Source organism: Balaenoptera physalus, assembly GCF_965194825.1.
Source record: "Balaenoptera physalus genome assembly, chromosome: 10".
In the NCBI taxonomy this organism is placed as follows: domain Eukaryota; kingdom Metazoa; phylum Chordata; class Mammalia; order Artiodactyla; family Balaenopteridae; genus Balaenoptera; species Balaenoptera physalus.
Window position 1 is genome coordinate 97,909,311 of NC_138889.1, and position 130,843 is coordinate 98,040,153.

The 130,843-nt window shown below is 51.9% G+C and overlaps 1 protein-coding gene and 1 long non-coding RNA gene across 6 annotated transcripts; one reads left to right on the forward strand and one right to left on the reverse strand.

The window, feature by feature from the left end:
• Positions 1–12,906: 12,906 nt before the first annotated feature.
• Positions 12,907–29,048, reverse strand: LOC309636899. 2 transcript variants are annotated; one of them, XR_014250295.1, is made up of 3 exons: positions 28,491–29,048; positions 23,474–27,699; positions 12,907–16,481 (listed from the first exon to the last, which is right to left on the reverse strand). It is a non-coding gene; the product is annotated as an uncharacterized lncRNA (long non-coding RNA). The 2 variants fall into 2 exon arrangements; XR_014250296.1 differs by lacking the exon at positions 12,907–16,481 and adding an exon at positions 17,681–20,216.
• A 522-nt stretch (positions 29,049–29,570) lies between these two features.
• CD82 (CD82 molecule) lies at positions 29,571–81,029 on the forward strand. Of its 4 annotated transcripts, none has more exons than XM_082410586.1 (9): positions 29,571–29,715; positions 56,701–56,831; positions 61,936–62,008; positions 66,886–67,010; positions 67,166–67,240; positions 76,150–76,251; positions 79,196–79,405; positions 79,710–79,793; positions 80,110–81,029. In XM_082410586.1, exons 2-9 carry the CDS (start codon positions 56,769–56,771, stop codon positions 80,185–80,187), a joined length of 810 nt encoding a protein of 269 aa, XP_082266712.1. In that variant the 5' UTR covers positions 29,571–29,715; positions 56,701–56,768; the 3' UTR covers positions 80,188–81,029. The 4 variants fall into 4 exon arrangements, with proteins under 4 accessions (XP_082266712.1, XP_082266709.1, XP_082266710.1 ...); XM_082410583.1 differs by having other exon boundaries at positions 29,588–29,715; positions 56,749–56,831; XM_082410584.1 differs by lacking the exon at positions 79,710–79,793 and having other exon boundaries at positions 29,588–29,715; positions 56,749–56,831.
• Positions 81,030–130,843: the final 49,814 nt, after the last annotated feature.

Below are 130,843 nucleotides of genomic sequence, written 5' to 3' on the forward strand. Positions count from 1 at the left end.
AAAGATCTTATCTCTTGAACAAACTTTGTTTTAAAGTAATTAATTTATTCCTCCCTCCTTCTATCCCTCCAACATGCCTGTGGTCATCCTCTGAGATGACTGCTGTGTCCACACTGGGCTGTCGGAATTCTGATCACCCCTAAGAGAGAACATTCTCTGTCCAGGCAGCATTCTCCAAGCTGGGGGTGTAAGGGCCTTGGAACTGCCAGAATAATGGGATGATACCTATTCTGTTTCCTGTCTGAGGACCCCAGGTCAAGAGCCCCTGGGAGGGTGATGGTGATAAGAAACGCAGTCATGGGCCTTCATTGAGCTCACCTCCTATGCCCTGCATAGCTCCAGGAAGTTTCCATGTGTTACCTCACAGGTTCTATTACTTGTCCTCAGTCTGCACGGGAGGAACTAAGACTCGGAGACCTTACCAGCTCCCAAGGTCACAAGCTGGGATGTGGAAAGTCAGGGCTCCAGCCCTGTCTGATTCCAGAACCCCACTTCTGAAACCCAGCACTAAGTTTCTTTCGCGTGCCTGGGTCGAGAATCCTGTGATTGGGGTGGGAGATCTGGGACAGCTTGGGCCTCGCCTGGAGGACTCCCAGTCTAGCACAGGACACTGGACACGAATTGGTGTGCCCAGCCCTGCAGGACGTCAAGGCAAAGGCCCCACAAGGCCTTGCGTGATTTGGCCAAAGATCGGCCACCGGTGCCCGCAGCAGAGCCAGGCAGCCAGGAGACCCCTGAGCCGAGCAGCTCCCCACTCTGTGCCTCCGCTTCCCCCGGTATAGTGCACAGACACTAATGCTTCAAAGGGCTGCCAAGAGATAGCAGAGACCCAAACGCCCAGTTATAACGGCCTGTGACTAAGACGAATCGCCCTCGGGCAGCAAGCCTTCTCTGTGCATTGCCAGGTGGGGAACTGGAAAGGAAGCCGGAGGAGGACCGCATTCTGGAGGCCTGTCCTGAAAACTGGGGCTGCCCCGCAGAGTGATGGCCGCTGGGGGATGAACCTGAAGATAAATAAGAACAGTCCGCGTGAGCCCAGGCTCATCTTAACACTAAGCAGAGAGGCCTGGGGCTGGACTTGAAAGCGTCCGGCTGAGATGGATGGGCTGCTGCCAAGGTGGGGGCAGCTGGGCGTGCGGGATGAGTGATGGGGTGTCGGGGCGCTCAGTCACCGCCAGCCAGAGATGCCGGCCTCTGTCCAGCCGCCGGGACATGTGCGGGGGCCTGCCCCTCCCCCCGCCCTGCCTGGGGATTTATGGCTTCGTTGAGGCCTGGAGAGGGGCTGAGGCCAGGCCTGTGGTGGGAGGGTTCGATGTCAGTCTGGCTGCCCCTGCTGGATTTCCGCCCTGCGCAATCCAGGGAGAAATAGGCTGGGCCCTGCGGGGCAGCGGTGACTCAGGGTCATGCACAGAGGGGTGTGGGGTTTGGCCCCCCTCCTTATGTTGGCTGGCCCTGGGGACCTCTGGTAGGGAGCCTCCGGGTGCCCTGTCCTCAGCCAATTTACGCCTCTGTGCTTTTCCAGCCTCCTTGCCTTTACCCACGCAGGTCCCTCTGCCTGGAGTGCCGGGCGCCCTGGAGAAGTCCCACCTGCCCTCGCAGCCTTGGCGTCTGTGCCACCTGCTGTTGGCAGGCTTGCTTTGGCACCCCTGCTCCATCCAGGCCCCCTCCTGGTCCTTACTAACCTCTCCCACAATCATTTGGTATCTGTCCCCAAGTGACCCTGAGCTTGAGGGCAGGGAGCCCACCTTTCTTCATCTTGAGCCCCTGACATTTACTCCATGATATAAACTGCCGTTTATATCTTCCCATGTGCCAGAAGCTGTGCTGTGTTTTTCTATTTTACTATTTACTGTGTTCATCCATTTTACAGGCACGGAAACTGAGGCTCAGAGAATCATTAGACAGGATTCAAAGTCTGATTCCAAAACACAAGTGCTGGCCTGTTGAGCTAAGCGCCAGCTTGGGGGGAAAAAATCAGCGAACATGGAACAAGTTTTCTTTTTCCTTTGAGTCCATCACCCAGTGCCTACGCTTTGCATTTGCACAATAATGTGGCTTCACCTATTGATCCCCATAGCAATCCTGTGAGGTCGGTGTTGTTGTGATCATCCCATTTTACAGAGTGAGAAAACTGAGGTCCAGAGAGGGGACACGTCTGCCAGGGCCACAGCCAGCAGGTGGCTGGGCCAGCGCTTTTGAGGTGGACATCCCGCCCTCTCCCCACAGCCCCTCAGCTATTCCCACACCTCCTCCCTCTCAGGCCAATCTCAGCTCAGGAGGGCCGACCTGAGGGATGCTGAGACTCTGCAGGTGGACTCTTGGCCCTTGCACTGGGGAGCAGAAGAGCCTCCCCAAAGCCCAGGCCCTTGCTAACAGCCCCCAACCTGGAAGGGATCTTTCCCTTTGGTAGAATAAAGCCCCTGACCGCCAGCCAGCCTGGACTCTCCTGAGCCCGGGACACTCCCAGACGGCCCTGACCTCCTGCGCACTTACAGCCCCCTGTGCTGGGGGTGGAGGTGCCCTCCCATCCCCCTTCCTGTCCAGCCCTGCAGCTCCAGAGTCGACACAGCTGTGAGGAAGCAGCCTTCTCCCATCACCTTGGCCTCCCTGGCGGGGGCCCTGCTTCTAACAGGGGTGTGGATGACGGCCCATCGGGGCTGTCTGGAGAAAAGCCGGAGCACTGTAAGCTGGTCCCATCTCCAGCTCTCCCTCTGCTCACTCCACGTCCCCGTAGCCTCGCTGCTTGCTGGCTTGCCTTAATCATCTGTTTTGGGCCCAGATGTTTAACGAGTTGGGATTCTCAACACCTGTCCCAAAGGATCAGTCAAGCTCCCTGTTCACTCGCTTTTTGGGAGGGAAGGGAGGCTTTGAGGAGGAAACTGACAAGTCTGCGTCCTCTTTGGGGCAGGAGCGCAGTTAGAACTTGAGCCTGCAAAGATTTTCTGCCTCATTCATTCATTCATTCACCCATTCACCTACTGTGTGCAAGGCACTGTTCGTTGAGCACCTACTATGTGTGAGGCACTGTTCTAAGCATTGAGATACCATGACGGACACGACAGGCAAATGTTTTGTTTTCATGGAGCGACAGTCTGGTGGGAAAGACAGACATTAGATAGACTTTCAGAGAATAATTCATTTATGCTGTGATAAATCACTTCCCTACAGCTCTGCTTCAGTATCACCTCCTCAGAGAGACTTTCCCTGACCCCTGTTTCTAAAATACCACTCTGTCAATCTCCATCCCCTTTCTTGATTATTTATTAGCAGTATGAGTATTTGGTATTATGTTACATATTTCTTTATTTTCCATCTTTCCCGCTAGAATGTAAACACCATGACAGTGGAGATGGTGATGATTTTGTGCTCAATCTCCAGCACCTGGCATGTAGTAGATGCTCAATAAATTCTTGTAAGATGAGGAATGAATGAATGGATGAATGAATGAAGGCAAAGGAACTGCAGTGTGTGCAGAGCCCAGCATGCCTGAGACAGCTGATAAGGCCCCTGTTGAAGTTCCCATAGAGGACAGTCATGGGCTGCTGCCGTGAGGGCACACAGTGGGGAGGAGGGCATTTTCCTGCAAGTCTTTGGTGGCACCGCAGGGGCTTTGGATCCTTGGATTAAATCCTGGATCTCCCACTGCCTATTTGAGTGATCTTGGGCAAGTATTAACCTTCCTTATCCTCAGTTTCCTCATCCGTAAAATGGGGATGAGTATAGCATCTACCTAGTCGGGTTACTGTGAAGACACATGGAATGACAGTTGTGAGTTTATTTAGACAGATTCTGACTCATTGTGAGAGCTTAAAAATGCTGGCTGGACTTTCCTAGCGATCCAGTGGTTAAGACTCCGCGCTTCCATGGCAGGGGGCATGGGTTCGATCCCTGGTCGGGGAACTAAAATCCCACATGCCACATGGTGCAGCCCCAAAATAAAATAAAATAAAATACAATGATAAAGTCTAATAAATGCTGGCTATTGTAGCCCAGTGCTACCTCCCGCCTCCCACAGAAAATTAGGCTAAGGTGGTTGGGATTTTAAAGAAGTGGCTCCTGGTTGGCATGGATACAGGAATGATGGGGCGGAGAATCGGAAGTACTGAAAGTTAGGTCATTTCCAGTCTCTTCCTTGAACATATCATCCACCTCTCAGCCTCAGTGTCCCCATCTGCTCAAGGAGGCGTCATCCAGCTTCTCTCTGTGGCTGGTTCCCTCCCCCAGCCCTTTCCCAGCCAAGCTCCCTGTTCCCTGAGGCCTTAACTTCCCGTCAGAGACCTCAGGGCCACGCAGAGCCAGGCCTTTACCTCCTGCATGAATAATTTGCACCTTCCCCCAGCCCAGATGTCCTGGAGTCTTGCCTCTCCGGCTCTCCCTGGGCCAGCTCTCTGTCCCCACCGGCTCCCAGCCAGAAAGCCCTGGGCCCCTCCCTGTGGCCCCAGAGCCTGTGGCAGGGGCTGTTCTGCCCTGAAAAGCCCTCAGGACCCCCAGCTCCCCACATTCCCCCACTCCCACCTATCTACGCCCCCTGCAGCAGGAGGTCGTGCCCACACCTAGGCATGACTTTTAGGGGTGTTGACTCACAGTGAGGGTTGGTTGGAAGCGTCCCCCACCTCCCACCACAGGGGAGACGTGCCCTAGGTAAGCGTGAGCACACGTGCGCGCGCACACACACACACACTCACTCACATACACATGGCCTCAAGAGGGCTGCAGAAGCTTTCTTTCCCCTGAGACAGAGAGCAAGTTTCAGAAACTCAGGACAGTGGGAAGGGGGTCGCCGAAGGGGCAGGCTCTGGCACTGGGCCCAGAACTGTGGTTTCTGATGCTGCCTCAGCCTTGGGGTTGGAGGGAAGCTGGGGGAGGGGGAAGGGGAGGAAGCGCTGAGTCTGCAGCTGAGTAGTGACTGGAGAAGTTCACAGGGCAGAGGTGGCCCTGGGATCTGTTATGGAACGAGGTGATCCAGCTTCTCCTGGTTTGGGGACCCTGGGGAAGTCACTGTCCTTCTCCAGGCCTATTCTTTCCTCTGCAAAATTTCAGTTCCAGACAGTAGGCAGCATGGAGCCAGGCAAAGATTAGGCAGGCCCCGGGTCCCCATCACAGCCCAGGTCCCCCAGGACTGTGTGGCTGCAGTAGAAGATTGTATCTTGCTGGACCTTCCCCTCTTTATCCATGAAATGCGGATAATAACCCTTACCTTGCAGTATTGCCACGAGGTTAACTGGTGTATGGAAAGCATCTCATGCAGTGCCTGGAAAACACGTCCATTCCTCGGGGAAGCCTGACCCCAAGGTGAGATCCAGGTCCCATGGATAGGACCTTTCTTTATAGACTCTGTCCTTGACAGCCCTGATTGCTGTCTGTAATTATATATGTATTTATGTGATGATTGGATGAACACCCTTCTTCCCTACTAGATTATAAACTTCTTGAAGGCAGTTTATATGTGCACCTGAGCGTGGCACATAGTTGGGGATTTTATTAGATCTGGTCAGGAAACCAGAACTTCAGTTATTTCAACAGAAGGAATTTAATATAGGGCACTCAGTTTGAAGGGGTTAGAAGAGCTGAAAGGCTTTATGGGATGAGAGGGCAACTCAGGGGCAAGTAGCAGCAGGAAGCTGCAACATCCCTGGGAATAGAGGGACCAAGGAGTAAGTGATGACACGAGAGCCCAGGAGCCAGGATCAGGGAAGGACACTGGAACCACAGTTAGGCAGGGGCTGACCCCAGAAGCTGGGACACAGAGGGAGGGCCTGTCCCCAGGACCTGGAACCACAGGGGTGGCTCAGACACTGCCCAAGACGACAGCAGAAGATCAGGGTGGGGAGGGGGAGAAGAACCCTGGCTCCCACCCTCTAATCTCTAACCGGCTCTTCCCATTGGCCAAGGATAACAGGAAACTGGTTGGCAAGAGAGCCTGGGAGATGTCGTTTGGCCAGAGTCAACCCTAAGACACAGAAAAGGATAAAGAAAGAGCAGGGGACAGATTTGAGTTGAACAGACAAATGGCAGAGCCAAGCCTCAACTTCTTTATTCATTTAGGAATGCATATATATGATTATATATATGCATATATGCACTGGACACTATTCTAAGATTTTTACAAAGATGAACTCATTTAATAAGCATATGTAGAGAATAAACAGTAGGCACTCAGTAAATGCTGCCTGCCCTTGTTGACGGGGCTGCTGTTGGCAAACACGCTTGAAAGGGCTCAGTCTTGCAGCGATCCTGGGATTTTTCCTGTCTCAGACTCCAAGACCTCCACCCTCACCCTGGCCTTTTTGGGCCCAGGGAGCCGGAACCCAGGCCCCCAGGCTCTCCCCGGCAGAGAGCAGGGAGGAAGGGCGGAGGAAGAGGGCCCTGGAGCCCCAGCCCCCTCGGAGCCGCTCCATCTCTGCCCCGGGCTCCACGGGGAGCCGGGGCTCCCTTTCCGCGCCTGTCAGTCAAACCCGGCTGCTTGGAAGTTCAAGCGTGGCCAAAAGGAAGCAGATTTCAAAACACACCTCTGCTTGCCCCGCTTCCCTTCCCCACCCCCTCATGACTGTTGCTCCCGGCTCCCCGGGGGCTCCCTTGCCCCTGGCCTGTCCCAGGCAGAGCTGAAACCAGAAGGGTCTGGGGCAGAGGCCGGGGGTGGGCTGTGGGGAGGGAGTGGGAGGCACCAGCCTTGGTCTCACGCCCGTCTGGGGGCTGCTCCTGGTGGGTGGAGAAGAAATCTGAGGCAGATCAGGGGCCAAAGCTGCCCCTTCTTCAGTGAGGAGGGGGTGGCAGGAGAAAGGGGACTGACCCTGAAAATTAGTGAGTCTGGGGTTTGCTGTTTTTATTTATTACTCCATCCCTGCACTAGCACAAGCCTTGGCTTCTAGAAGATTCTCCATAAGTATCTGGTGAATAAATGAATGAATGAGTGAATTCCCACTAAGGAGAAGTTGGCTCAACTTTGACACTGAAGGTAAAGTAGGGTGTCAGGCTGGAGGGCCTCCATCCCCACTGCCCTCCAAGAACCAAAGTCTTCCTCTCAGCAGGGGTGTCTGGGTCAGAGCACTTGGACACCACCCGGACTGTCGCCTTCTAGCTGTGTGACATTGAACAAGCCTCAGCTTTCCTCACCTCTAAAGTGGGGAGAGACGTCTCCGCTCCAGAGCGTGCTGGGAGGCCTGAATTGAAAGAGTCCCTGAAAATAAATCCTATCACAGGCCTCTGTGTGCAATAAAAGACTTCACAGACACCCATGACCACTGGAAATTAGAGAATGAGCTTGAATGTCTTCCTGGGAGGGTGTCAATAGCGTTAATATCATGGCCAGGGGCACTAAAACATAGCTGTTGCTTCTTGTAATTTCTCTGCTACAGCAGATGGAAGTGAAGTGAAGCAATGCCCAGTCACGGAGGCCGATTCTGGAACGAGCACCTTGACGCGATGGTGGGAGTTTGCCTTTCCTGGTTGGTTTGTTAGGGTTTTTATTCGTTTTCTCCCCTCACATTCCCTCCCCTGCTCAAAGCCCAACCATAAACGCAGTGACAGCCGGGACCACACTGTTCCCTTTATTGCAGTGTTGTTTTCCATTTGGAAAATCTCTCTCCAGAATGTGCTTGAAATTTTGAAGGGAGTTAATATATCGATGATGTCTTTATTGTCAGGACACTTCCTGAATTAGAAATAAAAGGCTCTGCTGAATTCAATAAAACGACATGGGGGAAAAATGTTCCTTTCCCAGGATGAAAGCCCTCCTTTTGTGGCTAGCTTGGGGATAGGGGCTAGGGGTGGGGACAAACGTTCTGAAGCCCGGAGCTTCGCCTGAAGATGCTTCTGATAACTCAGCTTCCCCTGAAAGCAAAGGAGCAATCCCTGCCCTCCCAGGAGCAAGAGCAGGACCAGTGGGTGCCCAAAGTCTGGGCCCATCTCTGGCCCTCTCCTGGCCTTCTTAGTCCAAGCCCCAGCCTGACCCTCCCCTGGGCCCCCTAGTCCTGTGAGTCACCCAACAGCATGGGGCAGGCCCTCCCCTCTGCAAAACTGTGGAGACAAACCCTGCCCTCAAGCCCTCTTCTCTTTTCCAGACCCCACCAGGCTGTGCCCTCATCCCCATGGCCCCGACGTCATCCCCCGCCGCCCCACCTTATTGATCTTTTGAGTCTGAAGCCTGTCTATGATTCATTAGAAGAGGCAGACAGAAAGGCAGACTGGAAAAGCAAAGCCTTGGGCTCCCACAGATCTGGACTTTTGTCTCCTTGGTCTTTCAGTTACTGGGTGACTTTGAGCAAGTGACCTCACCTCTCTGTGCTTCAGTTCCCCAGCAGTGATGGAAACACCCAGCACAGGGCCTGGTAGCTAAGGCTGCTACTTATCCACTTCCCTACAGTCGTGTTATCACTAAGGAAGAAGTAAGTTGGAGGAGAAGGAGCCTATGGGGTGTTGGCAATAGCAGGGGTGGAGCAACAGAAGTTTCCTCTCAAGGGAAAACAAAAGAAGGGGGATGGCCATTTTAATGTGCACCTACTATGGGCCAGGCAGACAGCAACCCTTAATCCATGAGGCTCAGAGAAGTTAAGTTACTTGCCCAAGGTCACACAGCTAACAAAAGAGACTCAGATTCATACCTGGGTCCATCAGACTCCCAGCTCATGCTTAGCTTATTCCATCCTTGAGAATACCTCCCCAGAAGCCCTGTACAACTTCCAAGCTAGAATGTGGGGATCCATGAGTAGGTGGAGAAGAGGAAGGCCCTCAGGTCAGAATCCTGCTGGGAAGGAGGGAGGGGCAGGGGGAGGGGCAGGGCAGAGGCCCTGCAGCAGTCACCCTCCCTCTGGCAGCCCTTGTACGTGATGGGAGCGTCCGCTTTCGCCTGTACTGGTCGTGTTCTGGGCAGTGCCACTTTTCCCTGAGAAAAACCCCAGCTGTCCCCGGAACATCTTGTTGACTCAGACACCTGAGCAGACTCTGCTTCCCAGGGCCCCGGCACTTTCGATTTCATTTCGCATTTCCTATTGATGGATTTGCCTGTACATCCTGACGCCTGCCACTTTGAGTCTCTGATGTCCTGCTTCCCCGTTGCCATCTTAGGCCAAGTGCCTGGGGGTCCAGGACCTAGAAACAGGAAGCCGGGGAGATTGAACCATCTCCTCTGCACTGGGTGGGGCTCCCATAGTTTGGTACTCCTGCTGGGGAGGAGGCGATTGGCTGGATGGGGTGGGAGCCCCAGGCACCCCTGACCTGCCTTATCCTCAGGACCAGCCGTGGGTCAGGCTGAGGGGCCTGGGCTGGGGGCAGGGAGGGGACGCTTGGGCCCCTCAGCCAAGGACAAGGGAAGGTTCTGGTCTCAGCACTCAACACCGCTTTCTTTCACCCCAGGCACCCTGGGAAGGAACCCAAGACATCAAATCCGTTTGCTATGAGTCCACCCAAATGCTGTGTCCCTTGAAGGAATGACTGGCCCTCTCTGTGCCTTGTCTCCCCTATGGGAAAAGGTGGGAGGGATGACATCCTTCCCCATACCCCCTTTGGGACTGTAGGACCCTCCAGCTTCACGCTCCTCATCTTTCACCTAAAATACAGCTACATCCTGACTCCACTGCCCTCCAGCAACCCAGCTTTGTTGTCCAGGAAACTTCCAGCTAATCTAAGGAAGCCATCCTGTGTTCACTGAGGCCCCTTCCTCCCCGAAGCCTCCCTCCCCAGCCCTGGGACAAACCCAGCTCTACTGCCTCCAGCTGGGCACCTCGGGCAGCGTGTCTCCTGTTCCTCATGTGTGTGACAGCAGTGACCACCCCTGGTGCCCTGGGTTGTTTGGGATATGATCCGAGCTGCTACGGGCTGAGTCACCCCTCTTGCTGCCCAGTCATGCCCAGTGCTGACCAAGAGTCAAGAGACCTGCCTTTGGTTTCAAATCTGGTCACCAAGGTGCTGTGTGACCTGGGGGACATAACCCCACATCTCTGTTCCTTGATTTTCCCATCTGAGCAGTGAACATGCCCCTTCTCGCCATCCCCCCTGCCTCTCCCACTGTCCAGCTGCTCAAGGACCCAGCACCCAGAGGGCTTCAGTGGCTGCAGCCTCGGGGGCAGCAGCTCAGCTGGTCTGGCCTGGAAGCCCGTGGAGGGCCAGGAGGTGGGGTGAGGCCACGATGCTGCAGCCCCACCAGCCCGCGCCCCTCCGGAGCGCTCCCGCAGGCACATCTGCAGCCCCATCTGGAGCGGCCAGGCCCCACCCGCACACGTGGTCCAGCAGCCAGACCACCAGCACGCCCCCGCCCCACCCGGCCGCCTTTCCTGCCACCCCCGGATTTGTACCCATAATCTGCATATTTAGCAGTTCACCACATTGCAGGCCAAACCATAAATCCTTCTCAGGCAGGGCCCTGAGAAAGAGTCCCCATGCTTCCGTAGAGCCCGGAGGCCTGGCTTCTGAGACCCCCTTCCCCAAGTCTTCAGGCCCGGAGGGGGTGTCAGGTCTGTCCTCAGGTGTCCCCGGGCCTCCAGAAGCTGAGCCAGGCAGCTAAGAAATCAGAATAATCAAAATAATTGGAGGAGGAATCAAAGGGAAATAAGAACAATTTCATTCAACTTTCAGGTTGCTGCGTGAGACAGACTAGGCAGTACCTTTCTCCCCATTCGGCAGAGGGATAAACTGAGGCTCAGGTTCTGTCCTGAGTCATTCAGGGCCAACTCAGCTACAATGCCAGGATGACCTGTCATATCTCACTTGGCCAATGCAAGTGAATTTCCAATTCTTGAGTCTGGAAGCTGCTAGGAGCTAGGGGCAGAACATAGAGTATGGGACCCACGCACTTGGCCTCCAATCCCCACTCAGTTGTGTGGTCATGGCAATGGGCTTGAGCCCCCTGAGACTCTTTCCACCACCCTGTTACTCCTGAGCTCTCTCCAGCCTCCTGCTTCAGCCTCCCAGCCTCTCACTTCTCCAGCCCCAACCCCAAAGGGGCAGGACCTTTTAGCGTCACTGATTCTCCTCAAATAAATAGGAATGGACAGCTTTAGAAAGTTGTTACCAAGAAATGTGCATAGCAGACATCCTGGTGCTCTTAACCCATCAATGAACCTGACCCCTACCCTAAAGTATCAGGCATTAGCATTTTCTGAGCTCCATCTATGGACCCGATGCTACAGTGGGCACTCTAGGAGGACTTTCTCATGTAGTCCTGGTGTCAGCCCCCTGGAGAAGGAGGAAGGAGATGAAGATGATAAAGAAGATGGTGCTGGTGAGTGGCAGGGGCCAGGCTCCAAGCTAGAGCTGTCCGACGCAGGGCCTGTGCCTTCCTGCCTACACTAGAGCCCACGGCTGTGGGCGTCCTCGGGAAGAAGGAATCACCCACATCCTGCTCTTCACTGCTCCCTGCAACCCAGGCTGCCCCACGCAGCACACATCTCTCTCCAGATCCCAAATGGTGCACCCCCCTCCCTATTTTCCGCACCAGCATCCCCACTGCTCCTCTGTACTGGAGCATCTACCTGCAGAGGTTCATGTCAACAGGCGATCTCCACAGCCTGCCTCTGCTGCCCTGGGCCTGGTACCTCTCCCCAGCAACACGGGGTGCTCATCAGGGAAGGATTTGGGGTTCAAGGTCTTCTAGTCTCTTTTCTATTCATGCATCTAACATGTGCCTCCTGCCAGGCACTGTTCTGGTGATGGAGATAAAGTCATTTAAAAAATGTCCTCAGTCCTATTATCTTCAGCACAAGCTGCCCCCAGCCCCACCTCCCCTTAAGTGTCCACTGACAGATGAAACAGAGAATTTAGAAGGAAAAGGCACACCTGGAAGCAGAAGACCAGGGTGTAAGTGCTCACCTTGCCATTAACTCATTCTGTGACCTTGAATGAGCAACTCGGTCTCTGGGCCTCAGCTTCCCCATCTGTCAAATGGGAGGCCTGGACTCCAGCAATCACATAGCCTTGGTCGCTCCTGTCTCTCCTTCCCAGCTTTTGCCGCGTCCGCCTACCACCTGTAACTCTATTAACTGAATATTATTCTTGAAATAAATGTACTTTTTCTAATTAAGTGAATTTATTTTAGAAGGGAATTTTAAATCACTTCTGCAAATGGAAAAACTCAGTATCGTTTGCCGTAAGAAAAAAATGGTAACCAGAAAAATAAATTCAATGAAGGGAAAATAGTGTTATTAGCCTCACTGGAAACTGTTCCCTGCCGAGGGCTGTGGACCCAACGCCCCGCTCTCTCTCCTACCTATTCAGCTAACGACTGTTCCAGAAGCTCCTTCCATGCGCCAGGCACTATTCTGGTGCTGGAATAAAGCAATTAAAAAGAAATAGATAAAGTCCCTGCTTGCATGGAGCTCATGCCCTAGTGGAGGGAAATAGGAAATAAGTAAAATAAATGCAGTATGGTAGAGGCACATGCTGTGGAAGAAAAGAAAGCAGATGAAGGACAGGTCACTACCTTACTGAGGGTTAGTGAGGGTCTCAATGTGAATTTGAGCAAAGCTCTGAAGGGAGCGAAGGCAGAGCCACGTGGGTCTTTAAGAAAAGAGCATACAAGGCTTCCCTGGTGGCGCAGTGGTTGATAATCTGCCTGCCAGTGCAGGGGACACGGGTTCGATCCCTGATCCGGGAAGATCTCGCATGCTGCAGAGCAGCTATGCCCCTGCGCCACAACTACTGAGCCTGTACTCTAGAGCCCACGAGCCACAACTACTGAGCCCACGAGCCACAACTACTGAAGCCCGCACGCTTAGAGCCCGTGCTCTGCAACAAGAGAAGCCACCACGGTGAGAAGCCTGCAAACCACAATGAAGAGTAGCCCCCACTCGCTGCAACCAGAGAAAAGCCCACGTGCAGCAACGAAGACCCAACACAGCCAGAAACAATAAATAAATAAAATAAAATAATAAAATAAATAAATTATTTTTTAAAAAAAAGAGCATCCAGGTTAGAGAGAACAGCAAGTGCAAAGGCCCTGAGGCAGGAGTGTTCCCCTGTGTCTGAGGAACCTTGTAGCCGAGCGAGCTAGGGGAAGGGTCAGAAAGGTAGCAGGGAGGCTGCTGTTAGCTGGGGAAGTTGGGAATATTGAAGGGGTGTTAAAGATGGAGGAGCAGCAAACTGAGACCTCCTCATGGGCTTCATCAGAAGGAGGAAAAGAAGTAAAGAGAATGAACAGCTCTCTGGTTCTGCGACTCAATACTATATGTACTGTTGGGTCTTTGTAGCCTTTTAAAGTCATCCTCTGGAACTCCAGGGATGGCCCACCAGGGCACACATCCCAACTGCCCAGGGAGCTCACCTCAGGGCAATCTGGGTTCTTTCCTGCTCACATGGTCCATTATTCTTCATGTTTCCAGGCTGGACATCAAGCTCAGGAGGTGGTCTATAGATGCCCAGCAGGCTTCCCTTCCAACTCGTATTTCTAGGTCTGCACTTTGTATCTCCTACCTTCCTGGACAGCCTGCTCCCAGACTTCCTCATTCCAAGCAAGGCATCTGGAGATGCTCTCTGTCCCAGAGACCTGTGGCCAGGCCACCAAGCCGAGCACTCAGATGATAACGTGGATAGCCCTGGACCAGGGAGGCCCTTCCTCGGCTAATCCTAGCAGCAAACCCAGAAGGATATATGTTACTTTCCCCGACTGCAGAGGCTCCTGGGTGAGAAGAGAGGCTCAAGGGTACGAGGTGCGGGGTTTCTGAGGGTGAGCCGAACCCACAGTTATGGCTGGGCACCGGGCCCTTGCTCAGTGGGGCTGCCAGGGCTGGAAAGAAATCAAAGCCCTGAGCTCCCCTGGGGCAGCCATCAGAGTAGGGAGGCTACCCCCAAAGCCCTCTTTCCAGAAGGATTCGGGCTGGGGGAGGGGGGAGGGAGTCCAGGGCTGGGACCAGCGTGACACAAGCAAGGTGCAGAGTTAAAGGAGGCCCTTGCGAGGTAGGCACTCAAACACACATACACACACACACAGACACACACAGAAGTGCCTCCTTACATTCTGCTCCCTGGCGCCTGGCTTGCCTCACCCCAGTCCTGGCCCTGGGCTGGGGCACACTATCCTGCCTCCCCCAGGCAGAAGGACCCCAGCCCCTCCCACTGCGCGCAGCTCAATGCTCGAGAGCCTCAGGCTTGCCGAGCTGACGCTGTTCATGAATCAGGCTCCACCTCCGACTCTCTGTGTGATCTTCTGTCAGCCCCTCCCCTCTCTGGGCCTCAGTTTCCCCACCTGTAAACCTGAGCAGTTGAGCTAGATTAAACTACTAGAGCATCAGGATCACTCAGGACTCATGCAGGGGTGGAGTGGGGGAGCCCTAGAGATTTCAAGGCCCCACTCCAAACCTACTGAAGCAGAATCTCACAGGGGAGGGGCCCAGAAATCTGTATTTTAATTCTGATGAACCAAGTTTAATGGACCATCCAGCCTGTAAGCTACTTGGAGCTTTCCAGGTCTGTCTTTGGGTTGATGTGCCCCAAAGTGGAGAAAAATGCCATCCATGCAAGAGGCACACATTCATTCATCCAATCAAGCAACACAGATTCCTTCAGTGGCTAGAACCGTTCTAGGTTCAGAGCCAGGAAAAGGGAGGCAGACACAGTTCTGCATCAAGGGCGTACACGCTGATGGGGAGGTGAGAGGCAAGAGACAGTGCGCAATGATTTTAGATGGTAAGAGCTGTTAGGAAAAGACATGGTGGCATGAGCTTTGCGGAGTGGCTGGGCCACCTTTGGGTCCCTAAAGATGCCTCTCTGAGAAGGGACATTTGAGCTGGCACCTGGATGATGTGACTCTCTGGAGGAAGGGTACTCCAGGCGGTGGGAACAGCCAGTGCAAGGGTCCTGGGGCAGGTACAAATCTCCCACTAGAGAGAAGGCCAATGCAGCTGGAACATGGCGAGTTGTGTGGGGAAGGACTAGTTGACAAGGGGGTGAGGAGAGCAGGGGCCAGGGCGTGCTGGGTGAGCCTGGGTAAAGAGTTCGGCAGGTTGTAGCAGGATGGGATCTTCCTCTTCAACAGATGGCTCCGGATGCTGGCTGAGAATGGAATGGACGGCACACTACAGGAAGCAGGGCGGCAACCGCAGCTGTCCGGGTGAGACGGTCTGGTGTCTGGGCTGGAGGCAGGGCAGATGGGATGCAGGGTCCCATCAGGCGTCCATTTGCCGGGAGGGTGGATAGAAGTTTTGAATGGACCTGCCTGTGCTCTGTGGACAGATGTCCTGGGGAGCAACTCGAGGGCGGGGCCCGGTCTTACAGGGCTTTGTGCCCCTTCGGAGGCCAGGCCCTGTGGGTATGGTAAGCAAATAACCTGCAGAGCGTGGGTAACTCCTAAAATGTCCTCAAGATGGCACAATGTGGCGAGAGATGGGCCAGGAGGAGCAGTGAGGGCGGGGGTGGGGCTGGGCCGTGACCTCAGCAGGCCTGGGAAGCTGGGCTCACCCCAGCTCTGGGGAGTCAGGAGCGTCCAGGGAGCTGCGGCGGGCCAGGCCTGGACTGGAGTTGATTAGCCGCTGGGAGGGGAGGGCGAGGGTGTTGACCTTCGGAGGCAGGCTGGCATCCCAGTGGCCCCGACACCAGGACTGGCACCCACAGACATCCGGCCCCTCTCAAGCAGACCTGGAAGAAGCTCTAGGGTGAAGGGCAGAGGTGGGGTGCAGGTTGGTGGGGAGGATCCGGTCAGACCTGGGAGTCTGGGGACCTGGCTTCCAGCCCCAGCTCTGTCCCCAGGTCCTGGTGACCTTGGACTAGTCCCTACTCACTTCTCGATCACTTCCCCCATCTACAAAAAGTGATGGATGAAGCTGGTGGCCCCCTTCCAGGGGCTCCTTTCCAAGCCTCACATTCCCTAGGCCTGAGACTGTGGGGAAAGTTCAGGGGGGATGAGAAGTCTCAGGGGTGGGGGAGGCCTGGCTGTGGGAGGACAGCGAGGTGACCGGGACAGGAGGACCTGCAGAGCCATCAAGCTGCACTTGGAGGGGACCTTAGGGGATGCTCAGGGTGACTGCAGGGGAGGGGTCAGAGAGCTCACAGCTCCTCTCCTGGCCCCTCCAGACCCTGACGGTGTTGCTTTATCTTCTTCCACAGGGGATGTGGCTCGAAGCAGCTTCTACTGCTAAAGATCAGCTTGCAAACTCCTGACCTAGGCCCATCCCATTTCACAGAGAAAACGGTCCAGAGAGGGAAAGGGACTGGCTTGAGTCACACAGCAAAGAAGGCTGAGGGGACAGAGGTAAGAGAGGAGCATCCACGCCACCGCCCTTATCCCCTTAACACTAGCATGGTTGCCTCTCAAGAAAGATCTTTAGTCTACCCAGGTGGGCTCATGCAGGCACAGAAGAGTCACCCAGAGGTGTACCCAGGCCATTGGCTCTTCTGACATCTTTGGGCAACCCAATCTCATTTATTCTTCATTATTTGTCCTTTCCTCCTCAGAACTCCAGGCTGGTAAATTTTTCACTTCATTCCACTCAGAGACGTGGGATAAGGTGGGAAGATCTGCAAATGTCCCCAGCTTCCCTGGCAAATGCAGGGGAAACCTAAAAACAAGCAAGGAAACAAGAAAGCAAATCAAATCCTTATCGACTATCCAGTAGGGCCTGTTAACCTACCTATGTCCAGATGTAGCATTATTGCCCCCACTTGGCAGATGGGGAAACTGAGGCTTAGAGGGGTGAAGGGACTGTCCTGGTGTTCCCAGCTGGGACCAGAACCCAGGCCTCGGGACTCTACAGTGCATGAGGGTTGCTATGGTGAGGCTTTTCACGCCTCTCCCAGTGTCTTCCCCTGGGTGCTGAACAACTCCCCTCCTGCCCATCCACTGGGCCAGCAGCATCTTCAGGTGTCACTTGCCTTTGCATGAGCCTGGACCACACTGGCTAGGCCCAGGAGGCCCCATTTCAGAGACAAGAGCGACTCCTGGTGGCAGTTCATGAGTATGACATGCTGCTAAATGCTCTGGGAGTAGCCCGGGAAGATGCCAGGGCACTTTCACTCTCTCCTTTCCTCCGACCCTCAGTGTGCCTGTATAGAAGGCCTGCTCTGTGCCAGGCATAGTCCAAGGTGTTAGGGACACAAAGCCAAATGTGATCTTTTCCCTCAAGAAACCTCCAGCAGGAGAGAAGTTTCCCTCAAGAAACTTCAAGCATATAATATTGTTATATAATAATAATTGCAATGGAAAGCATGAAAACCAAATTTTCACACATTTTTTCCTCTTAATCAGGGCAAACTAAATCCTATACGGAAGTGTAATTTACAGTAATATCCAACACTACTGGACATTTACTACAGGCCAGGAACTGTCCTAAGTGCTTTACCTGAACAAACTCATTTAATCCTCCCAACAACCTTAGGAGGCAGGCACTGTCATCAGCTCCATTTTCAGATAGTAAGTATATTACTAGCAACATGTGATATCATGTACATGGTAAGAATATTAACTCCATTTGCAAACGAGTGATCAGAGAAGCTGAGTAACCTGGCCAGGGTCACACAGCTTGTGAGATGCAGAGTCAGGATTTGAACTCAGGCAGGACGGCTCTAGAAGCCTTGCCCTTCATCTCAATGTCACACTGCCTCTGTGTACAGGTTATACAAGTGAGGCTTCTCTGGCTGAAAGGAAGGGGGGGTGGCTGAGAAGTCATGCTTGTTCAGCCCATCCCTCACCTCCTCTGGACACCCAAGGGGTCATCAACAGCTGTTGACCTCAGTGTGGAAATCAGTGCACACCTGACATGGAGATGTTGACAGATTTTAAGCAGAGAAGAGGAACAATTAGATTTGCGTGTTGCAATGATTACTCCAAGGTGGGCTGTGGACAAAAAATACTGCCTGCCATTCCAGTAAACAACGAATGTTGCCTGCCATCAAGCCACCAGCCACTGCAGCCTCCCCCAGTGCTGTGCCCTGAGGGGAATTCAAGATGAAGAAAAGCAGGATACTGGCCCTAGATAGTTAAGATGCATATCTAAGGAATAATTTCATTAAACTCAGACTCTTGCATCTTCCCATACATAGAAAAGCACTAAAATCATTAACTTGAGATGTCTGGTTTTTTATGATTAGCAGTAATCTTGTAATATTTGACTACATTTTTTTTTTCAGCAAAAATCTCCTATATATCTTGGCTCCTCCCTTACCTCTTGAGAACAGTTCCTCAGAGCCAGCCGAGAGGCTCTTTCCCAGGCTATAGTCCTCAGTAAGATCTCCGAATAAAACCTAACTTGCAACTTTTAGGTTGTGCATCTTTCTTCAGTCGACAGGACCAAGGGGCTCAGGACTGGAGACTGTGATCAGAGTTAAGGGGCTGAACTGGGCCAGCAGCCACGGAAGCAGAGGGCAGGAGGGGAGAGGTGAAAAAGTGATTGGTCTTCGCCATGGAGACTATACGGCCACAAGCCTAGTTTTTAACTTACTTGGAGGTTGGGGGTGGGATATGTTTCTAGTTTGCCTCAGGAGCCAATCAATTCGTTCAAAAGTATTTATAGAGTCACTGCTATGTGTCAGCCATTGTTCTAGACGCTGAGGATATAGTGGGAAACCAGAATGCATTGTTGGCTTTGATTTGCTGATACTTTGTTGATAATTTTTGCATCTATGTTCATGAGAGATATTGGTCTGTAGTCTTTTCTTGTGATGTCTTTGTTTTTGGTGTTAAGGTAATGCTGGCTTCATAGAGTGAGTTAGGGATTAGTCCCTCTACTTCTATTCATATCTTCTTTTATTTATGATGAAACTTAGAACACAAGTGTATATGAAGATGTGTCTACTACAAGGACAATGTTAAAATCACATGTTTGTCTGCCCAAGCCAGGAATTGTGACCTTGAGATAGTTCCTCCGCTTCTCTCTTCTCTTTCCTCATTTGTAAACTAGCATTGATCATAATAAACATATCTTACCGATAGCCCTGTTTTAAGTGTCAAATAAATTACAGCATGTAAAAGGCTTAAGCACAGCCCCAGGACATGGGGAAGATTCATTAATATTAGATATCCTTATGACCAGGACTTTAATTTTACGTATAGAAGTGTGCCTCAGTATAAAAATCTCATCCATGCCTAAAGTATCAGATTGGAAATTTTGCATGAGGGACCACATTCTTCTTTTTCTCAGGGCAAAAAATAATAATGCAAATAATGCACTCTTAACCCATTCAAAATCCCCAACCGATTCCCCAAATATCATGTAAACATATATAATAATCGACTAAGGATTTCTGCATAACATGAAACAGCTAAAACACCAACTGCCTAAATACTCAACCTCTGCTGGACTCATGAGCGGGTCTGTTTGTCCTCAGGGTGCACGCTGTGGGGATGCGAAGCTCGGGCTCCTTGGTGGATGAAGGTTGCAGGCCGCCACGCAACCATTTCTCTAGGTTTTTCAAAAGCACCCCATCACGCTTCAGGAAATGCGGTAATGCATTCCAGAACCAATAACGTCTTTATAATTATCTTTACTTTCCTACACATGAAAAAAAAAATGTGTAGTAGCTGGAGGCACACGTATGGGCAAATGCACCGTCTCATCCGCTCATTTCTTCCATTGCCAAAAGCTTTTCTATTAAGTAGATTAGATATTCCAGGTCTCCGGACTCACCTTCTTTCTTCGCAGGCTTTTTCCCTTTCGTAGAAAACATTTACACTTCATAACGTGGGGAAGACGACAGTGTCGGCTCATGGCCCGTTACACAGTGTAGACACTGGACGCGGATCTCCGGGAAGAACCGCTGAGATGCTGCCGCCGCTCACACAGTCTTTGCACCGGATCCACCCGAGGTGTAAATGTCTTTACGCCATGTTCCCGCAGAATCATTAGAGTAGGATTTCGTTCTTTAGTCAGAGAGTGAATTTTGGGTAAATCTTTTTTTCAGGTCCTTTTGAGTGTGTGTGTGTGTGTGTGTGTGTGTGTGTGTGTCACCCTTTCTTCAGAAGAAGTCTTATTGTTATATATACAAAACAGCTGAGCGCAGAGCTGCCCGAGGAACATGGTAGTGGAGCCCGAAGCCCCGCCCCTGGAACCACCCTAGCGGACTCCGCGCACGTCCACAAAGATATGAAGATATACATCACCGCAAAGCTTGCTTTGAAGAGCACTGAACCAGATTATTTTCATATTTACAGCACTGCAGTGGCTCGATTTTGTGCTCACTTGTTAGAGCTCTTCTCAACTGGGCTTTTTATAGATATAATTTCCCTTTTCCTTTATATCATGACCTCCATCTTTTTTGCGTTTGTTGATAATGTCTGCTCTCGTGATTGCCGGCTACTCCTGGGGATATAAGTAAATCGATAAATGTACTTCTGAATGCTCGCCGGGCCACCTTGGTCCGGGTCAACATCTCCTGCCTGGATTATTGCAGTAGCCTCCTCCTTGGTCTCCCCTCTTCTAGCCTTGCCTCCCTAAGGTCTGTTTACAACCCAGCAGCCTGAGGGATCCTATTAAAACATGAGTCAGATCATGCCATTTCCCAGCTCAAGTGCTTCCCTCTGAGTAAAAGCCCAAGCTGGGAAGGCCTCCCATCATCTGGCCCTGCCACCTCTCCGGCCTCATTTCCTATTACTTGCCCCTCACACACCCTATTCCAATATAGCTTCAGCCTCAGGGCCTTTGCACGTGTACCTGCTCTGCCTGGGATGCTCTTCCTCTAGGTAGTCTCACTCCCTCACTTCATTCAGGTCTCCGCTCACATGTTATCTCCTCAGATGGGCTTCCTTGATCTGTTACATGAAACAACTTCTCTCTTCCAGAAACTCCCTACCCTCTACCCTGCTTCGATATCTCCAATCCACTTGTTGCCACCTGCCATATTATATATTATTTTCTGTCCTTCACTGGAAGGTTAGAAGCTCCAAGAGGCAAGGCCTTGACTGTTCTGTTTGCTGCTGTCCTCTCAGTGCTAGAATATTGCCCAGTACACACTAGACACTCAACAAACATTTATGGGATGAAGGAATGAATGATCATTAAATGTGAGTTAGTGTTAAGCACGATTTTTTGCATTTGGTTGCTTTGCAACTGGTTCATATGGTAACTCTGCTACCTAGAATGCAGCTATGGGTGCTAGGAGAGCTGGTGGTAGAGTGTACTTTTGTTCCCAATTATCCACTCCCCATCCCTATAAGAAGATTAGACAGCCCTGCACATTGTCACGTGACTAGAGGCACCTCCCTGAGGGAGGATACGTCTCTGCCCACTGATGTGGAGCTTTAACCAATGGAATGTGGGCAGAAGGGACAGATGCCACATCTGAGCAGATGCTTTGAGAGCCATCATGTGGCTTGGCCATTGCTCTTTTTCCTTCTCCCATGAGAGCAGCATGTCCCAAATAGGGGCCAAATTTTCATCTTGAATGTAGGAATGACAAAGACACAAGGAGCAGAGCCTCATCTGACACATGGCAATCTTCAGCAATCACTTAACATCAATGAGAACTAAAACTTGGTTGTTACTAAGTCGACAAGATTTTCAGGGTTCTTTGTTACTGCAGCATAACCTCACAAAAGCTGACTGATACAGGGCTAAGGTGTAGCACTAGAGAAGTAGTTAGGTTAAACGACCTTTGAATTCCCTTCTAGGCCCTCATTCTAGACTCCCTGGCTTGTTCTCAGTAAATGGGACAGGAGTCACTTTAGGAAAAAAGAGACACTTTAGGAAAACAATATAGCATATCTTTTAGGGTCTAGAGTTAGGCAGTCCTGACTTGCTCCTGGCTTTGCCACTCACCGGCCACGAGATCTTATTCAAATTATGTAAACTTACCAAGCCTTAGTTGCCTTCTCCACAAAATGGGGATGGTAATTTTTCTGCCTCTGAGGGTCAGAGTGAGGATTAGATGAGATAATGCCCAGTGCCTGGCATGTGGTACACCCTCCATCAGCAGGAGTTGCGGTGGACATCTGTCATATTCATAGCTGCCCTGCGTCTTTGGAATAGTCTTTCTATGTTTGAGGAAATTCCCACATTACAAGTTCAACCTCCCAGAGCAGGCATCGGAACGCTAACTCCCAGCCTCGCTGGCAGCCAGCCTGCAGGCCAGTGGCCTCGGTGCCTGGGGTCTGACACTTGGCTGCAAGGCTTGGATTCAGAGGCAGTAGGCTTTGTGAGGAGCTTCCGTGTTTTGCTGTCATGATGGACGTAACCTCCTGGTGGTGGGATCCCAGGGGTTTGCAAAGTTGACTTCCTGGGGTAGAGGGGCATCGGATGGAGGATGTGACAGTGATAGTTGTCTTATTAGGCTGGTGCTGCAGCGTAGTTTGAGGTCTTATTTCTGGACACTGAGCTTGAGCCTGACTCTCCAGCCAACCCCAATCCCCCACTCAACAATTCAGGGGGCTTTGCAAGTACCTTTTAGTAAATTTTTCTGCATGAACAACTAGACTCTATTTCGTATGCTTATAATGCTTACTAGAGTTAATATTATTTCATCACCATTATTAAACAAGAGTTATTGGTCTTCGAGGCCTCCAGATACCCAGGGGGACTGCAGGCCAACTAGCATTGGCTGGTAAATCCCACACCAATTTCCTTGTCTGGGCTGGGTGGGGAATCTGCAGTTGGAACCTGTTAAAGAGACCTAATTCCATGTCTGCCCTCGCCTGGCTCTCACGCGGGGCCTACACTCTGCTCCTGGGAGCCTGAATTGACCTGAGGCCCGGGGTGGGAGGTGGGGACCCTCCCCTGTCCCTCCCCTGTCCCTCCAGGCTTTCCTCTCCTGGTCTCTCTCCAGGTTTCTCTTGATTGGCTGCACTGGGTGGTATGGACACCAGAGGGCGCTAAATGCTCATTTCGGAGGGAAGCGTGTGGAAATTTGTTGTTTTTTTTTTTTTTTTTTTTTGGTGTGTGTTTGTTTTAATCTCTACATTTCTGTTAGGGAAAGAAATGACTTGGAGACAACTAACCAGTCTGTCTTATAACCCTAATGTAGCAAATGTTGTATGTGCATTGCCTGCAGCTTAACAGGTGAGGAAACAGACCCAGACAGGTGAAGATGCAAGCTTAAGGTCACATGGCTAGAAAGTTATCAGGGCAGGGACTTGAACATAAACCATCTCTCAGAGAGGAGGACTGTCCTAACACCGTAGTTTTCTTAGGGAGGGTCATGGAGAGAAGGGAAGAAAAGACTGTGGTGTTTTCCTGCAGAGGTCTGTGTGGCAGTGCTGCCAGTCAGAGAGCTTTCAGTACAAACGCCAGTTCAACCAGCACTTGTTGAGCCCAGGACTGCAACCTCAGTTGCCCATGGGGACTAGGCAGGTCACAAAAATGAGGAAAGCAGGTCGGGTGGGCAATGGGGAGGGGTGGGGACTGGGGCCAGCTGGAGGGTGTATGTTACAAATGAAAGGGACACCACACTCAGGTCCACCAGCTCTTGCCCTGTCAGGATGCACGTCAGGGTGTTTGGGTTTTTCTGTTTTTTCATCAGAAGCTGTATGTCTAAATGTTATGAAATCCCCCAATGTTGAAATACCCGTGACAAATGCAAAACTTTTTCAACTCAACTCTCTGAGCCTTGGCGTTCTCAACCTTACAATGAGGAGACTGTGTACACCATTGGCTCCTTGGGCCACAGGAGTGTTCTTTTTAGCCTGTGCCTGTTTCAGGGGAGGATCTCACGCTGGTTTTGCGCAGCTCCACCCAATGGCAGGAGTGAGAGCTGCCATATGCAGCCCCCTTTTGGTAGCAGCTCCCCATCCATCTCAGGGACTTAGGGGTATCTGGAGACACCAAAACAGGGTTGTCCAGAGGAGCCTTTTCTGTTTTCTGCTTTTCTGCTCCAACAACTCTTCCCTGTGGGCACAGAGGTCACAAGAAATGGTCTCTAACAGGATCTACTGGGGTTCAAGGAGAAAATGATAGGATTGCTTTATATTGGTTGATTTTTATTTTTGTATATCTTGAATATTTTAAATAACTTTTCATCTTGTCTTTTCAAATTTTGTTTTTGTGTATGGCTCGGAATATGCCAAATGGTAGCAAATTAGTGCATACATCTCGATTATAAATAAATAAACTAACATACATTGGCATGGGGGCTCATGACTGCTTGGGGTACCCAACTCCTGCCGTGGGGTTGACCTGATGCCTGAAAGGGGAAAACAACAGGCATAACAGGGAATTGTGGATGGGGAGACATCATTCAATAGTTTCAAAGTTACCCAAGTGCCACAGTTGTTAAAAAAAAACAAAAAGCTTCATAATATGTAAAGCACTACACAAATGCTTGTTATCAAATTAGTTAAATATACCCAAAGTCATTTTTAAATTGTCTGGAGCATGGTAAGAGTTTGCTTTAAAAATGGAGGCTCTGTTGTTATTTTTGCCGTTGCTCTTGGTATTGTAACGCTGTGGGGCACCACTGCACTGGTTTCTGGGTCAGCTTCCCCACTGTGCTGAAAGCCCCGTTGAGGCCAGGGCTGCGTGGGATTAACCCCTGGACCTTCGGATGTAGCGGGGGGCAGGGTGGGCAGGGGTCTAAATGATCTTTGTTAAATGGCTGAGATGGAAAAAAATCAACGGCTCAGTCTCTTTGGTGGGAACTTGGAGCCTGTCCCAGCTACAACCCAGCTATAAGGGGCTCAGAGTTTAGATCCTCATTCAGTTCTTTGGAGAAGAAAGGCCCTGGCCCTGTTGAACCCATTCAAATGCAGGAGTTACTGTGCTTAGCAATAGACTCAGGCTTGATAAATTGCTATTAACCACTTCCCGGCAAGAAGACAGAGTATGGAGCAGATTTATGTCAAGCGTGGAGAGAACCCAGCTCTCCGGGGACCAGCATTCTTTCTGCTTCTCAAGCAGGAAGCAGGGTCTTTTCAAGGCCCTGCGGGGTGCTCTTTGATGGCAGTGTGAGCCTTTAGGAACAGACCACATGGCTTAGTGTTGGTGGTCAGAATCTGGGTACCTAGGTCCTATGCATCTTGGGCTTTTCCTGTTAGGGTCAATTTCTGCAACCGAAAACTAAGTTGGCTATAAACTATCACTTCTCTTTCCTCTGTCACTTACTAGTTGTATGACCTTGAGCTGGTTACTTACCTTCTCAATGCCTCCATTCCCACATCTTGGAAATGGGCATCGTAATAGTATGTACCTGCTAGGGTCGTTGTTATGAGGATCCATGGGTGCTATTTAAGTTTATAATTTTAAGGAAACCATGCAGGTCGAAGGGAGGGAGGTGCTAAATCTGTTCTGCGGACTCTCTGAAGGATGATCCTAAATAACCTAAACACTCAGGACTAAGTGTCTGCTGCCAGACTTCTGATTCATTTGTGCACAAATGGTTGTGTAAGAAAATATTGGGCACCTTTTTCTTTAAATCAGCTGAATTCAGACTCTCAGTTCCCACCTGAGGAATATCTACTCCAGTCATTCTGAGGTCCCACTTGGGACAGACTGTGTTTTCCTGATTGAGTTTCCCACCAACTAGAATATCTGCAACAGTATCTTCTGCCCTGCAAGCGCTTCTAGAACATTGCCACCCCTCATTCAGAGAAGGAGACTGTGTCCCCTCCCCTTGAACCAGGTGGGCTTTTGTAGTTGCCTCCGCTCATAGAATACAAAGGAAGTGATACTACATGATTTCTGAGGCTAGGTCATAAAACGCCATATGCTTCTATCTTGTTCTCTGTTAGCTCCTGAAACCCAGCCATCTTGCTGTGAAGAGTCCCCAGCAGCCTGCCGAGAGGCCTCATGGAGAGGAACTGAGGCCTTGGGCGCCAGCTCTAGCTGAGCTCCCAGCTGACAGCCAGCACCAACTTGCTAGCCAGCTGAGTGAGTGCACCATCTTGCAAATGCATCCTCAACCTCCAGCTGAATCAGCTGATATTGCCTAGAGCAGAGATAAGCCTTCCCCACTGAACATACCCCAAATGACAGATTTATGGGCTAAATAAATGACTGGGTGGTTTGTTACATAACAATAGGAAACAGATGCACCACTCTCCCCCATCCCTCTCCTCCTCTTTCCTCCCAGAGCTGTACAAGAGTCTTGGGGCTTTTCCTAGGCCCAGGCACCGATGAGACCCTGACACCCATGTTCTTGCCCACAAAGACCTTCAGATCTCCTGCTTTGCCACCTTTGGGGTGGAGAATCTTTGGGAGGCTGGGAACCCCATGGCCATACCCTTTTGAGGTCTTATAACCACCATCTCCCCTAACTCCAAGTTGGCCATTTGATATTTTTTGGCCATGCCATGTGGCTTGAGGGATCTCAGTTCCCCGACCAGCAACTGAACCCAGGCCACAACAGTGAAAGCCTGTAATCCTAACCACTAGGCCACCAGGGAACTCCTTAGAGTGGTTCTTCTTGCCCCTTTTCCTGCCTCCAAAACTCCTGGTTTCACCTCTGGAATGGACTGGAGAATTTCCCAAAAGATGGAAGTAATCTCTCACTAGAGGTGGCTGTGCTCTCTGCCTGGAAAAATGACCGAGGTAAGTCACGGTGAAGGCTGACTCCCGCTGGAAGAGAGGAAACGCTGAAAAACCAACCCAATTTGACATTTCAGTAAATAACTGAGACACACATCTATTCATTGACTGTCCCTTAAGCTCCCATTGTGTGCCCAGCATTATGCTGGGTGCTGGGAAGACAAAGCTGAATGGCAGTGCCACCCATGGACCTGGCAGGAAAGCCACCTGTGTCCACCCAAAGCCTGCACCCCACCTTCCTCCTCCATCATGCTTCAGGTATCTAAAAACCTAGAAATCTCTGCCTAAATGGCCCAAGCCCAGTTTTAGGGCTTACACAAGCGACTTCTCCAGGTCCATCCGTCTGAGGGTACAACATGCCCCCGTGTGCACCCCTAGAGGGGTGACTTGAGTGGTAGCTATAGGCAAGGTGTGTGGACAGAGTTTGGGCATGTGGGCTGGGGTGTTCACAGGCCTGAGTCCTAGGCTACTTGTGACACAGGACACAGATGGTGCTAGGAAGAGAATTAGGGTGGGTGTGCTGAAGACTGGGGTCACAGCTGACTCAGCCCTACACCCACCATGTCCCTGCATAGAATTACAAAGAGTACAAGAATTCTAAATTTCAACATGGCCTTCTCGGTCATTATAAAGAATATTTCTCAAGGCAGGAGAATAGACATATTTTATTTTACAGTCTGTTAAATGTTTAGATATATACGTGGGCCTCAGTTTTCGCTATCAACGTGTCAGAGTAGCTCTGTGGAACAGGACCAGTGCTCCAGGCTGTAACTCCTATAGGACACCCTCTTCTATGGGCTGCAGAGGATGGTGGGAGAGTCTGGCAGAGATTCCAGAAGCTGCCTGCAGACTGCCCTGCATGTTGCCCCAGCTGCCTCCATCTCTAATCTGGAGTGACAGAGACAGGAAGGGGTGGCAGATGGAACTCATGTGATGTAATGCCTGCCTGGGGGAAGGGGGGGGGTGCTGATGGAATCCAGCTGTTTTGCCACCTGCCAATCACCATCACCAACACCCCCAGCCTGAGGGGAGGGGATCTGGAGCAAGGTAGGAGAGGAAGGTATTTTATGCCCATTTTGCATGGACTGGCTAGGGTGCGGAGCTGGAGTCCAGGCCAAGACAGAATAGCACTGTGGTTCCCGAAGTATGGTCCCTGGAACAGTAGCATCAACGCCGTCCAGAGCTTTTTAGGCTCTTGGCCCCTTGCAGGAAAGATGGTGTCCTTCTGTGGGAAGGACAACAGTATGGGACACTTCTGGGCTTAAAGAACTCCCCAGCCCCATCCCCAAGCTCCTCCGGCTTGATGTGGAGATTCTATGAAAGGGACTTTTTACTGGAAAGAAAACATTTATTTATTGAGCATGCACGGTGTCCAAGAGCGGACAAACACTTCACGAGCGCTACCACATTTAATCCTCAACAGCCACCCTCAAGATTGGTATTATTTTTATTATCATGATATCCCTTTGAAGGGCTCAGTCTAGAGAGGTTAAGTACCTTCCTTGCCTTGCCTTGGGTCACAAGGCTCCCAGGAGGCTACCTGGTCTGTGTGATTCTCAGAGCACCCTGACTTCTTCACCTTTATGCTCAACAGTGGTTGTCAAACTGAAGTGTGATTCAGAATCACCATGAAGCCTTGTTAAAGCAAACTGCTAGGCTCATCCCCCAGAGTTTCTTACTCAGTAGATCTGGGATGGGGCCCCCAAACACACATTCCTAACAAGTTTCCAGATGCTGCTGGTCCAAGGACCGTGCTTTGGGAACCACCTTGCTGGGTGGGGATCCAGCTCCCCACCCTACTCCACCCATGCAAAACCGGCATAATCATACCTTCCCCACAATGATGTCCTTGTGAAATGCCAGTGAGATAATGGGAATGAAAGAGCTTTGTCAGCTGCACAGCTCAATGGCTCTGGTCATAACGCAGGGACCTGAGGCTGGTCCCTGGGGTCTGGGTGTATGGAGGGCTGGGATGCAGGTGGGGGTATCACAGCCATCCGGAGATCTTTTGCGGCCCATCTTAATTCTGAGCCACTTCTTCTCAAGGGAGAAAGCCAGCTTCTCAGGGATGGACCAGCAGCCCCTCCTGCCCCCCAGCTCATCAACCCACGCCTCCTCCCTTACCTCTGGCAGCCTGCTAGCACTGCCTCAGCAGACGGCTGGTCCGGGCTACTCCTCCAGGGGCCAGTCCAGGCAAGCTGGTGCAGCATCAAGCCTTGTGATTCACGGCCTGGGACTGGGTCCTGCTCACCACCCTTGTGAGACTCAGAGGCCGTGACTTCCCTTCTCTAAGCCTCAGGTTGCTCATTGGTAAAATGGGCGCAACATCTGGATAGAGTTGTGCAAATTCAACGGCCAGTTCTTTTAAAGTACTTTTCCAAGCCAGAGCTTGGCACACAGCCTGGTCCCTGGCGAAAGTTCAATCAGTGGTAGCTGTTAGTATTTTCAAAAAGTGCCTGGGCCCAAGCCGCCTCCTGGTAGAGGCCCGGACTTGGAACGCAAACCGCTCCCACGCCGTTCCCCGGTTGCACCCGGATACACCCGCCCCGGAATGCCAGCGTGGGTATCCGGAGGCCTGCCTGCCTCGGGTAGGGTTGCCAGGGTAGGGCAGGGCAAGATTAGGGAGGCGGTGAAGCGAGGAAGGGGCGTTCCTGGGGAGAGGCCTCATGCTAGGAGGGCCGGGGGCGGGGATAAGCCCGGAGGAGAGGGAGTCGGAGGCGGCGGTGGTGGGAGGGCCTAGGGAGGTGGCCAGAGGCGCGGGAGGAGCGTGGGAAGGCTGAGGAAGGCCGAGGAGGGGCGGGACCGTTAGGAAGCGCTGAGAGTGAGGTTTCCCACCCGGCAGGGCTGAGGCTCATGCCCACCCAGACAAGGCTTTATCCGGGCAGGGCCCGGGGCCTGGAGGGGCGCAGAGGACCCGGCCGAGGAGGCGGGCCCAGGGAGGGCCCCATCCACAGGGTTAAGTTGGGCCGTAGCGGGGCTGGGCGAGGGGCGTAGGTCCATCCCCCGCAGGACCCGGGGCGGGGCTGGCCGGTTAGAGGAGGGGAGGCGGGGCTGGCCGGTTAGAGGAGGGAGGCCGTAGTGGACAGAGCCCGATCCGGCTGGAAGCCAGTCAACATTCCTGCAGGGCCTGGGGGTGGGGCTGGCGGGCCTAAGTCAGGAGGCCGAGGGGGCGTGTCTGGGGGGCGGGGCCTCCGGGGGCGGGGCCTGGCCGAAGCCATTGCGTTCCCCGACGACTGCCGGGAGGGGGACGGTCGAGCTACTGAGTCCAGGGCTGCGCAGTCGGACGCTGAGTGGGGCGCGAGCGGGAGACGCCAGGCTTGCAGCGCCGAGCAAAAAGCAGAGCCAGCAGGTGAGAAGGGGGTGGGGGGAGGCTTGCCGGCAACCACGAGCAAAGTTAGTTTTTGTCCCCACTTCCAGAGCCCGCTTGGGCAGCTTTCTCGCAACAAGTGACAGGTCGGGCCACGAAGGCAGCTGGTGGGTGAGAAGGAGCTTAAGTTCCCAAGTCCTGACCCCCAGTTCTCCGGCTCCGCCGTGCTCTGGCTGTGTGACCCCGGGCGCGTCCCCCCACCCTGCCCTGGACCTCTCGGGTTCCAGTAAAAGGAAGAGGTTGAACTAGGTGGACTTCGTGTTCTTATTGCCCTTTCTCACTGAAACCCCGGAAGGTGAGGCTGGCAGGTGAGAGCGGACTCAACAGGTGTTCGGATTGCGTCGCCCAGACTACAGTTTGTCTCCCTGCAGAGTGATACTGAGCAAAGCGAACTCTCTGCGAGGGTGAAGCGAATTGCTTTAAAGGTCACACTAGTTCCTTGCGTGGGACTTGAACCCACAGGCCTGGGAACTGGGGGCAGAGCCAGGGGCGTGGGATGGATGCCCAAGTCAGGGAGGTTTCAGCCTCCCCTTCCCCCCAACTCTGAGAGCCCAGTAAGACTTGGGGTGGGAAACTCAGCAGGGCATTTATCCCCCTCCCAGGGCTTTTCCAAGTGAGCTGGCTTGGGAGGCCCCTGGCGGAAACTAGGGGACAAGTTCTTATCCGGGTGAGTGGGGAAGACAAGGGAAAACCCCGCAAACATTGGGCCAGAGTCAAGCCCAGAGCCGGGGCTCTTGCTGCATGCCCAGGGTTCCTTCCTTGGGCTGGAGGTTTCTGACCCTGGTGGCGGTAGCTGCTCTTGCCAGGGCCATAGTAGTTGGGCAGCCTAGTTCAGTGGTCAAGGACTTGGGACCAACTTTGGATTCCACTCCCCCTTCAAGCTTCAGTTTCCTCATCTGTTAAATGGGGGTACTGATGGTACTCAGTGGTAGTAGTGAGGACTTAATAGAATAATGTGTATATAGTGCTTAGCAAGGCACCAGGCACCCAGTGAGGCCTCATTGTATGACAGCTGCTCTGATGTGGATGGGCAGGTGATAGACTGGCTTCCTGCCTAGGAATGAGACTGTTTTTGGAGGGCTGGCTGCAGCTCCTCTTGACCTTGTGAGAGCCAAAACTTGCCACCTGCCACCAGCATCACTTTGTCCATTTTGGGGTTGGGGAATGTGTCATCTGGACCAAAGAGTAGCTGAGTTTTCAGTAATATTGCTTGCAGTTGTTAGGTGTCCAGTTAAATAAACCCCCAATGTTTACTTAGCACCTACTACATATTAGCTGGAGCTACGTGATACAGAGGTGAGCTAGCCTCTGGGTTCTACCCTCCTTTTGAGTTGCTGACAGTGAGGTCCCCATCCCCACCATGCCTCTGCTGGAGAGGATAACTCACACCCAGAGCTCAAGGCCAGATGAGATCTCATGGGTTTGTACTGCTCTGGTGGCCAGAATCCGGCTCTTCCATTGCATGCTTGGCTCGGGGTGGAGGTGAGGGGCAGTGTGGGCACCTTTTATCTGTTTGATCAGGGTTGGGCACTGAAGGTGGATGGCTCCCTGCCTCCCCTGGGGAGATGAGCCCTACACTGTGGAACCAGCTGGAAAGCACTATGGGACAGAGTTTGACTGAGGGCTGTGCTATGTGGAGGAAACAGCGTGTGTATGTATGGGAGGATGGTGCTCAGGGGAGGTGAGACGTGGGAGAAAGGGAGGTGGTGAGACTTGAACAGGGCTTTCTGCCTGGGATCCCAAGTCCTGGTTGGGCTTGGATCAACTTGGGGCCCCAGACTCCCCTCTCCAAGCATTTGAATGGCTTAAGGTTAGAGTTTGGTCTGGTGGGGAGGGAGAGGGGTCAGTAGGTGTTGCCTGTGCGGGGGGCAAGGAGGAGATGTTCATTTCAAACAGTGCTTAGTAAACATCTACTGGAAAGTCCTCCTACCACTCCTCTACCCCACGTGATGAATGACGGACGATGACACACTGACCCCATCCTTAGTTGCTTACCGTCTGGTGAGGAACTTAGACAACGGGACTCTGATAGGAGATAGGTGAAGGGTCAGAGGGATCTTCAGGAAAGCTTCATGGAGGAAGTGGAGTTTTGGGTGGGCCTTAAGGATTGCAAAGGTTTCAGTAGCCACAGCAAATATAGTGTTTTGGGAAGAGGAGGATGCCTAGGGGAAGGCAAGGAGGTCAGTGTGTTCAGGGGATTTTTTTTTTTTTCAACCTTTTTGGAAAGTAGCCCACATACTATATAGCAGACACTGTGAGCACAGCTTCAGTACTTTTACAACCACCAAGATCAGGGTTCAGATCCGATGGGAAAGGGAACCAGAGGGTTCAGGGGATTTTTAGGAAACTGCTAGATTGATCAGTCAATCTGGCTGAAGAGCTGGAACTGTGCAGGGATGGGAAGGGGGAATGGTAGGTTGGATCAACTTGTGGAGGACCTTGAATGCCAAGGTGAGATGTTTGGCTTTGATTTGTAGAAAGTGAGGGCCGCTGAAGGTTTTCGAGCAGGGGAGTGACATAGTCAGGGTGGCACTTTTGGAAAGACAGTCTTGCCAGATGCACTGGGGTGCAAGACCCAGTGGTCAAGGGATAACGAACCGAGGGCTGTGATGATGGGGAAGGAGGGGACTGGGGGGCTTTGGGGATGTCTGCAGCTGGGGCATAGGAAAGGCACTGTTGGAGGGGAGGGGGAGCAAGTGTCCCAGTGGGTGCCCTCTGTTGTTTTCGATCCCCCATGGAGCCTAGACCCTGGTGCATAGCAGGTGCTCAGGAAGGTGGCTGGATTGGGTGGGTAAAGGCACTGGGGAGGGTGACAAGTGCTATAGAGTGATAGAGAGGGAGACGCCCAAGAAGGCTCTGTGTTTGCCCATGAAGGGGAGGCCTCTGGGCCGAGTGGAGGGAACTTGAGCCAGTCAGCAGGGACTGGGGGGCGGGAGAGCAGGGTGGCTGGAAAGAAGTGCCTGCAGCTCTCCCCTCCTAGTCCCAGCCCAGGGAAGGCCAGGGTGAGAGGTTAGCCAGCGGGGGCACAAATTTCCCACATGCGGCAGGGGGTGGATTTTTGGTTCCTCCAGGGCTCCTCTGAAGTTTCTGCAATGTGGGGCAGCCCCTCTCTCTTGTGGCCTCAGACTTTTGAACCACTTCCTGGAAGCTCCTCACCCCCTTTTCTTACCCTCCAACCCTGGGGACGCAGCCCCTGTTCACCCTGAGGACCAGACAGCCCCTCCTGGCCCAGGGCAGAGCAGCCCCAAGCCCCGAGCATTCCTTTCGATTTAGAGCATCTGGGGCCAGCTGGCACCCCCTGGTTTTGGCTCAGCCTTGATCCCCTGCTCCAAATCTTTAAACCCACTTCCTCCACCCCACGGGAAGCTCAGGGGGCGGTTATGATTTCATGGAAGAATCAAACAGTCAGGAGTTGGCTCTGTGAGAGGCGGGCGAGAGGGAAGAGCCTGGGCCCCTGTGTGTGACAGGCCGGGGCCGGGGTTGGGGGTCTGGTTTAATCTCAGCAGGAACTGCCCTGCCCACCGGCTTCCCCTCCTCTAAGCCTGGATCTGAGGAGCCAGGAGGGAAGCCTAGAGGTAAACATTGGCCGAGCTTCATGCTACGCTTGCTTCCCTCTTCCCTTCACCCCCTGATGCTGCCTGTGAGGAGGCCAGCCACAGGCCCAGGGCCTCTGTGACGACCCCGCTGGTGTCTGGGGGCTGTCTGGTTCCTGACTCACCCCTGGGGTTCCCCCTACACCGTGGTTTTCCTGTCAGCAGCTGATTCACTCTGTGCTGACATGGAGAAGCAGCTGAGGGGAGGGAAGAGGCCTGTCTTCTGGTTCTTAGAGTTAGTTCCAGCTCTTCTGTTTACAGGCTGTGTGACCTTTCATGAGTTCCTTCTCCTCTCTGGGCTTTCCTTCCCTCCTCTGCTAATGGCCTATTCTTTACTTGGCTCTCAGGGGGTTCTGTAACCTGGACTCTGTTGGGCACATGTGAGTGCACACACATACCACACACACACACACACAACACAGGGTCTCAGTACAGAGTGGAACTGGACAATTCCACCTCCTAACCTTGCCTACCCCTCACCTGAAGCACCCTTGTCTACCTTCTGCCTGTCCACAGATTAGGGAGATGGTACAGCATGGTGGTGAAGAGTTGGACTTGGAGCAAAATCTTGGCCCTGGCCATTCCTAGCTATCTGACCCTTTCTGGGCCTCAGTTTCTGAATCTGTAAATTGGGGATAATAATGGTAACTACTTCATAGAGTGACGTGAGGATAAAACAAAAAAGTGCATGTGAAGTGCTTAGCAATTTTCTACCTACATATGGTGTGTCCTCCATGAATGAGAGCTGCTGCTGTCCTTATTTTCTGCATCTGGCCAGTCTTCAAGGCTTATACTAGGCTGCTTCTCAGGCCCCCAGAGACATCCCCCAGAACACCAGCCTTCCGTATGGGCCCTCTGTGCCTCTCCAACGTGTGTGTACGTGCTCCAAGACACCAGTCATTTCCACCTGCGTGGTGCTCTTCCTGGGGGTGGCTGGGTCTCCCCGCCGTGACTGAGCTTCCTGAAGGGAAGTAGGTCTGAACGTCAATGGCAGACTTTCTCCAAAACCCCTCCTTTCCCTTCCCCTCTTTCCTCTGCGCTTGCCCACACTGAGTACTTGCCTCTTTGCTGCTGTTTGGTGGCATATGGAGTATCTCTGTGAACCCTCCCAGCCAGGGACTGCCCCATCCATCTCTGTGTCCTGACTCCTGGTACAAGGCCTGGCCCACAGCGGGCACTCAGGAAATGATGGTTGAATGAATAAGTGATTCTCCTCAGGGTGGCCCAGTAGGACCCAGTTCAGAGCCAGATCCTCAGTGGCTCGTTTTGGCAAAGGCGGAGCCGGGAAGCAGGGTCTGGATGCCCCTGCCTTGCCCTTCAGGCCTGCCCATCCCGTGCCTGCAGCCGGGGTCCGGGGAGGTGGGAATGGTGTGGCTGGCCTGGGATTTCTTCAGCCCGGGCTCCAGCTTCCCTCATGAGGCCCAGCCTTTCCCCTCCTGAGAGGGGAAGAGCCCAACTTCCTCCAGCCCCAGCCTTGTGGGAGCCACTCTGGCCCTTAGTGAACCCTGACTCAGCCAGAAAAGGTACGTTCAAGTCAGCAGTTATTTGTGGAAGGTGCTCCTGCCCCGTGAGGCGTGGGCACAGGGCTGGGGGGTGGGAAGATGCCCTCCAGGAGGCCCACCCCTGACATTATCCCTGGAGACCACCAGGTGGGCAGCTCTGGGAGGCCCCGCCACTCTCCCCTCTGGCTTCTTTCCTGGAAGTGGGAGCTTCTGCCTTTCTTTGGGCCCCACCCCTGACTTTCCCTGCTGTGTCAAGAGGTGATCTGGGGTGGGAGTTCCTGAAGATTCTGGACCTAGGCTCATAGGACCCATGCAGAAAAGTGGACGAAGTGCCAGAAGCTGGGCCTTAGGAAGCCTGGGTTCGGCTCCTGGCTCCGCTGTGAAGTTGCAGAGTGAGCTGCTCCAGGGGGGTGACCCCCTAGGCCAGTTTGCTTACTCCTCAGGCAGAAATGCTCCAGAAGCCTGCCTGGGGTCCAGCTGGCCCTGGCCCAGGAGAGTGCAGGACGAACCATAGGCAATGTCGTGGATTCTGGAATCAAACCCCAAGGGTGATCATTTCTGCCTCTGCTCTTTACCTGCTGGGTGAGGCCTTAGGCAAGCGTCTTAACCCCTCTGTACATCAGTTTCAACATCTAAACTGGAGTTGGTTATAATACTTACTTCATAGGGTTGTTTGAAAATGATACAAATTAATGTATGTGAAGCATTTGTGAGACGTGCCTGGCACATAGTGAGTGCTTTATATGTACCAGATGTTTTGGATAGTGTTGCTATTATTAATGGGAAGCAGGATTTAAGTCTTTGGGGGCAGTCTTTGTTGAATGGCTTGAGTCTGGGAATTTGGAGACCTGGGTTCTGAGCCCAGCTCATCCTTTACTTGCCATGTGACCTTGGGCAAGTTGCAGCCCTTTTTGGGCTGCAAAACTCTATTATCCTGCATTTGCTGCACTTGGCTTTTGTAAGACAGGCACATGTGATATCACAGTGCGGAGTTGCAGGGTTTTATTCAGGGAAAGGACTTCTGGGTGCCCAGCCTGTTCTCCTGCCCTGAGACAGCCACAGTAGGTGGGCAGGTTCCCACACTGTCACAGAGGTACTGCAGACACAGAACGACAGGGCAGCCCCCCGCAATGGCACTCAACAAGGCTAAAAAGTAGGTGAAACATTTAAATAAACACATAATGGGATTATCTAGATCAAATTACAGACTTTTTTTTTTTTACTTTTCCCCATTTTCTGAATCTTCTGCAGTAAGCCCATATTATTTTTATGCTCAAGAAAGAAAGAAAGAACACACTTATACAATAAAGCTATCAAAAAACGTACTATATATATTTAAACAAAAATGCATTATATGAACTTGGGATCATATTGAAGTTATTGTTGTTAATAAATCATATTTATTTCAAAAGGGGGTGGGGTGTTGGTTTGCAGTGAATGTGTCGATTTGTCAAGCCTCACAAGACTGAGGGAGTGTCTTTGGAGGGAGGCAAGAGTCAGATTCTGAATGGGAGCATAATGCAGCTTCCATCGTGGTGGACACACCCCAAGTGCTGCCTGATGTTTAGAAAGCTTTTCAACAATCCTTGACGCCGACGGGCTTACTTTCTTCACGTGTAAAATGGGGATAATAATAATACATAATTCAGAGGGGTGCTGTGAAGGTTAAAGGAGCTTCACACTTGTTTAAGTTGCGAGGAAAGCCCTCTTCTTCTGAATTTGGAACCAAGTGAAAAGAACAGTTGACAAAGATGGAGCTCCAAAGGAAGCCCCGAGAACGTGGCTTTAGATCCGGTCCCCAGAGGGCTGGCTAACCGTCTGCCCTGGAACTGGCAGAGTTACGGTCCGGTCACAGGCAACTCTGAGCTGGAGCCAGCCTCCCTGCAGGGGCTGGTATTATGCGAAGGAGCAGCCCAGAATGAACACTCCCCGCGGGCAGCCGCTGAGCGTGCCCAGTACGTCTCCCAGATGAACCAATCAGATAACCCACTGCTGGGGTCCTGGCCTGAAGTGAAGAAGTGGGTGGAGCGAGGCCTGAGGTGTTCTCCCCGTAGAGGTCCCTCCTCAGGGAAACAAGCGGAGAGAGGAATATGTGTTCCTCCTCGTAACTACAGGGCGCTTCCAATGATGCCTGGTAGGCAAACACTCAGTGTTAATTTGACGTTGCTAACAATAATGATAGCAATGAGTAATTCTACTACTGAAGTTGGAAAATTACTCTCCCACCCACTGTCTTAGGATATGGAATATTAGAATGTTGTTGCAACGGGACATGATGAGACGTCCTCATTTATAAAGGAAATAGAAACTCAGTGGGGGTAGGGGATGATTGATTTGTCTGAGATCCCACTGCAAATGAGTGGGTGGCTAGCTAGGCCCTGGGTCACTGACGGTCACGTAGGCAAGTCACCTCCCTGACCCTCTGACCTCTCTGAACTCACAGCAGAGGAGTAACTGCGGCAGGAGGCTGTGTCATTCAGGGGCTCTCAAATGCCCCTCTGATCCCCTCTCTCACCAATTTCGATGAGGGTTAAATGAGATAGCGGCTCTGGGTAAAATGCTTAGTGGTGGGCCCAGCATGTAATACTGCTTCCATACAAGCCAGAGGATGATGAGGGTGATAGTGATGAATCAAGGCTGTGCCTTCCACCCCTTTGAGGAAATGACAGAGTCCTCCTCCCCAAAGACCGAGGTCCCCGGTCCGGAGTGAAGGAGCTTTCCAGGGCTGTTTGGAGATCTGGGGGTCAGGAAGGCCTTAGACCTCTATGGGCCTGGTCCTCTATAAGACTGTCTGAGCCCAGCCTCGACCTGGGTGCTTTTGGCTTAGTATGAGGGCAAAGTTGGGGGCTTGTGACTAGATGCACAAGATCGTAGTCTTGTGGGCAGCATTATAGTTCATTGAGTCAACCTACCTACTCGATCCGATCCCATGGACGACATTCAGCCTTTGCTCGCACACCTCAAGGCTTGGAGAGCTCACTACCTTTCATGTCTGGACATATCTGACTCTTTAAAAATATTGTGTAGAATTTGAACAAACCCACTCTCCCTTCTACTTGTCGGTCCTGATCATGCGTTGGGGACCACTTGGGGACCATGTAGAGTATGATGGCTCTCTGGGTGTGGGGGAGGGTAACCAGACCTCCCTTGTAGCGCCCTGCCCCATCCTCAGGCCAGTGATTCTGATGTAGCAAAGAGACATTTCTGTCAACTTTTTGTTGTTGTTTATTTTACTAATTTTTATTGGAGCATAGTTGATTTACAATGTTGTGTTAGTTTCTGATGTACAGCAAAGTGAATCAGTTATACATATATCCACTCTTTTTTAGATTCTTTCCCCATTTTGGTCATTACAGAGTATTGAGCACTGTTCCCTGTGCAATACAGTAGGTTCCTACTAGTTATCTATTTTATATATTGTAGTGTGTGTATGTCAATCCCAATCCATTTCTGTCAACTTTTTTAAAAAGCCTTCATCTCTACCTGAATGAATGGGCCCTTTAAAAAAAGGCCCATTGAAGAAATAGTTTTGTGGGAAAAGTTGGAGGGTGAAGAACAGATGCAAAGGAGGAAATAACCACTCAGAGATGTCCTGTGAACAGTTTGGTGTTCACACACTCACACACACACACACACACACACACACACACACACACACACACACAAGATTGGGATCATACCCTATGAACCACTTCCTGTGCTGCCACTTTTAGGTTAACATTGTAGAGGGAGGATTTTTCCACGTTATTCAATATTCTTCCACAGCGTGTTTCCCAGCTCCCTAGTATCATACCACGTGGATCTGCCGTGACCCAGTTAAGCATTCCCCTGCTGTTGCACACTTAGGCTGTTTAGAATTTTTCATTAGTACCCACATTGCTATAGTGACCACCTGGTCCATACGTCTGTTTTGTTCTCAACTTTAATGATCTTCACAGACTGAATTCTTCGAAGTGGCTGTCTCATCAGATGGTTTTTAAACTCAAGGTCCAAGGACCAGATTCTTGGGGAAAAGCCCTTTCCCCAAGCATGTACCCGCACATGTAGCTCCAGCTCTCCTGGGGCGAGAGGCACTGTCTGTCCCTCGGTGCTGGTTAGCAAGCTCACGGAGGGAGGGGGGCAGGCTCTTGGGGCGTGTGTGGGTGCACAGGAGTCAGACAGAAAGAGAAGAACAGATATGGAGGAGCTTTTCCTCCTCCATTGTAGTCTGACTTTGGACCCTCCTCCTCTCCGGGAGCCTGCGGTGTCATTAACTAATTATGGGATCTTTACTCTTTAATGACCTCTCTCCATGGTGACTCCTTCCTCCCCAGCAGCCTTCTGGGAGCCAGGGAAAGTGAGATGAGTCGGTAGGAGGAGGTTTCTCTGGAGTAGGGCTGGGGGGTCATGGGCTGGTGCAGTGGTTCTCAAACCCTGATATACATCAGAGTCTCCTGGAGGGTTTGTTAAAGCACAGATCATACCCCCAGAGTTTCTGGTTCCATTGGTCTGTGGTGCAGCCAGGGAATGTGTGTTGCTAACATGTTCCCAGGAGATGCCGCTGCTCTGGGTGTGGGACCACACTTTGAGAACCAGTGGAGTAGTGGATTGGGGCAGGGGAGGCTGTGTAGTGAATTTCAGCTCCTGGGGCTGCTGCCAGTAGGAACCTTGCCTTGTTTAATAAAGGCTCGTGTGAGATCTGAACTCACCTTCCCCCTACCCCCACTTCATCACCCCTTCTCCAGTACGCACTGTTATATAGGCATGTGCAAGAGGATAAGATGATTACCACCATCCCCATTTTACAGAAAGGAAAACTGAGGCTCTGACAGGCGATCTCATAGATCCAAGGATGCTCTGAAAGCCGGTAGGAGCGCTAATACAGGACCCCTGGCCTTGTCACCTCTCCCTGCTCCTCCTGAATCTCACTCCCCACCCCGACCCCAACACACACACACACACTCTCTAGGCTTACCTCATGCAGGTGTGCTGCAGGAGCAGAGGTGCCTTCCCTGAACCCTGTGCCTGCCCTGGTGGACTCCAAGTGAGGGGGCTGGGAAGGCAGGTTCCCCATCATCTCTGAGCCAGGGTCTTGCTCTACTTTTTACCCCCACTAACCATTCAGCAACGTGATCTTCCGAGATCCAGTGTTCTCCAGCCAGTATATGTTCCCAGTTATTGTTCTGGGCCACTTTTCCGGGAGGCTAGAAACTTTCTCTGGTTGAGCCTGGGCGCTGTGTGGCGGGCACAGTAGAGGGAAGGGAGAGAACCCTCACCTGTTGAGCATCTGATGTGTGCCAGGCCCGGCTCTGGGCACTTTGCAGCCATGACGTCAGGTCATCCTGCCAGCAGCACCCTCCCCCCAGCAGAGGTTATCATCAGCCCCCATTTACAGATGAGGGAACTGAGGCTCCCAGGGCTGAAATGACTTGCCCAACGTCACAGCTGAAGGAGGCAGAGCTGGGCTTTCAGTTCCAATCTCCAAGGCTGGGCCCCCTGGTCTGGCATGGCAGCGGATCCTGGACGGAAGGAGCTGGGACGTGGGAGACTCAGCCTGTGCTCCACCACCATCCATGCAAAGAGCGTCAGCCCGAGGGGCAGGGCCCCCCTGGGACTCAGGGTCTTGCAGTGGGAGGACCCTGGCCCAGCCACCAGGAGACCCAGTTCAAATCATGCGCCATTCACCTCATAATGATACCTTATGCTTTATAGCTTTTAGCAGTGGACATTTTCTCACGTACTTACTCCTGCAAGCCTCCCAGCACCTTATGAAATAGGCAGGGAGGGTATTATTACTGAGCCCATTTTACAGATCATGACAGAGGCTGTGAGTGAAATGCCCAGGATCGTACAGCTAAGGAGGGGATAGAGCCAGGACTTGAACCTGTGCTGTCTTTGCTCCCCATCCTGAGCCTGGTCCATCACCCCAAGCTGCATCCTAAGTAAGGAGGGAGAACTCTGGGCTCCTTTCTATTCTCAGCTCAGGATTGGGGATCCCAGGGCTCTTAGTTGGGGTGGTGGCTCTTGGGTGCCAGGGGCCCAGGACTCCAGGAAAGGCTGGCCGGAGATCCTCACTCTGGGCCAGAAACCGTGGGGAAGGAAGATAGGGTGGTCCAGGCTGCCCCTGTTACCGGTTCCTGCCCAGACCCGGACATCTGAGGTCCCTGGTGGGAAGGGGGTTCTGGCCAAGGTCCGCCTCCCACCTCAGCTCCTCGTTGCTCTGAGGACTGTGCCTGCCCTCCTGATACACGATACAGAATTTTCCAGACTCTCAGGCCTCGGTGCCCCTGCCCTGTGGTTCTGCCTGAATGCCCTCAGCTCTTCCCTTATCTCCTGATCTGCGTCTTCCTTGTCCCTCCAGACCCAGTTCTAGCCGCCTTCTTCCCTGTGGCCAAGCCAACTCAACTGTCTTGGGTTCTGTCCAACGGGTAAACTGGCTAACAGGGTTAGATAACTCACCAGGGTGGCCATGAGAGCAGGGACTGTGGTTCCTTTGGGCCCAAGCCCTGGGGGGTCTGTCAGGCTGGCGGGGCTCAGGGCGCTGGGTCTGCATGGGCTGGGGACAGCTGAGTCCCTCAGGGTCAGCCTCAGACCTGTGACTCATACTTTTCCCCCACCCCGAGCAAGCCACTTCTCTTCTCTGACCACTGGCTTCTTTATAAAAATAAGAAAGCTATCTTCCTCACCTACCACTGTGAGGCTGGCGTGAGATGCAATATGCAAAACACCTGCCGCTGACGTCTCGTGGGTTTGAGGTGCTCGGGAAGTGCAGATCCCTCCCCTTGCCTGCAGTCAGCTTGGGTTTCATTCCTCCTCCACCCACCCAACCCCCTGGGATGCGTGTCTGGTTGGGCATTGGTGTCAGGCCTGAACTCTATCTTCTCTAGCTGGGAGGTATTCTAGGCAGATAACAGGGGAAGGATTGGGCAGAGGGACAGAATTAGCTCCAAACAGGCTCTGCCAGCCTCACGTTGTGACCCTGGGCACAGTACCTCCTGGGCCTCAGTTTCCAGGTCTGTGGGGGGGGGGGGAGCATACGCCTCTGACCTGTGTTCTCAGGGTCACACAGGGCTTCCTGGGAGAGCTGGAGGAGTAGGGGTGGGAATCCAGGCGACCTGAAGTGCTGCGTGCTCCCTCCCAGGAGCCTGGAGTCCGGCCAGTCAGTTCATTTCCATGTCCGCTTTCCTGCTGCGACACAGACAGCCCCCTTTCCCTCTGGCCACCTGGAGGCTCACCAGGCTGCTGTGCTCTTGGCTCTGGGCCTGGCCTGCGGGGTCACCATCCGTCTGGGCTCGTTTCTTCCTGTGCAGCGCAGGGAGCCGGCCCAGGCCTGAAGCCCTGCCTGACTCAAGGTCCCTGCGCTGAGAACTCTCGGAACCCCACCCCTGGCCCCTGGGGCTCACTGGGGACACAGACCCCTTCCGGTAGCACCAAGCCCCTTTCCTTTCCATTTCTGTCTGTCTGTCTGCACACACTCCTTCTCCCAACTCTCTGTGGCCTGGAACCTTCTCACGGTGATAATAATCACCGTACTTCCCTTTATTGTGCTAGAGCATTCTGATTCCTCAAGCCTGTCTCCTCCCTATAAGGTAGGAGTGAATTGTTGTCATCCCAGAGAGGGGAGAGGACTTTTCAAAGCCCACAGTGGGGACTCACGACCTCTCTACCCAGCCCCGTACCCCAGCCCTCAGTGGGTGCTTGTATCCTTGGCTGAATTTTGCTGTAGGCGTGCCCCTGGAGTTGGGAGTGGGAAGTGGGCTGAGAGAAGGCGAGGGTGGCGGAGTCCTAGGTCTCCAGGGTGGCGGGGGCAGTATCCCTGCTTCTGGGGCTGGCATAGGGACTATCCCCATTGCTGAGGGGGGGAAGCTGAGGTTTACGGGAGAGGAATGAGTTAGTGAGGACCTGGCTGGGCTTTGCTCTTTCCTCCCCAGGGCTTGAGTTGGGGGGATTCCACGGGGCTGTTTGGGACCTGCGTGCTCCTTGTGGCTTAGGCGCTGCGGGCTGAGGTCAAGTCCCTCGCCCTGCCTCAGCTCCCTTAGGGCCCGGGAGTGGCTCCAGCACCTTTCTGGTGATAAGGACCCAGCCTGCTCAGGAGTCTCCAGAGGGGGGTGTGTGCCCGTGTGTGTGGGTGGGTGTGTTTGTCCGGGCACCGCTTGGCACTCGAAGCATCTGGGGGAGGCCAAGGCTAAGAGGAATGGTCTGGGGAGGGGATGGGCCATTGTGGGGACCGGGGGCGGGAGGGTGGTGAGCACTCCGGAGGGCTGCGGGGCGGAGCTGGGCTGGCTCCCAGGGTGGGGTCCTGCCTGGGCCAGCAAGGCCTGCACGCCAGGTGAGCTTTTGCTTCAGGGCCCCCCCGGGGGCTTCCCGTGGAGACCAGAGAGAGGGCCTGAGGTCTGTGGGCCGGAGCCCTGGCTGTACGGGAGGCTCCCTCCACCTGGGATCTGCCTGTCCTTCTCTGCCTGCCATTCTCTGCCTCTCCCCCCTCATCTCTGCCTGCCATTCTCTGCCTCTCTCCCCTCATCTCTGCCTGCCATTCTCTGCCTCTCCCCCCTCATCTCTGCCTCTGCCTCTCTCCCCTCATCTCTGCCTCTGCATCTCTCACTCTCCCCGCCTCTCTTTTTACCTGCCCCACAACCAATGCCCCCATCAGTCTCCCATGCCTCTGAAGCCAGAGCATCTCTGGAGGCTGTAGCAGGTGTTGAGGCCCAAGGCCACCCTGGCTGAGCCCAGTCTAGGGGAGCTGGAGCCGTCCCAGCCCTGCTCCCTAGCAATCCCTGAGGACCCAAGAGGCCCAGGGAGCCCTGGACGGGGATCCCTGACAGGCTGTGCTGGTCTCCTCTGTGACCCGCTTTCCTGCCCCAACTGCCAGGTGTCTGGGTGGGTTAAATGGCCGCCGCCCTGCCTGGGAACTGGGGGGCTTGGGCTCTACCTGCCATGTGGGAGGTGCAGCCCTTCCTCCCAGCCCCGGAGGGCCTGGACCCCTGCAGCTGACTGTGGAAGTGGGGCCCCTGGGCCACCCCTTCCTGGAGCCAGGTGCCCGCCACGGGGAGGGCTGGCTGTGCTGGAGTCCGGGCCCTGTGTCTGGAGTGAGTGCCCTGGACGCTCTGGATGGTCTGAGGCCCTCAGGACGTGAGAGGGAGAGACCTGAGAGCTGGTCTCAGAAACAGGGAGAGACGGGCAGAGGGAAAGGCTGGAGGAAGCCACCAACAGAGAGAGGGACAGATACAGAGGGGAAGAGACTGGTGAGGCGGAGGGACTGAAGGACAGAGCGGGGAGGGCCCAGAGGCCCTGCACTGCCCCCTCCTCCCCTGGCCGAGCGGCCTCTAGCTGGGTCTCAGGTGGAAGACCCCCCTCTACCCCCTACCCTGCACCTCCAAATTCTTGGAGTTACAGACCTGCCCTTGCCCTCCTCACTCTCCATCTTTTCTGTGTTTCCCCCCAGGACCCATGAGAGAAAACATACCTCTGTATACCTGTGTGTGCAGCACTTTGCCTTTACTGTGTCTCACTCACCTCCCTCTCTGTCTCTGTCTCTCTCTCATCAAATATCCCCAAAGCCAAAATAGCTCTTAAGCCTAGGAAGGTGCTGAGAACTACAGCTTGGGAAGTAGGAAGTATTAGCCCATTTTACAGATGAGGGAACTGAGGCTCAGAAAAGTTAAGTGACAGTGATGGGTAGACAGAGCCAGGGTTTGAACCCACATCCGTCCAATGCCTACCCTAACTACTCATGCCAAGATGATTGGGGCTGCCATATAGTGCTCCATGAGCGTCTGTGTAGGAGAATGCTCCGGGAAGGCTGCTTGGAGGAGGTGGCATCTCAGTGGCCCCATCTCTTCCTTCCTGAGCCCAGGGTCTGGAGGGTGTGTGCTGTGACTGCTGCCATGTGAGGTCCCTGATTAGAGCCCCCCTCCTTCTCCCTAATCACCCTGCCACCCTGCCGAGGGCCCACACCCAGCTCCCAGCCTCCCCACACCCAGCTCCCAGCCTCCATCTCCGCCGCCCTAACCAAGAGGGTAACCCTTTGTTAGCCACCTGCGCCCAGCTGTCCAGGCCCTGGGATGGGTGTGTGAGCTGGTCCCTGATGCCTAGTGCTTCCCCAGAGTGTCTTCAGTTGGCTGGGTCCGGAGGCTGGGCTGTGAAACCCAGTTAATGTAGGTTGGGCCTTGGTGAGGTTATTTTAATTACCTATTGTTTATAACTTCATTTCTGCAGGCAGTGCAGCATGACAGTAATGCTCAGGGGCTCTGGGTCAGGTTTTGGGGTTCAGCTCCCAGCCCTGTGGTCTGTGTAACCATGGGCAAATCCCTTCACCCTGAGTCTCAGTTTCTTCAACTGTGAAATGGGGTTAAAAGCAGTGCTTACCTCATAGGGTCATTGCAAGGATAAAGTAAGCCATGTGAAGCGCTTAGCACAGTCTCTGGCAAATAGTAACTGCAAAAACATTAGCTTTTGTTATTATCGAATACTGAGGGCTGTGTTCTAAAGAGCCCATCCTGTCCCACAGAGGAAGAGCTGGAGGCGGGGTAGAATCACCGTGCTGCTTTATGATGATGCTGGTGTGTAATTGCTTGCTTTCCTGTCTCTGCCTTCTCCAGACTGAGCACTCCCTGAGGGCAGGGGTGGGTTTTATGCATCCACTTCCTATGTCCAGCTCCGGGCCCAGCCAGAGTTGGGGGTCAAAGAACTGCATTGATTGAGGACGGAAACTGAGCAGAGATGGCCTCTTGGGAGCCCTCTGGGAGGGCAGCCCCTCAGGCCTTCTGACCCATGAGCGGTTCTGGGGGGAGGCTTGCTGCCCCCTTGAGGTCGCCTCTGAGGGTTAGGCCTGGGTTCACTCACATCCTGGTGGTTCAGCCTGGCCCTCTGCACCCACCGCTGCCATAGCTGGCTGGTGTAGGGTAAGAGTTCCACAACCCCTGTGTGCTTGTTACACCTGCAGACACCTGGCCCCACTCCTGGGTACTCTGATTCTATGGGCTTTGATGCTGGGTGACCCCATGTGAGAAGGCTTGGCAGTAAGGAGCAGTATCACAAAGCAGGTAGGACATTGGACTCCAGAGTCAGAGGGTCTGGAGGACAAAGTTCAGCTCGGCCACTGTCCTCCATGTGACTGGAGCAAGTGCCACCACCTTCCTGAGCCCCAGACACCCTGCTTGTAAAACAGAGATGATAAAGCAATTATACTTCAATAAAGATGTTAAACAAACAAACAAACAAACAAAAAACAGAGATGACGAAGCCATGCTCTCCACATGGCAGGGGGATGTGGGGTTAAATAAGATAAGATCTGTGAAGCACCACTCACATGGGGATGCTTTCGTTCACATTCATTTCATCAGTCCTCCCTCTGCCTGACATCTATTTCAAGTTCTTGGGTGTCGATAACTTTCCAGGGTCAGTTTGTAGGAATCTTTGTGTGTCCCACATCTTAAGGGAGAGTCTTTATGCATACCCTCCTCCTGCCATGTAAGGAAGGGACTCTTTGCCTAACACGACCTCTTCCCAGAGACTCCTGCCTCTGTCATGCTTGCTTTCTAGGGTTTGGCAAGCTGATTCCACCATCTTCCTGGACAAGCCTTGATATCCCCATTTTACAGATAAGGACACTGAGGCTCAGGGGGGTAGGCAGCTTGCCAAAGGTTACACAGCTCTGTGAAATGGGATTAGAATTTAGGTCTCTCTCAATTCAAAGTGCATACTATGAACTGGTTCATTATTCTCCCTCCCACCACGGGGCTGGGGAGGGGTCCTCAGAAGGTAGTTGACCCCTGAGAGCCCACCTGGCAATCTGGGTCTTCTTGTTAGGGCCCCTAGACTGTGGGGCTCCTGGGCAGCCTCTCATGTAGTCCTAAATATCCCGCTAACTTAGGGCTTCCCAACTGATGTGCCCGAATGGCTGGTTATCTCCTCAGCCCCGGGAACAGAGCTCTGGGCGGGTCACCTCAGACCAGGCTCAGTGTTGTCTGTCCACATCAGGGTGCTGAACAAATATGTGTACTTCTCTACATGTATCATGATGTGAAACATGTTGGAAAGTACTGATGGCTCTAACCAGTCCCCTCCTTGCCCTGTACAAATACACTCCCCAGAAGGGTGGGGATTCGTGGTCCTCTCTGGGCCTCAGTCTCTTCATCGTATAAATGGAGACTAAAGTAGGTGATGTCAAAGGCCTTTCTAGCACTGTGAATCTGAGTGTGCAAGCCTTAGAACCTGGGATTGGGAGGGAGCAGGGTTTGCATGGGGACCAAGCAGCCTGCAAAAAGTAGGAAAGGGAGCCATGGAGAGGGAGAGGTCAGAGACTATGGCTCAACCTCAGCTCGAATCTTTGGTTGCATTGGGCCAAGTGGGGAAGCTGCAAGTTTCAAAGTGTCTGCTCTCCCCAAAACTGCACCCTCTGTCAGAGTGGCCCCTTCTCTATGCTGAAAGCCCTCTGGTCTCATTGCTTGGGTTTCAGAGAAAAGCAAGGAAGGACCACATCTGTTGGCCTCAGCAGCCAGTGAAGGAACAGTGTGGCCAAGATTGGTGGGGCTGATCTTTTCCTTCCTGACGGAAGCCAAGAGTCAGGCCTCAGAGCTGGGGTAAGATGGGGTGTCAGGCAAGCAGACTGAGGTGTGGCAGGGTGAGGTGGGCGGGCTCCACCATTGACCTCATTCATTTTGTCAGCAGGTGAAGAGAAAGGAGCTCTCGTCTCAGGTCAGACCTAAAGTTCAATCAGGGCTTAGCCACTTACTTGTGTGACCTTAGGCAGGTCACTGAACCTGAGTCTCAGTTTCTTCATCTGCTAATAAATAGGGTAGTAATATCTCAGGGGGTTGTTACAGAGATTAAATGAGAGACCATGGGAATGGCATTATACAAATGAAAAAGTGCTGTCACTCTACTGCCATAGTCTGGCCAGGGTGGCTGGTGGCCTGCATTCCTCTGCTACCCCTGGCCTCCTTCCCCCAAATGTCAGGGGTCAGTCCCAGCTTCAGGCTGTTAAGGTCCTCAGGAGAACAGGAGCCTGTCACACCGGCACATGGGATCATGTGACGGGGCTGTCCTTCATTGCTCCTTGGGTTCGGCATCTGTAAGACAAACAGGAGGCCTTGGGCTCTAAAATCCTGGGATTCCTGGGGAGGTCTGATCTGGATGTGTTTCTTCCACGCCATGGTGTTGGTGGTGGTGGGGTTTGCTCACTTGCGTTGTGAGCAGCTGACAGTGCCCCCAGAGCTCTTTATTCGCCCCATCTCAGTCCTCCAACAACCCTACGAGACGGGGGTTCCTGCTAGTATCCCCATGTTAGAGATGAGACGTTGGCCTCAGAGAGGTTCAGTAACTCCCTTGCTTAAGGTCACACAAGAGGAAACAGAGCTGGGATTCAAACCTAAGTCTTGAAGGAAATGTGAGATCCTAATCATGCTTTATGGCCTCCTGATTTTCTGGTTGCCAGGGTAAGAGCTTTTTTTTTTTTTTTTTTTTTTTTTATTTATGTTTGGTTGCGTTGGGTCTTTCATTGCTGCACGCGCGGGCTTTCTCTAGTTGCGGCGAGCAGGGGCTACTCTTTGTTGTGGTGCATGGGCTTCTCATCGCGGTGGCTTCTCTTGTTGCGGAGCACGGGCCCTAGGTGCACAGGCTTCAGTAGTTGTGGCACGCAGGCTTAGTAGTTGTGGCGCATGGGCTTAGTTGCTCCGTGGCATGTGGGATCTTCCCGGACCAGGACTCGAACCCATGTCCCTTGCATTGGCAGGCAGATTCTTAACCACTGTGCCACCAGGGAAGTCCCGGGTAACAGCTTTTTATTTTTATTTTTCTGTTTTAACAACAAGGGGAAAAGGTAAGACCCAAGATTGAAAAATAAGGTAGTAGGGAGGTCAAAAAGCCAGCCCCTGGAGTCAGCATGGGTTTCAGGAAACACATCACCTGTCACACATGAAAACAAACACAGCCACCTGTGACCAGTCTCTTTTCATGGGCAATCGGGACAAAGTCCAGAGAACTGCAGAGCTGGGTGGCCAAGAACCAGCTTGCAGGTGGAGTGTCTGCTGACAGGCAGGTTTCCAGAGTAGACAGCCAGGCCAGGCTTTCTCACTCCACTTTCTATCCAAGCTGACTGAGCTCCCACGGATCAGTTGTCTGACTCACCAAACTGGCTGGACATCCAAGTCTCAGGCAGGCCCCTGAGGCACAGCCCAGAGGCTCAGGGACAGAGGCCCTGCCCTTGTGGAGGGCAGAGGCCTCCTTCCTTAGGTGGCCCAGCCCTGCCCTGTTTCACCCCACCCACCTTGCCTGAGAGCAGCAGTAGTTACTCTCTGGCACAGAAGCCTCCAGGCTAGGCATGTATCTGGAGGCTGGATCTAGGCCCCCAGAGGGCTTCAGACTGTTGGTCAGGAAATCAGCAACTTCCGGATAATAATCATCATCATCATAATTGGTGGCTTTTACTTGACACTTACTAGGTGCCAGGCATTTTATGGATACTAACTCATGTAAGCCTCACCATAGCCCATTATTAAGTCCATTTTACAGGTGGGAAAGTTGAGGCAGAGGGGTGAATTGACTGCCCAAAGCCGCACAGCTGGTAAGATGTGGCAGATTTGGCATCTTCAGGCAGAGAGAGTGGGAGGAGGGGGCCAGGGTGCCAGCATGGATCGAGCCCTACTATGTGCCAGCCTGATTACAGTTCACCTTCACACTTGTGAGGGGTGGGTGGGTTTAGTCTCCCCATTCACTGATAAGGAGGCAGCTCTGTAGGTTACGTGGCCCATATGTAGCAGATCCAGGGGTGGGAACCAAGGGCTGCTGTGTGACTCTTGAGTCCAGTTCTCCTTAAATCTCTATGCGGAAGGCCCGGTGAGCTGGGGCAGGACAGCAGATGGAAAGAGAAAAGCCTGGACCAGGAATCTGCAGGTCCTCCACTGTGTGCGCAACCCTGATTTTGCTCTGTGACCTGTGGTCTCCTGCTTTCTCTGGCCCCTCTGAGAAATGCAATGATCTCAAAAGTCTTCTGCACAGCGGGATATTGCTCTCTGGTGAATGATGCCAGGAATGTGCCTTCAGGAAGTGGAGGATGGAGCAGAGGTACAGGAAGCTTCATGTGAGATTCTCCCCAGCCAGGACCTGCTGCACCAGGGACCCCAGGCCTTCCTGCCTCCCACTCAGAGCCGAGGGACCAGGCCAAGCTGGATCTCAATACATGAGAATCCCCTGGGAAGCTTAAAAAAAAACCCCAATGCCCAGGCTGCACCCCAGGCCAATTAAATCAGGATCTCAGGGGCTTGGGGGAGGGGATTGGCGGGGCAGGCACCAGCACAGTTTAGAGCTCTCCGGATAATTCTAATGTATGGCCAAGGCTGGGGGCCACTGCTCTAAAGCAACTGGGAGATGGGGAAAGTAAGTCCTGGCTTTCCAGGGTTAGTGACCCCCTGAAACCGGATGAAAGCATGTACCTGCCTGTCTTCATGCATCTTTATAGAGAGAGCGTTCATGGCTTCTATCAGGCTTTTCTGACCCAGAGGAGATTAAAATCCAGTCCTGGGAGGAAGCAACCCCCTCCCCACAAGCCAGTGATGTCAGTTTTAAGGCCCAGAAACCTCCAGTTGCAGGATCAAAGTTGTTTTTTCTTATCTCCTCTAAGAAACCTTTCCTGACCTCCCCAGACTCCCCTTTCTGTTCCTTCTTCCTGCAAATACACATCCAGGGGTTACTACGTGCTAGGCACTGTCCTAGGCTCTGGGGTACGGGGCAAATGACGCAGACGCAGCCCCTCCCCTGAAGGAACCATATTCTAATGGGGGCTCCGGATACCCCAGGGGACCAGTAGGATGACTGCAATGAGCAGGGTCATGTGACAGGCCCAGGTGTCAAAGCCGCTCCTCCTTAGGGTCGTCAGGGAAGCCACCCATACCCAGGAGTCTGATGACTTGCCTAGGCAAGGACAGGTGGCTGTGCATGGGCATATTTTGGTTCTAAGCACAGCTAGAGTTGAGGCCTGCTGTATAGATCAGGTGTTCGGGTAGGGCCTCCGGGAGGAGTAGCTCAGTCTACTTATAGGAAGGGAAGGAGCCAGCCAGGGGCTTTGGGGGAAGAGTGCTCCTGGCAGAGGAACCGTGAGGGCAAAGGCGCTCAGGTGGGCAGGGGCCTGGTGTACAGAACAACAAGAAAGAGCGGCCTTAGGGATGAAGGTGGGATGGGGAGGACGGAGGTGCTGAGGACCGAGGAGGGGCAGGGCCAACCAGGCAGGGCCCCGCTGGCCACATAAGAGTCTGGATTTTATAGCAAAGTGTCAGCTACATCACCATTGGAGGGGTGCAGGCAAGGGAGTGACAAGATCTAGTTTGCATTTTTCAAAGAGCCCTCCCTGCAGTGTGCATAACAGCTTGGCAAGGGCAGGAGTGGAGCCTGTGACCAATCAGGGAGCTGCACTGGCCCAGCGGGGGAGGTGAGGCGTTGGGCCAGGAGAGGTGGTGGATTGGAGGAGACGCATTTGGGCTGTGGGATGAGGGGAATGAGGAAGAGACCCAAACATGGCTGTTAGGTGCTGGGTCTGAGCCAGCTGGTGGGTCGAAGGGCCGTGCATCTCCTCGCCTCCTCTGAATCCTGCAGCGCGTGGAGTCCAGGAGCCCTGGCCCCCAAGGGACCCTCAAGAGTCTAATATGCATTCCACGTGATGTTAGGCTGTTGAGTGAAAGATGGTTTTAAGTCAGCAGTGTTTACTGCCAGGTGTCTTGGAGACACCAAGTGCCTAATATACAGTGACTCTCGGAGAGAATTGGCGCTCCACAAACTTGGTGACAGCAAAGACTCTTGTTCTTAAGGGCATGTCTTCTAGGACTTGTGTTCTGAAGAACTACTCTGGAAAATGCTGCTGCTCTGGTCCCAGCCTGCTGTTTGACCGTTGAGGAGGCAGGTCCGGGGCGGGGGGCGGGGAGGTCCGGGGACAGTCCGGGGACAGTCACCTGTGCTGGGTCTCAAACAGCACGTCCCATCAGAGCAGGCGCCGAGCACGAACCTCTGGACTCTGGCTCTAGAGGGGCTGCACCACCGCACCACTTGGTTTCCCCAAGGCTATTCAGGGACACCCAGGTTCTGGGGTCAGGCTGGAGGGCTCCTTCCCCAACCTCAAGTGAAGGATAAACCAACCTCCTACTCTGCAGGGGTGAACTCACAGAGCCCCAACACAGACAAGAGGTTCTCTTAAAGAAGGGGTTCTTCCCCAGGGGCTCCGGGGAAGGCGAGGGAGCCGTGCTTGGGGGTCCTGGCATGCAGAGGTGGCTCAGAGTGCTCAGCCTACACATCCCCCACCCCACCCCTTGGGTGAAGACAGAAGGCTGAAAAGAGAGCCTCCACTGATTTAGGGGCAGTGGATCTCAGACTCCCTTTGGGTGACTGAGCACTTGAAAGTCCTGGTGTTCTATGTAGAAGTTCCTTCCTCTCCCCTTCACCTCTCCATCTATCCACCCAACCATCCGTCCACTCATCCCTCCCTCCATCCACCCATCCCTCCATCACCCATCTATCCCTTCATCCATGTACTCATCCCTCCTTCTCTCCCTCCCTCCCTTCCTCCATCCATTCATCTAGTCTTTCATTCAGCAAATTTGTTGGGAGCCTACTTTGACCTTGTAAATAATACATAGTCTTGGGCTTCCCTGGTGGCGCAGTGGTTGAGAATCTGCCTGCTAATGCAGGGGTCACGGGTTCGAGCCCTGGTCTGGGAAGATCCCACATGCCGCGGAGCAGCTGGGCCCATGAGCCACAATTACTGAGCCTGCGCGTCTGGAGCCTGTGCTCCGCAACAAGAGAGACCACGATAGTGAGAGGCCCGCGCACCGCGATGAGGAATGGCCCCCGCTTGCTGCAGCTAGAGGAAGCCCTCGCACAGAAACGAAGACCCAACACAGCCAAAATAAATAAATAAATAAATAAATAATAATTTAAAAAAAAAAAGAGAGAGAACTTATATTTAAAAAAAAAAAAAACATGAAAATACATAGTCTTTCCCCTCAAGCTATCACAGTCCACGGGGGAGATGGGCAAGTAAGTAGAAAATTACTGTGCAGCATCATGAGTTATAATAGTAACCTCCATTTATTGAAAACCGACTTCATGCCAGGCATTTTACCCACATTATCTAATCTAATCTCTGGGCAAATCTGCCAGAAAAGTTTTATTTTCCTCTTCTCACAGATGAGTTAGTTGAGGTTCAGAGAGGTTAAGTCACTTGTCCAAGGTCACACAGCTAGGAGGTGATAGAACATCATTCAAACCCAGGCAGTTTGATGCCAGAGCCCATCGCAGGAACTGCTCTAGTATCCAGTGCCATTGGAAGGAAGCAGAGGGGGAGGGCTCCTAACCAGCATGTGTGTTGGTGGGGAGCGTGTGGCCCTGATGGTGGTGACAAGGGTGGCTGGAGTAGGAGGTGTCCTGGAGGAGGTGGATGTCTGAGGTGTGTATTAAAGGATGAGCAGGAGTTAGTAAAATATTAGTAGTATAATAATTTCATTGTATAAACTGATTTGGCATAAAATTATATATTTGGTCAATTTAAATTGGAGTTGCTTAGAAATGGTCAGTTTACCTGCTATAGAGTATAACATAAAATCAGCACCTCCTTCCTTCTGCTCACAGAGCTGTCAGTGACTGTTCCAGAACTTTCCAAATAAGATGTGCTTGCATCTCATTCCCTTGTTTTGTGGCTGTCCAGACATCCTCACAGGAAAGCATGGGCAGACCTTCTAGTATTTCTGTAAAGCACAATATTGGGAGACTCTCTCTTTGTTTAATTTCATGAGCAAGTGAAACGCTCACCCTTCACTCCTTCCACAAGTGCCGATAAAGACGCTTACCCAGCTCCAGCTCATCCAGCCCTGACTGTGCCAGGCGCTGATCTCACTTTTCTTTATAACACAGGGTTCAGTTGGGAAACGAGGCCCTGTGAATCCTTGCTCTGTGGCTGTGCGTTGGCAGAGCTAGGATTCGAACCCTTGTCTAGGGATCCTGTGTCTTCTCTTTCCTGACTGTTCGATTCCTGCCACCCAGCTCGTTCTCCCCCAAGATCCCGAGCTAATGGAAGTCCTGATCCTCGCCACCTTTTACAGACACTTGTGTGTGTACCATCTGATCCCCTGCCCCAGGGGCTGGCAAACTTCTTCCGTAAAGGGCCAGGCAGTAAATGTTTTAGGCTTTGCGGGGCAGTGGTCTCTTGTCATAACCGGCCCACTCTGCCGTTGCCTGTGACAGCAGCTGTGGACAATACAGTTGGGTGCCAAGACAACTTAACTTATTTATTTATTTTCCGTGTTACAAAATAGTCTTTTTATTTTTTCCCAACTATTTAAAAATGAAATATCTGTTCTTAGCTTGCAAGCCGTACAGAATAGAGGTGGTGGGTTGGATTTGATCCACAGGCCCCAACTGGCTATTCCCTGCCCTACACCAACCCTTATTCTTATTGTTGTGGATGAGGAGACTGAGGTCGAGGCCTCTCAGGGTGGGTGGGTGGAGCTAGAGCGTAACCCCAGGCCCTCTGAATCCGACTTTGGGGTCTCCTCGGGGCTTGGTGGTGGTTATGGGCTCCCTGAGGTTGATGCCAGCCCCCATCATGGGGCAACCTGGATACGTCGTCCCCAGACTGAGCTGACTCCCAGCCCTTCGTGGAACCGCCCATCTTCTGCCCAGTGTGGAGAACACGTTCATCTCCTGCTCCGTGTTGCTGTGAGCAGGGAATGTCAACACTTGCGGGGCAGAAACACTTTGTATCCTGGATCTTGGCCAACAGGCCCTGGAGCCACCCACCCCGGGCTCTGATTCTCAGCCCCTTCTCTTCCCTCAGGTGATTCCTAGGTAGTCTCTGGGCCTGCCCTGATTGGCCAACCCACCTGCCAGTCATGGGGCTGCCTGGCTCCTGTGTTAGTGTCTGAACCCACCCAGCTGCCTCCTGGAGAGGAGGAGGCGGCCTAAGGGGCCAGGAGGACTGGGTCTGTCCTTGCTGGTCCATGTACTCGTGACCTTGGGCAAGCTCCTTCACCCCTCTGAGCTTTAGTTTGCTTGTAGGATGCTGAAGGGCTTTCTTTGCCCTACGCCTAGTACAATTTGTGTGAGTGACAAGAGGCCAGCGAGGTTGCCTGGAGAATCGGGAGATACCAGCCCAGCAGCCTCTGCGTCCTTGCCCACAAACCAGAGCTCCTTTGAGCAGTGACCTTGGTGCTCACCACCTACTCGGACAATGGAATCCCAGCCATCCCCAGAGACCCCTTTATACAGCCGTGGCCACTCCCCGGAAGGCAGCCCTTCACAGATCTTGACCTCGGGAGTTACCACTGCCTAATGAGCTATGTTTCTCGGGCAAGTTACCTCATACCTCTCTGAGGCTGTCCCCCCACCCCATGCTCCCCAGGACAGGAAGACCTTCCTCACCTTCTGGGCAGGTCGTGAGGATTAAAGGGATGACACGTGCCAGTGGCTGTCCAGAGCAGATGCTGTTGATGGGGAGGCCAGGTGTTCACTGTTGCCTAAGAACTGCCCCTTTCTGAGCACCCGCCACCCGGCAAGGCTGCCCTGGACACCCAGCCTGAGCGGAGGATGTGGGAGCCGCAGAGTGGAGACACTCCCTTGCCTGTGCAACGCGGCTGGCGGACATCAGTTGCCAAAGGACTGTTTCAACACTTCTCCAATTTCACAAGAATGCAGCCAGCGTCCCGCTCCTGGGGCACCCCGCTCAAATGCTGTGGTGGAGTTCTTCTGGGGAAATGATGATTTATCTGTAAGCTGCTTGGGGCTGAGAGGCTCAAGCAGGTCCCTGATAGGAAAGAAAAACAGGCCTCCTTTGGTGAGAGACTCTTTCCTCTCTTGCTGTTGCGCTCCGCGCCAGTTTACGAAGAGCCTGTGGTTGTCAGGCGCTGCGCTGGGAAGGGAGAGAGGAAACAATAGCTCTCCTTCTTATGGACCATCCCCAGCAGGCCTTCCTGGGGCCAGGCCTGGGTTCAGGATCTCAGATCTCTGGATCTTCTGACCCGGGGGGAGGCGGGGGGGAAGCCCTTGTTTTCTCCCCCTCTGGGCCTGGGGGAAGCCCCAGGTGGAGTTGCTGAGGCCGGACTTCCCTGGTTCTGAGTCACTGCTGTCCCCGCATTTCTCAGACCCAGGCCTTGGACCCTGGAGCCTGGATGAGTGTTCAGTCTCATCTCCCCACGTAGCACTTGAATCTCCCATAAGTCTTCGGTCAGATGTTGCTTCCATGCCACTTGTGACGGGATGCTCGTTGCCAGGCAGTCTTTTCCTTCGTTGGAGGCTTTGCTTCATGCTGTGCCCCAATCTCCCCCTTAACTCCCCTACCCCGGTCACTGGAGGTGTAAAGTCGAAGCTGGGCTCACACTTGGCAAAAAAGATACGAGAAGGGTGAGGGGACCTCCGTGTGGACAGGGGAGAGTCACAAGGCTTAGGACTGCCGTTTACCCTTGCAGGAGGAAGAAGGGATAAAGCCCATGCCTTGGGCCCTCCGTTCCCTCTACTCAGTGGCCTGCTTCTCCCCACCCCCCAGCCCAGCTCTGCCCACACAGCTGCCCCAGTCCAGCTGTCTCGGCCCCAGCTGCCTGTGCTGGCTCCCTTAGCCCCGTGGGACCTGAGGGGCGTGGCCATTCCTGGGTTTTCTGGCCTCAGGGAGCCTAAGGGTCTCCTCCATAATTTTCCTCTAGGCTGAGCCCTGGTGGAGTGGCTGACCCGGACCCCAGCTGCCACCTACCACCCACACCCTGCTGCATGGCTTTGGGTCAGTCATCTAAGCTCTCTGGGCTTAGATCAGGTCCCCTGAAACAGTACCTACCTCATGAGGTTGTTGGGAGGGTGAGCTGGGATGATTTGCGGCCAGTGGGTCTGGGGTACCCACCAGCATCGATTCCCTCTCCTCCCCCCAGCCCCCAGCCAGGTCCCGCCCTGCGCTGACCGACCTGCCTTCTCCCCAGGGAGCTCCTGGACCAGCACGATGGGGTCAGCCTGTATCAAAGTCACCAAGTACTTCCTCTTCCTCTTCAACTTGCTCTTCTTTGTAAGTATGACCCGTGCTACCCAGATGCCTCCAAAAGAGATGCTCCTCCCGGGCACGTCCCAGTCCAAGACCCTCCAGCCTGGGGATGGTGGTGGGGTGTGGCTGGGGTCAGGGGGCTGAGGCCAGACTGTTGGACATGGAAGCAGGTGGGAGCGGTGAGGAGAGTCCCAGCGTTCCCAGCTGGCTGGATGGCAGAGCACTGGATGGCTCCCCCAGCCTTCCCCGCTCCTGGAGCGCCGAGGCCGCAGCACCCGGGCTATCAGGGCCGGAGGTGGGCGTGGGGAGAGGAGAACCCCCGGGGCATCCCCTGACTCCTCATCAGGAAGTTGTAGGGGGAGCCTCTGGGATCTTTCTCGTCCTATCCCGACTCCCCATCCTCCTCCGCCGGCTCTGAAGAATTTGCCTGTTACAGGTCTAGGTCTCAACTGCCCCCATCACACTCCCTCCCACACAGTGGGGGGTGTCCCTCGAGCTCCCAGAGGGTGGGCAAGAGGAGGCTGGGCTCTGGGCCAGGGTGAGGACACAGTGGCCCTTCCCCAGACCCATCCTGGCAGGCCTCACCCGGTCATGAGCCCCGGGGCCGCCCAGCTATAAGGTCTGTGCACATCTGGAGCTGCTTTTCCTGGGGCCCCAATTTTCCTCTCTGGTTTGGCAAGGCAGACTCCTGCCTTGGAGTTGCCAGGATGATGGAATGAGTGTGTGTGTGTGTGCGTGTGTGTGTGTGAGATATATGTGTGTGAGTATATGTGAGGTTATGTGTGAGTGTGTGTGTGTGTGTATGTGTGAGTGTATATGGGTGTGGGGGTGTGAGCGAGTGTGTGTGTGAGTGTATGAGTGTGCATGTGTGAGAGTGTGAGTGTGTGTGATGGGGGTGGGGCTGTGGGGAGAGTGGCCTGGAGAGACCTTCAAAGGAGTGCTGCTGGGGACTGTGGCCTCTCATGGTGTTGGTTCACCCTATACTGTTAAAAACATCAGATTTTTTAATAGGATATTTATTATGATTCAATTTTATTTTTAAAAATGTACACATACATGAATATTTTTGAGAGGAGAAGAAAATACCTCCGAATGTCAGTGTTGGGATTCCTGGGAATTTGGGTTTTATTCTTTTTGCTTCTCTGCAGTTTCCAAATTTTCTACAACAGACATGAGTTTCTCGTAGAAAAAAAAAAGTTTTACATTACCAGTTACATAGGATTATAGAAAGTTTGGAAAATAAAGACTCTTTCTAAACTCCCCCTCATAACTTTAACCCAACACACAGATACTTACAAGTATGTTTCTGGCACACACAAGTACACCCTCGTGCACACACACACACACACACACACGCACATGCACGTGGACAGCCCTGTTGTTGCCTGCCCTACTGGTCGTCCACCTTGGCTCCGGCCCCAGCTCCCCCCTCAAGGACGGCGCTGGGGCCCCACTGCAGCTCTGGCCCTCCACTGACGGCAACCGGGCCTGGGCACCTGGGTTTCCCAGCTTGGAGGTCAGGTCCCTCCCAGCTGGGCCAGGCTTCTGGAAAAAAGCGGCTGCCCACACAGGCACGCCTTTCCTGGCAGGCACTTGGCTCCCAGGCTGAAGTCCAGCTTTAAGGGCCAGCTGGCCAGGGTGGGGTGGGGAGCGTGGGAGCCCTGTGGTTCTGTCCCTGGGGCTCTAGGGACTGGAGGGAGGAGTCTGGGCTATAGCCTAGGAGGTGGCGGGGCTTGGGGTTCAAGGGCACAGACACCCCCTCTCCTCCCATGCAGTGGGAGGGAGGGAGGTAGAGACTTCATGGAGAAAGGGAGAGGGGTTGATGGTTTGGGGCCAAGGTGTCCCTTCTGCTCCCAGTCTCCCCTATGGAGCCAGAGCCTAGAAGAGCTTCCCTTGGGCCCGAGCTCTGGGGACTGGTCTCTCTTGGCCTCCTCCCAGCCACTCCAGGGCCCTGGGGGGCAGGTGTTCACTCCCTGTGTGCTGGGGCCCAGGACGGGGCCCATCAGGATGGTGGTGGAGGGGATGTAGTGGGGGAGAGGGGAAGCTTTTATCACAGGAGGGTGAGAGGGAAAGGAGAGAGTGAGAGGAGACAGAGTGTGTGTGTGTGTGTGTGTGTGTGTGTGTGTGTGTGTGTTCATTCACAAATACTTATCCACCAAATGTGTGTTTGACACCCCTGTGTATTCAGACCCCGTCCTGGGTGCCAGCTAGACATTCACCAGCAGAAGAGCCGTGACTTCTTCACTCACAGGGCTTATGTTCTGGGGGATGATGGGCTTCGATCAAATGCTTACTCAAATGGATGATAAAATTGCAGTTGTAGGAGGTCCTGGGAATGAAGGATATGGCCCCTAAGAGAGAGCAGATAATAAGGCACTTGACCTTGTCAGGGTGGTCAGCAAGAGCTGCCTGGAGTTATGCGTGAGGCTGGGGAGAGCGGGGTCCCGGCGGCAGGAGCGGAAGTCCAGCACAGGGGGAGTGGGCCAGAGCGTGCCTCTCCGGGGCTTGGGCCGCGTAGCCCTTCCAGGAAGGATCTGGGTCTTTGTTTCATGCACAGTGGGAGGCGGTTACATGATTGAACTCGTGGTCTGGCAGAATCACTCTGGTTGCCGTGTGTGCTCATGCATGCACGCGGGTACACGTGTACATCTCGCCTTCACTCCCTCCGGACCCCAAACTCCCCAGAAAATTGCCCTGTTGTCAGCTTTTCTCAGATCCTAGGAGACTCTGAGGCCACGGCTGCCGTGGCCGTTCGTTCTGGGGGTAGGACGCTGGCTGTGAGACTCCTGGCTCCTGTCGGGAGATTCTGGTGGGTCTGGGGGGGGTGTTAATGTGGGGTGTGTCCCGCGGCCCCAGTCGTGGTTCACAGAGAAAGGGGGTTTCGGGGTTCCTCCCCGAGTCTGGTCGGCCCCCTGCCCTGGCCTCGTTTCTGGCTGACCCGTGGCCTGGCGCTGATCCAGCCATACCTGGTGCTCAGGCCACAGTCATCAGACGTGCAGGGGAGCTGAAATGGCAGCGCCAGGTACTTCGCTCCCTGGGTTCCGGGAGGCGAGCCGAGGAGCTTGGCCGGGCAGTCTGGGATTTTACTCTCTTTGGGATTATATTTGCCCGGAGGGAATTTTCTGCCCTGTCTTGAACTCTCTACTTGGGAGGACTGTTCTCCCTGCAGCCCTGCCCCGTGAGCGCAGGAGGTGAGCAGACAGGGGCTCTGCCACGTGGGTCTGAGGTGGCAGGGGCAGACCACGGGCCAGCTGTGCTGTGAGGTGTGAGGCTGGGGTGAGCAGGGGTTCAGGAGTCTTTGGGAACCTAACTGCCAGGTCCTGTAAAGCCCACCTTCCTCCCAGCAAGCTGTGTGGTCTGAGGTGCCCCCACATGTGGGTGGGCACTTCCTCTCCCCAGGGACTGGCTTTCTAGGCTAAGGCTCGGGACAGACCCGAAGTATCCCTGCAGCTGATGTGCCACCATCTGGCATAGCTGTATAGTCAGACCTGACTTGGAGCCCCTGATAAGTGAATTGGGTGACCTCGGGTGAGGTTAGGACCTCAGTCTCCCCATCTGTCAAGTGAGGACAATAACAGGGCCCATCAGACCAGGAGAGAGGAGGGGACAAGTGAGTTGCTGGGGACAAATGCGGGGAGGTCCTTGTGCCTTCCTCTTCCTGGTCGTCAGCTGCTGTCGTCTTTAAGGAACCTGGGCCAGGGTGAGGCGAGTGAGGCACTCACTTTGGGATCAGAAACAGCACGGCACTGCATCACATCGGGGCCCCGCTGCTTTTCAAAAGGAAAAATCAGGAATACCAAGCCTGCCTTTATGTAAAAGCTTGATATCTTGTTCATCATGATGGATTTTTTTTCCCCATTAATTTTCATTTCTTAAAAATGATTGCTATAAACTCATTTATCTTGGTTCCTGAGTGTTTTTGGTGTCCCCTGAATTTTCACATGTGAGGCAAATGCCCCATTCACCTTACCCAGCATCCCAGCTCTGGTTTTTAAGATCTATAGAGCAAGGCTGATAAACCCCTGGGACCGAGCGGCTTATCCCAGGCTGAGGGCTTTATCAGTAGCTGCTGCGCTTGCACCTGAGCTTACGGGATGATGGCTGAGGCAGGGACCCAGGGCTGGTAGTAAAGGTGGGTGGTGACATGCTGGGACCCTGAAGGTGGGTTATCCCCCAGGTAGACCCAGGCCAGGCCCCAGGGAAAGGCCAAACTTATAGGGTGATGCAAGCCTCCCCACCTCCATCCCCTCAAGGGAATCTGTGCTTTTGCCCAGACTGCAGGCCCTTCCCCAGCCTTGGCTGGCTTAATGGGATCTTGCTGGGCTGATCCTGGCTGGGGGAGGTGGGCTCCAGTTGTGGGTCTGCCCCCTGGTGGAGGGAAGAGAGGCAGGGAATACCTGGGCCTATGCCAGCCACCCCACCCGTCCCCACCACCATTCATTTGCTTTTCTAATCCTGCCTTTACACAGTTTGGTTCATGAACTCACTCATCCGCGGGGCCCTCAGGACCTGGTGCGCCCAGGCCCACAGAGCTGCGTGCAACCCAGCCCTGCCCTCAGGGAGCTCACAGTCTAGCCAGAGAGACAGGCGGCAGAGTTGAACCCAGAGGGAAAGGCTATTAAAGAAAGGCTATTAAAGAAGGGTCCCACGGTGGTTGCCACACAGTAGAGGCCCCTTAGTCTGCCTGGGGGTCAGGAAGCCTCCTGCGGAAGATGGCCTTGGAGCCGAGAGATCTGGAAGACGGGTTGGGCTCTGACGGTCATGTCCCTTGAGGGTTTCCCCACCCTGAGCCTGGCTTGTTGGGGAAGCTCCCAGCCCCCAGGCTGGGGCAGGGCCAGGAGATAAGTAGGAGGGTACCCCTGGCAGGAGGCTGCACCCCCAGAGCCGGTATGCTTAGGTTGACCACGCGTGGGCATAGGGTAGGGGAGAGGGGAGGCAAGAGGGCCTCCGCACTCGTGGCCCTGCTGTCTGGGTTGCTGGAATTGGCTGGACTTGAGGTGCGGGGCCTGAGGCCACCCTGACATCCCTGGGCTGGACAGGGATGGAGGCAGCTCCCCTGTGTCCCCCAGGCCAGGCTGCAGGGGCAGCTGGGAGCGGCCCCCCACTAACTGCCCCTTTCTCCTTCCAGGTCCTGGGCGCGGTGATCCTGGGCTTCGGGGTGTGGATCCTGGCCGACAGGAGCAGTTTCATCTCTGTCCTGCGTAAGGACCCCTCTGTGCCGCCTGCCCCAGCTGCCTCTGAAAGGGGGCCGGGGCAGCAGGCAGGGCTGCTCCCACGAGTACTTGAACCTCAACACCGGTCCCTTTTCTAGCTGCCCTCAGGGCCTTGCTTAGGTCCTGCATGCTGACCATTCCACCTTGGGCCTCGCCCAGGTCCTGCATGCTGACCGCTCCGCCTTGGGCCTCTCTGCAGGGGTTTCCAGAAGGAATTTTCTCTCCCTCCCCAAACAAAGCTGCTGTTGTCTGGAGAACACTGGGTGGGGGATGAGAGAGGCTTGTTCTCCATCCTGGCCCCCTCCCTCTGCCCTGACCTGAGAAAGCCTCTTACATCCTCAGTTCTTCCATTTGCCTGCTCAGCAAAACATGGCCAACAGCCCCTCCCCTTCCTAGTTCAGAAAAAGGGCCAGGAATGGCAGATCGTCAAGTATGCGTGAAGCGCCTACTGTGTGCCTGGCACCAACCAGGTGGGTCAGGCAAGTGTGCTGACGAGGAGTTGCCGGGCCCAGTGTCTATCGTTTGTGGTCATGATGTGCCAGGCATGGGGCCAAGCATTTGGCGTAGATAAACTGTCTTAATCTCACAACAGCCCTGTGCAGTAGGAACTTCCTGCCTTACAAATGAAGGAATGAGGCTCAGAGAAGTAATGTCCCTCGCTCAAGTTCACCCAGCCTCTGAGTGATAGGTGTGGGACTCGAACCCCCAGAGCTTTGGTCCTAAATGCTGCACATGGTAAGGGAAGCCCCTTGTCTCACTCTTGAAGCTGGAGGAAAAGAAGCCCGATGATGATGATGAGAGGCCTTTCTGATCTACTCACAGTCACCTCCAGGAAGGCTGCCAGGCTTGCTGCGCTAGCCTCTAGTGGACGTCATGAGGAGGGAGGGAAGCAGAGCAGAGCACAGAGATGCCACTCCCTTCAGCAAGTGCGACCTTGGCTCACTTCCCCTCCCAGCAGCTGCCCTGCCTGAGGCAGCAGGTTTGGACTCTGGCCGGTGACAGCTGCTTGATTTGAATGAAACGGAACCAGGCTAGGATGGGTGATGGAGGGGCCCTGGGGGCTAGGCCTCCGCTCACACAAGAAGGGAAGCAAGGATGATCCGCCCTCCAGCCACTTCCGTTGCCATCTGGGGCTGTCAGTCCTGACTCCTGCTGGGGGGGGGGGGGCACGGGCTGCTCCCCATTCTGGGGCTAAGGTTTAGGTTTCCAGCCCCACGCCCTCCCCACATGCGACACATCCTCCTTGGCCCTGCTCGGCCCAGGCTCCCGCTTCCTGGGCTGTGGCCCACACCCAGCGGGCATTGCATCTCGGAGCAAAGTCTCAAGGCCCAGCCCGCCCACTGCATTTTTGCCCTCTGCACCCCGACTGGGGCTCCGGGGACCTCCTGCTGCTCCTCCCTGTTCGGGGCTGAGAATCTCAAGCTGGCCAAGCTTTAGAGGCCCCCTGGATGCACCCGAGTGCTTTTACAAATACCAAGGCCTCGCCCCACCCTGAGGGATCTGACTCCAGATCAGCACTGAGGTTTTTAAGAATCTTCCCAGGGGTTCCCCGGGCAGCCAGAGTTCCAAAACCCCAATCTGCTAGCCCGGTCACTATACCCTTGGGTAAACTGAGGCTCAGAGAAGGGGAGGAAAAAGACTTGCTAAGAGTCACACAGCAAGTGAGGGTCAGAACTGGGAACCCAGGGCCTATTGTGTGCCAGGCCTGCGTGACACGGCTCTTCCCTTACCAACTGAATCTTCTCCGTGAGTCCGTGGGGCTAGGCGTGACTAACCCCATTTTACAATGGAGGAAATGGAAGGGAAGGGGAGGAACTTGTCCAAGGGGACACACGCAGCTAGGGGGTGAGGGAGCTGGGACGTGAACCAGGGGGCATGGCTCCTGAGCCCCCATCCCCTGTACCACAGGGCTCCGCAGCACGCCACGCATGCACACCGTAACGAGCGGAAGCAAGCACAGTGGTTAAGAGCACAAACCGTGGACCTGGGCAGCCACGGTTCCCATCCTGGCTCTGCTCTCTACTGGCTGTGTGATCCTGGGCAAGTTACTCGACCCTCTGTGTCTCCTCATCTGTGAAATGCAGACAATAGGAGACAGTATGGCATAAGGCTATCGTGAGAAATGAGGCGAGTTAATATGTGAAGAGAGTTTAGAACAGTTTCTAGTAACTAGTAAACCCTACATAAGTGATTGTTAAATTAGTTTATAATACCATCTGAACCTTAGGACATCTTTAAGAAGTAGGAATTAGTTTTATTTCACGGAGCCAAAAATAGAGGCCCAGAAAATGGCTTGCCCGGGGTCAGAGCCTGTTAGCAGCAAAGCTGGGATGAAGTGACACCCTCTTCTCGTGCTCCTCAGTCACTTTCAGTTTGGGCCACTTCCTCCCCACCTCGCTGGTACCTCCGAGGCCCGATAAAACCAGGAAGATGCTGGTCTTGGTACACAGTGGGCGGGCTACCCAACTCCTTCCTAAGTCAGGTTGCTCAGATCAGGGCCAGCCTGAGACCCAGGAGGCCAGGGACTGGTATTGATGAAATTTTCTGAGAAAAGGGAGACGCCACACCGCAGCTTGGCTGGCCTCCCAAGAGAAGGACCCGAGTGGGGGTCTCAGCCTCCAGCCTTGCCCCTAGGGCCCCATCTGCGGCCTCTTGCCTGCTCTGGGCCTCTGGGCCCTTACAGACAGATCAGGGTGCAGATCCACCCTCATTGGGCCACTGCAGAAATTCAGCAGGATGGTTTGGATAAAGGGCCTTTTTCAGGGCTGGCACACAGTGCATTTCCAGGCAGTGCCACTTGCTTTTTGATGGGGGGAGTATTTGCTGGGAGGGCTTGTTGGAACCCAAACCCAGGAAGTTTAAGAAAAGCAAATTTTGATGGCCTTCCCCTGCTGTTGTTGATGGCTGAGAGCCACGGTGGTGAGGGCCTGGAGTAAAAAGGAAGCCCCCTCACTCACCCCCTCGGGGCCTCTGTCCGGCTCCTGGGGGCTCCTGTGAGGACCTGAGCGGGGGCCTCCCTGCCCTGGTGCCTGAGAGTGGAGTGGTCTGGCCAGGGCTTTTCCTGAGCTCCAGAACATTCTGTCTGTGCCCAGGAAGTGGATGGAGCTGGATCACACTCTCCTACCCACCCACACTCCAACTTTGTCGTTATTCCTTAAGGGCCCTAACGCCCCCTCCGTGGTCGAGGTGGGGATCTCAGCCCCTCTGAGGTGCCCCCAGGAAATGGTGGTCAGTCAGCCTATTGACGGGCAACTGTGGCAGCCCTGGCTGTGCCCGAGTCATCGGGGAAGCACATTCAACATGCAGATTCCAGACCGTCTCCTGGAAAGTCTGCCTGGCTCTGACAGACCCGGGAGTCTGCATCCCTGAGACGTCCTCCTGATCTGCTGAGGCTCTCCGGGATGCTCTGCACCTTTCTGGAAACACCCCACACCCTGAGAGTGCTGCGCCAGCCTCCCGGGAGTGCCTGGGCTGTCAGGGGAGAGAGCCCGCAGTGCCCTGCCTGCGGGGGGGCGTGTCCATCCTGGTCCTCCTAGCGTGTCACAGCCTCAGGGTAGAGGGGACCCCACACATCCCACACTGGGGAGCTGGAGAAGGACATGAGCTTCTCCCTGTGTGATCGATTGGGATTCTCGGGAAATGCTGGTCAAGTGCCCCGACGAAACTTCTGACCTCCACCTACCCGGGGGCTCTGTCATTGCCTTTAGGCCCCTGTGTCTCCGCCTCAGGCGTGTCGCCTGTCAGACTCCTCTCTCACTCACACTGATCCATTCTTTCTCACCTTTTTATTTTTCAAACACGCTGAGCTTACTCCTTCCTCAGGCCTTTGCACCTGCTGTTCCCACGGCCTGGAATGCTTTTCCTCAGATATTCACTCGGCTGACTTCTTCATTTTCATCTGAGCGATCATGTCACCTGCTCAGACCGGCCTTCCCCAACCACCCCGGCCCCTCCCTGCCCATGTCCTTGACCTTAGCCGGCTTCAGTAGCTTCCCGACCCTTCACACAACCAGAAGATCCACTCCTCACCCCACCAGCTTCATGGCGTGGGGCCCTCGGCGGGCTGACGGCTGTACCCCCAGCAGGCGGCACAGCGCCTGGCATACGGTGGGCCCCTGGTAAATCTTTGGGGGCTGAACACATGAATGAGTGTCACGCCTGTGTCAGTACACGTGCCCGGTGCTTCAGTGCAAAGAGTATGGCCCTGGGGGTTTGCCTATCTCCAAATCCCAGCTCTGGCCCATGCTGATGTGCCTCTCTCAGCCTCAGTTTTCTCATCTGTGAGATGGCCATGCTGGTCCCTACCGGGTAGAGTTCTGGCAGAGGGGAGACGGCACATGTGAAGCCCCTGAGGCATAGGGAGTGGGCAAGGGAGGCCGGCATTTGTTCACGGACAAGGAGGAAGGCAGGCCCTCAGCGTCTGTGGCCTCAGCGGAACCTGCCAGACTGTGGTTCGTTAATTCAACAGTTATTCATACAGCACTTTGCTGTGCCGGACACAGTTCTGGGGGCAGGGACTTCAGCAGGGACCAGAGTCCCTGCCTTCGTGCAGCTCACAGGCTTGTGGAGGCAGCAGACAATGAGCAAGATAGGCCAGTAGAACGAGAGTCTTTTCAATCCTGGTAAGTGCTAAGGAGAAAAACTAAAGCGGGGACGGGTGGGAGGTGGGGATAGGATAGATGGGGGTGGGGCGCACATCTAGGGGAGGCGGCTTCCAAAGCTGGTGAAGGAGTAGGCTTCCGGCTGGATGGCTGACCCCGGTGCCCTGACCCCAAGGCAGGGATTTGGTAGCAGCCCTGCCCCGGTTTTGTACTTAATAAGGGCGAGATAGGCAGGCTGAATCGGATGCCCTTGTCCACCCGCAGAGACCTCGTCCACCTCGCTCAAGGCGGGGGCCTATGTCTTCATCGGCGTGGGGGGCTTCACCATGCTCATGGGCTTCCTGGGCTGCATTGGTGCTGTCAATGAGGTCCGCTGCCTGCTGGGGATGGTGAGTATGGTCCTCCACCACCGCCCGCCCAGCCCGCCTCATCCCGCCCAGAGGGGCCTGAGTACTGCCCCGGCCCAGCCTGGGTGAGGGCGTCTGAGGCGCGTAGGACTTGGTGGGAGCCCCCAGCTGACTCTGTGCCTGCTCTGTGTTCCCAGTACTTTGCCTTCCTCCTCCTGATCCTCATCGCCCAGGTGACTGCTGGGGTCTTATTCTACTTCAACATGGGCAAGGTAAGCACCCCCTCGTCCCCACCCCCTGACCTGGGCTGGACCAGCCACGCGGGGTTGGGGGCAGGGTTGGCCTGGGGATGGGGGCTGGACAAGAGGCCTCTTGGTTGTCACAGAGAAACCCATAGGTGGGGAATTTCCTGGCGGTGCAGTGGTCAGGACTCCACACTTTCACGGCCAAGGGTGCGGGTTCAATCCCTGGTCAGGGAACTAGGACCCCGCAAGCCATGCGTTGCAGCCGAAAAAAAAAAAGAACCGGAAACCCATAGGTGCCAGGTCAGCCTCCCAGGCCTCCAGCTCCCTGTGGTCACATGGCAGAATATTAGAGGAGAGGACAGTACAGGTCGGTGGAGTCGCTGCTGGGCCCAAATCTTGGCTCGATCCCACCACTTTCTAGCTGTGTGGCCGTGGGCAAGCTGCTTTCCTCTCTGTGCCTGTTTCATCTTCTGTAAACTGGGGACATTAGTAAATTTAACTCGCGGGGTTTCTGTGATGATTCAGTGAGATGATCTTTATCTCAGCAAAACACTTAGCACAGTTCTCGGCACCTCATCCACAGATGAGGCCCAGGGAGGAGACCGTCAATGAAAACATTATTCCCGTGTCAGAGGGAAGACACTCAGCGTTGAAGAGTAAAAAATCAGACATACTGGGGCTTCAACTCTAAGGACATTTGTTGTTGACTTAACCAGAAGTCAGGTTTGGAAGCTCAGAGGCCCTGGTTCTGGCTGTCTGTACAGCATCCTTATTGCGACGGCTTTCCTTCATCTTGCCACTCACCTCATGGCCACGAGATGGCTGCCACAGCACCAGGTACAACATCTGTGCTGCTGTGGCCTGAAGAAAGGGAGTGGGGTAGTGCCAGCCATGGCCACCCCTTTTATCAGAAAAGCAAGCCTCCCAACAGTCTCCCCCAGTCTGGGTTATTAAGACACCCCTAGCTTCAAGGGAGGCTGAGAAAGTGAGTATCCAGCCTTCAGGCTCTAAAGACAGAGACATAAGAGAGAAGGGAGCTGGCGATGGCTATTGGGCCTGCCAGTCGACTGTGGCTGTCACAGTTATCATTGTGGAGCACCTACTCCGTGCACATGGTATTTTCTAGAAGCTTTACGCACATTGTCTCGTCCTCCCAGCAGCTCTGCCGTGTAAGTGTTATGTTGACGGGCAGAGAAGCAGCTGCCCGGAGAGATGAATAACAACGACAGCATCAGTAGTAGTGACGATAACCCCTCATCCCTAATCCCTGTTCGGCACACACCAGATACTGGGCGCAGTGTTAGCCCCTTTGCGTTCCTTCTTTCCCTGAGCCTCACCTCCTCATCCTGCAGGTGAGGGGTGAGCGCACACAGTGGTCAGTGGCCCGGCCAGGTGAGAGCCCAGGCTCCCTGAGGCCAGTCGGAGTTCACCCATGGCTCAGCTGAGGCTGGGACCCTGCCTTCCTCCAGGGCTACAGTTCTTGTCTACTGACTGGGCTGGCAGAGCCAGCGGCCAGGTGATCTCCTACATTTTACCACTTGAAGGCCAAGTTGCCACAGATCTCTCTTGGAAGGAAGCTGAGAAAACGTTACAGCAACATCAACAACTAATACTTAGAAGAATTTAGAACAAGCCTGGCACTAAATGCTTTGCGTATACTGCATTTAATTATTCGTTCCTCACAGCAAGCCTTTGAGGTCACGGGTATGAATACCCTCATTTTCAGATGTGGAAGCTGAGGCACAGAGAGGTTTAGTCACTGGGCCAAAGGTCACACAGCTAGTAAGTGGCAAAGCCAGGATTTGAACCCTGGCAGCCTGGCTTCTGGGTTCATGCTGGTGAAATTTTCATTGTAGTGGTTCCTACCTGAATCTGCTTTACTTATTTATAATCCACCCAGCCTGTTTCCCAGGAGAATTGGAGCTGGCTTCCAACATAGGCATAGAGCAACTAAAATCAGTCTGAGAAAGATCAGAATGCACACTGAGACAGAAGAAGGCCATTGTTCCTGAAGCTAGGGGACAACATACTCACAGAAGCTGAGAGCTAACTTGAACACTGAGCTTCCTGGCAGCCAAGGCAAAAGGGGAAATAGCAGTTTAGTAGGTGAAAGGAAGTTCGCTTGGTGCCAGACAGAAAGCCAGTGTTTAGGGAAGGGAAACTTCTTTTCCAGTGCAAGGACTATGGGATTAGGTCTTCATTTCCACCCTGTGGCACCTGGGGCTTCTCTGGGACCCAGTCAGTGGTACATTACAAAGAGAGTGGTTAAGAAGTGGGCCCCAGTGAGTGGGTTCCTCTGAATCAGAAGCTGGTCAACATGGCAGTGGTGTCAGGCAGTCCACCTTTTCACCCCTGTGTTTCCCCATCTCACAGTAATAAAGACGGTGCCCATCTATGAGCACCAACCGTGTCCCAGGAGCTGAGCTAGTCACTTGATGCATGTTTTAGTTTTGAGAGCATTTTCAAGTTTAAGAAACTGAGGCCCAGAGAAACAGTGACTTTGGGCCATGGTCACACGCAGCTCAGATGCGTCAGAGCAGAGGTTTCCATCTCCATCCCTCCGACCCAAGGACCCAAGGCCCTCGCCTTCCTCTACTCTATGCTCCTCCCCTCGAGCTGGTATAATCTGCCTGGCTGCTGACAGAGAGCCATGCCTTAGAGGCGACCCCCGGCCCCAGAGCAGGGCTTGTTTGGAGAATCAACTCTCCTGACTCCAGTCCAGGCTGTGTCTGTCGTGGTACCTCACCGTCCCCTCCTCTGCTTCCCCACAACCCCCAGGCTCCACACCTCACACCTCCCGCCCCCAGTCCCAGCTGGCCTCACCTTGGCCCACCTCCTTTTCTGGAAAGCAGGGGGAAATTTCCTGGCTTTGCTGGGGAAGTTCTGGCGCCACTCGATCGCCCGAGTTGGAATGAATGATTTATTTTTTCTTTCCTTGCGCATTGTAAATCCCAGTGGAAGACTAAACATGCCCTGGTGGTGTTTATTCCTGCAGATGAGGCCCAGCTGGGGAGGTGGGACTTGTGTGAGCCTAAAGGAAAAAGGCTTTCTGGAAGGCGATGGGTCCAATCTTCCTTCTCTCTCCAGGCCTCCTGGGCGGGTGGGAGGGACTGAGCCTCTGGGCTCTCCCTGAAGTGGTCTCCAGGGCGACCATCTGTCCTTCCTCCCAGCAGCCACTGTTCCCAGGGCAGCAACAGGGGAGGCTGGGTGCCTTGGGCAAAGCACAGGCCTTCCAAGCCGTGGGTTCTGCGTCTGTCAATGGAGGAGAATAGGCCTGGCTGGCCCCCACCCCTGCCAGGGTTGCAGGGAACCCAGACTGCAAGGCTTGTAGAAAATATAGAGTGGTGGCCCAGCGCCTGGACCCCAGAACCAAACTGCCCATGCTGGAGCCCTGCTCTGACACCCTCGGCAAGTTACTCAGCCTCTCTGTGCCTCAGTTTCCTCCTTTGTCAAATGGCAGTAATCCTACAGGTCTGCTCTCACTTATCTGCGATTCCAAAGTCCAAAAAACAGTTTGAAAAACAAAAATACCATTTGCAACTCATTTGGTGGCAAAATGGAACCTGAATGGAAATGAGCTTGTTGATGGCCATGGTTTACCCCCTTTATGTGCCCCTTGGGAAATATGAATGGGAGAGATTGTGGGGCTGTGACACATAGCTCCCAGCCCTTCCTAAAATCTGAACGTTTCTCAGTGCCAGAGCCCACCGGCCCCAAAGGCCACCTGATAGCATGGTGGCAAGGATGGAGAGCATTGACAGATGGGAAGGGCATAGTGTCCGCCTGGTGCAGAGCAGATGTTTGCCGGCATCGTTGCAAGAGTTTATTATTACTGTCACCATTACTAACTTCGCTAATGCCTAGTAAGGGCCCAGTAAATGGCAGCTGTTCCTGTTGTCACCAGTATTAATGTTCGTATTAGCAAGGGCTGTGGGAACCAGGATTTAGGTGTGGAGTTAAGATTCCTCTGGCTGTTTCCTCATCTGATCATTATCTAGCCCCCGTTTAGTGGGAAAAGGACAGGTCTGGGATTCAGGGCCCTGTGTTCTTGGTGGGGGGGGGGGGAGCTCTGCTGCTATTTGCTGTGTGACCTTGGACATGTTACCCAGCCTCTCTGAGCCTCAGGTAACCTCTTGGGCCATTCCCAGCTCTGACACTCTGAGATTCTGACTTGTTCTCTCCAGGGAGTGAAGGGTGGGAGGTCAGTGAGGAAGGAGGTGAACTTGTAACTGTTTCCCAGGATGTGCTGGGAGCTGGGTTTGGTGACGCAGGCTGCACCACTGACCTGCACGTGTGAGACCGCTGAGGCTCTGAAAGGTTATATCAGGGGCTTGTGCAGAAGGTCTGAGGACTGAGAGCGTGGAGGGAAGGGGCTCGCAGGGTCTGGGTGGGAACTGGGAGTTGGGGGTGGTGACCTTGGCTGGGCTGGACTGCTGTGTGCTCCCCAGAGAGGGTGGCCAGCCAGGAGAACTGTGATTCCCTCCCTCCTCCTTCCCTCTCTCACCTAAGAAGCCCAAAGAAGCCAAATAGCCATGCGCATAGGACTGAGCGCACAGGTGGTAAAACGTGTTCCTTGAGGACAGCGCCGCTCTGTGAGACATCTGAGATGTCTGTTTCCCTGAGATGGAAACTTCCTGATCCACTAGCTTGGGTTTCTACTGCCATAGGGAGGCAGCTGGAGCCAGGACAGGGGGAGGCGATGGTGATCTTTCTCTTCCCTTATGGGAAGGGGGAAGAAGGAGTCCAGGCTGTCCTTCTGGAAAGGAATGTGGAGAGCAATGGGCAGAGACTCTCAAGCACCTGCGTGCCTGGCTCCCATACCTGACTCAGGCCCCACCCTCAGGGAGCCTATGGGGGCGGGGCAGGGGGCACACGACGTGGTCCTCCTGCTGAAATCTAGGGTAGCTGGTTATGTAGATTGCAGCCGGACTCTCAGAAAAGACTTGGATGGTCACTAAAAGTAAACATGCCACCCCCTCCACATTCACCAGGGCGAAGGGTCCTCATTTCTTGCCAGGATCCCAGGATGAAGCCTCAAAGCATTGGCAACACCTTCTGTGGGAAACCGGGGAGGGGACAGGAAGGTGTGGGTCCCTTACATTGCACGGGGGCACCTCACTGTAAGAGGCAATTTGACACATTAGAGCATGGAGAGAGGGCTGAACACCATCCCAAAGAGCCATCAAAGGAGCCTGGAGACTTACCTTGGGGAGGAGGGGGTAAAGGGAGACGTGGTTGAGTCTCAAATATCTGAATGATGTTTGTCCTGGGAGAGAACAATTTGATTTGTTTTCTGTGGTCCCAGCTGGGACTTGGGAGGGAGAGGGAGGATAAAAACTAATGGGTAGAAGTCATTTAGGCTCAACTTAAAATGAATTGCTTGTATCAAGAGCCTCCCCAACCTGCAATGTGCTATTTTGTGTGGTACTGAGTTCCCCATCACAGGGAGCATTTAAGCAGAGCCTGGAAAAGTATGGGGAGGACTCTTACATTTGGATGATATGTTGGACTCAAAGGTGTCTTCTAGTTCTACCTCTCTGCGAAAAGTCACACTACAAGGTGACATAAAAGCACAGCATGGGGTTGCGGGGGGAGAGAGTCATGCCAGAGGATGGCAGGATCTCAGGCCAGGTGGAGATGGTGGGTGGCTTGCTATGATTAGAATCTCAGGGTTCCAGAGCTGCATATGGCAGGTTATGGTCGTATCTCGTCTGCTTGCCGGCTGTCTAATCTTGGGAAGTTGTTCTCACTGTCTGAGCCTTGGTTTTCTCTTCTGGGAAGTGGGGAGGATGGTATTGGGCAGGACCAGGACTGGCTTCCTGGGTGTGTACCCTGAGCAACCACACAGTGTCCCACACTTAGAAGGGTCCCGTGCTTGGTTTGATGTCTTGAAATTCGTAATCACTTTGAAATAAGGAGTCCTGCATTTTCATTTTGCGCTGGGCTGTAAATTATGCGGCCATTCCTGGGCAAGACTCTTTATTACATGTGAAAGTAACCCAGATCTGGCCAGATCTGGCTGCAGGCTCAGCTGGATCCAGGTTTCTAAAGGCTGCCACCAAGACTGTCCCTCTCCATCCTCGGCCCTGCTCTCCTCCATTGGCTCCCTCCTCAGGTCAGCTATCCCCAGTGGCTCTTGGGGTGGCCACCAACAGCTCAGGTCCTCATCCCACCAGATTAGCAGAAATAGAGGGCCCATGTGTGTGACCTTGGGTCACATGCCCATCCCTGGACTGCTTGCTGTGGTCAGGGTGTGGAAGGCACTAAGTGGCAGCCTGGGTCTTTGCCCATGGCAGCAAGGGGGCAGGGCTTCCCAGCCACATGGAGGGATTGAGGGGTGCTTACTGCTAAGCAAGGGAACTGCTGTTTCAAGAAGGGAGAGTAGCTGTGGGGCAGGCAGAAACCACAGAGAGGCCGCCGCAGGGATGAAGTGAGATCGTGAGTGCCTTCTCACTCTCCCTCCCTGCTCCTTCTTGTTTCAGGAATGGCCTGGTTGCCAGGGTAACTTCCCTGGGCTCCTGACACCGCCTCTTGGGCATTTGCTTCAGCTCCAAGCTGAACCAGCCCCTGCAGCCATGGTCCCCATCGTGGCCCAGTTGTGTCTCTCAGCCCCATTCTGGGCTGGAGGATGGATGTGGTGTTTCCATGGAAACCACCCAGCCTCAGTGGAAACCACCCAGCTTCCACGACCTTCTCATTTCTGGGGCCTGAAACAGGGAAGTCTGTGCTGCTGTGGCAACCATGCCGGGTATAAATAGAGCCCAGGTCGGGGGGGGGAGGGTGGGTGGGAGGATGTGGGGAGATGGCTGTCTATGCACATGCCTCTGGGGACCCCCTCCTTTCCACGCCTCAGGGATCATCTGCTCACCGGGGAGTGGAGGTGGAGCAGAGACAGTCGGGGCAAAAAGACTGAGATTCTGCAGGCAGACAGCCCCCGCTGTGTGACATGGGCAAACCACAGAGCTTCTCTGGGCCCTCCTTAAAACTGCTCTGACCTGCTGCAAGGTACGGCCATGTGGTTTAAATGCCGATAGAGCTTAATGGGTAAAAACTTGAGTTCCGGAATCAGACAAGCCTGGGTCCAAACCCCAGCTCTTCACATGTTGGCTGTGAGTCCTTGGGCAAGTTAATTAACCTCTCTGGGCCTCGTTTTCTGCATCTCCATAATGAGGGAACGAGGTCAGTACCTAGGCCATAGGTCTGCTCAGAGGATTCAAGTGAAATACTGCATTAAAAGTCCTTAGCATGGTGCTGGTAATAGTAAGCATTTGATCAAAGTTAGCTGCTACTGCTGTTGTGATTAGTTACTGACAGGCAAGCTTTGCAAATTGTAGAGCTCCGTGTGAGTGATATCAAAGAAGTATTGATGCTTCGCTAAGAGTTTTATGGAAAGGGAGAGGGGCAGAGAGCAGTTCCAGAGGGTGGGGCTGCCTGGGGGTGGGGTTGGTCTCGCAGGGTTGGTGAAGGGAGTGGGGGCGGGGAGCCAGGCCCGCAGCTCAAAGGTCGGTCTGGAGGATGTGGGTTCTCTGAGCGCTGCATTCTTGAGGAGCTGGTGGAAGCCCCGTTCAAGGACTTCTGAGCCAGGCTCTGAAGGCCCCCGCCTGGAGGCACCCGTCCCATCTCCCCAATTCCTCTTTCTCAGCAGCAGAGGACCAGGTGTGGGGCTGTCCCCTCGGTGCCCCTACCCCTCTCGGGCACCTCGCCCCGGGGTTCTGCAGGGACAGCAGGTGACCATGACCAGCCTATCCCTGCTGGGGCACCCGGGGAGGCCCCTGGGCAAAGTCAGCAGGTGGGGCCCGGCCTCTGGGCCAAGGGAAGCGTGTCCGCAGCTCTTAGGCTGGTTTCGGGTTTGCCTCCCTTGCACAGCTGACTTGTTCCTGAAAAGCTGCCGTGGTGAGATCCTCTATTCAGAGCCCCAGTAAGAGGCCTTGGGGGCCGAAGCCCTTTGATCCCTGCACCCCTCGCCTGCCTTCACTGTAAATGACTGTTTTCTCTGTGGGGTTAGTGGAAAGCAGGTGCTTCTCTCTTCCTCCATGGGGTCCCTGGAGTCCCAGCACAGGCGAACTTTGTGGGGCCCTGGTGCGGGGCAGGTGGCGGGGTTACGCACGCGTTCCTTATCCGTGCTCGCCGCACACTTCCTCTGGCCAGGCTGGGTCAGACCCAGTCCCTGCCCCTGCAGAGCTGATGTTCCAGTGGGGGAGAGAGACCATAAATCCTGGAAACAGAGGAGCAGGTAATGACAAGACTATGAAGAAAAATATATCGTGCTTCCCCTTGTAGGATAAGGAGGGTCTTGGAGGAGATAGAGAAGGGCTGACATTTTCTGGGTGGTCCAGGAAGGCCTTTCTGAGGAGGTGCCATTTGAGTAGAGCTCTAAAGAAAGTGGAAGAGTGAGCTACATTCATATTTGGGGAAAGAGGATCCTAGGCGGAGGGGACAGCAAGTGCAAAGGCCCTGAGGCAGGAGTGTGCCTCGCACAAAGGCAGCAAGACCTGTGTAACTGAAATAGAGGGAGGACGAGCAGAGGAAACGAGGTCTGGGAAGAGCAGGGCCAGATGGTGTAGGGCCTTGTGGGCTGTTGAGAAGGCGGTGGTGTTTCTCCAGAGCGTGGTGAGAGGCCCCTGGATGGGTTTTAGCGGTGACGTGGACAGATTCCCATCTAAAGGGTCATGTGCTGCTGAGTACTGAGGAGACGGTCAGGTGGGAGTTTTTGACCCTGACCACACTGGGCTTAGCATGGTGACCGGGGGAGGAGGTACCCAGGAAGTACCAGGAAAGTGGAAGTCGGTTGGAATGGGTGACGAAACGCTTTTGAGCTGTGAGCGTGTCCCCAGTGTTTGGGGGGAGTTGGGGAGAGGCAGCTTAAGCACTTGTGACCAGAGCTGGGGTGTGGGTTTCAGGGAATCTGACCTCGGTCCTCACTCTCCCCTCTGCAGCTGAAGCAGGAGATGGGCAGCATCGTGACCAAGCTCATCCAGAACTACACGGATGGTCACGAGGACAGCCTTCAGGAGGCCTGGGACTACGTGCAAGCTCAGGTGAGGGGACGTGGCAGACTGGCCTCTGTGCGTCTGTGTGTCTGTGGCTGGTCGTCTGTGGGCCTGGGTGTGCCTGACAGACAGAAGATGTCAGCGGTTTGAGTGTCAGTGTGTATCTGTTGGGGGCAGGGCTCCTGAGCAGCGCCGCTTCCTGCCACCCCCAGCAGTTCCTCGCCCAGGGGCCCCGGACCCTGGAGGCTGCTCCAGGGCTCACAGTACTCCCCACGTGGCCAGAAGCAGGGGTAGCCCTCAACCCTCTCCTCTCAAGCCGGACTGGTGTGTGCTGGCAGCTCCCCCTGGAGGTTAAGAAGCTGGGTGCCAGAGCTGAGATGCTGACGCAGGTCTGAGTGGAGGCTGCCTTTGGGGAGGAGCCGTGGGAACCTTCAGGGGTGAAAAGAATGTTCTATTCAAATCTTGATCCAGGTGGTGGTTATGCCAATATGGGTGGAAAAGTTCATCAAGCTGAATTTGTACACTTTGGTGTGTGTGTGTATTCCACCTCAATTAAAGCAAAAGAGAGAGACTGACTGACTGACTGATTGACTGACTGACTTACTGACTGACTGACTGACAAAATAACAGACTGACTGGTTGATAGAATGACTGACTAACAGAATGACTGATTGGCTGGCTGACCAACAAGCAGACTGACTGACAGAATGACTGACAAACCGGCTGACAGAATGACTGACTGATTATCTAAATGAATGAATGACAGACTGATGGATGAAACAACTGACGACTGACTGACTGACTGACTGACTGACTGACTGACTGGGTTCCCAGCCTGCCTCGATGATGAACCAATCAGCACACACACAAAGCGCCCTCAGTGATGGGATCCCGGCTGCCCCCCTTTGGTGGTCGCAGATGTTATGTGCCCTTGGCCAGGAGCCGCCCTCTCCAGGCTGCAGCCTCCCGCTCTGTCACAAGAGGGCCCTGCACACAACAATCACTTAGGACCTGCCGGCACTGCCCGCCGGCTGCCTTTGGGGAGGCCTGTGGGATGTGAGGGGCGGGGACAGGACAGCACCAGAAAGCCTGACACCAGGAGAGCGTGGAGACTAGAGATGGGTCTCTGTCCCGGCAACATGGGCATGTCCATCATCTGAGCTGTGAAGAAGGGAGGGTGACACTTTCTGGCCTGCGTGCTTCACAGAGTTTCGGTGACACAGGGGGCCTGTGTCATCTGGAGGGCTCCAGGCGCACAGGAAGACTTTTTTCGTGCCACCTTTGGTTTGATCCGCAGTGGCTGAGACCCTTTGCTAAGATGAGAGGGAGCGGCATGTCCCAGGATGAACAGGTGTCACCCTTCAAGGAGCCTGGGGGCAGAGGCGGGTCCCCGGGGAGGTGATGAGCACCCCGTCATGGGAGGTGGTGGACTGACTTGGGGATTCCTGCGGTACGCAGGGCCTCTAGGTGATTTGATGTCTGTCGGATGCTGCTTGGGATGCTGGTAAGAAAACAGACGGTGGGTCAGGCTCCCAGGGCTGAAATACAAAACTCAGCTACTTCCTGGCCAGGCCTTCTCTGAGCCTGTTTCCTCATGTATAAAATGGGACTGTTGACCCATGCTCACGTGAGATGAGCTTATAAAGCCCGAGGCACTTATCATGTGGCATGCGGGTGGTGATGTTTAATCATCAGGCACAACCACTGGGGCACCGGGGGCGTCAGTGCGGGGGGGTCCTGGCGAGCGGGGCTCTGCCTGGTACAGTCGAAGGACCAAGGAGAGCTGCCTCATTTGGATCGGGTGTGGGAGGGCCTGTGGGTGCCCCTCAGAGGTTTGAGGTGCCAGCCTTTCTTGCTGGAGAGGAGGCAGCCAGGCACCTGCAACATAAAAAATAAATCCTAGACTAGAAACCGTCTGGAGCCGGAGAACGCCTGAGCGTGCCTGGCACGCCCCCTGCTGGCCACCGGGCTGCTGGTCAGGGACTTCCCAGCTGAGATAGGAAGGAAGCAGGTGGGGAAGTGACCTCGTGCTGGGCAAGGTGGCACACAGCTCTCCCATGCTAGCCCTTCAGCCTCCCGGGGGCCCTAGCAGAGTGGCTGTCATCACCCCATTCTCCGGTGAGGAAACCGGGGCTCAGAGAAGTGCAGCGGCTTGCCTGTGCACAGGGCAGGGCCAGAAATTGAAAGGGCCCTCCCCCGACTCTGCTCTGCCTTCCTGGGCATTTCCCGGCACAGGCTTAATCCCTGAGGTCCCAGTCCTGTCGGGAATTCAAGCCCACATGTGATCTGAAGCCTCTCGGGGTCCTCTTCATGAGCCCCATGGAGCCCAGAAAGGCTTTCTGAGCATTTTCTCCTCTAAAAAGGCAGATGTACTGTGTCTCCCCTTTCACTCTGGCAACCAGGAGGCTCAGAGCCAAACCTCAGCTCCAGCATGTTCTCAGAGCCTAAAAGTGGAACTGGCCTTACCTGGGCAATTACTGTGCTCTCCAACCTGGGCTGGATGCCTTGCCTGCCTCGTCTCACTTAGTCCTTATAACAGACCGAGTTAGGAACCTTTGTTCCCTCCATTTTGCAGATGGGGAAGTTGAGGTCAGCACTTTGATCAGAGTTGAGTAGCTGGTAGGTGGCAGAAATGGGATTTGAACCCGGTAGCCTGACTCCAGCCCCCAAACTCTTAGCCGTATGCCATCTGCCCTCCTCACGTCCCATATACCTTGACCATCTTCTTTCAACTTGACCATCCCTCCTGCTCTGCTTTATATTTTTGCTGATTTTGTTTCCTACTGTTTTCATAGTTTATGGTATATCCTGAGAGCCCCTTTAAATTCCTTGTGGCTCACAAATGCCAAAGTGAAACCTAAACTCTAATCCTGGTGGTTTGGCTGAGACCGGGGTTGGGGGGAGCTAGAAGGGGCAGATCTGAGCTCCTGTCCGGTGAGACCCCAGTTGAGTGGGCGATGGGCTCGAACAGCCTGTCCCCTTCTCTGCCCAGGTGCAGTGCTGCGGCTGGGTCAGCTTCTACAACTGGACAGAAAACGCCGAGCTCATGAGTCGCATCAACATCACCTACCCCTGTTCCTGCGAGAACAAGAGCAAGGAGGACGGCAGCAGCCTTTTGCCGCAGACGGGCTTCTGCGAGGCCCCCGTTGGCAATGGGACCCAGAGCAGCAACAACCCCGATGACTGGCCTGTGTACCAGGAGGTGCGTGCATGGCCTTCGGGTAGGGCTGGGCTCGGGGCGCAGTGGGTTCAGACCCTCAGTCCCCCCGGCTCGCCGGGGCTGTTGCTCCATCGACCTTTCTTCACTGAGCTGTACCTGCCTTTGGTTCATTTGTTTGCTTGTCATTTGCACCTGCATCTATGTTTTCATCAATGTATCCATTCAAGGAACACCCAGACCCCTCTCTGCCGGCCCTCCAGGCTGGGGGTGGCCCCTCCTGGTGATTCTGAGTGATGGGGTGAAGCGGCCCATCGTGGGGTGACGTGGCTGTGTTGTCCACTTGTAGGGCTGCATGGAGAAGGTGCAGGCCTGGCTGCAGGAGAACCTGGGCATCATCCTTGGCGTGTGTGTGGGCATTGCTGTCATCGAGGTCTGGGTCCCATCCCCTCCAACCCTCCCCATGCTGCCCTCCCAGATCGTCCCTGCTCTGCAGACGCCCGGTGCGGGGAGGGGCGGGTTGAGGCGCATCAACTTCTAGATGCCCTGCGGCTAGCCTGGCCTGACCACTGCCCCTCGCCGGACCCTCTGCCACCTGAACCACAGGCTGGTCCCGAGGCTCTAGCTGAGGATCAGCTTCATCCAGGTCAAGTCCCGTGTGTTGACCTGGACAGCGGGATGCTGCTCTGGGGCCTCTGGGAACCTGGGCAGCCCTGCCTGACTCTGACTCTCGCCCTCTCCCTCGACAGCTCCTGGGGATGCTCCTCTCCATATTCTTGTGCCGGCACGTCCATTCCGAAGACTACAGCAAGGTCCCCAAGTACTGAAGCGGCCGCTGTCCCCACCTCCCTGCCTGTCCCCCAACCTCAGGGCTCCTAGGGGTCTCCCCGGCTCCCCCTCCAGGCCTGCCTCCCACCTCACTACCAAGACCCCTTGTCCGTCCTGTGCTGGCTGGAAGTGGGGGGCGTCCTGGGGCCTGGACCCCTCTCCTTCGCTTCTCTGCCGCCAGCCTTAAGCCCCAGCTCTTCTGTGGCTCCTCCACTCACTGTCCGCCAGGGTTGTCTTAGCAACTCGGAGAAAATGCTCCCTGCACAGGTGGGCTGGGCTTCTACCTGCCTCGGGGGCTGTGTACATTGTACAGGAGAAAGTGTATTAAAAACTTGGGGGTGGGGTGGATAAGGCACCCTGGGCTGTCAGGTGACTGCCCACTGCGTGGGTCAACTTTGTTTCCACTGCGATGCTTCTGTCCTCGCTTTTCACAGTTTCGTTGAGGTAGCGGGAGAGGGGGGCTTTAGCTGACATGAGGAGCAGCACCCCTTCCCCAGCCTGAGCCAGCCCCACCCAGGCAGCTCGGATCAGTCTGGGCCGTGCTGTGCGAGCAGTGCCTAGGTGAGCTGGGCTGGAGCGGGGCTGCCTGGGCCAGAGGGTCTGGACTGGCCCTGGGCCGCTTAGGGAATCAGAGGGGTGAACCCTCCGGGTGTGGCGCAGAGCTGGCCCTGCATTCTCCAGGGCCCTGAGCTGTCCAGGGAAGCTAGAGGATGCTTTTTCCTGTCCTCTGTCCCCCGGGGAATGGGTGGGTAAGGCTGTGCCTTGTAGGGGAGTGGGGAGGGGCCCTGTGTACAGTTCTGTAAAACAGAGATGACTGATTATTAAAGAGGATTTGTAACAATCCAGCCTGCCATGGTGGGGATGCTGCTTCCCTGGGTTGGGGGAGGACCAAAGGGCAGAGGTCATGTTAACAGAGTGGCTGGGTCTGCAGGAGAGAGTTGTGGGCGCCTCACTGCTGTCTCCAGGGCCGGGGGCCCTTTTGGGCCATCTCTGGTCCCCTGTTCAAGTTGGGACCATGAGAAGTGTGACGCCTGGCTCTTGTCCATTTGCCTGGCTGCCGGCGTGGCTGGGGTTTGATTTGTGTGTTCAAACAGGTGTAGATGGTACCCCTAGGTTCCGGCCTCCGAGACCAGGGTACAGGTGCCCCTGGGCTGGCCGCGGGGGTGGATCCGTGAAGCCACAGAATAAACTCCGCCTCTTTCTAGAGCATCTGTTTTTCACAAAGGAAGGAAACATTTTCATATTAAAGAAATGTGATGGAGTAAGATGTGCAGAATTCAGGAGGTTTTTAAAGATGCAAGATGAGACTTTAAAGGAAGCTCTTACTTGTGCACAGGGGTGAGCCCCAGCACACCCCCTGCCCGGCATCACGAAGCCCAGAGGAGGTGTTCAGATGCTCTGCCATCACGGCGGCTTTAGGACGTATGATGGAGGAAGTTCCCTGGGGTGGGGAGGGGGGATGTGTGGTGGGTAAGGAAGGCTGGCAGAACGGCCAGTCTAGGGTGGCACTTGTTCTGCCATCTCCGACTTCTCCGGGGCCCTGGAGGCAGAGGAAGGGGCCGGTGGGGGACTTGTCTCCCTGAAGTGGGGCGAGAAGTGTGGTGGAGGTGTTTCAGCGGGACCCACCAGGTGGCGCTGCTGCCCCAGCCTTGGAGCTGGTGGAACCCAGAGTTGTTGCCAGGTCACTCCAGGTGCCTCACCAGCTCCAGGCCTGTGGGTCTCTCAGTCGGGTGGGTTGGTGAAAGTGCAGATTCCAGGGCTCAACAGATCTGGGCTGGGGAGAAGGAAACTGCATCTTTAGCAGCCCTCCAAGGTAATTCCTGAATCAAGTTGCTTTAGTTTCTCAGGCTCTGAAAAGATGTAGCTACAGATGTTCCCCAAAGAGAGATGGGCTGGAGGGTGGACCTGGGAAAGATAGCCCTTGTCTATACAGGAAGGAGGGAGGGGGTACACCTTAGAGACAGTCGAATTCTTGATCTGAACCCAATTAACTTCTTGCAAGAGGCTTTCTGCGGCTAAAATCCAGGGCAAACCCGCTTTCTGGCCTGTGGGAGGCGCCGGGCACAGCCCTGGGCTGAAAAAACCTTAAATTCCAAGGGGCTGTTCACCGCAGTCAGGGACTCTCCCTGGAGCTATTACCAAGCTCAGAGGGCTGAGGGGTCTGAGTGAAGCTGTTCCAGCTTATTTTATTTATAATCTGCCTCATTCCACAAAGGAAGTACATCTAATAAAATATAAAAACTTAGAGAAAAATAAATTTATGAAGAAGTATAGACTTGGGTGAAATAAACACAAGTTTATTTGATTTGCCCAACCTGTTGATGGCAAACGCACAGTGAGGGGCTGCAGGAGGTGGGCGCTGAGGAGCCCGGGGCCCTGTAGGCAGTGGCGGGAGAGTCTAGGTGGCCAAACGGCAGCGCTTCCCTGCCCTTCAGTGACGCCTGCGGATGGGGCCCCTAGTGGGACACCTGGAAAAGTAGGTGTGAGGGTGTTGGGTGTTGCAGACAGGGGTCTCTGCCCGGGCTCTTTCTCAGGATCCATCAGGACCCAGGAGTTGGGGACGACACCAGGGTGGGGCTAGCAATCAGATGGGCACAAGGAAACCTCGGGCCCCTTTCTTCCCCATGCACAACTCTCCTCCACCCTCCTCGTCCTGGGTGGAAGAATGGGGGAGCCAGGATGGTCCAGGAAGCCCAGAGCCCCTTCCCCAAAGAGCCACAGCAGATGTTAGCTGGCTGAGAACACAGCGTGACATCTGGGCGGGTCAGGCCCCGATGCCTGGGGCTCTGGGGCCGAGGCAGGGAGTCTCAAGAAGGTGCGGGGTCAAGGGAGACCTGAGCTAACTCCTGTCCTGGCCACCTGCTGACCTCCGACCTAAATGGGACCTTGGCTACCTCCCTCTCGAGTGGGTGAAGGGGAGGGATGGGGGAGTATAGAAGGTTCTACCTGGCCTCTCCTCACGGGCCCTGTGCCACAGAGAGTAGGAGTGGGTTCAAAACTGTGCTCGAAAATATTTTAGAGAAGACAGAGAAGATGTCATAAGTGATTAGGGAGTGGGCTAAATCCCGCAGCCGGCTTCCTCTGGCATGCCCACCTCCTGAGGCACGTGCTGGCCTGGCAGCTGGAAAGTGCCAGAACCAGGCCTGGAACAGCATGGAGCGGACTCTAAGGACCTCCTCCTGCCTCCACAGCCTCCCTCTGCCCCAGATTTCCTGGCATGACCCCAGGGTTGTGTTGTGAAACCTGGTCACCATCGCCCTGAGCCTGCTGGCCGCTCACTCCTACCTCCTGGGAGGACCGAGTTTCTCCACCCGCTTCTGCCCCAGGCCTGTGAAATTCCACAGGGAGGTGCTGTGGACCGGCTTCTCTAACTCCCAGCTGGCTCCGAGAGCTGGTCATGTGTCCACAGCGGCCTAGGGCTTCCAGCCTCTGAACTCCCTCCCTGGCGGCTGGGCCAGCTGAGCTGCTGCCAGGCCTTCTGTGGGGCGGGGCCACCCCCGGGCCGCTGTCTCTCCCACCAAGGTCCAGGCCAGGGCACATGCCGTTCTGAGGACTGGCCAAGGGTCCCACGGTGCCTGGCTGCTGAGCCCCTGGGGCCAGGCAGGAGGCCTAGGTGGGCGCCAGCTTGCTCTCTGGGTTTTGGGGGAGCCAATGGCAGTGCCCAGGAAGTGTCCAGGAGGCTGGAGCTGTGTGGCAGGGACAATGACCAATGGGAATGGAAGCCCGACTTGAGCTGGAATAGGGTCCTTCTGTGTGGATTGGTGGGCGGTGAAGGGCCACCCAGGGGCTGGCCCGGGGGATTGTCATCCACCAGTAGAGAACTATTTCAGTGTTTTAATAACTGGCATGGCTGTATGGGTGAGTACTGCTGGACGTTACCCCGTGTGCGTGTGCGCGCGCACACACACACACACACACACACACACACAGGGGCCCTGAAACCCCCTGAGCTCAGTCCATTCCCGGCTGGGAAGACTCCCAGCTCTTCTCTGCTCAGACTAAGCTGTGGGTGGCCAGCCAGTGGTAGGCAGGAAAGGCCAAATGTCTGCCAGCCTGGAACATTCCAGGACAGGCAGAGCAACCCACCGCCGACCCCAATCCTGCCTGTTTCAGGGCAGAGCCTCCTCCAGGCCCTGCCCTGGGGTCTTCCAGGTGGGCAAGTCCCCCAGGCCAAGAAGCAGTGAAGGGGGTCACCGTGACACTGGAGTGGCCAGCAACCAGCCCTTCTTGTGGGCCAGGACTGCCACCACCTCCTTCCCCTGCAGAGGGACAGAGACCTAAGTTACCACACTGCCTCGGGGAAAATATCCCGCTGCTCCCCGGGGTCTTTGGAACCTGTGGGCTAAGGCTCATTCATTCATTCATTTATTCATGCCGTGAATACTTAATGGCCACCTGCTATGTGCCAGGCACTGTTCTAGGCTCTTGAGAACACGGCTGTGACGACACCTACATGGCACTTGTGTTCTGGTGAATGTAGGGAGTCTTGTACACTCACCTGCACACACCTACATGTGCATGCACACAACCGCCAGCTGCTGACAGCACGGTCCCTGCTGAGTGTTGCTTGGGACCCCTGGGGCCCATCCAAGGCCTCTGGCATCCTGTGGAAGGAAGTAGAATAATGAACAGCGAGTGGAACAAACAGGAAAGGGGGTGGAAGGCTCATCACTCAGCCCCCTCCGCTCCAGTCACACTTCACAGGAGTCAGCCATTCCCCTGGCAGCCCCCTTTCCAGCCGAAACCAAATAAAAGCAAAACACCTCCTGGTCTTGGGGGGTGATGGGCCCAGTGATTTCACCTCTCTTAGTCTCATCTGTGAAATGGGGACTCTAATTCCTAACTCCCAGGGTTATCGTGGGAATCAAATGATGTAAGGTACATAATGAGCTACTTCCCGTGCCGCCTATTCCCATGACTGTCCTTGGCCTCAGTGGGATTCCTCATCCCCTTGGGGTGGGCCTCCTTGGACCGGAACGGGCAGGTTGCAGCCTCCGGCCCAGGAACTGCTGGTTGGTCCAAGAGGTGCTGCCAGCAGGAAGGAATCTGTGTCCAGACCCCTGCCCGGTGGGGCGGAGCCTCCCAGCTTCTGGGGAAGGTGCAGCGGGTAGGAGGGGCCGCTAGAGGGCAGCGAGCTATGAGCGCCCCCCACCCCAGCTGCCCCCTCTGAAGTCACTTCCCCAGCACCTGCCTTCTGGGCTGGGGGAACGTCAGGCCCAGAGCCAAGCTCCCTGCTCGCTCACTAACGTTACCTCAGATGCCTCAAGCAGCGCCCTCTGGGAACAAGAGTGGGCTTCCTGCAGGATGCTGGGGGCGTAGGGGCATCGGCAGGAACAGCTGCAAGTACAGAGGGGCTGGCGCGAGGGAAGGATGCAAGGTGGGAGCTGGAGAGGCCCCAGCAGCCTCCGGGGTTCGGGGGGAGCGGGGGCGGGAAGGGGCTGATGGCAGCTGACAGGAGTGGAGCGGTCTAGCCTCTGCCCTGCATCACACACCTGGGTGAGCCCACTCTGGGGCTTCCAGGGGGACAGCGACCCTCTTGGTGATGGTCCCTGGGGGACTCAGGGTCTTGGGGGCCCAGAGGTGTCCCTGTCCTGGGGTCTGCTAGGATGAGAGGACAGGGTCAGGCTCACCCGGGAAGCCGCAGAGAGGAGGTCGGGAGGGCGAGGGTGAGAAGGATGCTGTGAACAGGACCCCGGCCGGCGGCGGAGCTGGGAATAAGAGCTGGGCCAACTCTGCAGGGCAAGGCATGACTTGACAGGGGGCAGGCGGGGAGGCAAGAGGAGAGAGGGCGGGCAGCCAGCAGGTGTGCGGACCAGGCGCATCTCCCTGGCACCTGCTTCCTTCCCAGTCAACATCACCGTCACAGCAGCCGCCATGTACTCAGTGTCAACCTTTACCCTTCACACCCCAGCACGGTAGACGCGCCCTATGGTTGTGGAAACTGAGACGTGGAAAACCTAAGTCGCTTGCTGCAGGCCTGCCCCACTGCACGAATCCAGGAGGAGTCATTCACATTGTAGTCTAAATAAATGGCTCCCCCTGGAGGTGGCAGTGGACAACCAGTACCACTGCACGTGACCACCTTGTGTCCACGGTCACACGGTAAGCGGAGGAGCTGGGATTGGCCCCCAGGCCTGTGGCTCTGTGTTCATGGCTCTTTCTACTAGGCCTCAAGGCCAATGGGAATAAAGACCCCTGGTTCAGAAAAAGAGTAGAGGAGGTAAGCCTTCTGTGAGGAGGCTCAATGCAATTAAATCCAACTTTTCATCCATCCATCTGTGCAATAACTATTGGGCACCCACTATGTGCTAGGCTCTGTGGAAGGAATCGGGGTTCGCCATCATCCCTGATATGGTGGAGCTTACAGTCTAGGGTGGGGCACAGGCCATAAACACAAACATAAACTGGAAAATGTGCCCCCTATCGGGGACATATGACCAAGACACTGTCTCTGCCTGCCAGTAAATGCACAGAGGATGGAAGAAGCCTGTCCCCAGACTGCCCATCTGACCTGACGTCCTCATTGCCTGGAGCACTGCAGGGCTGCCACTCTACCAGGAGGCTGGCCGACCCGAGAGGATGCACAGGAACCAATCAAAATGTGAATGCAAATGAGAACCAGGTACCCCCTACCCGCAAGGGGAACTGACATGCCCTCCTGTCCTGGCAACGTGGGCAGGAGGAACTATCTGTAGCTTACGATGGTCTAAAACACCTCGTCAGAGATAAGTTTAATGAGTTTATTTAGCAGACAGCTGGGGCTGCCCTGTGGGGAGGGCAGAGGACACATGCATGTCCAGGTGTGCTGTGTATATTTCCTTCCCCTGAGGACTGAGGGGACAGGGACTCCATGGAGTTTCCATGGGGGATGCAGGTCATCAGGTTCCCATGACTCCATGAATGGGATGCATGCGGCTGGCCCTGTGCAGAGCCTGGGCTCCACCTCCTAAGGGTGCAGGCATTTGAAGGTGGCAACCTGGCTCTGACTGGGGCTGGGGCATGGAGCAGTGGAGCCATCTGAGAAAGCACCAGACTTTGCTGCTGGTGTCGCAGGGCAGAGCAGGTAGCTGAGGTGGGGTCACTGCGCTGCGAATCAAGAGACCTGGTTCCTGTCCCAGAGGTCCCCTCATAGGCTGCACTGTGTGGTCAGTTGTTTCCAGAAATGGTCACGCTCTTCCCCTTCCTGTGTCAATGCCCTTTGCACCATGACCGTGCAGCTAGGTCCCCACCCCATGCCCTGCCCCCGAATCTTGACTGGCCTTGAGAATTGCTATGGTGAATGGGATGTTGGGGAAGGGACAGCAGGCCAGATCTGAGCCCAAGCCTCAAGAAGTTTTGTACATTGCCACTCTCTCTCTCTCAAAACCCTGCCACTGCCCAGTGAAGAAGCCCAGGTTGGCCTGCTGGAGGATGAGAAGCATCCTCTCAGTCACCTCATAACCCCAGCTGGTAGCCAGCATCCCCTTGGATGCAGAGCTGCCCAGCTCACCTCTGGCCAGCCACAGACGCAAGAGGAGAGCCAAAGAATCACCCAGCTGAGCCCACCTAAATTGTTAACGTGCTAAACAGAATCGTGAGCTAACTAAATGGTGGTTGTTTTAGGCCCCTAAATTTGGGGGTAGTTATTACACGGCAATAGCTAACTGATACAGTGATGAGCTTAGGTAATAATAATGATGGCTACCATTTGTTGAGCCTACTGTACACCAGGCCCAGTACCAAGCTCTCGACATAGATCACCTCATTTAATCCTCCTAGCAACTCTGAGCATTGGTATTCAGATCTTTGCTTTACAGACAAGAAAACTGAGACTCGGGGAAGACATGGGCCTCATCCAAGCCTGCCTGAATGGCCAGTGGCAGAAACAAGATTGGAACCTAAAGTCTGTTTTCATGGACTCAGTTCTGAATCTCCTTCCTAGACGAACCTCAGTGTCAGAGCAAGCCAGTAGCCCTTGAGATCATAATGTATTCTGTACACAGGAGCTGACGTCATTAAGAATGTCTTCAGCCTTCCATTCCCCCAGAATTATGCCATGTCTCACCCTGCTCCTTTCTCACCCCAGCCAATACCTCTAATTCCCATGTGTTTTAGAAAGACAAAGGCACAGATGTTGGGGTCATTTATTTCTTTTTATTCAACCTCCTATTTAATCAGAAAATATTTATTGAGGGTTTGTCATGTGCCTATTTCCATAGCATTCTTTTTCTCATGACATTTCCTGGACCCCTATTGTGTGGCAGGCCCTCACTTAGCATATGTAATCCTTACAGCAACACTGGGGTAGTTAAGGTCATCCCCACTTTACAGATGGGAAAACTGAGGTTCCAGAAAAGTGAAGTGGCCACCCTGAGGCCACCTAACTAGTAAGTGGCTGGGACATGATTTTATTCCAGATTTAGCTGAGTTCAGGATGGTCCTCTTCTTACTCTATCACCATAGCTGTGGCTTTTTTAAAAAAGACTTTTTTGAAATTTACCCTGGGCTCTGAGTATGGCAGATAGGGGACTGGGAGGCTGAGACGAGAAAGAAAGCGTAGTGGGGTGCTGGAAAATGTTCCCTAACTCCAAGAGCTGCCAGGCACCCTGCCACAATGCTCAGGCCCAGGTAACCCTGTGAGTGGTAGCAGGCCAGGAAGGAGGGAGCATGTGCTGGTGGGGTGGAGAGACAACCACAGCCTCCATCTTGCTCCCCTGTGTCCACAGCTGACAAGTCCCAGCCCTCCTTCATCCCCCGCCCACCAGCCCCTCCCCTCTGCTTAGCTGCTGGACCGCAGCCATCTTCCAGCACCAGGCACCGGGCACAGTGCCCTGTTCCTCCTGGCTGAACTGTTTACAAACGGGGAATTCAGGGACGGTCCAGGCTGTCTCCTCCTCCCAGGGTGATTACACTCCCAGGCTGGGGGCTTAGCCGTAGGCCTTCAAAGTTTGCCAGAGCCCTGTTCCCACCAAGGCTGTCTCCTCCAGGCTGGCAGCAGGCCTCACCTAGCTGCCCTGGCCGATCAGAGTCTAGCTTCAAGGAGCCTTCGCGTGGCCCAGGAGCACCGGCAGGTGTGTCTGCAGGAGCAGGAAGGGTACAGAGATACCAGGCTAGGAGCCCTGAGGGTCTTCTCGGCGATGGCGGGGATTTCATACCCCACAACTACACGTGGCTCTCTTTCCCCTGGCTCAACTTGGGTGCCAGGAAGATCCCTGCACTAGGGGCCCCCACTGGCTGAGAGACCGTCGACAAGTCACTCTGTCTCTCTGGTCCTCCATCTCTTCATCTTTAAACTGGACAGAGAGCGCTCAGAGCCACATACACACAGAAGCTAAAACCAACGTTTAGCAAGTGCTCAGAACTTCACGCACAGTATTTTAGTTATTTTTCCAAACAACCCTAAGACCGAAAAATTCTTAGCATCCTCCCCATTTACGGGTGAGAAAACTGAGGAGGCTTGACGAGGTTAAGTAGCTTGCCCAGAGTCACACAGCTGGCAAATGGGTGGCCACAGGGCATTTGAACTGAGCCACCCCAATTTCCAGCACAGGGCCTCGGCCTCATGGCCGCTGGCCTCCCTTCTGGGGGAGGTACCATTTGCAAATGCGTGGACACCCTGCCAGATTCATCAGCTGCTGCGCAGGTGGCCCTCCCACGCTTACTTGCCTGGTGCTCTGGACTGTTGCTGACGCTGTACTCCCTGAGCGCCCTGAATTCCTCTGTTGTGCTAGCGCGCTCAGAAACGAGTCCGCTTCGCCTGAAACAATCTCCCTCTGGTCTCCTGTGGAGCCCTGCTCCTCCTTCAGGTCAGCCTTCAGGGAGCTTCCCTGACCACACCCCCTAATGACATTGGTGGCCTTGCTCTGCTCGCCCACGGCCCTCTCCTCCCAAGGCTAGATAGCACGGCCTCCTGGCTGCCCACACGTGGGCCACGGGTTCAAATCCAGACCCTGCCCTCCCGAGCTGTGTGACCCTCAGTGAGTGGGTTAACCTTCTGTTTCTTCCTCTGAAAAATGAGCTTAATAATAGTCCCACCTCAAAGGGTTGCTGGAAGGACTGAGTGAGTTAGCACATGTGCAGGCATAGAACTGCTGCCCAACAAGGAGCAGATTCTCAGTGCCGGATACAGGCACTGTTTCCCCATTGGAGCTCTGGTGACAGTAAATTGTAATTGCTGGTTAAAGTTTGTATCTTCTGTTGAACTCTAAGTTCTTGGAGGGCAGGGGGCTTCTGGCTTGTTCTTTGCTGTGCCCCCAGCTTGGAACACAATGCCTGGCACAGACAGGCATTTGATGCATATTTGTTGAATGAATGGATATAATGTAATTTCCATGCCAGAATGAAATAGGGTGATGCAGAAAAGAACTCAGGCAACGATCCTTTGAGCAGTGCCCCATACTTGCCTGATTTAACGATCACCTGAGTCTCTTCTTAGCGATGGAAATTTCCAGGCCCCACGGTTGGGGCAGAAGGTACAGAGCTAGGGAGAGGAGAGAGAGGAGGGAGGAGAGGTGAGTGAGGACCAAGAGATTGAGGATTTGGGCGGGTGTCAGAGGAGGGAGCCATGATCCTATTTGTACCTTGAAGAATAACTCTGGTTGCTGTGTGGAAAGCAGGTTGGAAGGGCTTGAGTAGGGGCAGGGAGACCAGTAGTCCAAATAAGAGGTGTCGGCAGCCTGGACCATTTGGAGCAGGGGAGATGGAGGAGGGTGACCAACCATCCTGGTCTGCCTGGGACTGAGGGATTCTCTGGGATGTGGGATTGTCAATGCTAAAACCTGGAAAGTCCCAGGCAAACGGGATGCATTGGTCGCTCCAGGATGGGTGAGTCCCCAGAGCAAGGGGGCCGATTTGGGTTAGAGAGGAAGGGTCAGAGAAGGTTCCCAGGTTCCAGCTTGGGCAACTGAATATGATGAAGGGACATTTACAAGCTTGGGAACCTGGAGGAGGGGCATGACTGGGAACAGATAAGGGGTCATGATGAACAGGAACTTGGGCAGAAAACAGGTTTTCGACGTGCCATGTTGAGGGTGTAAATGGGTCAGGTGGCTAGAGAGGAGGAGAGAGATTTTGTCAAAAGGACTTCTTTAGAGGGAGATCTGGGGGTGCTTGAATTTCCGACCCCTGTGAAGGGGGGAGAGGTGGGACTACTCACCCTTCCTTCTGGCATGGTGAGAGGCTTCCCAGGGGACCATACGAAGATGGTCACGTGTGTCTCCAGTAGGTTGGCACATAGTGGCCCAGACGTAGTTGGCTCCCACCAGGGAAATCTAAAAGGGCCAGAAAAGGGCTGCTACCTGCTAGGGATGAGCAGAATGGCCCAGGACCCCAGAGCTTGTCCAGGACACATGTGTGTTTTCTGTGGTCCACACACGGGCCTGGTCTGCCGAGGTGTTTTACAAGACACGGCACATCACCACCATCATCATCATCATCACCATTATGTGGTCTAGTAAATTCGAGAAACAATAAACAGAGAGTCTGTGTGGCCCTGGAGAGCCTGAGGTTGACTGGGGAGCTGCCACATGGAGAAGGCACGTGCCCACGTCGTGAGCGGTGGAAACAGGGCCTGAGGACCCCCAGGGTCAGTCCTACCCTCTGCAGGGCCGCGTGAGCAGAATCCAGCTCAGAAAGGGACCTTCCTTCCCTCGACCTCTGCCTCTTCCTCTCTAGGCTCTGGCAGCCTCTGAAACTCAAAAACAAGATGAGGGAAGAGGGCGGAGGAGCAAGGGCCCATGCAGGGGTGAAGGAGGGTCTAACGCCCTTCTCCAGCTCGCAGACAGCGGGGGACAGCAAGGGCAGGAGTATTAAATCTAAACCAAGTTCAAAGGTGTGACTCTTACCTGGGACCAGATGCTTTGAATTGCTCGCTTGACTTCATGTTTGCAACTTAAAGTGACCTAAGAATTTTTGTCCCCTAACGGAAGACAGAAAACTAGAGGAACTGCCTGAGTTTTCATCCAGGCATGGGGGAAGAACTTGCTCCCATGAAGAGATTGTAAAGAGACATCAGGAGACAAGAGTAAAGCTGCTTCCCACGTCCGCCCCATGAGTCCAGCTTGTCCCAAGTGTTCACTGGCTTCTGTCCTCATGGGTATGAATTTGTCTCCCCTCCCAGAATGTGAGCTGCTTGTGGTCAGGCCCTTGTCGGATTCACCTCCGTTCCTCTGGCACCTGGCCACCCTTGGATGTTAACTTCCTCCCTGCCTTCCACCTGACCCTGAGCGCTCAGAAAGGATGGCATCTGGCACCTGTGAGAGGCTAGCCCAAGGCTTCATAAAAGTAGACAGAGATTCAGCCCATCCCTGCCACCATCTTCAAGTGTCAGTCACATAAATCAGACAGCCCATCACACAGTGCAGAGAATGAAATGGTCAGGCCATCAGATAGTAGAGCATCGATCAGGGGATGTCTGGCTGCCAGCCTTGCCAGACAGACAGACCATCACTCCACACTCAATCCGATGTGGACACTCCCTTCCGGAGTCCCCTCACAAGACTCTGGGAATTCTCCTTTCCCGGAGACCCCCTGCCCAGGAGGCCTGGTCCTGGGTGCTCGTGGCAGGGTGACCATTCCCGATCACCAGCTTGGCAGCCTCTTGGCCGCTGGCCCCACTGCTGCCCCTCCTCCCCCCTCCCTCCCAAGGTGGGAGCTTCAGGTCTGCCAAAGCATTACTGAGAGGGCGGTGACGTCACCCTCCCGAGTCCCACCCCACCCCAGCCAGCTTACCCTTCACCCTTGGCTGCCCCTGAGAATATAACACATCCTGGGTGGGTGGGGGAGGGAGCTGTCCCCTGGGTCCTCAGCCCTGGGCTCAGCGTGCTCAGGCTGCCTTGTCTCCCCTCTGAGCTGGAGGCTTCTCTGTCTGGCTGGAGCAGTCATGGTCCTGAAGGCAGAGCCATCAGATACAAATACACACTCAAGCTCCTACACTCACCAGCTGGGCGGCCCTGGACAAGTAACTTTATCTCCTTAAGCCTCATCTCTAAAACGGGGATAGTCATCAGACTTGCCTCACAGGAAGATTGTGAGGCTTAAATGAGGCCATGTCCATCAGGGTCCTGCCCGGGGGAAGGGGAACTTTGGGCCACCTTGGTTGCCAGTGGGATGTTTATTCCTAAGTCCTCAAGGTCCATTTCAAAGTGAAATGTCTGGTCCTTTGCTGTCATGGCCATCTGGGGGACAAGGACCTCCCACCCATGCTTTCAACACCCACCTCCTGGCACCACAGCAGCCGTCCCCAGTGTGAGGCACGGCCACGTGTGCAAATTCCTGGCACCGGACCCGCTCTGGTTGCAGGAGCTCCTGCTCCTCAATGGGAGCCAAGGCTACAATACCAGCACTGGCTCTTCATGCTTCCCATCAAGGGGATTGTGACTCCCGAGCAAATACCTGGATGGAGGTTTTATTCAGGAATGACCTTGAAACACAGTGAGGCTCTTAATCCCCACCCCCTGCCACCTGGGACCCAGAATTCGAATGCAGAGGGCAGCTGGCTTGGCAGGGAGAGGGGAGAGCCTCCCCGTCCCTCCCGCTGGGAGATCGCTCTCCCGCATCGCATCCTCTGGCTGCCCCTGGAGTTCTCCAGGGAGGAGATCCCCCAGGCTGCCCCAGCAGGTGCCAACCAGCCAGCACCTCTCAGCTGTGTCCCCCAGGATGCTAGTCCTGCAAGGTGCTTCATCAGATACACACCCACACATGCCACCGCCACCACCACCACCAGTAAAATAATGGTAGTGAGGGTATGTGGTTGAGGAAATTCGGCAAGCAAGTCAAAAAACCTTCCCCACCTCCCCCCATCTACCCAACCTCACCTTAGCTTTTCATGGTGAACACTTTAAGTTTCTGTTATAAAAGTAACACATGGTTGCAGTAAAAAGCTCACACGATGGAGACAAATATAAACTGAAGATAAAGTTCCTCCGTTCACTCAGGGCTCAGCTCATGTCCCCTCTTCGGATGCCTTCCCTGGCCGCCCTAATTAGATAGTCCCCCACCCCACGTTATGCTCTGCTGTCCTCACCCAGCTTCGTTTTCCTTCATAGCACAAAACACCACCTGACACTGTGCTATGGATCGTTTAGCATATAGGTTTGTCGTCTGTACTTCGCTAGACTGGCAGCTTCACGAGGGCAAGGATTTCTGTCTGCTTTGCTCTTCTTCGCTGTGTCCCCAGTGTCTACTACAGAGCCAGGCATACAGTAGATGCTCAGTTAATATTTTTGAGTGGTAAATGAATGAACGAATGAGCTCTGGTATTAAAAAACAGCACAACATTGTAAATCACCTATACTTCAGTAAAAAAAATGGCTTTACCTTTTTTCCTTCTCCTTTGGTATTTGTCAAACTCCTCTGACATCCGTAACACTAATCTTGTAGAAGGGGTGACTTTCAGAGTATACTTTGGGAACTAGTGCACACTCAAATCACACATCTAGCTCCCCTTTCCCCATGCTAACGTCTGGAGCCTTGACTTTCCTAGTGGGAAGGTGACACACAGGCAGTCGTGATTATGTACGTTACCAGCTGGCATTCTGATTTATACATCATCCTTTGGGAGGTGGTAGGTGTGAATCAGCGTCCATGAACCTGATCAACTCTGGATCATTGAGAAGTTTGGATTGAGGGTTTAATTGTGGTTATTACCAAAGAACATGTCACCTAATGGCAGCCAGTATAGGTCACCTTCAGGATGACTCAAGTAATTTCCATTTGAGCTTTTCCATCTGGATGCTGCCACTGGTTTCGTCCTCCCTTGCACTTAGAGGCAGCTGGAGCACAGTGGCTGAGTGCATGGATCTGGAGCCAGAGTCCCTGGGCTAAAATCTCCGTTTCCGCACTGCTAGCTGTGCAATGGTCGACACATTAATTAACTTCCCTACACCTCAGTTTTCTTTTCTGTAAAAGGGGATAACAATAGTACCTATATACAGGGTTGTTAAGAATATTAAGTGAGTTTATATATGTAAAATGCTTGGGCTCTTCAAGTCATATGAAGAGTGAGCTACTCTGACATTCCCTCCTAAATACATCAACTAAAACAAGCCAGATAAAATATTATAAAACAAAAACTAGCAGAGGCCAAAAATGATTTTTGATTCAGGAAATCTGGGATGTAAATCAATATCAATGCCAGCTTTCACCTGCTGGACACTAGTGAAATAAATCAAGAAGAACAAAGTAAATGGGAAGAGATCTCCTGTTCATGGATTGGGAGATTTAGTATTGTTGAGATGGCAATACACTGCAAATTAATTTACAAATTCAAGGCAACCTCTTTCAAAATCCCAGCTGGCTGTTTCCAAAAAAAAAAAAAAAAAGTGCTGAGCTGATCCTAAAATTCATATGGAAATTCAAGAGATCAAGAATAGCTAAAACTTGAAAAAGAACAAAGTGGAGGACTCACATTTCCTGAATTTAAAACCTATTACAAAGCTGTAGTAATCAAGACAGTGTGGTACTGGCATAAGGATAGACATATAGATCAATGGAACAGAACTGAGACTCCAAGAATAAACTAGTATATTTATGGCAAAGTGTGCCAAGACAATTCCATGGGGAAAGAATAGTCTTTTCAACAAATGGTACGAGGACAACTGGATATCCCTGTACAAAATAATGAAGTTGGACCCTTCTTTACATCACACATGAAAACTAACTTAGAATAGATCATAAACCAAAATGTAAGAGCTAAAACTATAAAACTCTTAGAAGAAAACATAGGTGTAAATATTAGTGACCTTGGTGTAAATCTTAGATCCTTCTTGGATACAATACCAAAAGCACAAGCAACAAAAGAAAAAATAGATAAATTAGACTTAATCAAAATTTAAAACTTTCATGTTTCAAAGGACACCAACAAGAAAATGAAAAGACAAACAGCGAATGGGAGAATATATTTGCAAATCATATATCTGATAAAGAACTAACCAGAATATATAAAGAACTTTTACAACTAAATAGTAAAAAAACAAATAACCCGACAAATAACCCAGGTGAAACATAGGCACAAGAGTTAAATAGACATTTCTCCAAAGAATACATACGAATGGCCAACAAGTGCCTGAAAAGAGAAGTACATGCTTAATATAATGTCATCACAGAACTGCAATTCAAAACTACAATGAGATACCACTTTACACCCACAAGGAAAGAAAATGTCAAGTATTGGTGAGGACTGGGGGAAATTAGAACCCTCATACATTGCTGATGGGAATGTAAAATGGTGTAGTCACTTGGGAAAACAGTTTGGCAATTCCTCAAAATATTAAACATGGAGTTACCATATGAGCCAGCAATTCCACTCCTAGATATATACCCAAGAGAAATGAAAACATACATCCACACAAAAAAATTATACACAAATGTTCATAGCAGCATTATTGGAAACAACTCAATAAAAAAGTGGAAACAACCCGTATGTCCTCTGGCTGATGAATAGATAAATAAAATGTGGTATATTCATACAATGGAACATTATTTGGCAATAAAAAGGAATGAAGTACTAATACATGCTACAACGTGATAAATTTGAAAGGATTATGCTAAGTGAAAGAAGCCAGTCACAAAAAAATCATGTACTGTATGATTCCATTTATGTGAAATGTCAGAATAGGCAAATCTACAGAAATAGAAAATAGTTTAGTTGTTTCCTAGGGCTGGGGGATTTGGGGGGAAATGTGGAATGACTACAAATGGTTAAGGTTACGGAGTTTCCTACTGGGGTGATGAAAGTGTTCAACAGTTGACTGTGGTGGTGTTTACACAACTCTGTGAATATGTTAAAAAATCATTGAATTGTACAATTTAAATGAATGAATTATATGGTATATGAATTGTAGCTCAATGAAGCAGTTTTTTAAAAATGTACTCTAGGCAGAAAAGAAAATATCTCAAAGTTGAAAGGACTGAGATGCAAGAAAGAATGGTGAGTAAAGATGATGGTAAATGTGTGGTTAAATTGTAAACCCAATGACTGTATCATACAAAGCAAATAATGTCTAATTGAAGGGAGTCTAATATAACGAGGTAGAACTTAGCTTTGTTATGCTACGTAAGAATGTGAAAATATTAAAGGTAACAAAGAATTGATAAAGAAAATAAAACTGTTGAACTAGTGGGGAGGGAATGGAACTCAATATGCATGGAAATCTGGACCTCGTGTTATATTACTGGGCATATAAGCAGATCACAGAGCAGCTGGCCCTACGGACAGAGTGCCATAGAGAAGATAAAGCTCACCTCAGAACAGATTGACTGGGGCTTCCCTGATGGTGCAGTGGTTAAGACTCCGCCTGCCAGTGCAGGGGACACGGATTCATGCCCTGGTCTGAGAAGATCCCACATGCCGCGGAGCAACTAAGCCCGTGCACCACAACTACTGAGCCTGTGCACCTAGAGCCCCTGCTCCACAACAAGGGAAGCCACCGCAGTGGGAAGCCCGTGCACCGCAGCAAAGAGTAGCCCCCACTCGCTGCAACTAGAGAAAGCCCACGCTCAGCAATGAAGACCCAACGCAGCCAAATAAATAAAGAAATAAATAAAATAGAGAAATAGGAAAACAAATTAAACAAAAAAACAAAACAAATAAAAACCAGATTGACTTTTCTGGGGGCTGGATCTGGGGGCATTGGCGGATAACATTACTTTTTGTTCCTCGTGTTTGTTTTTCTCCTGTTAATGTGTTCTTCAGTGAGGGCCAAACCTATTTAATTCAAAGTGAAGCATAAAAGAAAAGAAACAGGAAAAGCTGTGCAAATAAAAGCACAAAATAAAATGGTGGGAATAAACCCATTAAACAGTAATCACAATCAATACAAATGGACTAAATGTTCTCATTAAAAGACAAAATTTTAGACTCAATTAAATGTTAAATTCCAGCTCTAAGCTAGTTATTTTTTAATCTTTGAGCCTATGTTTGCTTGTATGCTTCTGCCTTTCTTCTTTTAAATAGTAGCTTTATTAAGGCATAATTCATATACCACACAATTCACCGATTTAAAGTTTGCAATTCAGTGGTTTTTAGTATGTTCACAGGGTTGTGCAACCATCAATTTTAGAACATTTTCATCACCCCTGAAAAATACCCCATGCCCATTAGCAGTCACTCCCCGTTTCTCTCAAAATCCCCAGCCCTACGTAGCCACTACGTTCAACTTTCTGTCTCTATAGATTTCCCTGTTCTGGACATTTCACATAAATGGAATCACACACTATGTGCTGCTTCGTGACTGGCTTCTTTCACTTAGCATAATCTTTCTAAGGTTCACTCAGGTTGTAGCATATCTCAGTACTTCCTTCCTTTTTATTGACAAATAATATCCCATTGTCTGATAGACATTTTACCCAGCCATTCATCAGCCAAAGGACATTTGGGTTGTTTCTACTTTTTGGCTATTATGAATGAAGATGCCATGAACATTCATGTATAAGCTTTTGTGTAGACATCTGTTTTCTAGGACTGGAATTGTTGGGTCATATGGTAAAACTCTATGTTTGACCTTTTGAGGAACTTACAGATTTTTCCAAAATGGCTGCACCACATTAGCAAAGTGTCAGGGTTCCAATTTCTCCACATCCTCTCCAACACTTATTATTACCCGAATTTTTAATGATAGCCATTAAATTGATAATGCATCACAACCAAGTGTGGATTTATTACAAAAATGTAAGGTTGGCTTAACATTCAAAAATCAATCAATATAAATCACCCTATTAAGGGACTAAAAAAAGAAAAGCCATTTGATCATCTGAATGGAAGAAATAAAAGCCCTTGTCAAATCCAATATCCATTCCTTATAAAAACTCTCAGCAATAGAATAAAATAGAAGGGAACTTCCTCAACATAAAAAAGGGTAACTATAAAACCCTACAACTAACATCATACTTAATGATGAAAGACTGAGTGTTTTTCCCCCAAGATCAGGAAGAAGGCAAGGATGTCCCCTGTCACCACTTCAATTCAACATTGTACTGGAGGTTCTGGCCAGTGCATGTGGCAAGAAAAAGAAATAAAAGGGATTCTGATTTGAAAGGAAGACGTAAAACTGCCTTTATTTTCAAGTGACATGATGATCTATGCAACTAATCCCCTGGAATAGCAAAAATACTGCAATAACTAATAAGTGAATTGATAAAGGTGATGGGATGTAAGATCAATATACAAAAATTAATTGTATTTCAATATACTGGTCACAATAGGAAAATGAAGCAAAAAAATATCACTTATAATCATATCAAAAATATGAAAAACTTAGAGATAAATCTGAGGAAAGATGTGAAAAACCCTTATGCTGAAAACTACCAAACATTGCTGAGAGAGGTTAAAGAAGGCTAAAAAAAATGGAGAGACATACTGTGTTCATGGACTGGAAGGCTCAGTGCTGTTAATATGTCAATTCTCCTCAGATCAATCTACAGATTCAAACACTGGTAAACTCATTCTAAAATTCATTTGGCCATGTGAAGGACCTAGAATCAGCTAAAACAATTTTGATAAAGAAGAACAGAGTTGGAAGACTTATACTACCTCACTTCAGGACTAAGTATAAAGCTACAGTAATCAAAACAGTGTGGTACTAGCATCAAAAATAGACAAATAGTTTGATGGAACTAACACTCTGTAACTAGACTCATGTGTATACGATTAAATGATTTTGGACAAAGGTACAAAGGTAGTTCAGTGGAGAAAGGATAGTTTTTGAGAGTTTAGCTAGGCTATTCCATGTATTGAAGCCACGACATCTGTTATGTTTGGCCAAGTGGCCTGCAGCGGCCTTAAAATAATACCAGCTTCCTCATGCAAGTGCATGACTTAGATAGAAGCTTGAAGAGTCAGAAGCAAGTATAAGTTCTGATATGACAAAAAGCCCTTGTGATCAAGTCTCCCCCGCCTCCCAGGCCTTCCCCTTTTGCACCCCTTAGATGAGACTCCATAGAGTTTACCAAAAACTTGCTCTTTTGGTTTGAATTCACCAATCTGGCTTTAGGATTGGGATTGGCTTGGGAACCCCAAAGCACTCCACCCACGAATCCTAATAAAGGGTTGTTGCCCTATGTCCTATCACTCTGTCTGTCTGCACTCTGCCTTGACCTCCCCCTGTGGCCCCTTGAGGTATGCCATGTGCTTCCTCTGGACCTGTGAGTAATAAATTTCTCTATTTTGATGTCTTTTGTGGCCTCATGTTGAACTGAGACTCACCATCCCACGCTCTGTGCTCTACTTAACAAGTGTTAATTTAACAAAGTCATAACAGTAGTTTTGTCAAGACATGGTGCTGAACAATTGGACGTCTGTATTTTAAAAATTAACTTTGATCCATACCTCACACAATATACAAAAATGAACTGAAGATAAATAATAAGCCTAAATGTAAAATCCAAAGTTATAAAACTTCTGAAAGAAGATGTAAGAGAAGATCTTTGTGACCTTGAGCCATTAAAGAAGACTGGAGAAACTAGACTCTCTCAAAAATAAGAACTTTCGCTCTTCAAATGACTTTGTTAACAGAATGAAAAGACAAGTCCAGGATACATAATGAACTTCTAAAAGTCAACAAATAAAAAACAGAAATGAGCACAAAATTTGAACAGATACTTTGCCAAGGAAGATATACAATACAGATGTCAAATAAGCACATGAAAATGTGCTCCACATCATTAGCCAAACAGGGAAATGCAAATTAAAACCACAATGAGATATCAATATACACTATTATAACGTCTAAAATGAAAAAGACTGACCATACCAAGTGTCAGTGAGGATATGTTAAGAGCTCACACACTGCTGATGGGAATGTAAAATGGTACAACCACTTTGGAAAACAGTTTGGCAGTTTGTTGAAAAGTTAAACATATACCAACCATACATCCCAGCCATTCCAGCGCCATCATGTGTTTCATTCAGAGATTTGTACACCAATGTTCATGGCAGCTTTATTTCTAGTCACCAGAATTAGAAACAACCCACATGTCCATTGAAAGGGAAAAGGATAAACAAATTGTGGTATATCCATACAGTGGAATATTCCTGAGTAATAAAAATGAATGAACTATTGATATACATAGCAATTTAGGGAGACCTCAAAATAATTCTAGTGAGTGAAGAAGCCAAACAAAATAGAGTATGTATTGTATGATTCTATTTTATAAAATTCTAGGAAATGAAAACAAATGTATAGTGACATAAAGCAGATCAGTAGTTACCTGGATGGAAGGTCGGGGAGGGGGCAGGAAGGAATTACCAAGGGGCATGAGGAAATTTTGGGGTGATAAGAGATGTGTTCACTATCTTGAAAGTAGTGATGGTTTCACAAGTGTATACCTCTGTCAAAACTCATCAGATTTTATGCTTTGTATATGTAAAGTTAATTCATGTCAGTTATAGCTCAATTAAACTGCCAAAATTATCAGAAGATATTATGAATTTTCTTTAAATACATTTTTTAAATTATGTGACATGAATGAATTCTTAGAAAAATAAAACTTTGAAAATTGGAACCAGAAGAAATACAAGGTAAAATAGTGTCTCTAAAATTGTGCATATGCCACCCCCCGCCCCCCGCCATCTAAATAGTTCTAGAACCACAGAAGAAATGGAATCTGAAGTTCCAGACTTTCCAAATGGAAAACACCAGGCTCACGCAGCTTTATAGGCAAGTTCTACCAAACAGTCAAGTTTCAGATAATTCTAATCTTACACAAAATATTCCAGAGGTCAGAAAAATGAAGGTAATCCCCAGCTCATTTTTATAAGACAAGTTAAACCTTGATACCAGAGCCAGACACAACATGATGGAAAAGGAAACTACTTCACTTGTGAACATAGAGATAAAGCTCTGGACGAAATGTTAGCAAACTGAATATTCTAATGAATAAAAATGAAAACACATCCTGACATGGTCAATTTACCCCAGGAATGCAAAGTTGGTTTGACTTTGGAAAATAGATTAATGTAATTTACCATATCAGACAAGTCAAAGGACAGATGCTATATAATAATCTCAACAGATGCGGAAAAATTTCAATAAATTTCAATATCTCCTCATGACAAAAACTCTTAGAAACCTAGAAAGAGAAGAAATATTTCTTTAGCCCAATAAATAGTATCTACAGAAACCCTAGTGCAAACATCATAAAGTGTGAGGAGTGATTGAAAACATTCCCTTTAAAATCAGACGTAAGACAAAGTTGCCTACTAATGCTGCTTCTGGTCAATATTGTATTGGAAGTCCCAGGCAGCATGGTAAGACAGATAATAAGATAAAGTTAAGTTTTTTAAGATTAAAGGATATAAATATTGGAAAGAAAAAATAATAATAACTACTTGCAAATGATGTGATTTTTTTCATGGACAGCCCCAGAGAATTCATGGATATAGTGTTAGGCTTAACAAGAGAACTTAGCAAGGCTGCCGGATACAAAATCAACACAGAAAAGAATCCATCCTGCTTGTATGTCCCGATACTACTGGAAAATGTAAATAATAAAAAACAACAGTGTTTATGAGCGTTGCCACATCTGTAAAATGTGGACGGTAGTGCCTGCCTCGCCATGTTTGTGTGGGGATTACTGAGATAAGTAAGAAGTACTAGCAAGGGCAAAGTTACTAGATTAGTAAATGTCAGTTCCTCTTGCTCGCGTCCAAGGCACTGGATTAAGCACCCTTTGGGCACCACATGGCAGGCCTCAGCTCACACTTGGCCTCAAGAGCTGCAGGAAGGCAGACGTGACCTTTACCCAAATAGCTATCATATACGGCAGAAAATGACCAGTGTCACAAAAGGCAAGGCACCGTGAGGCCAGAGGATGGAGAGAGATGCTTTCTACCTGGAAGCACTTTATCAGGGGCCTTGAAAGTAGGCAGAATTTAGATACTCAGAGAAGAGACAGAAGGAGAGGACAGTGTGGCCAATGGCTAGAGGTGGGAACACGGGCAGAGAGACACACAGGGGCTGGTGTTGGCTGTAGCAAAGGGTGGCTGGAGAGGAATTCCATGCGCTGGAATGGATACGTTGCTAATGGTGGGACCTGTGTGTCACGTGGATGTCACACGGGTGAAGGGGCACAAGGCAAGGAGACCTGGGTGCAGCCAAGGCCTGTGGTCACTCACCTCCTCCCCCGCTCTTTCCTGTGCCCACCGCTGAGCTCAGCAGGGTCCTTTGTTCTCTTCTCTGGGGCGGCCGCCCAGCCCTGGTGGATCCCCCAGAGCTCATGGCCTTCTGGCCTCCGAGGTTTAGAGAGAAGCCTCATATCTGTGGGCGGAAATCTCTGCAAGGTGTTTACTGCAGGGACCCGGGGTGGCCGTGAGCCAGGTCTGAGTGCTGACCGAGGACTCTGGAAGGAAGAGGGAAGGGGGCCTGGATGTTTGAACAGCTGGGGTGGATCAGGCCGCCACCCCCTGTCCGCCCTCCCCTCCCTGGCTTCCGGCTCAGGCCCCTTCCTACCTGGGGTCTGGCTGCAACTGTCCGCTAATGGAGCTCTGGGCCTAGAGGGTGATCTCTGCCCCCAGAGCGGCAGACTGTTGGCAGAAAGGATTTTGTGTTTTCCCCAGACTGGGTCTGTAGGTAGGGGGCTCACAAACATACAGGTAGAATCGTTTGTGAGCTTCCACGGCGGACTGGGCTGGAGACCCAACCAAAAGCAAACACACAGATATGGAAATTCATCAGGAGTTCCAGCTAACTTGGGTTAGTGTGAAGGATACCTTCTCAACGAGGATACGGGCGATATGAAGCCTCCTATCTCCCCAGTTCCTCAGAGAGACAGGTCTGAAAGGGTTGTGATGGGGCCTGGAGCTGGTAGGGAGCCTCCAGGGAGAACTTCCCCAGCCCCGAACTCCAATCACACCTCCCCAAAAGCCAGCATGAATCCCTTGCATGGCTGCAAAGACAGCCGTTTACCAGCCAGGTCTCCTGAATCTGGCATCCACTTCCTGGCACTTTTCATCTTGCACGTCCTTCACGGAGTGTATCGTCAGGACTGATGATACACTCATGGATGGTCACTTTGCAGCCACCTGTCAGTGACCATGGGCCCTGAGTTCTCTGCCATGTGACAAAGCCTGGGAGGGGCTGACCCGTGAAGTTCTGTTCAGCCCATGGGCGTTGAATTCCCTGCGGTGAAGAGAGTCACTTTGGGTGAGAGCTCTCACAAGAACTGAGATGGGACTCTTTCCTGGACTCTCCAGGAAATCTCAGAGGTGGTCCAGCAGATCCACTCAGGCCTCCTGGGCAAAGAGCGGTCCTCCTAGGTGGCCTAGAACAAGCAGTAGGGTAACTTGGAAAGTAGTGACACAGAACACCTTGCACCCACCCCCAGCTGGGTTGGCAGACTTGGAAAGAATACAAGTTTAAGCTCAGATCCCAAGCACAGTGTTCCTCAGCTGCAATCTCTTGGAGCCTTAGTGTTTCCATCTGTAAAATGGGGGTAGTGACTCCCACCACGAGGTTCTGCTGAATGATCAGTTCCCTTCTGCCCCCGCCCTACCCCCTACCCACCCAAGCGCAGCCTCAGGGAAAAAGCAGTTTTGGAGATTGCCTATGCTTGGTCCTGGTCTGGGAGCTGACTTTTACTGCCTCCCAGCGAACGGCATCCTTGCCACGATTTTTCCGGTGCTTTCCAGCTTGGTAACAGTGGGGCGGGGAAGGGGTGTCCAGGCCCCAGGTGGGTGAGTGGGGTGGATTCTGCTGACTTTGCCTTTCTCCTCCCGCCGAGATCAAAGAGGGAGGAGACTCCAGAGGTAGGAAAACAGCCTCATTTCCAGCCAGCCTTCCTTCCTCTCTCCTCACCTGACAGAGGCTGCAAGATCCCAGGGACAGAAAACGGCCCAGAGGCTGTGAAATCGGAGAGTGGGAGCATGGGGTGGCACCCCGACCCTCAGATCAAGTTTCGGGGCCCCCAAGAAGAAACTTAAAAGCTGGACTCTTAATTCTTTTTCTCTGTGGCTGCCTCCCGCCCCCTCACCCTGTTCCCCTTCCCTCGTCTCTCCCCGTTCACTCCGCAGATAGGCAGGGGGCGGGGGCGGGGCGTGGGGGGCACACTCTCTGGTGCCCACTCTGCACAGGCCCAGGCCCCCGGGCACACGGAGTTGGTTAAGTTGGGCGTTCTTAACTCCCTCCTGCCCTCCCACAGAAGGCGGCACCGAAGCGGGTGTCACTCTGATCAGGTAACTTGGGACCCAAAGCCTGGGAGGGACTCCTGCTTGGGGCCCTGGATGAGGAGTTCCCAGGGCAGGGGCTCCCGTGAAGCTGGGGTCTTTCCGGGGGACCTTTAAGGCCTGGGAGTTGGTCGTCCTCCTCTCTCCGGAAGCCCTCCATTTCTCCTCCTTCCATGCTGACCCAACACTGCCCTCCTGGCCAGTGCCCTGATGCCCAGACTTTGTCCCGTGACTGCGGAGCTGTGTCTGCGGGCGCCGAGCGCTGTCACTCATGCATCAACATGAGAGGGGCAGCGAGGGGAGCCGCACCTCTGGGGCTGGGCCTCAGCTTGGCCACTGCCCGGTGTACAACTTGGGACAAAGTAGTTAGCCTCTCTGGACCTCAGTTGTCTTCTCTGTGAAATGGCCCTGAAAATACTCAGTTTGTGAAATGAGAGCTAAGGTATGCAGTGAGCCCCACAGAATCGCACAGAGGACGTGGCCTTATTGTCGTTGTCTTGGCCCTCATCCTGGGTGTGCCGGTCACGGTTGGGGGGGCGGGGGGTGTGTGTGGGAGGGGGCTGAGGAGCACTGCATTGCAGTCCCCAAGGGCAAGCACCCTAGGCTGGCTGTGGTGTGGTCCAGGCTGCTACTTACTTGGCCCAACTTCTGGCCGAGGGACCTCACAGTGTGCTTGGCCAAGACTCCTGCCCTGATGGGCCATGTGAGCTAAAAAGGAGACCTCAGCTGTGGCAGAAGCCCACCCATCCTCCCACCCCCTCCACGCCCAGCCTGGTGCCCATGTACAGGGCAGGAGCCAGAGGAACGAGGCGACTAGTGTGATTGCCTGCTACAGAACAGGCAAGTGCCGTGTCACGTCCTGCCAATGAGCCTGTGATGTAAATATTATTTATTTTATAGATAAAAGCTAAGAGTTCAATGATGCCTCCTTGGTGTCACAGACTGCCTCGCCATGCTGGTGGCAAAGCCGGGCTCACAGAGGAGCTGGCACAGGACGCCCTGCCAGCTCAGAGGAGCCTCTTTTCCAAATGGTTCTTGCAGGCTCAGCTCCCGCAAGTGAGACTATTGGGGGGAATGGCGCAGGCCTGGCACCCCAGCTCCAAAATTCCTCCTGTCCAAAAGGGCTCCACCTGTCACCTACGCCCAGGCTCCCTCTTGGTCCACTCCAAAGCCAGGGAGGGGGAGTGGGCCATCTTGATGGCCGTGAGTCCTGGGTGTCCCACTGCTTGAATTCCTCCCCTGGCCATATGAGCTGGGAAGTCTTGGGGGAAATCATCTCATCTTCTTGAGCCTCACTTTCCCATCTGAAAAATGGGGATAAGCATGGTGCCCCCCCCACCGAGATGGTGGTTTGGATTAAATGAGATGGTGCATGTCAAGTTTCAGCCCCCAGAGCATGTTACATGTCAGCTCTGATTATTTGATTCCCAGATTCTCCTCCTCCCTTCCCAGATGCTCCTATGGCCTGGACAGGGCTGATCTAGGGCAGAGAAGACAAGAGAAGGAGGCATCAGGTGCAGCCTCATTGGACCTGGTCTCCCCAAGTTCACAGCCAGGCCCCCCGCTCCCCGAGCCTCCCCAGAGGCTGACCGCCTCTCAGCCTCTTTCTCGTTCTGAAGTAGAGATCAGGTCAGGAGGGGCTGAGCAAAAGCCTGAAGCTCTTTGGAAATGACAGACAGAGATGATGCCCTGTTGGTTCTTACCTTTCTGACTGGTCGGTGTCCACTATCTGCCGGCTGGCAAATATTTTTCATATCACCCCTATTTGTAAATCTGGTTCATCTGCATGCATTGCTTTCCCACTGTGTGTGTGTTCTGGTTTTAGGTTATGTGGGGGGGTGGGTGCAGGGGGGAGCGACCGAGGTGACTTCCCTGGTGGCGCAGTGGTTAAGAATCCACCTGCCAGTGCAGGGGACACGGGTTCGAGCCCTGGTCTGGGAAGATCCCACATGCCGCGGAGCAGCTAAGCCCGTGCGCCACAACTACTGAGCCTGCGCTCTACAGCCCGCGAGCCACAACTACTGAGCTCGCGTGCCACAACTACTGAAGCCTGTGCACCTAGAGCCCGTGCTCCGCAACAAGAGAATCCACCGCCATGAGAAGCCCGCGCACCACAACGAAGGGTAGCCCCCGCCCGCCACAACTAGAGAAAGCCCACGCGCAGCAACGAAGACCCAACGCAGCCAAAATAAATAAATAAATTTAAAAAAAAATAAAAAATCAGCCTTGAAGTGGGGGCTGTGTTTGGTGGAATGTAGGATTTGCTGGAGGAGGGATTTACAATTAAACCAGAAAAGGCACCACATATTTGATCCCCAAAGTGGAGCTAGTGGTAGGGCAGAGATGCACTCAGATTTCCTTCCCAAGCCTGGGCCTCTGGGCCCAGTTCCTCAGTCATAAAATGGGGAAAAAAACACATCTTCCTCATAGGACTGCTAGGAGCTAAAAAGAGCCAGGGTGTGGAAGGCTCCTGGCTCACTGTAGGTACTCATGAAAGCCGAGTCCTTCCGTGTTTCTCTTCCGCCCACCTGCTTTGCAAGCACAGACTCAGTCCCCATCACAGACTTAGCAGAATCAGAGTTAGTTGTGGACTTGATTCTCAGGGTAGCATAAGCTCCAGAAGGCAGGGGTGCCATTAGGTCCAGTCAACAAACAGTTATTGAGAGAGCGCCGAATCCTAACCACTAGACCACCAGGGAACAAACATTTCTTGAAATATCATGGTGTGCAGCCTGCCGGCCCCCTGAGGGAATACAGTGGTAGTGCCTGGTCCATGGAGAGCTCTCAGTAAGTGGAGAGAGATGAAGAGATGGACAGATGGAAGGAGAGGTGGAGGGGGGATGGAGAGGAAGGAGGGGAGTGGAGAGAGGGATGCTGGCTAGATAAAGGATAAAAGGGTGGAGGGATGGGTGGAGGGAGGAGGGGGAAATAGAAGGAGGGAGGGATAAAGGGATGAGTGGAGGACTGGAGAGATGAATGGTTGAAGGGATGGAGGGGTGGAAAGCGGATGGAAGAATGGAGGGATGGAGAGGTGGATGGATGGATGGATGACTAGATGGATGACTGGATGGGTGGGTAGGTGGAGGCATGGATGGTTGGATGGGTGATGGGATGGAGGGAGAGAGGGAAAGTTGACTAATTGGCTGGAAGAAGGGATAAGGGGGAGAGTTTGAGTGGACGAATGAGGGAGGGATAAAGAGAACGATGGAGAAAGAGAGAAATTGATAGATGAAGAGATGGAAAGGTAGAGGGGGGCTGAGGAAGGGATGGAGAGGTAGAGAGAGAGAGATGAAAGGAGGAAGGACAGAGGAAGGGAGGGAGGGATGAATGGAGAAATGGAGAGTTGGATGGATGGATGGATGGATGGATGGATGACAGGGTGGAGAATGTATGCAGAAATGGAGGGATGATCTTCCTCTAAGGAGCTCACCTTTACCTGTCCCTGCAGATCCTGGCACTGGGTAGGCACCTGTTTGATTTCAAGGTATGTATATTTGTTTCGTTGAAACCAACGTGGGTGGCCATGCTTTGGAAAGACTGCAGGCCCTGCAAATGCTGAAACATCCCATTTTGTCTCCTCCTTGGTCGGAAGTGGGAGGTCCTTTGAGGAAGACAAAGAGAAGAGAAGCAGGGAAGTCTGCTAGGGGGAGGAGGAGGAGAGGGCAGCTCAGCTGTTCAGTGCAAAAGTCCCACCCTGGTGGCATATGGGGAACATGTGGCCCCCTCCCTCCTGGCACTGGAGACACGTCATGCCAGGAAAGCTGGCAGCCAAGGGCACGGAGTGTTCCCAGAGGGAACTGCTGGCAGTTGAGCCGGAGGCAAAACTTGAAGCTACAGCCTGGAGTGGGCTCTGGAGCCGGCCCCGGGGGACCGTGGGATGCTGGGAGAGGTGGGCTCTGTGCTACCTGTCCCCCGGGGCTCTGGGAACAGTCGCCCCACCGGGCCTCCAGCAGGGAGCAGACCCCCACCCATGCAGGACTTTGGAGCCCCAGTCACTCCCAGGAACCAGTGCTGTGGAAAGAGCCCTGGACTCGGGGTCCACTCTGCCCCTCACTCACCACGGGACCCAAACATGTCACTTCTTTCTGGGCCTCAGTTTCCACGTTGTTCCAAACACTGTTCTGCTCACAGCAGCTAGTCAATAAGGAGGTTTTTATCACCAAGGAAGAAAAAAAAAAGCACTGTATATTGAGATTTCCAAAAAGCCCAGTGCTTTCTGTGTAAAGAACTGCCCATTATCTTGAAATCATACCACCTTCCTCTTACATTTTTGGCATTAAAGAGTACCATTTCTTTTATAAAATAAGGGCTGGTAATGGTAATTTTGTCAGACAACCGCCCTTTTTTTTGTAATTCTTCACGGGGTACACAAAATCGCAAATCGTGAACCACTAGACAAGATAATTCGTAAAGGGCCTTCCAGAATGGGGTAGAATTCTGTCTTAGATGTACCCCCTCCATCCCCCTCCCCGCTCTCCTGCTCCCCATCAGGGAACATCAGGGCCTGGGTTTGGAACCCAGGCTCCCCATCAGGGCCTGGGTTTGGAACCTCGGTGTCTACAACTTCCTTCTTGAACCTTCCAGCTGCCCCTGGGGGCAGCAGTGCCCTTGGGGTTCTGGTGCAGGCAAGGGATGCTCTTTGGGGCCAGAACTGGGCCTTGCCTTCAACAAGCCAGCTCAGCCCCATTTGATGCTCAGTTCACTCTCCACCCCCAACCACATACCAGACACCGAGATCAGCTGGAACCAGTTCGCTCCTCCAGGGATCCTGAGACCAGACTCCCTAGAGGTGCCCCAGGACAACTCCAGACAGGACACATGTGGGCTGACCATGGCTCCCTACGGACTGCACTACATCTGGAGAGAGTCAAGTTCAAGTTCAGCGGGGGAGCAGCCAGTTAGGTTGGGTGGGTCAGACCACAGAAGACATGATTGAAGGCTTGTGCGCCTCAGCACATGTGGACTGACTACTCCGGACCCTCTGTGCTCGCACGCCCTGCCAGACGTGGGGATGGGCAGTCCATTAGAGGCAGTGGGAGCTCGGCAGTCAGAGGCATTCCCAGGCAGGGCCAGAGCCTTGCTTCCAGAAGCCCCTCCAGGGACACAGCTCTCCTTTCATTTTCTCTTCTTCCCTGGGTAACCCCGACCGGTGCCAGCTCTCCTGGTCTCAAAAATTACTAAAGAAACGTTAAGACCAGCCCCAGTGAGACAGACCAGCTCAGCGGTTTCTCCCGCTGAACAGACTACAGGCAGCTTGGAAGGCCAGAGAAACTGCAGACAGGCTGGGCCCAGCCCGGCTCTCTGGTTTCCTGGATCTGAGAGTTTGCGCTCATTTATTATTTAGCAAATATGTCTTAATCACTGACTAAGGGATGGGTAAAGCACCCCAGAGGGCGCTGGGAGCATGTGTGTCTGTGTCTGCGTGTATCTGTGTGTCTGCGTGTACCTGTGTCTGTCTGCGTGTATCTGTGTGTCTGCGTGTATCTGTGTGTCTGCGTGTATCTGTGTGTGTCTGTGTGTCTGTCTGTGTGTCTGCCTGTCTGTGTGTCTGCCTGTCTGTGTGTCTGTCTGTCTGTCTGTGTGTATGAGGGGGTGGGGATGGGGAGGGGGTTTCTGAGATCAATCAAGTAGGGCCTCTGTGCACCAGGGGCCTGAATCCAGCAGGTGTGCACATGGGGAGGCCGGCGCACCCCTGTTCACAGAAGCGAATGCAGAGGGTGTCAGTAGGAGCTCCTGCTATGATGCGCCAGGCCCTGAGATGTCGTCACCAGCAAGGCAGCCCCAGGGATAAGTCAGGAGCCTTTACTTTGCTAAACGGACTGCAGTTCCCGGAACAGGAGGAAACGTAGAAAGGCTTACATTTAAAGTTTGGGGTTTTTTGTTTGTTTTTTAATTGGTAATACACATACCATTACACAAATGGAGATAACTTGAAAGGATAGCAAGCCAGCTTCCCACCCTCCCCACCTGCCAGAGTCACGAGCTCCCCCTGAATCTGCATTCACAGGAGAGGCTGTCCCATCCTTTCCAAGGGTGTGGTCAAGGTGAGAGCATCCCATCCGGCTGAGGAAACTGAGCTGTAGACCCTGCAGGGCCTCAGGGATTATCTCAGCCAATCTCCTTCCTTCCATAGACTAGGAGAGAGACAGAGAGAGCGGGAAAGGGACCTCGAATTAACAAGGCAGGTGAGGCCGGGGGTGGGCTGGGTGGGGGGTGGGCAGGGCTGGAACCCATGCCTCCTGACTCCCATCCATCACCCTCTCTCCTGACCCCACTGCTTCCCTGGCTACTGACCAGGGGCAGGTGGGACCCCCAAGAGGACTGACGATGTGGTCAGTGAGGGTGGAGGGTGTCCCCAGACGAGAGCCACATGCTTAACATGGCCTCTGATCACTGAAGCCTCCTGGGTCTGAGCCAAAGCAGGAGCTCGTGGCTGGGGCCCCCAAGCAGCCCTCGAGGGTGGGAGCTGAGGCATGACCCCTCTCGGACCAGCTTGTCACTGTTGGCACATATGGCACTCTCTCCGGGGGCCTCCATACGGTCACTCCCAAAGTTGGGATAATCCCAGAACTGACTCACAGGCCAGCGGTGAGGTTGGAATGGGATGGTCTGGAGATCTCAGCTCCGAGCCGGGCCCAGATGCTCCTCTCAGTGTTAGAACGAGGAGGAACAGTGTGGCTACCGCAGCAGTTATGCCACCTCCACCCCGGCCTTGTTTTCTCCACGGCACCGTCCGGATCTGACATTCTATGTAGTTTACTCATTTCTTTCTCATCTCTATCCACAAGATGTTCCACGAGGACAAGGATTTTTAATTGTTTTTGTTCACTGCAAATTCCAGCACCCAGGGCGGTGCCTGGCACAGAGGAGATGCCCCATGTAGATTTGTGGAGTGAATGAATGAATGAATGAATGAGCAAATGAATGAAGCATTTTGTCTTGGAATCTGAACACCCCATCGTGTCTCAGTGAAGAGTTGTGAACTGAATGAGGGAGTGAGTAGGAGGGACGGAAGTGAACCCTGCCCAGAAGAATGTTAGGGGCTGACCAGTCATCAGGAAGGTCTCCAGCTCCATCAAGGATGACAGGGACCCCATGAGCAGAGGAGCTGGGGGAGGGGCTTCCCATAGCCAGCTAGGTTTCCAGGCACCGAGAAAGTGGTTCTCCACCAGGTCATCGCCTGGAGGTGAGGACAAGCCTCAGAGTACCCCTTCCGCAAGACCCTGGGTCCCGAACGGTGGGACAACCCTGGGAAGTCTATCTTCCCTGTGCCCCCTGGGCCCCCCCATGCTCCCAAATACCCTGTGCTTCTGGCTGCCCCACCAACATTACCACAGACCACCTAGCTCTGCGTCTCCCCTGTTACTTGCAGCAGGGAGCAGGGCTGATGGGCCATTATTTACCCAACCCCTAGCATGGAGTCAAGGTGTCATCAGGACCCAAGGGATGTTGGAGGTGAAGGAAGGAAGGAATAAGTCCCACCTCGTCCCCACATCTCCATGCCCCACCCCCACCCCCCAACCCAGATGGCTGCCTCAGCACCAGAGCCTCTGGCTTTGCTGTCTGCCTCTTGTATCTTGGCCACTTATTCAATGGGCAGCCTTCAGGAAGCTCACAAAGGCCCGTCTGTGAGCACAGACCCTGCATCTTTTCCCCTCCCTTCCTCCTCCCACCCCCAGGATTGGTCTCAGCCCCTCTCCCTTCAGCTCCCATTAAAATAAACATCCATTTAACGGGATTTCCTTAGGGCACCTCCTCCTCCCAGGGAAGCCCCAAGCCTGGCTTGGAAAACGGCCTTCCCACCTCTGGGTTTCCTTTTAATTGTCCTTTTCCTTTTACTTGCTGGGGAGCGGAGGGGGGCGGTGGGCGCCGAGATACAGCTGGGCCCTTCCCCGCCCCCGCTCCCCACCCTCCCCGCCGCAGGCAAGGATTAAGTCAACAGGCTGCCAAATGCTCTGGGGCAGTCACCCCTGGCCCCTGGGCTGGGCTGCTCTCTGCAGCCAGCCAGTGAAGGGAGGAAGAGGTGAGAAGAGGGGGGTGTCTGTCCCGGTCCAGTGAGGTGCTGAAACATTGCAGAACAGGGATTTAGGGGCTTCCTTCCAGCTGTTTCCCACCACCACCACCACCTCGCCCTTGATCTTTTTTCTGCTGCAGCTTCAGTCACCGGGCCTGCTCTGCTGTGTGACCTGGGCAGGCCTCTGACCTCTCTGGCTTTCCATTTACCTTCTGGAAAGTGGGGCAGAAAGAATGAGCCTGAGAGGGTGTGGGACTTCGTCCATTGTCAGAGTCCCTTTGGACTCTCCATCCATCAGTCCTGCCTTCAAGTATTGGTTCATTTAGCAAACATTTTCTGGGCCTCAGAATGTGCCAGACCAGGTGCTGGGGATGCAGGCGTGAACAAAGCACAGAGTCAGCCCTCAGGGAGGCAGAGGGGGAAGAAACAAAGAGAATTCAGTGTGAGCAGGGCTCTTGACAAAGAGGAGACAGAACCCAGCGGGGCGCAGAGAAGGGTGTCTGTACCTGGTGATGAAGCAAAGGAAGGTTGACATCTGAGAGACAATCAGCAGTAGCCAGTAAGAGAAAGTCCTCATCAGACCTAAAACTGCCCTGCCCTACGGCCAGGGCTGCTTCTGCAGCTTCTCAGTAGAGACCCAGGCTTTCTGGTCTCATCTTCCCTGGTAATGGCTGTGCTCCAGTTACAACCATCTGTCAGCTTCACTGGGGTCTTGAATGCCCTGACTCCCAGCATTAGTCAGGGTTCTCTGGATAGAACTAGTAGGAGATGATAGATAGACAGATAGAGAGATGATAGATAGATAGATAGACAGATAGGTGATAGATAGATAGATAGATAGATAGATAGAGAGAGAGAGAGATGATAGATAGATGATAGATTTATTATAAGAAATTGACTCATGCGATTATGGGGGCCGAGAAGTCCCATGATACGTCATCTGCGAGCTGGAAACCCAAGAAAGTCAATGGTAATTCAATCCAAGTTTGAAGGCCTGAGAACCAGGAGCGCTGAGGGCAGGAGAAGATCGGGGTCCCAGCTGAGCAATCAGACAGGAAAGGCTGAATGAGTCCTTCTGGCCTTGGGTGGCCTCAGCCTGCAGGGGCTTGAAGCAGGATTTCGGCGCCCCGGCCAGAGACTGAAGTCAGGCCACAGCAGTGAGAGCGCTGAATCCCAGCCACTAGACCACCTGGGAGCAGTGGCCAGCGACAAGGCCCTGGCCCGTACGGCTGCAGAAATGAATTCCCACGAAGACGGAAAGTAGTGAAACAAGTAAAGTGTTCACTAGGAGGAAAATGAGTACCTGTGGATAGACATACAGGTGGGCTTAGAGAGAGAGTCACGCCTTCGTGGTGGTTTGAATCACTTATATGGGGCATTTCTTCCGGGTTTCCTTTGGCCAATCATCTTACTTTGCTGGGTTCTGTGTCCCTATTTGGTTTATCTCAGGGTCCTCCCATGTGTGCGCACGCATCTCTTAGCCAAGATGGATTCTAGCGAACAGGCCTATGGGTAGGTTGACATCACCGACTATGGGGTGACGCCCCCTTCCTTTGACCTCTGAGGAGCCTTTCTGCGCCTGTGCGGTCGGGAAGGTCTTCCTGACCTCGAGAATGAGGAATGTGTGGTCTCTCATCTGGGCAGGGCTTAGCTCCTCCTCCTCTTCATCTTAGAGTCTGTGTCCGCAGGGGACAACTCCAGCTGTTCAGCCTGGGGCCCGTCTATGTCCTGCCTCACTTCCTTGGCCTTTTTGTTCTATTCAGGCTCTCAGCGGATTGGATGCTGGGGATTGCCACACTGGGGAGGGCAAACTGCTTTACTGAATTCCTTGATTCAAATGCTAATTCCATCCAGAAACGCCCTCACAGACACACATGCAGAAATGTTTAGTCAAATATCTGGGCACCCCATGATCCAGGCAAGTTGACACACTAAACGAACCATTATACCTTTTTATTTACTTCCTTTCTGGCAACCACCTTCCACCTCCGCTTTCTTCTGCATCCAGCTTAGAATCCATGGTGGTCCACCATTCCAGTGACCCTCTGGCCAGTTCCTGAATCACACTTTTCCATCTGTCTTTTGCACCCACCTGCAAAATTGCGACCCTAGATGAATTGATTCTCAGCTTTCTCTTTACCCGCACCAGGACAGAAGGAGGAAATCACCCCCTACAGCAGGTTGTTCCCACTGAAAATACAGGAGCCTCCTAATACCCACAATGCCCTAATGTATCTCTGGACCACTCATCTCCCAAGCCCTGAAATATCTAGTCCAGTTCCTACTGCTGCATACCAAACACCCCAAAACTCACTGGCTTAAAACAACATTTGTTTAACTCACAAATCTGTGATTTGGGGCAAGGCTTGGCTCTGCTCCATTCAGCATCAGATGGGGCAGCTCATGGGAGTTTGGAGAATCCACATCCAAGGAACTCATTCATGTGGCTGGTAAGAGTGGTGGTCCGAACGGGGGTTGGAAAGGAACTTCCAGACATAAGGCAGAATGTAAAGAAGATAGAATTTATTAGAGGGAAGGGTCGCTGCCAGAACAGCGGGCCAACTTCCTAGTAGTCTAGGAGAGTCGAGCCCGAACATGTGCTACTGATCAGTTTTTATAGCCAGAAAACAAAGGAATGGTCCGAGGTGAAAATTTCATTTACTGATTGGTCGAGGCGCATATACCTTCCTTCTATAGGGTGGGAGTGGGACAGGGCTATGCCTTTCCTTATTTGGGACAGGTCCTGTTGCCCAGGTGGGCGTTGCCCAGGTGGGCTCAGGAATTTCGTAACCATCGCAACAGGGTGGAGAGGGAGATTAAGAGTCCGGTAGGGGGTGTAACTCTGAAACTTTTTCAGGCAGGGTCGTCCTTTGTCGTTGAAGCACCATTGTCTTTAGAGCACCACAGTAAGTTGGTACTGTTCTCAGCTGAGAGCTTGGAAAAAATTGTGTGTGTGCTGGGGTCAGGACATGGGGGGCCTGGGAGGGAGGGGTGATAAAGCAATGGCGTTACATGTTTACAATAAGTGGATCTGAGTGAAGGGAATATACATGTTCATTGTACTATTTTTATTTTTACAACTCTTTTGTAAATTTGACATTATTTCTAAATAAAGGGTTAAGAAAATAGAAGTGTACTACATAACTTCTGAACATTTGAAAATGTTGCGATTATCATCATAATTGATTTCACAATGGTCAAAGACCAGCCTGTACTCTGTATTATTTCAATCTTTGGAAATTTTTTGAAACTTCTTTTATGGCCCGGTAGAATCTTTTGGCAAATTCCATGTGCCTTTGAAAATAATTCTGTCATTATTTGATGTATTTCTCTATATACATCAGGCATTGCCTGTTAATTAGGTTATTCATATCATCTACATACTTATTGATTTTTTTTTTTTACCACCTTGCTCTAAAGTTACTGAAGAAGGTGTGTTAAAATCTCCCACTAAGAAGCAGCAGCATAGCACAGGGAGATCAGCTCGGTGCTTTGCGATGACCTAGAGGGGAGGGATAGGGAGGGTGGCGGGGAGGCTCAAGAGGGAGGGGATATGGGGACATGTGTATGCATGTGGCTGATTCACTTCGTTGTACAGCAGATGCTAGCACAGCATTGTGAAGCAATTATACTCCAATAAAGAAGTATTTAAAAAAGCTCTCACTAAGGTTATTGATTTCTCTATTTCTTTTTGTAATTCTCTATTTTTTTTGTTGTTTATATATGACTAGGAGCACATAAAAAACAAACAGATACCAACAACAAAAATAATCCAAACAAAGCAACTTCCCTCGTGTCCTCTCCTGCCTCCCTCACAGACAATCAATCTTCTCAAAAGACTTGCCTAACTCAGTGCAGCTCAGTTTAGTGTAAGGACCGGCAGCGTCAGCATCACCTGGGAGTTTGGTGGAAAAGCAAGTTCTCTGCTCCACCCAAGACCTGCTGACTTAAAGCCCTGGGTGTGGGACCCAGGAATATGTCTGGACAAGCTCCGGGCGCTTCCCAGGCATGCTACACACCAGAAAGCACTCAACTTCACTGCTTGCCTTGTCCACGCCTTCCATTTATTCCTCTACCTTTCCAATCTGGCTGCCGTCCCTCACTCTTCCAAAGTGATGGCTCCCATCAGGCCCCCAAATGATCTCCTAGCTACTACATCCACTAGGGATTTTACCCCTCAGCAGTGTTCCACCTGTTTACCATTTCTTCCTTGATTTTAGAGAACAATTCCTTGTTTTCTGTAAAAAATAATATGTATGCTTATTATAAAAATGAGTTACAAAATATGGACCTGAATAATGTTAAAAATTACCCTAAATCCCATCACCCAGAAGCAACTGTTATTAACACTTGGTTAATACAATTCCAGGCATTGCTTTATGCATACTTATGGAGAGAAGGATGGACAGAGAGATAATAAAAAATAGAGAGAAGTACTATAATAATATGGGATAACAAAAATCCTATTTTAAAATAAAAAGTATTGCATTTAATTTTACTTGACTCTAATCGTATAAAATAGTATAAAAACAAGTTTAGTGGGGGAAAAGGAACTGACCTAAGTAACTCTGAAAACAGTTTTTTGACTCAATACTGTAAACCTAAAGAGGAAACACAGTACAGAGACACTATACTCTCACCCTCCAGGTTATCCATTCTCTGTACTAGGGCTGTATATATACATACATACATACATACACATATATACATATATATATATTCTAGATAATGAGAGCCAGCTTTTTCACTGTTAAAGAAAGACATTACAAATAAGTAAGGGGGAAGGCTAGAATGAATGCTGTAATGGTGGATTGCAGTCAAGGTGTCAGTATGAACTCATGTTTATTATAATATATATACAAGTAAATGCAGAAATAAATATAGTTATGTGTGTATACATGCATTTCCTAGCTCTGTCTGCTGAGAGGACCTGGAAGCAGTGACACTCCAGTAACAATAATCACACCTAGCACTCAGATCTTGATTTCTAAATACCATTCTCTAACAAAAAGAACCAGGACTCCCTGGAGAAATGGCTGATTCTGGGACTGAATTCTAGAAAAAAATGTAAGATGAGCCTGGAGCATCTTGTACTGCCAGAAAAAAGTAAGAAAGTGCTTACATAAAAAAAAAAAAAGTGGAGGCATGTCAAATGACACAGGAGGCTATACAACATCATAAGTCATTAGGGAACTGCAAATTAAAACAACACTGAATTACCACCACACACCTATTAGAAAAGCTAAAATCTAGAACACCAACAACACCAAGTGCAAGTGAAGATGTGGAGCCGCCGGAACAGTCATACCCTGCCGGTAAAAATGCAAAATGTTACAACCATTTTGGAAGACAATTTGGCAGTTTCTTACAAAGCTAAACATAGTTTTACCACAATCTAGCAACTGTGCTCCTAAGCATTTACCCAATTTATTTGAAAACTATGTCCACACAAAACCTGCATATGAATGTTCATAACAGCTTTATTGACAATTGCCAAAACTTGGAAGCAACCAAGATGTTCCAATAGGTGAATTGATAGGTGGGTGGGTAAACAAAATGTCGTATGTCTATACAATGGAATATTACTCAACGATAAAAAGAGATTAGCTATCAAGCCACAGAGACATGCAGGAACCTTAAATGCATATTGCTAAGAGAGAGAGGCCAAGCCGAAAAGGCTACTTACTATATGATTCCAACTATGTGACATTCTGGAAGAGGCAAACCTATGGAGACAATAAAAAGATCAGTGGTTGCCTAGGGTTCAAGGGTGGGGGATGAATAGACATGACACAGGGGATTTTTAGGGCAGTGAAACTACTCTGCATGATACCACATTGGTGGATACATGCCATTATACATTTGTCAAAGCCCGTAAAATGTACAACACAAAGAGTGAGCCCTAAGGTGAGCTATGGACTTCAGTTAATAATAATGTGTCAATATTGGCTCATCAGTTGTAACAAATTAACCACACGGATGCAAGATATTAGCAATAGAGGAAACTGTGTGTGTGGAGGGGTGAAAGAGGGGAACTTTCTGTATTTTCCACTCAATTTTTACGTAAATCTAAAACTGCTCTAAAATATAAAGTCTATTCAGTGGGGGAAAAAAAAAAAAAACCCACTGGAGCCAACCTGATAAAGCTCTCAATGGCCAAGGCTGGAATAATTTAGATAACAAAACAGATGATAGTATTGGTTATAACCCAAAGAATAAAATAAACATTCATTAGCCCATACTGCCATAAACAAATGATTAGCTAAATAAATAAATGGAAGGGACAAATATTCCTTGTAGAGAATTCCAAATAATAAACTTAGAAGGAATGAGGGCAATAGAAAATCATCATTTGAACACAAGAGTAATAATTCAACAGGCAAGATCCACTGATTAATGTCCCCAAAGTATCTCTCCAAAAATATTTATTCATTGCTGTGGTGGTTTTAATATATGTTCACAAATTCTTTCATACTTCTCTCTCTAGGAAGTGGAGATTAATTCCTCTCCCCTTAAACAAGGGCTGGTCTTAGTGACTCACTTCTGTCCAGTGGAGTACGGAAGGGGAAAAACAGGTTCTTTTCACAGAGGAAACTGGCAGACCCCACCTCAACCAAGTGAAACCAAGTGATCAAGGTTAATGTCACCAGTAATGTCATGTTAATTTCATGTACTTTCTGATATGATATGAGAAGGGCATTTTTACTCTTTTGGTATTCCTCCCCGAAATCTGTAGTCTCGATCTAGTCCAGAGGAAACATCAGACAAACCCAAACTGAGGGACGTTGTACGAAATGCCTGACCAGGACTCTTCAAAAGCGTCGTTTGTGAAAGACAAAGAAAGACTGAGAAACTGTCACAGGTGGGAGGAGACTAAGGAGACACGGGACAACTAAATGTAGTGTGCTACCCTGGACTGGATCCTGGAACAGAAAAAGGCAGTTAGTGGGAAAATTGGTGAAATCTGAATAAAGTCTGTACTTTAGTTAATAATATTGTTTCAACGTGGGTGTCTTAGTGTGGACAAATGTGGCGTGGTTACACAAGATGTTAACATTAGGAGAAGCTGGGGAAAGGGTATATGGGGGACACTTAGCAACTTTTCAGTCTAAAATTATTTCCAAATAAAAAGCCTAAAATAGATCAGCAAATTGAAATGGAATAAATTGCTAAATTTCAGGTAAACGCTCTTTTACCACAAGTGACATTAGTTCCTATAAGGCATTTTAAAATGAATAAAAATAATGTATAAAATATTAATTATGAGATTAGAATAATCATGTTATTTTAAAAATGACATTTTCCAACTTTATCCCAAATATCTATTGATTCTTGCTGTGAAAAAATGAAGAAATTAATGCATTCACACTTCTTCCCACCATCTCTCCTCCAACTCCCAATTCTTTTTTTTTTTTTTTTTTTTTTTTTTATAAATGTATTTATTTATTTTTGGCTGCATTGGGTCTTCATTGCTGTGCGCAGGCTTTCTCTAGTTGCGGCGAGCGGGGGCTACGCTTCATTGCGGTGCGCAGGCTTCTCATTGCTGTGGCTTCTCTTGTTGTGGAGCACAGGCTCCAGCCGCACGGGCTTCAGTAGCTGTGGCTCAAAGGCTCTAGAGCACAGGCTCAGTAGTTGTGGCGCACGGGCTTAGTTGCTCCGCGGCATGTGGGATCTTCCCAGACCAGGGCTCGAACCTGTGTCTCCTGCATTGGCAGGCGGATTCTTAACCACTGCGCCACCAGGGAAGCCCCAACTCCCAATTCTTGTTAGTCCTATTAATATTATCATTTTATGGTTGATGTTTACAACATTTGCACTGTGTCCTATACTCCAAATTCACAAAGATTTTTCTTTTTTTTTATTGAACTATAGTTGATTTTTTATTTTTATATTTAAATGGATTCAGTGTTGATCACCAATGTGCTTACCCTGGCTTCTCCATTCTGAGCCATTTATTTTGATAAATCCCCTTGTTGACTAGATTTCTTTGCCCGGTAGTTTGCATGTTTCAAGAAGGACTAAGAGGGAATCATTCTCTAGGTTCTTGGATGTTTGAGAATGTCTGTCTGTGGCCTTTCTTTGAAGGCAATTTATCTGGGTATAAATCCCTTGGGTCACAATTTCTGTTCTTCAGGACTTTGTAGATGGTGGCCCCTGACCCTGGCACAGAACATGTACAGAGAGACGTCTGCAGCCAGCTGGATCTCCCCCATTCCTATGACTTGAGATTTGTACCTTGATGCCCATATGATTCTTTAGCCTTGACGTTCAGTAGTTTTATTAGAATATCATGCTTGATGCTGAGGGTCTTGAATCAATTTTGTATCTCCACATTCAAATCTTTATTTCAGGAAAGTTTTGCCCTGTTGTCAGAATATTTCTCATCATCGTTCCATTTGTTCTAGTTTTCTTTTTAGGGACACTAACTTGTGCAAATGTTTTATCTCTTGGGTCTGTCCTCCACGTCTTTTAGTCTTTCCTATAACTATTTGTTATGGGCTGAGTTGTATCCCCTCAAAAAGATATGTTGAAGTCCTTGCCCCCAATACCTCAGAATGTGAGCTTGTTGAGAAATAGGGTTGTTGCAGATGTAATGAATTAAGATGAGGACATGCTGGATTAGAGTGGACCCTTCAGGCAATAGGACTGGTGTCCTTATAAGAAGAGGAGAGACACAGAGAGAAGACCAACATGATGGAGGCTGAGATTGGAGCATGATACAGCCACAAACCAAAGATGCCAAGGTTGGCCAGCTGTCCCCAGGAGCTAGGGGACAGCTGTGGCACAGATTCTCCCTCAGAGCCCACAGAAGGAGCCAATCCTTCTCACACCTGGATTTCGGACTTCTAGTCTCCAGAACTGTGGGAGAATACGTTTTTGTTAAGACACTCCATTGGTGGTAGTTTGATACAGCAGCCCTAGGAAACTAATATACTCTATATGTTTGTTCTTTTCTATTTATTTTTGTGTATTTTGCTGTGTGCCCTTTCTCGGGTCTAGGTTTCTGTTTATTCTGAATTGTTTTTCTTCTTTTCAATATGTCTTTTTAATTTCTAAATGTCTGTCCTTGTTGCTTCCACTTTTTCCCTGAGGGCCGCCAACTCACTCTCTGTCTGCTGCTTTACAATCTCTTTAAAAACCTTGACATCTTAGCTCATTCAGAGAGGTCGGACTGCCTCGAGTCCATGGAGAGCTGTGCCTGAATTCTTCCTCTGTTTTTGTTTGTTAAATAACTCCTCTTGTGCTGTAGTCTCCTTTGCCTTTTGCTTATCTCCATTTCCTCTTTTTTTCCCCCCAGTCCCGTGATGTTCCTTTGTGATTATTATTCACCTTGGAACAGGCTGGCAGTTTGTTGAAGGATGATGTTGAAAGAAACAGGGTAGGTAGTCTGGGAGTGATGGGGGTGTGTGTTCTCCAACACACTCTTCTTCTTTTTTTTTTTTTTTTTTTAAATAAATTCTATTTATTTATTTATTTTTATATTTATTTTCGGCTGTGTTGGGTCTTCGTTTCTGTGCGAGGGCTTTCTCCAGTTGCGGCAAGCGGGGGCCACTCTTCATCGCGGTGCGTGGGTCTCTTCACTATCGCGGCCTCTCTTGTTGTGGAGCACAGGCTCCAGACGCGCAGGCTCAGTAGTTGTGGCTCACGGGCCTAGTTGCTCTGCGGCATGTGAGATCTTCCCAGACCAGGGCTCGAACCCGTGTCCCCTGCATTGGCAGGCAGATTCTCAACCACTGCACCACCACGGAAGCCCTCCAACACACTCTTACTAAACCTTTCATTTCCTTTTCCAGGAGCACATCGTCCCCCCGTCTCAGCCCTCAGGGTTCCCAGGCTCTCAGGAAAAGCCTCTGGGCTGCCAAGCTCCAGAGTTGCAATCTGCAGCTTCTTCCTCCTTCTCCATCTCACCCCAGCAGTCTCCGCATGCTGGGAGGTGTTTTGTGCTGGGCAGGGAGAGATGCTGAGTCAGCAAGCTCCCTCCCCACCCCCGCACCCCCGCACAGTCCCGTGGTATTGAGCTGGATCTGAAGCCTCTGATGCCTCCATGGTCTGTACCCGGCCCAGACCCTGTCATCCACTGAGCAGACCTCTCAACTGTGCCATCTGGAGAGACAATCACTTCCTCCTTGGACCTCTGTTTCCTCTCTTGTTTGAGATCATATTTTATAGCATTCGGCAGGTATACTTTCTGGTTTAATAAAAGAAGGAGGTGCACAGCAAAGGAAACCATCAACAAAATGAAAAGGGAACCTACTGAACGGGAGACATTATTTGCTAATTATATATCAAATAAGGGGTTAATATCCAAAATCTATAAAGAACAAATACAACTCAATAGCAAAACAAACAAACAAACAAAAAAAACAAATCCAAACAATCCGATTAAAAAATAGGCAGATGATCTGAATAGATATTTTTCAAAGAAGACATACAGATGGCCAACAGGCACATGAAAAAATGCTCAACATCACTAATCATTGGGGAAATGCAAATTAAAACCCCAATGATTTATCACTTCACACCTGTTAGAATGGCTATTATCAAAAAGACAAAAAAAATAACAAGTGTTGGCAAAGGTGTGGAGAAAAGGGAATCCTTGTGCACTGTTGGTGGGAATGTAAATTGGTGTAGCCACTATGGAAAGCAGTATGGAGACTCCTCAAGAAATTAAAAATAGAACTACTGTATGATACAGCTATTACACTTCTGGATATTTATCTAAAGAAAAGGAAAACACTAGTTTGAAAAGATACAGGCACGTCTATGTTCATTGCAGCACTATTACAACAGCCAAGATATGGAAGCAACCTAAGTGTCAATCAGTAGATGAATGGATAAAGAAGATGTGGTGTATATATATATATATATATATATATACATATATATATATATATATACATATATATATATATATATATATACACACATACACAATGGAATACTACTCAGTCATTTTAAAAAAATGAAATCTTGCTATTTGCAACAACATGGATGGAACTTGAGGACATTATGCTAAGTGAAATAAGTCAGAGAGAAAGACAAATACTACATGACTTCACTTATATGTGGAATCTAAAACACAAAAAAACCAAACAAAACAAAACTCATAGATACAGAGTGGTAGTTTCCAGAGAAGAGGGGGCTTGGGTGTGGATGAAATGAATGAAAGGGGTCAAGAAGTACAAACTTCCAGTTATAAAATAAATGTCAAGGGGATATAAAGTAAAGCATGATGATTATAGTCAATAATATTGTATTGCATATTTGAAAGTGGCTAAGAGTAAATCTTAAAAGTTCATTTCACAGTGTATACAAATATTGAATCATGTTGTATACCTGAAATTAACATAATGTTATATGCCAATTACATCTCAATTTTTTTAATAGCAGAAAAAAAAAAGATGGAGGTCTTGCTCTTTTTTTTTTCTCCCTCTTCCAAATTCACTGTTGTTTTTAGTAGGCTTTGGGCATATGAAGCAGAGTAAATCAGCCTTCAATCTGCCATTTAAAATTCCTGCATTCTTTGAAAACTCTCTTCCCTTAGCTTCTAGGACCTGAAATACATGCCCAATTTTCCTCTTTTCTTGCAGGCCTTGCTCCATCCTTCTGTATCCAGCCATGTGATGTGGGCAAGATGGAGGTGTCTTGCTGCAGGCCACACTGCTGGTAAGGGGAGGGGCTGAGATTCCAACCTCAGGCACCCTGGCTCTGCCACTAAGGGACAGGGCTTCTCGGGTGTGAGCTCATTTCCACTGGGCACTGCCTCGCATGCAGCTCCTGCGGAACTGCTATGCCATCCTCACTCCCTTCTCAGGCCAGAGTCCCTAGAATAACAACCAAGGGCTCTCACAGGACAAAGGACTCATCCCACCTCCTTCCATCAGCCACAGACCTGGGAGAGGGGGGCAGTTGGCCTCTAGGAACCCTGGATAATGACTCACCTGGAACATTATGGGAATTGTAGTGAAAGGAACACCAGTTTCCAAATATAAACAAGCCCTCAGGAAACTGTGCCCAGCCATCTGGTGCCACGTACTCAGCCAAGGAATAGATAACAGGACCCCTCGGCATTGAGGAGGGGGATTGACCCCAGACTCTGCCGTTGATTGACCTGGGGGGCACCTTGGGAACCGTCGGCCTCTCTCATCTCTTTGTCTCCATGTGTCCAATGGGTGGGGTGGCCTGGAGGATCCCTGAGTCCCTGCTGGTGCGATGCTCCAGGATTCTGGGCCCCCCTCCAAGCCATCTCCTGGGGGCTCACCTTGTTCCTCATTCCTCCTGTAATCCAGCTTGGGCAACTGAGTGGGGATTATTCCCTGCGACTTCTCTAGGGTGTGTCTGAGGCGAGGGCCAGTGGGGCAGCACTGGGGTGCTTGTTTCTGAGGACCTCAGGCTACAGTGATATTCACTCTTCCTTGTCAGTGGAAGAGGAGCTCAGGGCTTCTCTTCCCCAAGGAGCAACTTCATGGTTGGTGAACTAGGGGGCTCCTGAGGCCCTGAGGGTGCCTTTCTGGCCAAGGGCAGTTCTCTGGACCAGCACCTGGTCCTCTGTGCTCTAAAGGAAGTCTCTACTTATTCCAGGGACACAACCTCAAGTCGGCCTACAGGCAGCCAGTGGTAGGCTACATTACAGGGCATAGTTGAGAATTGGGCTGTGGTCAAAGTTGGGTGGTAAGTGGACTTTGAGTCTCATCTCCAGTCACCAAGACCTTTTGATCTTCCTGCCATTCTCTTGCTTCCCTTCTTCTATCCTTACTTATGAAAGGAGAGGATAGAACTTCAAACCATCCATCCATCCATCCATCCATCCATCCATCCATCCATCCAAGGCTATCATCTGTCCATTCTCTATACATCATCACCATCCTTCATCTTCTCAGCCTTTCACTCATTATCCATCCACCATCATCTATTCATTCAGCCATCCCTCCCTCACTCTGTAAATCCCTTGTTCAAAAAACCACAGGCTTAATAACAATAACAACAACAATATTGCTATGAACAATAATGGTCACTATTTATTGAAAGCTGACCATGTGTCAGGTGTTATGTTAATTGCTTTACTTGAATTATCTCATTTAATTTATGTCTATCCAGTGGGTCCCATGTTACGTTGAGGAAACTGAGATGATCACCTAAGTACTCCCTGAGGATGCAAATATGAAGAAAATACCAAATCTCTAACTTCCAGTGCTCACCATGGAGTGAAGGAGACCGATCTGTGAAAACACAGGGTCTCCGTAAAGTCTACAAGGTAGTATAGATAATCATTATATGTTTACATAGATAATAATTATATATTTACATACATATATTTGTTTTACAGATTGAAGATGTCCTTGACATTATATATAGTTATATATATTATAGATATTATATACATATATATAATATACATATATAATATATTATATTAATATAGTTACAGACACTCTGTACAGTAGAAATGCATCCTATGATAATTTTCAAAAGATGAAAATGTTTGCATGCTTTCATTTTGATGATTAAATCTAAGAAATGATTTCCTACACATAAAATATTAAGAATTATGTCTGGCACGTGGTAAACTCTCCTTACATGGGAGTTATTTTTAAGGAAAAAAATGCTATTACCTTTTGTCAAGGCAATACCTCCCTTTTGCAGTGATAATTGACAACAAAAGACATTTTCCTAGACTGACACTTTGGTTCTTGGGTCAGTATTTCTCAAATCGGGGCCTGTGGATCTTAGGGTCCCCAAGACATGTTTTCTCCCGTCAAAGGGCCTACATACTAGTCAAGTTTGAATGAGAAACACAGGGTCGGGGGGCCGGGAGAGCAGGGAACCTGGGCTCAGGGTACCTCTTATCTCTGCTCTCACAGCTTCCCCACAGCCAGGATGACTTGCTTTTTCCTGAGGTTGGTGGAGACCTTGGAAACACACATACCTTTCCCAGGAAAATGAGTTCCCGGGGAAGTCTCACGGCCCACGGGCGCACTCCAGCACCTGTGCTCTGTAATGTAGCCCTAATTGAAATCACATTAACATTATGATTCCATTATGGGGAACAAGAGGCTGGCTGCAGGAATGTGCCCCATGGGACCTAATCAGCTGGACTGGATCATTTATAAAGGGCTGTACATCTGCTGGAGCTCAGTGTTAAGTAAGGTAGACGGGGGCCTATTCATTATTAACAAGGCTTCATGCGTTCAGCCAGGCAGGACTACAAAGCTGGCCGAAAGGCGAGTCTGATGGAGAAGAGGCACTGAGGCACTGACTGCCTACGCCCCATCTGCCTTGCCCATTGGTGGAGCCCAAGATGCCTTCACCCAGATGGAGGTGACTCCTATCCCCAAAGCCTTGCCCGTGACAACCCCTCCTGCCGATGGGAGAGATTAAGTGAATTGCCTGAGCTCCCAGAACTACTGTGTGTAGAGTCAGAGTTTGAACGCAGGCAAGCTGGGTCCAGAGCCCACAAGCTTAGCCAGCTTGTCGTACACAGTCCAGCCCTTGGCAGCTCATGCCTATCCTGGGCTGTGGCATTGTACCCCCCGGTGTTCCGGCACCTTCAGGTCTTCGAGGTTTTGATGTAAAGGAAGGAGCCCTGGAAATCAACAAAGGAAATCAGCAAATGCGGTTGGAGGTTCAGCTCTCCTAGTTAGTTTATTCATTGCTCTAAGTCCCAGGGCTATGACACGCACTGTGCTCGGTGCAACAATTGAAAAGGTGAATGGGGACTTCCCTGGCGGTCCAGTGGTTAAGACTCCGCATGCTTCCACTGCAGGGGGGACGGGTTCGGTCCCTGGTTGGGGAACTAAGATCCTGCATGCTGAGAGGCGCAGCCAAAGGAAAAAAAAAAGAAGAAAGAAAGAAAGAAAGAAAAAGAAGAAAAGAAAAGGTGAGTGACACCCAGTCTTGCTCCAGAGGAGCTCAGAACAAGTTATAATATAATGTGTAGAAACCATAACCAGAGAAACTAATGAACTATAAGTATTCCACTATAAGATATGTGTAGAAAATTAAATACTAAATTAACTAAATATGATTAGAGGTGATATTATATGATGGTTAGCAGTACAGTCTCTGGAATCTGACAAACCTCATTTCCAATCCCGGATTTGTGGCTTAACTGTTGTGTTCACCCCGATCATGTTATTTCAGCTCTCTGGGTTCACCCCCGACTGTTCCTTCTGTCTTGCTTCGTCCTGAGTGTGGGGGATGAGGTAGAAGGACAGGCAATATTGACACTTTGTAGGAAGGGGTTTGCATAGTGTTTACAACTTTGGAGCTGGGGAAGGAAATTTTGGTCAGTAGAGTGTGGTGGTTGAGAGTATGAGCTCTGAAGGATCTGGAAGGCTATGAAGAATGGATCTGTTTCCAAATCACGGCTCTGGTCTGACGGCTGTGTGACCCTGGGCAAGTCCTGCATTAGGAATCTCAGTTTCTACACCTGTAAAATGGGGACAATAGCAGCACTTACCTTACCAAGCTCTTATGAGGATCGAATGAGGTGACGGATGTAAAGCACACAGCACATGATCTGAGATACAGTAAGGATTCAAAAGAAAACAAAACACTTCAGTTATCATTTTAGAGGACTATCCAAGGTGTGAAGGGAGCATCCCTAGATCTCCACTGGCTGTGTGACCTTAGGCAAGTCTCCATGTCCACTTGAGCTGGTAGCACAGGGTGAATATGTTTTGTAAATGGTAACACCATGCACAAATGTGTAACTCTCCTTACTGAGCACCGATTGTATACCAGTCCAGAGCTCAGATATGGGAGATGGGGGAAGGGAGACACAGCCTCTGCTCTCCAGGGGTACGCAGGTGGCAGTGGGAGGCATCATGGCAACTCACGCTACCCCATGCGTGTGGTATCAACTGAAAATGCAGGCCCTTGGCGGGGAGAGAGTGAGCTTATTCCTCCCCACCCACGGCATTTTGGGGGACGGTCTGTTCACTAGATATGAGCATGACCTCTCTTGTGTCTTTTTTTTAACCCCACAGTTTACCTATTTTTTTTGGTGAGAACATTTAAGTTCTACTCTCTCAGCAAATTTCAGTTATACAACACGGTATTATCAACTATAGTCAGCGTGCTGTACATTAGATGCTCTGACCGTATTCATCTTGTAGCTGAAAGTTTGTGCCCTTTTACCAGCCTCTCCCTATTTTCCCCAGTCACACCCCCACCAGACCCTGGCAACCACTTTTCTATTCTCTGTTTCTATGAATTGAACTTTTCTTTTTTACATTCCATCTGTAAGTGATACCATGTGGTATTTGTCTTTCTCTGTCTGGCTTATTTCACGTAGCCTAATGCCCTCCAGGTTTATCCATGTTGCTGCAAATAACATGATTTCTTTCTTTTTAAAGGCTGAATAATATTCTATTGTGTGCGTGTATAAATATTTACATGTCATATTTTCTTGATCCATTCATCCATGGCGGACACTCAGGTTGTTTCCACACCTTGGCTATTGTGATTAATGCTGCAGTGAACATGGCAGTACAGATATATTTCGAGATAATGGTTTCATTTCCTTTGGATAAATACCCAAAAGTGGAATTGCTGGATCATATGGTAATTCTCTTTAATTTCTTGAGGAACCTCCATACTGCTTCCCACGGTAGGTGTACCAGTTTACATTCCCTCCAGCAGTGTATAACTGTTCCCTGTTCTCTGAACCCTCGCCAACATCCGTTTTCTTTTTGTAATAACTATCCTAACAGGTATGAAGCGATAACTCATTGGGGTTTGGGGTTGCATTTCCCTGATGATTAGCGATGTTGACCGTGCACTCCCCTCCGCATTCCAGGGCACAGTTAGGTTTCCTTCCTTCCTGAGGAGGTGCTGAGGAGCCTAATCCTGTCCAAGGAATAATTTTTTAAAAGCAATCAACCTTTACTATGAGCTGGGCCCTAAGTCCTTTACATTCAACCATAACAGCTGTGCTGGGAGGAGCCTTACAGATGAAGAAACTGAGGCTCAGAGAGGGGAAGTGACTTGTTCCAGGTTCCACAGCCCGTTAGGTGCAGCCTGTATGATGGTGAACTCACGAGTGCCCCCTCTCTGCCCCAAGGATGCATTTTGTGACCATGAGGGGCATCTTCCCGTGTCATTTCTTACTCTGATAATGAGGGAGGAAGGACCAGCATTGGAAGAGATCCAGACTACAGCAGCCCCGTCCCCAAATATATAGTCTAGACCACACCCTCTAGCAGTGACTTTGGTTTACTTGTTCTTTCATCCCAATCTTCTCATGAAATAACAACAACGACAACAATAATCACAACAGCTGCCATCTAGCTAGTGCTTACTATTTCCTCTGGCGCCGTCACTCTCCTAATCATCATGTTAACCATAGGAGGTGGTGGCATCTCTTACAGATGAGGAAGCCGAAGCTTAGAGAGGCTAAGTGAGCCTGGATGTGAACCCAGGCAGCTTTCCCCAGGAGTTCAGCTCCATTTCCTTTAATGCTCATTGAGCACTTCTTCTGCAGGTGCCACGTGTGCTAAGCTCT

Coding starts and splice junctions, on each gene's coding strand:
- CD82 (XM_082410586.1), top strand. CDS start 56,769: ATGGGGTCAGCCTGTATCAAAGTCACCAAGTACTTCCTCTTCCTCTTC. Junction 67,011..67,165: donor TCCGCTGCCTGCTGGGGATG/GTGAGTATGGTC, acceptor CTGTGTTCCCAG/TACTTTGCCTTCCTCCTCCT. Junction 79,794..80,109: donor TGGGCATTGCTGTCATCGAG/GTCTGGGTCCCA, acceptor CTCCCTCGACAG/CTCCTGGGGATGCTCCTCTC.